At 42.1% G+C, this 111,204-nt stretch overlaps 4 protein-coding genes across 13 annotated transcripts; all 4 read left to right on the top strand.

The window, feature by feature from the left end:
* The first annotated feature begins 2,325 nt into the window (after positions 1-2,325).
* On the top strand, positions 2,326-13,510 carry nid1a (nidogen 1a). Of its 2 annotated transcripts, XM_030747917.1 has the most exons (20): positions 2,326-2,595; positions 4,224-4,526; positions 4,604-4,830; positions 4,906-5,195; positions 5,401-5,541; positions 5,674-5,925; positions 6,199-6,399; positions 6,479-6,712; positions 6,904-7,041; positions 7,641-7,769; positions 8,090-8,221; positions 8,818-8,937; positions 9,384-9,611; positions 9,690-9,862; positions 10,404-10,530; positions 10,633-10,804; positions 10,974-11,131; positions 11,212-11,335; positions 12,083-12,195; positions 12,721-13,510. In XM_030747917.1, exons 1-20 carry the CDS (start codon positions 2,410-2,412, stop codon positions 12,843-12,845), a joined length of 3,573 nt encoding a protein of 1,190 aa, XP_030603777.1. In that variant the 5' UTR covers positions 2,326-2,409; the 3' UTR covers positions 12,846-13,510. The 2 variants fall into 2 exon arrangements, with proteins under 2 accessions (XP_030603777.1, XP_030603778.1); XM_030747918.1 differs by lacking the exons at positions 9,690-9,862; positions 10,404-10,530 and having other exon boundaries at positions 9,384-9,478; positions 10,746-10,804.
* Positions 13,511-25,247: 11,737 nt separating this feature from the next.
* lyst (lysosomal trafficking regulator) lies at positions 25,248-76,263 on the top strand. Of its 9 annotated transcripts, XM_030747895.1 has the most exons (53): positions 25,248-25,337; positions 26,034-26,125; positions 32,914-33,112; positions 36,257-36,347; positions 39,164-41,264; positions 45,045-45,993; positions 46,103-46,264; positions 48,558-48,714; positions 50,720-50,931; positions 51,047-51,113; positions 51,714-51,823; positions 52,566-52,935; positions 53,026-53,179; positions 53,917-54,090; positions 54,187-54,347; positions 54,965-55,155; positions 55,790-56,035; positions 56,443-56,616; positions 57,452-57,601; positions 58,526-58,663; positions 58,775-58,973; positions 59,055-59,183; positions 60,024-60,639; positions 61,866-62,046; positions 62,911-63,080; positions 63,229-63,459; positions 63,646-63,812; positions 64,640-64,792; positions 65,371-65,562; positions 65,652-65,863; positions 65,966-66,175; positions 66,499-66,675; positions 66,898-66,974; positions 67,088-67,276; positions 67,477-67,622; positions 67,710-67,806; positions 67,953-68,014; positions 68,193-68,248; positions 68,360-68,512; positions 69,683-69,927; positions 70,290-70,356; positions 70,450-70,606; positions 71,114-71,254; positions 71,356-71,573; positions 71,661-71,891; positions 72,017-72,206; positions 72,290-72,426; positions 72,566-72,664; positions 73,111-73,250; positions 73,345-73,442; positions 73,560-73,716; positions 73,826-73,897; positions 74,005-74,143. In XM_030747895.1, exons 3-53 carry the CDS (start codon positions 32,921-32,923, stop codon positions 74,141-74,143), a joined length of 11,307 nt encoding a protein of 3,768 aa, XP_030603755.1. In that variant the 5' UTR covers positions 25,248-25,337; positions 26,034-26,125; positions 32,914-32,920. The 9 variants fall into 9 exon arrangements, with proteins under 9 accessions (XP_030603755.1, XP_030603754.1, XP_030603753.1 ...); XM_030747894.1 differs by having other exon boundaries at positions 52,566-53,179; XM_030747893.1 differs by having other exon boundaries at positions 46,103-46,288; positions 52,566-53,179.
* Positions 76,264-76,726: 463 nt separating this feature from the next.
* On the top strand, positions 76,727-91,859 carry gng4 (G protein subunit gamma 4). Its single transcript, XM_030748357.1, has 3 exons — positions 76,727-77,043; positions 78,294-78,399; positions 91,534-91,859. The coding sequence occupies exons 2-3, from the start codon at positions 78,301-78,303 to the stop codon at positions 91,660-91,662; spliced, it is 228 nt and encodes a 75-aa protein (XP_030604217.1). The 5' UTR covers positions 76,727-77,043; positions 78,294-78,300; the 3' UTR covers positions 91,663-91,859.
* Positions 91,860-96,531: 4,672 nt separating this feature from the next.
* Positions 96,532-105,588, top strand: b3galnt2 (beta-1,3-N-acetylgalactosaminyltransferase 2). The gene is made up of 12 exons (XM_030748065.1): positions 96,532-96,818; positions 97,485-97,611; positions 97,978-98,078; positions 99,817-100,010; positions 100,259-100,354; positions 101,695-101,805; positions 101,941-102,019; positions 102,560-102,743; positions 103,083-103,208; positions 103,381-103,540; positions 103,621-103,677; positions 104,566-105,588. The coding sequence occupies exons 1-12, from the start codon at positions 96,710-96,712 to the stop codon at positions 104,701-104,703; spliced, it is 1,482 nt and encodes a 493-aa protein (XP_030603925.1). The 5' UTR covers positions 96,532-96,709; the 3' UTR covers positions 104,704-105,588.
* Positions 105,589-111,204: the final 5,616 nt, after the last annotated feature.

Raw genomic sequence — 111,204 nt, 5'->3', positions numbered from 1 at the left:
CTTTCTGGGATTTCCTTACCGTGATTATTGAGCATACACCAAGCAAGCAGTAATGTTTAAAAAAACAAAACAAATTTTAACTGATTTTGTGTATATAAACAATCAAAACAGGACTGGTGATGTCAGCTTGACTGCAGGATACTATCTGAGGTGGTGACTAGCTGAACTACATTATGTACAGTGCTTCCTAACTTCTCTTTGTGTGTGTGTGTGTGTGTGTGTGTGTGTGTGTGTGTGTGTGTGTGTGTGTGTGTGTGTGTGTGTGTGTGTGTGTGTGTGTGTGTGTGTGTGTGTGTGTGTGTGTGTGTATTTGTAAGTTGTCCAAGCTCCAATCATACCTGGCCCTATGTGAAAAAGTAATACTCATCCAGGAGGTCACAAAAGAACCCAGGACAACATCAAAAGACCCGTAGCACTCACTTTCCCTCAGTTAAGGTCAGAGTTCATGATTCAACAATGAGAACGAGACCAGGCAAAAATGGCATCCATGGGAGAGTTCCAAGGAGAAAACCACTGCTGACCAACAAGCACGCAAAAGTTCATCTCACATTTGCCGATAAACATCTTGATGATCCCCGAGACTTTTGGGAAACAAAACAAAAGTTAAACTTTTTTGGAAGGTTTGAGTCCTGTTACATCTGCATAAAACTAACAGAATTTCATAAAAACATCATCGAACCAACAGTCAAACATGGTGGTGGTAGTGTGATGGTCTGGAGCTGCTTTGCTGCTTCAGGAGAACTTGATGTAATTGATGGAACCATGATTTCTGCTTTCTATCAGAAAATCCTGAAGGAGAATGTCAGACCATCAGTTCATGCGCTGAAGCTCACTCGAGTTATGCAGGAGGACAATGATCTGATACACACCAACAGGCCCGCCTCTGAATGGCTCAAAAAAAAACAAAATGAAGGTTTTGTGGCCAAGTCAAAGTCCAGACTTTGGCATGACCTTAAACAGCCCATTCATGCTGAAACATTTCTGCAGAAAGAGTGGACCAGTTATGTGAAAGATCATTGCCAGCTATTGCAAATGCATGACTGCAGTTCTTGCTGCCAAAGGTGGCACAGCCAGCTATTTTTTCATAGGATGAGTGAGATCAAATCTGATGTCTTATGTGTGCGTATTCCTTGTACATTCTTGAGTGTTCACAGTATTTCAGCTCCAAAGCAGCTCAGAGCAGTTAAAGACATATTTCATTTTGCTGTAATAAAGTCATTCACACAATACATATTAAGAAGAAACAATAAAAAACATTAATGTCGGGTGTTTTATCACAGCATAAAGCAGCCTGACACGGGGCGAGAGGTAGGGTACACCCTGTACAGGTCGCCAGCCCGTGGCAGGGCCAACAAAGAGGGACAGACAACTCTCATTCACACCTATGGGCAATTTAGAATGACCAGTTAACCTAACCCCAGTAACTGTATGTCTTTGGACTGTGGGAGGAAACTTGCAAACTCCACACAGCGAGAGGTCCAAGGCGAAGGTGGAATCGAACCCAGACCTTCTAGATGTCATTCTAGCTGTGAGGCAGCAATGCTGACCACCACTCCACTGTGCTGCCCGCCTCCTAAATCACTCAGTCCTAAATCTAGCAGCATACTGTATCACACTGTGGAAATCTTGGCATGTCTCGGATGTAATTTGTTATGTAAAAATGCTTTAAGGTTTACAGTGTTCAGCATGTCTGACATTACAATGCCTTGTTACATTATAAATATGTAACAAGGCATTTTGGTGGACCATGAATACCAACAGTCATAACAGTGTGGACCAAAGGGTTGGACGGTTCACTAACCATCTCAGAAACAGCTCCAAGTGGAAGCATACTACTGTACCAACATGCCTCTCATTATCCCAGCTGGAGAGGAGTCTGATAGCCTCAGCACATGCCTCAGATGATTAGTGTATGGTACAGTGCTTTGTGATATTGTGCTTTACATAATGTTTCAGTCATGGGGCTCTGTTGCCGGTTACTGGTCCATGCTCTGATGACCCGCTGGCCTGTGTCCAACTCTGCCAATAGTGTTGTCCCTCTGGAGACAGTGGCCCTTTTATTATAATCACGTATAATCTACACACAGCTGTCTGTTTTCTACTGTATTGGCAACACTGCAATCATCCGTTTGAAGAATATTAAATAAAGGGACGTGAAAATGACCTCAGCTCTTCTCAGATTTTCATTTTACTCACTCTTGTCGGCATAGTGACCCTGAGCTTGCCATCCTAAAACGGACCCCGACCATTTGTTGCAGGAACTCGGTTAAAAGAAAAGTATGGGCTACCTCTCACTCCAGTGTCAGTGAGTTTTAGTGACCGCCCACAACTCTTTCCACAACCACTGGCTTCGATGTATCACTCGCTCCTTTAACGCAGGACTGCTCGGCTGCCTCGGAAAGACGGACCATGGAGCTCGTTTGTCTGATTTTTCTCGGTTTTGTGTGCTCGGCGCAGAGCGTAAATCGAGACGAACTTTTTCCTTTTGGTCCGAGCGCAGGAGACCAGCTACTGGAACCAGGGAATGACCAGACGTACAAGCTTGAGCTGAGCAAACCGGTGCTCTTTTATGATGGCACTTTCCACCACATCTTTGTAAGTTAACTCGTAACTTTTTTTTTACTATTACACTCTAATAATACGCTCGAGCGGGATTTACCGACTGCCCGTCGTTCTTGCGTAATTGCGCATTAGCCAGAAACGGGGTAAAGTTTAAACAATTCCTGGAAGTTGCAAAATATGACTACGGCAGGGTATCACTTTTTTCTCTGGATGTAGGGTATTTGTAAATATTGAATTTCTTATCACAGAGGCTCTATCGCATCGAAAGCATGTGTCCAGGCATTTTCTGTGTGTTTCCCTTGACTTTATCATTTTACTGCTGACACAAAATACCAAACCTTCTTTTGCAATCCACCCCAAAAGCACCCAGTGATGAGCCCGTGTAAGTTAACAGCGTGGTCACTGGGAGGCATATTTCTGAGATAAATGCATACATTTTAAAACTGTATCATTTGCTAGACTATTTACTGTTGTTCTGCAGTGCTTTTAAAATGAAGCTGCACCATTGTGGGTAACAAACAGGCCTTTATTCCCTGTACTTCTGCTTTCAAAGAAAAGCGCTACATCTCTGAGAGTAGAAACTGTGCCATCACAGTGTAATCACTCTAACAGATACATTTCCCAAAGCTTTCCTCATGTTTAATATATAAAGATTTTATACTGGCTAAAATAATCACTATTAATATTTCTTTACAAGGCCTTCAAGCTCTGTAAAACAACATTTTATTTAGTAAACCATTTAGGGTACCATTTATTCCATAGTAGCATGTCCAGTCTCAACCCAGTGGAGACTGTTTCTGCACATTCTCCTTAAATGGAGATTGTTCAGAGATAAAAAAAAAAAAAAGTCGTGATTAGCACAGGAGCCTGACGCTTCAGTGAAACGCGTTCAGCAATCAGTCTGCTGACTGCCTCCAGGTTAACCTTCCATTACCCACCACAAACATATTTCTGTGCTGCAGTCAGGATGCCCTAAAGAGTTTTGTTTTCATCTACGAGACGGTCTGCCCTGAACTGTCTGTGCCCTGTGGGGGGGAACAGTAATGCTTTTCACCTCATGTCTGTGATCCATATTTTATTGAACTCTTGCATGTCAGCCACTAGCTTTAGAGTTCTCTTTCTGCAGTGCCTCTGTGAGCGAAGGATCACTGATCATTTTCCCAGATCTATCCTCCATTTTGGCAGGAAGTTTCTGTCATGACGCTTTGTGTGCAATCTTTAGGCTCTCTGGGCCTACTCATCAGGGGCAAGGACAGGAAGCCAGGCCAGGCATAGTGTTTTTCCTATTCCTTTGGCCAGGAAGTGAAGGAGCCCCCATGTCCAGAGTGTGTTTGTGTATGTGTGTGTGTGTGTGTGATTTCTTGACATGAGCCCAGGTTTTCTTTCTCTTTCTTTTTACAAGCCTTGCATGTGTTCACAGGAAACCGTTGCAAGTGTGTAAAGACTGGGTTAAATGGCATCTTGTTTGTTCATTAGCACAGCAGCAGGACATAGCTGCTGACTGAAGTAATTAGTGTAATGAAGATCAAAGTGGGTCAGATTGAACTGGGATTGTCTCTGTTGGGAAACGTTTCAAGTTGTGCCAAGAAGAAAGTCACACAGCGTTGCAGTCATTTCATTATTTTGTCATCCAGATTAGTAACTTTAGCTTTTCATTTCAGATTAATACCAATGGGTTTGTTGCCACAACAGAGCCAGCAAGCGAGCTGACATATCTTGGCAAAATGCCCCCAAATTTTGGCATGATTGCAGCTCTGCAAGGAGACCTGCACACAAGCGACGGCGTGGGGAAGGTTTTCTTCCGTGAGGACTCCAATCCTGGTATTCTACGTCGGGCAGCTGAGCACATCAACAGGGCCTTCCCCGAGGACGATGAAGTAGATCCCGCCCGTGCTGTGGTGATCACCTGGGTTGATGTAACCACCCATGGACCTCAGAGCAGAGGGGATAGCCTCATCAAGAAGGTGAGCATCACGTGGTTATTCAAGTGATCAGGGGTGGATCTGGTCATTGACATCCTCTCAAATGTTCTGTTCCTCAGAGAAACACCTTTCAGCTGGTTATTGCATCTCTGGAGACCGCCTCATATGCTATTGTCCTCTATCCGAGGGACGGGGTGAAGTTTTCCTCCACGCCTGTAGGAGACAGGGATGTGATCATGCATGCTGGTTTCAGTAAAGGTTTGGTCCGGGGTTTTTTGACTTCCAACGAGGGGCCGTACTACCGAACCACCACTGATGACGAGGAATCCGTGAGGGCTTTAGCAGAGTAAGTCAGCCAGTAACAGTGACTGTTCTTGAAGATCTGTTTTCAGCCCAGAAACCTAAAGTTTCCCCTTCACAGGGAAACAAACTCTGGCCTGCGCGGTGTATGGGTGTACGAGATTGGGACCTCTCCCTATTTTTCCAACGTGGCTCCAGGTGAGGTCACAGAGCTGCCCACTGAGGCTCCACCACAAGAAGATGCTGATGCTTATGAAGAGTCCAGTGCTGCGAGGAGGCCGATATATACTGACGGACAAGTGGTGGCCTACCCTCATTATCAGCTGGGACAGACTGAAGTCCATCCAGTTCAGTACCAACCACAGAACCCAGAAGTGGTGGAGGTGGATGATACGATTCTAAACGTAGATGGTGAGTTCACAACAGAAAGGTTGACTGCTCTCGGTAACGACCGCATTCACTGATTGCAGCGCGCTCTGCTGTCTGCTGTCAGTCAGACTGTATTTTAGAGACAGGATGTCATATATAAATGTGGATTGCACTTCTTTTAGCAGCACTGCTGGGTTAGCTGTTCCAGTCGTGCTGTTCTTACTGTTCATATTTCCTATGTTTTCAGTGTTCTCGTACAACTTTGGGAGATGTGAAAACAATCGAAACAAATGCTCCCAGTTTGCTGACTGCAGGGACTATCCCAATGGATACTGCTGCCACTGCAGGCCTGGCTTCTATGGCAACGGGATACAGTGTGTGGCCGAAGGTACGCTTCTTATTCAAACTTGTGCAGTTTCGCATCTAGTTCTTGGATGAAATTCATTTGAATTCACCTCAAATTGAAGTTTGTTTGCTCATCTCTGTGACTAACTTCGATGGTGTGGATGTGTTTTTGCAGGAAAGCCACAGAGGGTGAATGGCAAAGTAAACGGAAGAGTGTTTATAGGCAGCTCTCCTTCTCCGGTGGAGTTCACCAGCATTGACCTCCACTCTTATGTTGTTGTTAATGAGGGTCGAGCCTACGTCGCCATCAGTGACCTCCCTCCCGCTGTAGGGCCCTCACTGGAGCCCCTAGTGTCAGTTACTGGTGTGATTGGGTGGGCGTTTGCTCTAGAGCACCCTGGCTTCAAGAATGGCTTCAGTATCATTGGTGAGGGGAAAAGAACTTTGCAATATCTCATAAAGTGGCACTCAGTAGCTTCTTGTGTAGTTTTTACAGGTTTAATAAAAATAGTGGGAAGCATAAATTCCTGTAAACAACTGTCAGTGCTGCTGCAAACACAGCTTGCATACAGCTGCAGTCTTACTCACTGTCCCCCATGAATTCCACTGACATTGCCTCAGCTGTAGCAGAAGGCCATGAGACAAAGTTCATCCCAGGCCAGAGTCTTCAAGTTAACATGCTCCTCTCTGGCCCATGCAGGGGGGGAGTTCACTCGGCAAGCCGAGGTGACCTTTGTGCCAGGGAACGAGAAGGTGATCATCAGGCAAGAGTTTAAAGGCATCGATGAGCACGACCACCTGATTGTGACCACCTCCCTGGACGGCCGGGTCCCCGAGTTGCCTCGCGGCTCCAGTGTGCAGATCGACCCTTACTCTGAGATCTACCAGTACAGCCACAACTGTAAGATATAGCTTGAACAGACAGTGAATTTCACTGCCTTTTCTGATTTTGAACTAAACCCGTCCATCTCACCTTTCAGTGATCACCTCATCTTCCATGCGGGACTACATAGTGAGCTTTCCGGACGGATCCACGGAAACCAGGACGTTCCAGTGGCGCCAGACCATCTCCTTCAATGGCTGCCAGCATGGCGAGACTTTGAGAGACATGAAAGCTACACAGATGCTAAGCGTGGACCAGATCTTTGTCACATACAATCCTGACCAACAACTCATCCGGTTTGCACTGACCAGCAAAATCGGGGACATCAATGGTGAGAAGATTTTTCGTTTTCCTGTTTGGTTTGAGCTCACATCCTTCCTCAGGAACAACATATCCTGACCAAGAGATCATTTTTACCAGAAGGCCTTTTGTTGCTATTGTTAAATGGTAAAAATTTGTAAGTTTTGCTTAGAAAAAAAACAAAATAACAGCATAGAAATAAAATTCACCTTCCCTTCTCAGGAGGGCAGCCGCAGGAGAACCCATGCTTCACCGGAAGACACGGATGTGACACGAATGCTGTTTGCAGACCCGGAGGAGGAACCCAGTTCACTTGCCAGTGCGCTTCTGGTTTCAATGGTGATGGGCGCACATGTTATGGTAAGAAGTGCCTATGCAATAATACAAGAGAGGACCGTTTTCCATTCTTTAAGGCAGCAAAGAGCATTTAGAGTTTACTTTTTGTGTTTTCAAATAAATCAAACTGTTTCCATATCTTGTCAAACTCATTTAAATTAACCCAGGTTTCTAAAGCCTTCCTTCCTGACAAGGGAACTGCACAATCATACAATTAGCCGGGGGTCTCACAGGACATAAACAAAGTGTCAACCCAGTCTTTTGCATTAGAGACCAAACAGGAAGAGGAAGGAAGGATTTCAGACAGATGCTATCGTAAAACAATTAAGAAATCTAATCAGGATCCTTTCTTTGATCCCACAGTGTTTGGTAATGAAGAACTTAACTGGCAAATCCAGACTTCAGTGCTCAAAAAAATACTTTTCAAATCAAGTCAGTTTGTTTACATAGCCCAATATCACATGTAAAGAGAACTGGATTTCACACCCATAGAAAATGGATGGATTAAAATTTTCATTTTCATGTTTTTGAAGTTTAAAACATCAACGTATGAAAACAGACAAATAAACAAATGAGCTGTTGTCATTTTAGCACTGATCACTGTTTTTTTTTTTAAAAATCAGATATTGATGAATGCAGAGAGGATCCTCAGCTCTGCGGTCCCCACGCTGTCTGCAACAACCAGCCCGGGACCTTCCGCTGTGAGTGCGAAGAAGGGTATCAGTTCGGTAGCGATGGGCAAACCTGCACTGGTAAGTGGTGTTTGTGTGCTGTCAGGTGTTACTACATATTTGACAAACCTCACCTTGTTCGAGCGAGGTACAGGTTCAAACATAACCTTTAATAAAATCCATCAAAATTAGCTAGTTTCACACCATATTCCCCACCGATATAAGCGACTTTATTCCAAACCCAGTAAGGGTTGTGCCACAGTCTGGGAGCGACATGCTCGGCGTTGAGACTGGAAACGGGGAAAACAGCTTGAAAGCAGCTCTGCACAGATCACCCAGTCAACACGTTATTTTTTCACAAGTTGATAGTATTTCCCAGAACTCATTCGGCTTCTCCTCAGAGGTTACTCCACCTGCGGACCTGTGTCGTACCTGTGATGATCCTCAGCGTGCTTCGTGCAGCCACACCGGAGGCTTGTCCTACGTCTGCACCTGCCTGAAAGGGTTCACAGGAGACGGTAGAATCTGCCGAGGTACTGCAGAGAGACACAATACTTTTTTGTGGGAATTTGCCATTTTTTTTCTGTTGCCTGACATTACAGTGAATTAAATACTTGGAGATTCTAAAAGGTTAAAAAAATAAATAAATAAAAGTGAGAGAGAGAGAAGAAATATATGCTGAAAGTAGCAACTGTATGCAGCGTGTAGGTCAGTCAGTGTGTCTTAAGGATTTGAATTGTTACAAGTGAATTTTGAACTGTTACACCATCTGCTGAGGACTGTGGGCAGTGATGCTGGTTGCATAATACATCAACAGAAACTGAAGAGTAAAATATTAAAAACAGATGGGACTCTTAAGCGTAGAAGTCCCGAATCTGGGGGTAGGATCTTATTTTTTTTGGCCTGCCTCATTCCATACTGTCCACATGTTTTTTTGCTTGATTTCCTGCTATCCAAGAAAAGTTTCAGGCACAGGCTTATCGAGGTTATACTGTAGATCTCCACCAGTAAAATGACACAACAAATCATATTTTAGATTATCCAGTCTGTTTTATTATTTTCTGCTCTCTCATCCTCCATCCATGCATTCTTCCATCTCATCATCATCATCTCATCCTCCCGCCTGAAGACATAGACGAGTGCCAGCAAGGCAAGTGTCATCCAGACGCTGTGTGTCACAACACCCAGGGATCCTTTACCTGCCAGTGCAGGCCGGGTTACAGCGGCGATGGCTTCCAGTGCGTTCCTGGTAGGTGGGATCTTTGAATCACATTGCATGAAACAGTAAATTTGTTGTTAGTTGGCTTAATCACAAATTCACTGTGGGAACTGAATATGAAGCCTGTGTAGTTACATGTTTATTCTGGAGGTCTTCTGTGGGAATTCAGAGGGTTGAATAATCGTTTTCTTTGATGTAGTTTTACAAAATGGGTCATTTTAATTCACAGCCTTGTAGCCCTTTAGGCCGGAGGGGTGTTTGGAAATGAATTCCATGCCAGAGTATATTGGTGCCAGCTTGAATCTGTTTCTCATTCCCTCCTGGGAAGCGCGAGGAATTTGTCAAGGGTTGTGGATTTTATGTGTAGCTCAATTTAAAATAGAAGACCCCAAAAACATAAGGAAACAAGTTCACGAGAAGTTTATTGTAGGCTGTATTTGTTCATATTGGAGTCTTTTTTTCGTTCTTCTCTTCAGGGAGGCCAAAAACACGTTGTGAGATCCACAGAGACAGCGTCCTGGGTGAGACAGGGTTTGGCCCACGGGGACCGCGGCCTCCCGTTGGCCAGTACGTCCCCATGTGTGATGAGAACGGTGAATATCGATCCATGCAGTGCCACGGCAGCACGGGACAGTGCTGGTGCGTGGACCGAAACGGACAGGAGATCTCCGGGACTCGTGCCGGACCTGGCAGCACACCAATGTGTGAGTAAATCGCATGTTTAGCGCTCAGATGCAGCGTGTTGAAGGTTTGCTGAACTGATTTGTGTCTGTCTCAATTAGGTATCGACCACAGCAGCGGGCAAACACCTATCGGACCCCGGCCACGGCCCGACGTCGACGCCCTGACCCCGGGAACACACCTGTTGTATGCCCAGAGCGGCAGGATAGAGCACGTTCCACTGGAAGGCTATGACATGAAAAAGAACGATGCCAGGCCTGTGCTCCATCTCCCTGTAAGTTTTTGTTACAGAGGGGAGCTATTCGATTAATTTTGAATGGCTTTTGCTGCATTATTTTACTGTTTGATCATTGTGAATTGTTCACAACAGACGCATGCTTATAAATGCACAGTTTCCTGTCGGGATTGTTTATTTAATTAAAATCATATAAGAGAAAACAGAAAACAGCTGCATTAAAAAAAAAACCCCTCTCAGTCCGGTCCATCGCGTTGCTTGTGCTGAAACGTCCGTCAGCTCTGCAAGTTTTTTCCCATCTGCTTCATGCATTCAAAGCTTGCACTTTACTGGGGGCACATGGTGACATTTGCTCTAATTGCTAACATCAGTCAGACGGCTTCAGTCTGCATTTCTTGTTATGCTGATTTCCAAACCAGCTGGCCTGAGGTCTCCTCGAGCTCCTGAATGTGTGGCTCAGTTTGTTTAGATTTAAAGTCTAGACGCTAACGTCCAAAAACACATCTGCTCCACATTCTGGACCACTGCCGTGTGAAGAAAGTTGAGTTTTGAAGGTTTGTTGTTTGCTAACCCCCCACAGGAGAAGGTAATTATCGGTGTGGCCTATGACTGCGTGGAGAAAATGGTGTACTGGACAGAAATCACATCTCCCTCCATCAGCAAGGCCAACATCCAGGGGGGAGACCCCACTGCTGTCATTAGTTCAGGTCGTGTTTTCTTCTTCTGCTCGTGCACCTACATTTACAGATGTTCACGAAAGAGGAGGTTAAAAACAAACAAACAAACTATAAAATGCATCCTCTTAACAGGTTTGGAAAGCCCAGAGGGGATTGCCATCGACCACTTGGGGCGAACAATGTTCTGGACGGATTCTGCGAAGGATCGCATCGAGGTGGCGTCTCTGGACGGGTCTAAGCGACGTGTCCTCATAAACACTGATCTCGTCAACCCCCGAGCGATCATCGCTGACCCTTCCAACGGGTGCGTTTATGATTTAACAGCTTGTTTGCTGAACATACGCCGAGTCAGACAGCAGTCTCTATGAAAACCTGATGATGCTCGTTTACTGTAAAGAGCAGGTAACATTTACAAACAGACTGATGCAGAATGAGTACTACAGGAAACTCACTCTCTACCTGTCCTACAACAGTAATCTGTACTGGGCTGACTGGAACCGTGAAGCTCCCAAGATTGAGACCTCTTACATGGATGGATCCAATAGACGGGTGCTGGTTAAAGACAATCTTGGCCTGCCAAACGGCCTGACTTATGACCGTCACAGTTCTCAGCTTTGTTGGGCAGACGCAGGTAGATGTCAAATGGTTGACTCATCTGTGAAATGGCGTCTGCTGTGTGATCAACACTAATTAAAAACTTCTCGCCTGTAGGCACGCATAAAATGGAGTGCATGGATCCTGGACGGGGGGGTCGCAGTAAGGTTTTGGAGGGGATCCAGTACCCTTTTGGAATTACAGCTTTCGGGAAAAACATCTACTACACCGACTGGCGGAGGTTTGATTTGTATTTTAAGGATTGTTTCTAAAGTCTAATTTTTCCAGGGAATTATATCCTGGTCTGAATAATTCCTACATCTGAAATTTGTTTATAAATGAGACCCACTGGTGTTGTAGCATCCAGGACATTATGCAGACTTTACCCACGATCCACTGTGCAATGTAAGAATGTTGATCTGTCAAGGCAGAGGAAGGCGAGGATAGGCTAAAGGTCAAATTGCTGCCCACACTCCAACCGGCCCCTTCATGTTTTCCAGGGCAGGGTCCGGACACTCCCACAGTCAAAACTGTGGAGCTGCCTCCACGTTATTTATTCCTTAGAGACTGCAACAAGGTGGGGGCTGTTGTTTGTGTGTGTGTGTGTGTGTGTGTGTGTGTGTGTGTGTGTGTGTGTGTGTGTGTGTGTGTGTACATGAGGTGAGGAGGAGTCCTAAAAAGTGACAGCTGCTTGCAATTTCTCAGCCCCAGACGTCTGTGAGTGACCTGCACAGGGCCTCCCTGTGATCTCACCGGGGCCGTAACTCCACAGAGGAAAGGTTCACAGGAGGTGGTGTGGTGTGGGAGGCATGCATTTAAACAGCTTACAACAAACAATGTCATGTTATGGCTAAGAAAACTATCCCCCCCACCCCTTACCCTTACTCATTCTTGACAAACTTTGTAGAAAACATAAGGAGGCGGATGATTGCTCAAGCTGAGATAGTCCCAGATGGCTAAACTCTTGTGCTGACTGTGTTTACAACAGGGATGCCGTGGTTGCGGTGGACCGCTATGCTAGCCGGGAGTCAGACGAGTTCCAGCCTCAGAAGCGGACCAGGTTGTATGGGATCGCCACAGCCTATGCCCAGTGTCCTTCAGGTATGAGATTGTGATGACACATTCCTCTTAAATTCCCTTTCTTCACATGACTGGACCTGTCTTTCCACTGCATCTGACAGCAATGTGCAGCTCCACTGTGGAGCCGTACGCAGAAGCAGGTTGACCCTCATATATCTGGGGGCTACCTTTGAGCTGAGCTTGTTATCAGCTCTTTTTACTCTTCAGGGCCCAGCTGCCCAGTTTTTATGACCTCTCTGAAGAACTCTTTGTGTGCTTTGCAAGCAAGAAAAATAAGTTCACTCCTTAATCTTAAAGCAGCTGGAGGAATTCTGCAGCTAGTATTTATTATCAAGCAAGAGGGATGACTAATGGGGCCAGGCAGCATCCTCTCTTCTAGATAAAGCTAAAGCCAGGGAATGCAGAGTCAAGGGAGAGGGCCCCCAACATCTGGAGTGTGCTATGTGCTTCCTTTCGATTTGTTTAGTACATTTGTAACAAACAGTGAAGAGACTATTTCCCGCTGATTCCCCCACACTATAAAATATTTATTTTCCCATCCATCAGGGCAAAACTACTGTGCTGCAAACAACGGCGGCTGCAGTCACCTCTGTTTAGCAACACCGAACGGCCGTTCCTGCAAGTGTCCCGACAACGCAGCCGAGGTGGGCTGCGTGGAGAGAGAGTACTGAAAGGAGGCGGCCAGAGTCAACAAGTTTGAATGCAACATTAGGAGCCACTCAGCATGACTAAATTCTAACTGCTGAAAACCCAGAAGCACCTCTGAAAATAAGAGGTGAACTTTACTGTGCCTTTTATTGCTCAGCGTTATTCTTATCTACTTTTTTCTTTTTTTTTTTTTTTTTTTTTTTTGGTACATTTCCCATTTATAAATTCACAATGAATTGTAAGTATAAACACAGCCATGTCAACCTTTTTTCCTAAGTGCACATAAACTGAGAATGAAGCTCAAGGGATGCATAATTTAATGTGAAGTATATCAGAGCGGTCGAGGACATCATCTCATGCCAGCTGTGCTACACTTAACCTACACTCCTGGAGGTGTTATTGTGGAACAGGGAGGGGCTGGGTGGGCTGGGGCCAACACACACCCACACACACACACAGTGGGATGAGTTTACATGCTGGGCAGAAATGAGAAAGAATAAACATTTTTCTAACAATGTGGGCTGATGAGTTTGTTGCTTTACAGCGACATCCTGTGTTAGGTAAGTTAATCACAAACACATTTTTATTTTATTTTATTTTTTTGCGGTAGGCGTCGCCGTTGTGAAACCCTAACGGGACAGTTCCTACTCCGGTTGAATAAATAACTTGTCTTGCAGATTTATATGTATGAAAATGTAATAAATGTTTATTCTTAAAAAAAATTCCACACGACTTTTATCGTGCCATATACACATCATTTCTTCCGGCAGCCCTATTTCAACAAGCAGTGTGTGTAAAGACTGTGTATGTGTGTTTTTTTTTTTTATTTTTGCGCGTGTTTGTATGATGCTTGTACTTTCTCAAAAAGAATCTGGAAAAGCTGCCACTGCCACCCACGCAGTCTGCGTGCTGAGCAGGTGGATGCGTACGTCAGTGGTGCATTAAGAGACTCATAATAAACCCGGAATATTCTTTTAATCATAAGAGTTTGAAAACGCGGCATTCCCCCTGTCCAGTGACCTGTCGCGGTATGTTTTGAACGCCTTTAAGGGCATTTACACAGAACACAGCAGGAGAAAATTATAAAGCCATGACCTTTTGTATCCAAAATCTCAACTTAGAAGTGAAACTGTAGTGGTTTAAGCTTTCGAGCCCACAGGTACGGAGCAGCACGGGGGATTGTGACCATAACCAACAGATGTGCTCGTCTTGCTTCACGGATTACCGTTTGGTCATTAAAATGTAAGATCAAGAAAAAAAGGCAATGTCCCGAAGCCCCAAATAATGTAACCATAAATAAAAGCAGCAAATGTTTACCCCCCCCCCCCCCCCCCCCCAAAGATTCATCATTACGCGATAATTTCTTCTGCCAATCGACTGATTTGTTCAGCAATTGCACCAGCCCTAATTTATAAGTAATCTATCTAGAGTTTCATCCTCGTGATAACCCTTATCAGCAACAAAACTAAGATTAGCGCGTGCGCTGCGATTTTTAGATCATTCATCATGAGTGTGGCGGCTTCTTACTACAAGTACACAAAAAGAGCTAATTACACTTAACAAAGAAAAAGAATAAGCTCGTATATGAGCCAGCCTGTTTTTAGCGTCCTCAAACGCGCCACCATCCCCCACAGCTAAAAGCTTTGATTGATCGAGCAAAGAGCTGCGTGTCATCCAATGGGGAGCAGGACAGGAGTCTGTGGGCGTGCCACGAACGGTGACCTCGAGTGATCATTCGCATCCTCACACTTGTCTGTGAGGAAAAATCCCACCAGCGCATTTAAAACGTGAATTTAAGATAAATGTTGGCTTTCTGGGTAAACGGAAAGGTTTTACGTGATCTCTAAATTACATTTGAGGTTTTGTGTGTTTTGCTGTTATGTGTGTCTGTGATGTGACTAAAAATTATTTTAAAAATATGTCCATAACATACGCACAAAGATGTGAAGTCTTCGATCATATTTATATCTTCTGATCAATTAAATCGCGAAATTAGTGTAACTGCTTCGGTGTTATTCCAAGATTCTAGGAGCTTCTTTGCAGGCAACCGAAGGGGCTGTACGATGTAGGGAGCTGTCTTGCAGTCAGCGCTGAGGGCTGAAATGACTCAGTATACTCGGAGCTGGATGAAGGCTAGCTTTAGCTGGCTTTAATTTGGAGGAAACGAAGGTATGTAGCACAATAAATGTTTCCTAATTAGAGGCAGATGTTATAACTGTAAGACAGATGTAGCGATACTCGTGTCGCCTGCTTGTTTTGGATGTTTTTGCAGATGTATTGGCGGCTCTCTGACACAGTTTGACAGCTGCCGCACACAGGACGATGCAGAGCCGCTAACGTTACGGCTGCGGGCTTAAGAGCCAGAAACTCAGAAACAGCTTCTTTATTCGTTAAAACCGGTCGTAGAAGTCAGGCGGTATCGCGCATCTGAAGCTAATATGGTATTTATTCAGACATTTTTGTTAAAGTTATTGTGGTTGCTGGCTTGTTTCATTTTCGGTCAAGGTATCTGCAACGATAAACACGGTCATGGAGCGGGACTTTCAAAATAAAACTAATCAGTCCACAGCTGGCCGTAAAGAGAGAGAAATCATTAAGAAGCGAGAGTTGTGGAGTGCCCATGCATTTTAAATCTGGAGTAGGGTGGCCACATATTGAGTTACCATTAGAAATTTATATATTTCTTTTGTTTCTTTATAGAAACTAAATGACAACATTATAATTTTCCATAACACATTTGAAACGAAATTAAACACACACATAAAACCCATGAAAATAGCATCTCATGTAAACATATTTTTGAATAATTTAAGCTTTTACCGTCGGAATACAGTAATCATCGAACTCAAAATGCTGTATTTGAAGTTTTAGCAAGCAGTGTTCATTTACTGCAGTATAAAGGTAGTCTTTTATTTTGAAAACAACATCCCTTAACGGAAATGGGTTGCGTGTTGCCGCCTTCCGACTTGACGCACGGTCTGGCAGATACCTAGCTAGCTAACTGTGTGTCCGTTTTGTTTTGGTAATACCATAGTGTGTCAGCTGAAGTTTATGGCTCAGGTGCGTGTTTTTTTTTTTGGTTTTTGTTTTTTTTTTTCCCTCAGCGTTAGTGTATCTGCGTGCGTTGACACAAGCTCATTCTGCCTCGCTAAACCAAGACACTTTTGTGTTTTCCTGCAGAAGCCCAGGTTAAAAGTGGGAGATCAGCGCAGTTAAGGATGAATGTGCTATGAAAAACTCAGGAGAAGATTTGGGGCTTCGTTCGCGTTATTCGGGGCACTTCCAGCCACCTGGAGGATTGAGAAGGAACCCCCGAAGGAGACTTTTCTGATTCCTGACTTCCTCAACGCCCAGACTTGGTGTTGTGCCCGGAGGTGTGGATGACATGGCCAGTCCACAGCAGACGGATCTGTGCTACGCGTGGGAAAAGTACATGGACTGTAGACTGCAGGGAGCAGATCTGCAGGTATGGCTCTGAAGGCAGGAGTCTCACAACAGAGGGCTTTCTCTGGGTGGTGGTGATGTTTACTTTTGCAGGAGCAGACCCCCCCCCCCCCAAAAAAAAGAGTGGAGAGTCTTGAATACTGTTAGACATATGTGGTGTTTATTCTGATGGAGACAGATTATTTGTTTTTAGCATGGTACAGTTGCCAAACCGGTTCTCCAGGATATCATTCATCCGCATGAGTTGATAGTGTGTTATTTATGCTTGAATAGTATTTTATTCTGTGGCAGGTGCCGGTATGAGAGCTTTTAAAGCTTGATTAAAAACTGCTGAATAAGGTGAACTTATCCAGTAGTATTATATTTCTCCTTTTGGCCTTCACTGTGCTGATGCCAATGCTCCAGTATGCCTTTTGTGCAGAATTATACATAATATATAATTGACTTGGGGGGGTGACCACAGGTGAAGACTCACTATCAAAGAAAATGACTCCCCATGAATTTTTGCACATGCCTTGAATCTCTGTGTTACTCTCGAGGTCACCGGGCGCCATTTATGTGGTCAGAAATGAAACAGATACACAACACAAAAACCTGTGCTGGCCCAGTTGAGTCACTGCACTGAGGTGGAGGCAGGTGTAAACCACAGATTGTTCTGTATTAGCACTGCATAAGTTAACTTTCTTTTCTATGTCACTGTGTGTGTGTGTGTGTGTGTGTGTGTGTGGTAGTGATTCTTGAAATCTGTCAGACCTCTGCAGCGCTTTCATCCCCCTCTTTCTGTCAGAGAGTGAACAGCATCCAGATCACGAGACTTGGATTAGGTTCAAACTGCAGGCCTAAGAGTGCGCGTGCACACATTCTCACACTCATATGGGTTGCTGATTTAGCCATTATGCACATCATTACTTTTGATTAATCATGTGTGATTTGTCCTTTTAAAGACAGACCTACTACCATTTTTAAACCTAATTAGTGTTGAGCAGGCCTTGAGGGTTTATTCTCTCTTGGAAATAATGACTTCCTTCCTCCACAGTCATCATCTCTTTGCTGGTGTAGAATGCTTCATTGCTTTGTTAATCATATTGGTCTGCATTATGATATCAGCTGGAGAAATGGTGCTGGCGTTTTCTCAGTGGTTGCAACACTTTGAATGTGCCAAGCAGGCTCTGCCTCTCTATTAATGGTAACTTTTGTCAGTTTTCTTGTGACAAATCTCTTGGGGCAGCTGTGTTCGCTCCTCCACCTGTCAGCTTCACAGTGATCAAAGTGCCGTGTGAGTCTGTGTGTAGAGAGATGATTAGGTGAGCACAGCTGTACTCTCCAGTGTTCTGATCCAGTAGCTTTGGCTCCTGGCTGGGCCTGCAGCACACACATGTACAGCTCATTCTGCCAACCCCTTCGGTGCACAAGGGTTACGTTCTGTAACATTTGTCTCACCCAAAGTGCCATTTTCTGTTCATGGTAGTCAGTCTACAGGTAAACACGGCAAGGTGGTCCAACTGTTGACAGAAGCAAGGCACTGCTGTGCTGCTCTGCATCCATTTGTGTGGTCACACCTTCGAGAGAAGCGGTGAGGCCAAACACAGCTTCTCTTGCTGCAATCAATAAGAGAGTGCAAAAAAAAAAAAAAAAAGTGTGAAAATATACCGGTGTTGCACCATCTTCTTACTTTTCAGCCTTTATCATCTTTTATTCATGGCTGCTTTTCTTCTTAAGGTGTTTCAGGATTTATTTCACACCCTGTATTTCCATCACTTATTCACAGCGCAATCACTGTGACCATTATCATCAGTACTGGGTGGGCTAACCCTGACTGTAATGTTCTTCTTTTTGTTTTCTCTTGTGGCTTCATTGTTACTTTTTTCTAAGAAAGCAGACAGTACAGGTTTATTTATGTAGCACGTAATCACAGATTTTTATGAAGATATAGAGAACACACAGTTTCTCATCTGTTTTTTTTAAATGCCATAAGGATGACTTTGTTAGAGCTTTTATGTGGCCACTGAAATTTACATGCTCCTCGACGATTACTCAAGCAGTTTCACGGTGGGTGTTAGTTTTTAGTGTCTCAAAGCTGTGCGCAGAGCATGTGTTACTTCTTTGTAGCCAGAGAGAATTATCTCACGCTTATCGTTAGTTGAAGCAAGTTTTGTTGCTGTTTTTTGTTAGCCCTACGGTGAACTGGTGACCCCTCTGGGGTGTACCCCGCCTCAAACCCTGTGACAGTTTGGATAGGCAGTTAATAAAACGTATTTGTAAGTCAAAAAAGGTTGGAGCAAACAGTTCAGATTGATATTCCAACCTCTGTTTGCCGTATGTCACTTCGATACTCCTGCTTGGTGTGCATTCACTCCACATTATGTCCCTTTAGACAACAACAATATGGAATAGCCACAGCTACTTCTTGTGCTGCATTGGTAGTATTTACTAAGGGAGTGTACATGTATCATAGCTTCAGGATAACAGGATTACTGGCATTAAGCCTTTCTTTGCATTCTTTCTTACGCAGCCAAAGCTGCTGTATTAATGTGATCTGCTACAAAGAGGATATTTCAAAGTATCTGTGAGGACACTTTTCATTCAGTCCAGTCTCTCTGAATCTTGATGAGCAGAGTCCATTTAGCAGAATTGCTGCCTGGTGAGGAGCCAGTCAAGAGGCCAAGTTGCTTGTCGTCAGTTGAGTTTCATTATGAATTAACAGGATGTTTCAAAACACCACAGTAAGGTCTTTGAAGCACTTCTCTTTTTCTGGCTTTTGGTACAAAGGAGGTCCAGCTAAGTGATCGTTTGCTTGCTCTGTATGACTCCTGAACCACTCAAAATGCCATTAGTGGAACCAGTTAATGTTGGATTCATGTTAACTCTGCTTGGGTTTAGCTTTTTGCATAAATATAGATAACAAGTCCTTTCCTGCAGGGTGGGTGGACACATCTTGTGAGTAATGGCTTTGGCAGTTTATAATCATTATGGGCTGTAATGTTAATTACACTGTCTCTGCAGTGTCAATTAATGTGTGGCAGCAGATACATGTGTGTAAAACTGATAAAATGGTGTGCTTGATGTTTTTCTGTTTATATTAATTAATTCTTTTTTTTTTAAATGAGGGCAGCGCTGGTCACATATTCCACCCACATCACTTGTCATTACCTTTCTGAACTCTGTTGTGTGCTTCTTATTTGTTCTGTGGCAAAGCTCTGAATCCTTGTCTAAAGAAGATTAAACTTGTTGAGCAAAGCATGAGGCAAAATGTAGTGAATACTAAAAGGGGAGCAAAGATGGCAGTGCTGCTTCACGTTCATCCCCAGTGTTTATTTGGCTTGTCAGGACTGTGGAAGAACAAAGTGTGCCATCCTTTTATTTTTAGCATATTTTGGTTAAAGGCTGTGCTGTGAATGTTATTTCTGTGATTGTATTAACTGAGACCTTACGCCACGCTGTTTGTCTTGCAATGTCAGGCTGTAATGTGCAGACAGCTGAAGCACTTAGAAAGTGCACAGATCCTATCTTAGCAACTGGAACTGTAGCAGTAAAAAGGACAAATGTTCATTATATTATTTTCTTTTCATTTGAGGGTAAATGACACTAAATGGCCTGTAACTTTATCTTATTAAAAAGCATGTATCTGCAAGGCAGTATTCAGTTCAACCCTAGTTTATTAATTAAAGCATCTTTTCTTTTCGTAATATTTGAACTGAAGGAATTATGTTGCATAATTAGATAATCAGTGTGTCTCACTTGTCTTTGTAGCAGTCGGAAAGCGTTCTGTTCTTTCTCGAGGTATTGTAGATTAGTCATTTTGGAATTTAAGTGAGTAACTGAAAAATGTGTCCACCACATAGGCTGGAAAGTTCTCAGTCTTTGTTTTCAGTGTTAGTAATGCCTAACCTCGAGTGATGAGGGGGGATTCACAAAAGCTGTTCTTTATCTTACCTAACATGTCAAAATGACTGATGAACATAGATTTTTATTTTAATTTTTTTGCAAGCATCATCAAAGCAAAGAGAGAGAATAGTAGTAATATAATTATAAAAACATTCAAAAACTTGTTTTTGATTTTTCATCCTGTGTAGCCCAGGGAGACACTTGGAGTTTACTTTTCTGTCATCCACGCTTTCAGTATCTCAGTAACTGTACAGAATATTGACTTTAAACTTGGAGGGTAGCTACGTATTGAAGAGTACAGCTGCAGAGCACACAAACTATAATCCTACCTCCGCTTATACTGCAGTTATTGCCCTTTGTTTACTTTTTGAACTTTCTGTCACGCTTTCAGTCTGTCACACTTTCCGTATCTCAGTAATCGTGCAACATATTGAAGCCTCTGAGCAGGTGTTGCATGTTCTTTTTAACACTCTTGTTATGCTTTGCTAGTACTGGGTTGGACTGCCTTTTGCCTTGAGAATTACCTTTATTTTTTATGGCATAGATTTGAGAAGATGCTGAGATTTTGGTCCGTGTTGACATGATAGCATCACACAGCTGCTGCCGATTTGTCAGCTGCACATCCATGATGCCAATCATTCCACTACATCCCAAAGGTGCTCTACTGGATAAAGATCTGGTGACTGATCTGGTGACTTTGTGACATGGTGGATTATCCTCCAGCCATCAGAGGATGGATACATAAAGGCACGGACGTGGTCAGCAACAATACTCAGGTAGGCTGTGGTGTTTAGGTGATGCTCAGGTGGTACTGAACAGCTGTTACAAGGCAGGATGGATCCATGCATTCATGGTTGCACCAAATGCTGATCTACCATCTAAAAGTCGCAGCAGAACTCAAGACTCATCAGACCAGACAACATTTTTCAAATTTTGGTGCGCCTGTGCAAGCTGCAGCCTCAGTTTCCTGTTTTTTAGCTGGCAGGAGTGGCAGCCGGTGTGGCCTTCTGCTGCTGATCCCTTCTGCTTCAAGATTCGATGTGCTGTGCATTCAGAGATGCTCTTCTGCATACCTTGATTATAACAAGTGCTTATTTGAGTTACTGATGCCGTCTTATCAGCTCAAAGCAGGTTTTTTTTTCTTTCAAAGAGAACAGATGCTCACCGGATATTTTCTTTTTTGTGGTTGTGTGGGAAAATCCCCGTAGATCAGCAGTTTCTGAAAAACTCAGACAACCCATTTTGGCACAAACAGTCATGCTGTGTTCAAAGTCACTAAAATCACCTTTCTTCTTCCCCAATTCTGATGTTTAAACTTCAGCAGGTTGTCTTGACCATGTCTGCACTGAGTTGCTGACATGTGATCAGAGGATAAGCTATTTGCTTTAATGGGGAGTTGAACAGGTGTACCTAACATAGTGGCCATGAGTGGAAAAAAAAAATTTATTTTAAGAATATGAGAAAATGTTGTTCTTCTGATGCATTGCATGTATGTTTCACTCCTGAACAAACAATAGTTTTAGGCTCACTCATTTCTAACGTCTGTCAACACAGTACATAAGTCATTTAATTGCTCAGTGAGTTGCTGATACTTCACTGATAAGTGATTCACCACTGAATTTGAATTCAAGTGATAAGATCATACAGGATCTGATCTTGCAGTCTTGTGATCATAACTCTTTAATAGGCTGTTGTTGGTATTGTGTATCAACACATTTAGTGAAGTTGCTTTGTTAGGCTTGCTGGCTGACCATACACTTGTTTCACATCTGCTTTCATTGTTCTGCCCTTAGCTTCAGCCTAACTCCTACTCGCTCTGGTCTCCAGGGCTGTTCCAAACGATTGACTGAGTGGATGAATTATTCATTGCTCTGGTTTGGGGTTGAGTCAGATCCCAGCCATCGCTCTGCCTCGGCTTTTTCCACCCAGTGGCTTGTTATTAAGTCAGATTCCTTCTCAAAACCAAAAAAAAAAAACAAACCCACAGTCTCTCAGGCCACCAGGGAAGAGAAAGGCCAGAGCAGGTTGTTTTGGTTGTAATTTTGACTAACACCAGCTTACGTGCTATCTCCCTATAATGAAAACAATGAATTTAGGGTAGCACATTTTCATTTCCTGCACAGTGGCCATGCTCAAATAAAGGTCACTGCTTGTGACAGCGAGGACCCGAGAGTAGCAAAAAAAACACCAACACCCTTTTTTTTTTTTTTTTTTTTTTCTTTTGGATCGTGGCTTCCTGATATTTTGTGTGTGTCTCAGTGGGAGGGAAAAAAAAAAAGCACTTCATTATGTTGTTTATGATCTTGAGTGAAAGGATTCTGATCTCTGACTCATAGCGGAAATGTGAAACGTTAGGGGCCCCTCATGATGCTCATCACCCAAATGTCAAATTAGATCAGTGGGGATCGCAAACTGGGAAGAAAAGGAAAAAAAATTGCATAACTAACACTACACGTCCTCGCTCATGAGGACAGGATCACATCGCTTTCAATGCCTCTGCCAAGTTGTTGCCTACCTAATTATCTAAGGAGAGATTGAGAGGAAAGTCTGTACCAGCGTGGGTGACTCACCCATCACACTCCCATGACTAGGTCTCCCATGATCACCAATTGGATAAAGACACAGGTCACAGCAACTGTATCCAAGCAATTATGGAAAGTCAGAGTTTCAGCTGAAAACATAAATTGCTACCATGTAATGTAGAGTAGGGAAGTCTGATTTGAATCTCTGTGGTTTCTGTCTGGTTATGCTGTGTCAGTTTTACCAAATTAATCTTAAACACATGCAGTGATGGTCCATGAAAGGAAAGGGTGGTGTTACCAAAGTTGCCTGTGATTAAATTATGTTAAGGCATTCTGCTGTCATGAGATATAAAACAGAAAGTAACGCCTCAAATAAGGCGATAGTAATAGAAGTCTGCAGTGGCAAGTGTCAACCCACCCAGACAGCCTGCGTACGTCTACATGACAAATGAGCGGATAAAGAAGTCAGTGCAGAGGAAAGGTCAAAACTTTCCTTTTGTTTACAGAGATGTGTTCACTGAGCTTGTGAACCGCTGATTTCCCTCCTAAGCTGCATTAATCGCTATTGGCAGTCTCTCCATTATCAAATCACGCTGGCTGCTTGGTGCTGAGTGCATTGTAATATTGGATTAGAGCCTCAGAGGAAAAAAAACAAACCTTTGCTGGGAAATTGCATGTTATCTCGAACCATTTAGTTTCCCTTTCCCATATGAGGAATACGACCACAACACAGGTATGCAGATAACACGAGGACAAACCGAGCCATTTCAGATCCTCATTTTGGGAGATTAATTTAATAGACTGCGTGCACAGCTCCAGCATTGCTTCAGGGCTTATTTATCAAACTAATAAAAGTTTTGGCAAGCTTGAAGCTTTGCTCTCCTGCCAGTCACCCCCCTCGCTTTATCTTTGCTCTCATCTGTTGCTGCATTTATTTCCTTCACCTTTATGGTCTTGTCCACATTCATGTTTTTTTTTTTTTTCCCCCCCCCTGTCCTCTCCTGTCTCTCTCATGATCCATGGATTTCTTTTCCTTCCCTTTCCCGTCTGCTCTGTATGATGTTGTCCAGCCCCCTGATGTGCAGTGACACCCCACCCACCCATCCCATCAGTGCTTAGGTGGGTTGTTGCCTCAGCTGTTGAAGTGTCACCCTTCTTGCCCCTGGTGAGTGTGGTCAACTTTGCACTGTCATCATCTGATACCTTAGAGTGTAAGACACCTGCCTTAAAATGCCATACATGCTTTTGACCATATGACTGTAAAATCAGTTTCATACCGTATATAAGCTAACAGAGTAAATAACCTCCCTTGACAGTTATGACACAGGAAGGAAGTTGATTTCCCGCCTAACTGTAGGCTAACAGAGCCGTGTTGCCAGAAAAAAAGCCTCAGTCCTTGTGCTAACTGTGACGCTTAGCAGCAAAAGCTGAGGTGTAACAAAATCTCAGGCACCTGAATAACCAGTATGTAACTTTCCACTCTTGTGTTTCTGTCACAGCGTGTGAGAAAATCACACTTCAACTGTAAATGACACCAAGTTCACTTGTTACAGGGTTTTGTTTTTTTACATCACTTGGCTTTATGGTTTTCTCAAGTCATGCTCTAATTTATGTAATGCTAACAGGCTGTCTTACAATGAATCAGGTTGATGTGACTGACATAATCTGTTATAAAAAGATTCCTGCTATATTAAACTTTAGTGGTATGTTTTTTTTTTTTTTCTTTTTTGGAGAGAAATTGAAGGGCTAATTCTGGGGTACAAAAATAAAAACATCTTTGTAGACGACTTACACTAAGAGTCAAACGCTCTTCTTCAAAGCAAGAAAAAGAGGTCTCAAAGCAAAACAAGCTCTGTTCATTTTCTGCGTTGCTTAAAAAAATTAATAGTTTATGTCCTTTAGGTCTCTGTTGATTCTGTCACTCCACATAAAATCGCTGTAAAGCCAAAGCATTGAAAATTTTAACTCCTGCATTGATGACATCCTTGTTTTCTTGCTAGCAGCATTTCAGTGAAGTAACAAGAAGCTTTAGCCAGGAGTGTGTGTCATATTACGTGCATGCTTCATCACATGTGCCATTTTGCATACATCATACAGACAGATTGGGATCCACTTGTTGAAAACATTGCTACAGGCCAGAGTAACGGTCCAAACCTCCACAGGGAACATTAACGTACACTTTGAGAACTGAGCTCACTTTTTTTTTTTTTTTTTTTTTTTTTTTTTTTTTTTTAGTGATATTTGAGCATGCTTTTGTTTTTATACATCTAATAGTGAGTTGGTTATTTTGGTAGAATCTCAAGCGATCATGGATGTGTTCCATGTATGTAAATGAAATGTATATAAAGGATTTAAATGTGGCTTTATATTATTTTTAACAGAACAACTATAGAAATTGTCATTTAACAATCATACCTTCCAAAAACCACTGTAGGCAACACCCTAAGCTTGTAGTCCTTGTTGCGTAATGTAATTGGTACTATGTGTTGTCTGTTCATTCACTTTGTGACCCAGACACTCGGGGCAGCCACATCACTCAGGGATCAGCGTTGCCTGAATGACTCCAGTCAGCGGTGTCAGATTAGCGGAGGCGTAAAGCTAGCTCCTGTGTGGCATAGGGGACGGCAGTACGCTGGCTTAGTGGCTTGCCTGTCTGCCGGGAAGGTATTAACACACTACCCAGAAAAGCAATGTGGTTAGAAGTGGTCAGATGGCTTGTCTCGCTAGTAAGAAAGTCCCTGTTGCCTTCCAGCTCTGATGAGAGATTTGTGCTTTGTGGTCAGGCTCTGACTGCTGCACTGTCACAAAACTTGTTTTCCCCACATTGATGCATTCTTCAGTACTATTAATATTACTATTTTTATTTCTAATTGTGAAGTTGTATAGTATTTTACACGAGGGTGAGCAGAGTTCAAAATAATTCTTTACTTTGCTGATAAGTTTAGGGAGCTAGGGCAAAGATTGAATTAGAAAATTAGACGGCAAATGTTCTATCTTCAGCAGTGTGAGTTTTAAAGTATAAATGGGTCCTTTTTTTGTTCCAGTGCTTTTATAGTAGAAGGTTAGAGAGCAGAGATAAAATATACTGGCTCCCAGCACTTCATCTGACCTGAAAAATCTATATTGGAGCAATACGCTCACATAATGACATTAGGGGCTTTTACATCACTATTGAATTGACTCTGCTACCATTTCTGATTGTAAAAACCTAAAAATGTCATCAGTAATCTCATAATGCACTGCCACTTTAGAAGAAAATTCTTTCAGGTCCTCGTTGTTTTCGCACATCTGCATAATAACCAGAGTTTGACTGATGTTGCTGCTCTTGTGTCTCATTTGTGTTTCTCTGTGTGTTATCAGGTCAGCCTTCAGAGTCTGGAGAATTTCCTTTGTCTCTTCCATTATGTGCAGCACCACTCCAAGCACAGCAGCAAAGATGCACTGAAGTTCTGGTAAGGTCTCATCACTGTGTCAGCCTCTTAACACCTCATTACAGGGCATTTGTACTTCTGCTGGGTAAAACCCTTGCATGAAATGAACTCTTGAAAGCAGTGGAATCTTAAAGAGCTTTATCAGCACTATTGTAGGCTAATAACACAGTAATTGTAGTTACGGTCTCAAACTAGTCTAGTCAAAAATCAAACAATTAAACAGTTGAAGAGATTAAATAAGAACCGCATACAACTTAATGTACACTATATTGCCGAAGGTATTCACTCACCCTTCCAAGACATTGAATTCATGTGTTCCAATCACTTCCAAGGCCACAGGTGTATAAAATGAAGCACCGAGTGCACAAAGCAGGTCCATAAAGACATGGATGAGCAAGTTTGGTGTGGAAGAACTTGACTGGCCTGCAGGGTTCTGACCTCAACCTTTGGGATGAATTAGAGCGGAGACTGTGAGCCAGGTCTTCTTGACCTCAAAAATGCGCTCCTGGAAGAATGCAAGCCCAAACCTTGTGGAAAGCCTTCCCAGAGGAGTTGTAGCTGCAAAAGGGTGGGCTGACATTATATTAAACTCTATTGATTAAGAATGTGATGTCACTCAAGTTCTGTGAAGACAGAGGAGCGAATACTTTTGGCAGTACAGTGTATGTATGGGACTGATGTGTCATAGACTGGACGCAGTGCCTGCAAACACGGACGCACTGCAGCTATTTTAGTCCTTTTCTTCTGTTTTGGCAGAACTGCAGAAATGACGCATTTGTTTATATCCTTTTATGTCCTGCCACTGTAGTAGAGGTTTGAGAAATTATGTAATCATGGTGCATTAGCGTTTGGAGTACCTTACTGCATAGATTTACATATTGATGAGGAAAATTGTGGGACTTTAGGAACCTCGAGTACCTCTTGTTTGTATTCTGTTGAGTGTGAAAAAGTCTGTATCACACACCCACACAAAGTCTACCTAGAATTAAGTGGATGCATTAGCATTTGCATGTTCCTTCAGCTGAAAAGTCATTGTTAAAATACCTAAAATAATGTCCTTGTGTAACGATGAACTTGAGGCATTTTGATGTTTTGCTCTGTGAGATCAATTACTGAATGTTAATTTGCTTAATTTCCAGAGCTTTTATATGTGGAAATCAAGCACTTGATTAGCAGATGTTGTAGAAACTGAACAGTCACAAAAACATCATGCTGTGCTGCATGTTACATTTGACTAGACTGGAGATTCGCAACTTTGTGATGCTGTTGTGGTTTGTTTTAAATTATCAGAAGATGATTAAGCTTTTAGAATTGATTAGTAAAAGGAACATGATCACAGATCAGAGTAATGCTATACTTACATGCTTAAATGTGAATAGAGTTAAAAGCATGTGTGTGGTGATTATATGACAGGAAAACATGCAGTATACAACACAACTGAGTACAGCCTAGAAGCTGCATTACTTAAAAGTTGACAAATAAAACAGTTAAGTAAAAATTCAAGTTTAAAAAAGCAAATACTTTGGCGATATTTAAAAAGAAATGCCTTTTATTTGAAATTGTTTCATCAAAAGTGGGTAGACTAGAACTGAGAGAGGAAATTGAAAAATTTGACTGAAAGCCTTCACAAAGTTGTAAAATGATACAGGAAGATCAGGGACTCTGATTTTTTTTTTTTTTTTTTTTTTAATCACACAGTTCCAGTAATAAGTATGAAGTATGAACCATAGTACCTCTGATCCTCCTCAAATGACTCCACAGATGGTGTGCACAGTGTAGATCTGAAAGAGATGCCACAGGAGTATCAATGAAAGTCTGGATTTCTGTGACTCACACAGCAGTAGGGATATAATATATACTAGGGATATAATGATATACACTAGGGATATAATATATATAATGATATTATATAAGGGATATAATATCATTCTGTATTGATAATGCTCAAGAAAAATTGCATATATATATATATATATATATATATATATATATATATATATATATATATATATATATATATATATAATATTTTTTTTGTTTTGCCTCCAGGTTCTTTTTTGTTGTGTAAAATTTCCAGTTTTGTGCCAAAGAGAATCAGGCTGAAGGACTCCAGCATGTGTAGCCTTAAACTGACAGCATACTCTTGATAGTGAAGCACACAGGTGGGTGTGTGGTTGCGTCATAAGGTGATTTTGGAATTTTAGAGATGACATGAATACCTGTGCTACTGGATGACAAGGTGACTTCTAGTCTCCCGAGCTCTTGGCAGAAGTGAACACAGCAGCAATAATAACACTGCTAAAAATTGCAGAAGACTTTCTAAACAAGAATAAAATATAAAACCTCGTCAGGATCTCACCTGATCCAATGGAATACATGTTGTGAATTTTAAAGAGAGCAAATCAAACATAAAAAAAGAGTGTCTTAAAGATGGCAGAGCATCTCTTCAGAAATGTGTGCACTATTGAGATCTTCCTCACTGAAGAGGATTGAATATATCATTTAAAAATCAGGAATATTGGAAAATAAAGTAATGAAGTACACTATATTGCCAAAAGTATTCACTCACTCGTCCAAATCATTGAATTCAGGTGTTCCAGTCACTTTCATGGCCACAGGTGTATCAAACCAAGCACCTAGGCATGCAGACTGCTTCTACATTTATGAAAAGAATAGGTCGATGGAGCTCAGAGAGTTCCAGCGTGGTACCGTGATAGGATCCCACCTGTGCAGCAAGTCCAGCTGTGAAACTTCCTCACTACTAAATATTCCACAGTCAGCTGCTAGTGGTACCATAACAAAGTGGAAGCGATTGGGAACGACAGCAACTCAGCCACGAAGTGGTAGGCCGCGTAAAATCACAGCAGGGTCAGTGGATGCTGAGGTGCATAGTGCGCAGAGGTCACCAACTTTCTGCAGAGTCGATCGCTGCAGACCTCCAAACTTCATGTGGCCTTAAGATCAGCTCAAGGACAGCGTGTAGAGAGCTTCATCGAATTGTTTTCTGTCCAGTCATGATTGCTGTCATTTGCAAGCAGCCATCAAAACTCATGTAAGTCTTGATTGACAGATTTAAATTCATCAGACAAAAAAGGGAGTTTGCATTAAACATCTACGCTGAATAAAATAGCTAATCATCAATGTAATTTCATTGTTTTTAGCTGAACCACGATGATTGATGCAAGGGATAAACAGTGCAGACAGTCTGTTAACAAAGCGTTGTACACTGGAATCCTTCAAAGACACTGTGGTTTTACTCTTAGATGAGTAAGTATTTAATTATTATCTAATGCATGACTCAAGCAACAGCTGAACAAAGCCTCTACTGTATTAATAACTCAATATTATTATTATTATTATTATTTATTTATTTTTTTTTAAACTTTTTTTGGCCACAGTTTCTTTTATTGGCAGTAGAGGGAGACAGGAAATGGGGGAAAGATACAGGGGAGGACACGTGGGCAAACTGGCGACAGGCCGGGACTCGAGCCCACGCTGCCCGCACCGCAGTACGGCATACATGTATGTATGTGGTCGCCCACACAGCCACCCGCGCGCCCCGTTAATAACTCCGTTTGAGTGAAGAACGTCACAGTAACTGGCCTGGGGTAAACACAAAATTTGACATCTGCAATGAGAATGGAAATCATTTCTAAATACAGAATTTCTAATTACAGTGTTGTGGTAACGGGACAAAGCAGGTGATTAGACAATGACAAGCAAGGACTGTAAAAAAGGAAAAAAAAAAAAGAAAAAAGTTTTTATACCCAAATTTGACTACTGGACACACTGGACTTCTCTGAGAAGTCAAAAAGGAATCAAGCATAACATTAAAATAAACTGTTTTTTCCTGTTTAAGAACGCAAGTATTAAAAATATAATTTTGATTAAGAGCTTGCACGTACAGCTGGATTAACCATTATAAAAACATTTCAAATTATTTTGGTAATTGTCAGTACTGTCAATTTAGGGCCTAAATCTTACACTGGGTGGAGGACTAATAAATTTCTTAAACACTGCACATGAATTTGCCCCAGACCCTTTTATTCCCTGAGAAGATAACTTACAGGCTGTGTCTTCAAAAACCTTTTCATAAATTATCAAATGCTTTAAATTTTAAGCAAATATTTGAGGGAATGGAAAATGCTGCACACACAGCACTGATTACAGTAAGACACGTGTTTAAAAATGTGATATCTGGAATCCAAAGGTTGGTTGTTAAATTTGGTGGCTTTTGAATGAATTAGGTTGATGTGGAAAACATCAACCTTTTTTTGTCTTTTTTTTTTTTGTCTCTCTTCAGCACAAATTAGTAGATGTGTTGATTTATTTATTCATGTACAGAAGTTTTCACTGTGACATTTATAAAAATGTAGGCCTTTGCCAACTATAATCAGTCATTTCCAAATTTTCTGCATCAACTGATTTGGGACCCTAAATTATGCAAGCCCAATCAGATGCAAAGCCGTGCACCCATTTATCAGATATAAATGCTTCCCAGTTGTGGTACCACCTATAAGTGGGGCACAGTTAAGGCCATTGGAAAAAAAAGTCCTAAACATGTCTTGAATTTCAGCTTGAAATCTCAACAAGTTGTTAGAAGTGTTTGAAAAATTATAGTGAAACAAAAAAAAAAAATCAAGCAGCTCAATGTGGGCATAATCAAATGTTCAAACTCCACATGGGAAAGGTAAATGTCCTCAGAGAGAGAGTTGCAGATCTCTGCAAAGGGACTGTGCACACCTACCTCATAAAACCAGTTGGTATAACTGGGTTTTCTGGAGCATGCCCTTCTCTTTTCTCTAGCATATTTACTCCATCTTCTTTCTTCTTGTGGCCTTCTCCTTTTCAGAATCTAGCTAGGAGCACATATCCTCAGCTCGCTGCTCTTTCCAACAGTGCCTTTTTCTTTTTTTTTTTTTTTTTTTAGAAACCTTATGGCCTTAATTAGCACCAGTATTGGAACTGCAATAAATTAGAAAATAAACATGATTTTTTTTTTACATTTCACATCTTTATAGAAATGGTGTTTACTGATTGGAAATGTGTAATTAGAACTAGTAGGGGGGAAAAAAAATCTAATTAAAATTTGCATTGGAAATTCATGACCATGCAAGGTTAATTTGTAAAGATGAAAGCAGCCAAAAGTTTGAGGTCGTAAATGCTTAAAAAGAAGTTTTGTTTTTGACACTTTTACTGTGTGTCCTCGGCACGGCTCTGTGTGCATTAAAGAACACCTCTCAGTTGTTGCAGTGGAGGATACAAAGGCAATTACTGTGAATGATGGTCGAGGTCTAGTACAGGGCACTGGGGGCTGATCAGTAATCTCGGGGCCACTCCCATCGCCATGTGACATCACATGCTTTCATGTGATACGCTGATCTGCTGCGACTCTGAAAAGCTTCCATTTGAAATTCCAATTTAATGGAATTTGTGCTGCAGAACAGAAAATTCAGTCAGCAGTCATGTGAGATGGTATGCAGATCCAGCCAGCAGAGCTGCAGTCAAGCTTGGAGCACACAAAAGATGACTGGAAGGAAACTATTTGGCCCAGTGACATTTGGTAAGATAAGAAGGACTATGTGTATGTGTGTGTGTGTGTGTGTGTGTGTGTGTGTGTGTGTGTGTGTGTGTGTGTGTGTGTGTTGCAGAGGCTTGTGTCAGAAATGGGATTTTCAATTAAATACATGTTGCAGATTTTATTAACCAAGCCCTCCTGTGTGTAGATCATCATATTGTAAGTAGGTTTGGATTAGAGGAGAAGTGTAAACATCTTAAGTGTGAACGCTGAGTTATTGGCTGTGTCTGGAGTTAATCATGTCTCAGTCCTGAGGCTGTGTGTTGAATTCACGTTGAGCTGTGTGTAATAGGAATTGTTCCGTAACGGTGATGGAAGGAGGTGTGAGGCGTGTGTCTTACGCTTCGTGGTGCATGTGGTTGTGGCAGGCGTGCGCATACAAGTTGGAGCCCTTTAAATAGCTTTCTCAGTAGAATAAGCGCAGTATCTTATTTGATTTGGTACCAATATGAATCAACAGTTTTATGTTTGATCATAGTGAGTGTAATTGGATCATTGATTTTTTTTTTTTTTTTTGCTTTTACAATGGCTCATCTAGTCTTGCGGGGGTCGAGTTTGGCGGGTTTTCATTCGTCTCATGCGTTTGTGTCGTAGCCCTGACATCACCAGTGACATTACCGCTGCATCGTACAGGAAATGCAGTTTACAAAACACAGGTTGAATTAATGCGATTTAAACTTATGTTTTGTCACATTAAATTAAAGAGTGTGTTCATAGTTAGTAGATCTCACAGCAATAATTCATATTAGAAAGTTACGCAGCCATCTCAGCATACTATGGCAAAAGTTGTTGCTTTTACAACTAAGTGAGCATTAATAGACAAAATGGATGCTGAGTGTGTCTGTATTTGCTACAGTACACATTCAAGTGCTTCCTCATGGGTCATTGCACTGTAATTATCGTGTTTTTATTTGAGAGTCAGAGCTGAACTCTAAATGTATTAATTTCTCTTTAGGTTGCTTCCACAGCTGAGGTTTTTCCACTTACATAAATATTTGGGTTTGCTTTGACTGCCAGTGAATTTACCTGCTCTCTACTGAGTGAGTTAAGTCACGAACACGCTAGTAGCTTGGTGTATTTTTAGTGGTTTGTCTATGAATGCTTGCGAAGAGGAAGCCACAATTTTTCAGTTTCATAATATGGCAATCCAAGATATTTATGAGTGTGTGTAGATGTGTGAGAATTCAGATTTTGTCTGCAGCATTATGATGTGTTTCGCCTTCTGTTGTAGCTCAGACATGAGTGGGGCCAGTAACACACTGGCGAGGGAGTTCCTGACTGATGTGCATCAACTCTGCAGCGCTGTGGCCCAAAGAGCGGAGGCGCGGGAGGAAGATGAGGAAGAAAGCCACATGGTGGCTCTGGGCGAGTACCTGGTCAGGGGTCGGGGCTTCCTGCTGCTCAGTACCCTGGACTCAATCATTGACCAGGTAAGGAGAGGTCAAGTGCACCCATCCTGACTTTTGGTTTGACTTTGATTATAGATAAAAAAAAAAAAAAATCGCTCCTGCATGACAATTGCACAAAGAGGTAACAGAGAACCTACAGACATTTAAAGGTATAAATGCTCACGTTTTAATGAATATTTTTAGCTTCTTTATGCAGCTCAACATCAGAATATCAGATTCAAATTTCTAGATGCGTATATTGCATCAACTAATCACTTCATCAAAAAGAAACTGCAGACAGACTTTGCAGTAGAGATACAATGTAGTAAAAACACATGATACAAAAGACAGCTTAAAGAAATATTTAATTATCACAGTGGATTAGAGAAATGCACATTATGAACTAATAAGACTCCATAAAGTCATATGAACAAACAAGATGGCATTCAGTCGAGCGTGCTGCATGTTTTAAATTCTAATGGGGTTTGATGGTTATCAGAAACCCTTTTCTGTGCTCTCATAGAAACTTTGTTCACATTAGGGAATTTCCAGGCACTATATCCAATTATTTTACTACCACAAAGACAGTATTCTTTATTTGCTTAGAGGCAATTTAGGCTCCTGCAGCACATCTGTTTCTGGTGTTTACACAACTTACGAGGTGATTTTTATCATAAGAGGAAATTTGTGATGCCCACACACTGTTTGATGACATGAATGACTGCAGAAAGACAGGCTTTCTGTTGCTGCTCTATGCAAATTGATGCAAATCTTTTTTAACAGATGAGTAGCACTTTTTTATATATATATATATATATATATATATATATATATATATATATATTGTGTGTGTGTGTGTGTGTATTTTTTGATTCAGTGAAAAAAATTTGTAAAAAATCCCCTATGATGTTAGATCATAGAAATAAGTGAAGTTTTCTACTCTGTTTTATTAACGCTGTCTATGGCAGTGAGTTGAGGCCTTTATTGAGGTGCTCCTGTTAAATAGGAAATGCCTTCCAGAGACAGGTTTTGTTTTCTCTGTTAACTGGCACCAGGCTCTGACGTTTCTTCTGCCTACACACTAGTGTACTGGTCTGCAGATTTCACCTCGGAGCCCACACTAGAGTGCACCGTGGTTTTTTTATATATCGATTTGATCGGTGAGTTTTTCTGGGTCAAGGAAGAGTTTAGGGGATTCTTTTATCCGCAGTGACTTTAGCAGCTTTCACATGACTGCTGGAGCGCTTCCCATCAATAGTTGGTGTGAAAAAAGGATTCAAGGTCCAGAGGATTTGGGGAAGAATTGACCGCTGAAAGTTATGGTGCAGTGTTTTTCTGCAGTGATTCCCTTTGTAGGATATGTTGCAATTGCTGAGTGAACCTTTAAAATGTTTATATAATAGAAAGTTCAAGTGAGACAATAGTGATTAAACAGGCTAAACATCAGCATAATTCAGACTGCTACAGTGTCTCTTGACCATTGAAGTAGACTTACATAAGAACAGTTTTGGTGTGAAGAGATGGGATACTGCATCATTTTATTGCCAAGCAGCATCTGAAAAAAAGTCCTGTTTGTCAGCGTCCCCACTGCCTCATTTCATTCATATCTTTTAGCTTATTTAAAGTCCACTCAGTTTATTTTCTATTTTTATCCAAGCCTTCAGTCTGATGCATTCATGTGTAGCTGTGTGCATCAGCAGTGTCCTAGGTTGAATGAAGCCTTCACATTATAAAGAACCTTTGCTTAACAAATAAATCAGGTTTTAAATCATAGATGTAGTTTGTGAGAAAATGTATTTTGAGTAGCGTTTGTTCCACTCTGATTTTATCTCCTCCCACGTTGTGTCACCTTCACTCTGTTAGTTTAGAGGATTCAGATCTACTCAGTGAAATTCTCTTTATTTAATGGTAGCAGCACAATTAGGCATTACATAGTCGAACTCATAAACAGGATTCCTGTAGTCATATTTAAAACATAAAATCTCAATTGTTTTGGTTTTTTTAATTAAATTATTTTTTTTGTGTGTCCTCTAAATGTGTTAAGTTAGTGTGTTGATGTGTGAAACATCAGCCGGCTGTCATCGCTTTCATTTCAGCTTAATAGTTCAGCTTTCTAATGCTCAACTGAGACTAATGCTGAGACTATACAGAAGTCATCAATTAATGGAAGTAAAAGTATTTGTGAAAACCCCCAGAGTAATATTATTAGTATATGTAATGAAAATACTACTGGATTAGTGATTTGCATGCAGTTAATGACCCTCAGTGTTAGTCGTTTCTGTCCACAAACAGTAAAAACTGACACACCCATTGCAGGTAGAGAACATTCAGAGCACCGATGTCTTGAACAAAAACAAACGGGCACGTTGGCCACAGCTCCTGCCCTGTGTTCGCATTTCATTTACAAGTACACTAGAGCCACGGCTGTTCAGTCGTGCTAACATTCACTTACCTCCGGACCAGAAAAACACAAGAGAAGCACCAATTAGAAAAACACAGAGGGAGTGAGACTTCATCCTCTGCCAAGGATGCTATTAATACACTCCTTTGGGCATTTCCAAGTTTGTTTGCTCTTATGTTCACATTCTTCTATATTGAACCTTTGTGGAAAAAACATTTTTCTATTCTCTCCCTTCAATTTATCCAAGACTTTGAAATGCTCAGAATTATCCTGGAATGAAATAAACTGCATTTATAGATTGCACTCTTTTTTTAAATGCATTATATGTCAGCGTGCATTATAAATGGACCGTACTGTGTGTTTTTGCTAAATCAGAAAGCTGTTTAATTCACACATGGAAGAGTAGGTTTATCATTTTTAATTAACACCTGGAGGAGGAATCCCCTGGATAGACATGAGATCCCCAAGGTCTCACAACTAAGTCTGTCAAGTAGCTGCTACATTGCTCCTCGCCACACTTGCATTGAAGATTAAATAACGAATTCAATAAAGGTGCATATAAAAAATAGTTTATTTCTAGCGGAAAGACGTTTTTAAAATTGTTACATTTCAATACAAAGCAAATATTGTGCGTGACATTATTTTTAATTGTTATAATTGCTGAAAGTAGTGCAAACCAAGTGTGATGGTGGGTGTGTCTTGGTGTGTCATTGGAGTGTGAGAAAAAAGGAGAAGCAAAGGGAGGCTTTCTAGGTAAACTCAGTGTGGTTTTTTTGCCCTATCAGGAGCTGACCTGTCGGGAGGAGCTGCTGACTTTGCTGCTGTCTTTGCTCCCACTGGTCTGGAAGATTCCCGTACAGGAGGAAAAAGCCCCAGGTCAGTACCCACACATAACATGTACCTAAAAATTTCACTTTAGATACTTCATTGTAGAATTATAAAATTAGCTAACCATTATAGTTACTCTGTGAGGTGCGACCAGTAGCAGTGTTTGTACAAAAGAACTAAACTGCAGACTGCATTTGAAAATGTGTTACATGTGTATTTAGCTATAAATTTTGTTTTGTTTTCCAGCTTTTACATTATTCTTTTGAAGTTATTGCTATCAAGTAATGTTTCAGCATCAGGTTTGGTGGGTTTATAGTACTTTGCTAGGAGAATGGAGAAATGGGTTCAGCGACTTACAGAAACGTTCAGACACACATGGAAATGCAGTATATAAGTCAATGCTGAAAGTCAGTATTTGATATGACAGTTTTTATTCTTCAACACAGCCTAAACTCTCTGAGGCAGCTTTCTTGTCATTTCTTTAAGTAGTCTTCAGGAATAGTTCTCCAGGCTTCTCAAAGGACATCCAAAGCTCTTCTTTGGATGTTTTCTGCTATTTGTTCCGTTCTCTGTCAGGATGATTCCACACTGCTTCACTAATGTTGAAGTCCGGGCTCTGGGGAGGCCAGTCCATGACTGATAGTGTTGCATTGTGTGGTTTTCTATCCAGGTATGCTTTTACTGCATTGGCAGTCTGTTTGGGATCATTGTCATGCTGAAAAATGAAGCTGTTTCCAATCAGATGCTTTCCCAGTGGTATTGCATGGTGGATCAAAAATCTGATGGTACCTTTTATGTGTTCATAATTCCATCGATCTTTGCAAAATCCCCAGCACAACTGGCTGAACTGCAGCCCCAAACCGTGACAGAGCCTCCACCGTCTTTTACTGATGGCTTTAGACACTCACTGTTGGACCTCTCTCCTGAGCTCCTCCGTACTTAGTGATGACAGTTTGACTCAAAAATCAGGGATCTAGCAAGAAAAAATTCACAGCCCAGTGGGATCAGATGATCGAATGACTGGTGGCTCCTCCCTGGGTATCAGACAACCACTTGCTACTGCTAATAGCCCCGCCCACTTCCTAATTGTGGTAATAGCGAACATTCTGATAGTGAACCGGTGAAATCCTCACCAGGCGATCAACTGCTGGCTAGAACCCTGAGAAATGTCAGAATTTCTTCTCAAACAGGTCACTCCATAAGACCTGATACCGATTATCATTTCTTTGGAAGCAAATTATAAGGAAATGAGCTGTAGCTCAAGACTTTTGCACAGTACTGTACGTGAAGAAACTGAAATATGTGTGCCTTGGTTTTGACTTTGACTTTATATTGTGTCTCTAATGTCCTTATTAAATTATTAATTTTTATTTCAGGTCTTTACTTGCACAACACAAACTCCGTACTGTACTTAGTTTGAAATGGATGAATCAATTTTAACCATTTATGACATTATGAATGATGTTGGTGTTAGGAGCACAAGTAGCCACAGAACAGGAGAAGAGCAGTGATTACAGAATCCTGTGACCTCCGGATGACACTGGCATTTAGTGCAGGGCTGCTGATCCTTTCTAACATGCACCCTAGACATTTTTGCTTTAATTAATTCTTGCTCCCAGAGTGTTTGAGCACACAGGGTATGGCTGCTGAGATGCAGCTGAGCATTATGCTACGAAGTAGTAATTTTGATATTTAAAAAAAAATAGTGTTTGTCTCAGTGTACCCTCCCAACTTTCATTTCAGGATCTGCAGGTAGTTCTTGGAACTGTTGGTGACACAGTGCGTGCATCTACAATCAGAAAAAGACAGAAGAAGTTTAACTTGCATGTGTGGAGGGCCAGTAAAAAGGCTTTGTTGTCCAAAAACAACATTGAAGCTGTACTACAGTTTGCCAGGGAACATATGGGCAAAGAACATGAATTTTGGAATAAAGTTTGGTCACAATAATGGTAGACTTGTTGGGCACAGATTAAAGACAGCTTTTCAGGAGCAGAGCATCGAACTAACTGTGAAGTATGGTGAAGAAAATCTCATGGTTTGAGGTTGCTTTGCTGCTGCAGGGATTTGGCATCTTGCTGTCAGTGGTTTAACGTTGAATCAAAGACTACTTGATGATACTGTGAAGCTGTTTGTCTGAATATCTAAACAGAGGTGGACCTTTTAATAGGATAATGATCCTAAGGACACTGAGAAATCCACCAAGGAATGGCACAAAAATAAGAAATGGGGTGGTGTTGAATGGCTTAGTCACAAAAGAAAAGTCCAGATTTTAATCCCACTGAAATGTTGTGAGGGGATTTAAAACAGGCACACACACACACACACACACACACACACACCCATACCCTTTTAAACACATTTTAACTGAAGGAATTTTGTATGGCAAAAATTTAGGCAAGTTCATGTCAGAGAGCAATAAATAATAACGCAAAACATCCATAAGATGTTGTTCTTAGACTAGAAACTGTATCCCTACTACCTGTCTTATGTTGTGTGATTTGTTGATATTTATTTATTTACATTTTATGCTTAGTAGTGTTTTATATTTAATCTATGCTTCAGTTTTTATGCTTAGTTGTGTGTCATTTTTGTTCTTAATACTGCACATTTTGGGGGTTTGGAGAAACGGAATTTCAGTCTTCTGTGTAAATGTATTATTACATGGTTTGATTGACAATTAAGTTCACTTTGACTTTGACTTTGACTTATAAAGGGTGCCATTGTAGATTGAAAGGTTACTATATTTTACCCACACAAGGTTATCACATCTGTATCTCACATTTATCTGCAGCCATGATGAAGTACTTGTTTGTTTGTTTTGTCTACACTGAGCAAATATGATAGGTGTTTCTATTTATTGACAGATTTCACCCTGCCGTCCCTGCTGGAGGTATTTCTGAGCCAGGAGGTGAAGGCCGTCCCTCTCAGAGCAGGACAGAAGGCTGCAACAGATGAACAGACCTCTGGGAAGAGGTCCCGTGTTGGCAGTGGTACCTGGAAGTCACGGAGGTCCCGGCGAACAGCTCAGAGATACTCTGTAAAAGATGCTCGCAAGTCTCAGGTTTCTACCTCAGATTCAGAAGCCAACTCTGAAGACAAAATTGGCCTAGGTGGTACAAGGAGCCGAAGATCACATGGCTCCACCATCCAGGTAAGCTGTCAGCATCATCGTTCAGAGGCCTCACAGTTCACATCAACCGGCACCACCACCACAGAAACCATGAGCGCCCCATATCCACATCCCAGAGCCCCTGGATCCCAGATGGCTGACAGTGAAACCCTAACAGACCCAGCTGCAATATCAATATTCAACCGCATGGAAAACTCACCTTTTGATCTCTGTCATGTGTTGCTTTCCTTGCTGGAGAAAGTATGTAAATTTGACATGAGCATCAATCACAACCCTGCCCTTGCTGTTAGTGTAGTACCTACTCTCACAGAGATCCTTACTGAGTTTGGAGATTGCTGTGGTCCAGGGGGAGAAGGTGGAGGTGGGGCAGGGTCAGAGGAGCTTGCTGGAGGCTGGACAGAGGAGCCGATTGCACTAGTTCAGAGGATGCTACTACGAACCATCTTGCACCTAATGTCTGTGGATGTGAGTCAGAATGACAGCCTTCCAGACAGCCTGAGACGTAGTCTAACAGACCTGCTGCGAGCCACCCTCAAAATCCGGAGCTGCTTGGACAGACAGAGTAACCCTTTCGCTCCCCGGCCCAAGAAGACTCTACAGGAGATTCAGGATGACTTCTCATTCTCTCGTTATCGCCACAGAGCGCTATTACTTCCGGAGCTTTTAGAGGGAGTTCTCCAAGTGCTGCTGGGTTGCTTGCAGGCTTCCACACCCAACCCTTTTTTCTTTAATCAAGCTCTAGAGCTCATCCATGAATTTGTCCAGCACCGTGGCTTGGAGCTCTTTGAGACCACAGTGCTTCGACTGGAGGGACTTGGCAGGGCCAGAGATTCTAAAGTTGGAGGTGAAGCCTCAGAGAGGCTACGAGGTCTCATTGCAGGGGTCTTCAAGATTGTCAGTGCTGTAAAGAAGGCAAAATCAGAGCAGCTGCATCAGTCTGTATGTGCCCGACGGCGCCATCGTCGCTGTGAATATTCCCACTTCCTGCATCATCACAGAGACTTGTCAGGTTTGCCGGTCTCTGCTTTCAAGCAGGCTGCTAGACGGAACCCCTTTGAAGAGGACGCAGAGGGCAGCGGAGAGATTGAGGGTGAAGCAGTCCGTTATCCTGAGCGCTGCTGCTGCTTGGCTGCCTGTGCCCACCAATGCCTGCGGCTCCTGCAGCGCCTGTCCCCCAGTGGGCCAGCTGTGTTGCAGGTGTTAGCTGGGGTGCAGGCTGTTGGAATCTGCTGTTGTATGGACCCCCGCTCAGTTGTAGGACCCTTACTTCATGCCTTCAGAGCTCCAGGGCTGCGTAGTTACCAGTCTCATGTACTCAGTGTCCTGGGGAGACTGATCTTAGACCAGCTTGGTGGAGGACAGCCTTCAGAAAAAGCCAAGCTGGCCTCATGCAACATCTGCACTCTGGACAGCAGCCAGCTACCAGGCCTCGAGGAGACATTGCAGCATGGGGAACCTTCAGCTATTTCTACAAGCCTGTGTTACCGCTCCCAGGGTATTCTGCCAAGTGGAGGGGGTGCCGAGGACATGCTGTGGAAGTGGAATGCTCTGGAGGCCTACCAAGAGCTAGTGTTTGGCGAGGACTGGCAGCTAAGTCAGCAGATAGCTGGCCATGTGTGCCACCTAACTCAGAGGGGCAATGCTATAGTGCAGTGGCAGCTCTACACACACATCTTTAACCCTGTACTGCAGAGAGGGGTAGAGCTGGCCCACCACGCCCAGCAGCTGGGAGTTTCTGCTGTCTGTACTCAGGTCTGCAGCTATCACACGCAGTGCCTGCCTGTGGAGGTACTGCTTGTTTACCTACAAACGTTGCCTTCGCTTCTCAAATCAAGGTGAGCCGTTTGACAAGTAAAGTTTAAAATATGAGTCTTACTTTTCCCTGTTTACCTTTTTTCTTTTTTGGGTGGTATATTTTTTTCCTGTAGTATTTCAGGGTTGTGCCAGTTTCTGTACATAAAACATTCATCCAAATCTGTGTTTTAGATTTAGATATAGAAAAGGCCTGTCAAAAGTAACAAAGTTCTTTGGTTATGAGCATATTCAGGAGCATCAATAATGTGTTTTATAAATTTCTTGTTACAGTCAAGTGATACAGATGTTTGTTTTGAAAGAGTTTGCAAATCTCTCAGTCATGAAATGGATTCTGCTGCTTTTAATAAGATGAGCTAAAGTAAATATAATCCGCCAGTTCAAAGTAGGATACCTAATCTACTTGGAATTTTCTTTGTCATTAGATCTATCCCTCCAGGTCATTGCTAATTAATGTTAATCAATAATTTACTACTGCTTTGTGAATTGAGTGAGCAATAGAGGATTATTGACAGTTTATGTAACAGTGTTGTGAGTTCAGTGGAGTAGCAGAGGCAGGTGCTGTTTGCCCAAATGCATTTATCAAAATGCCGGCAAATGTGAAGTTGTGTAAAACTGTATTTTTGCTTTTGGCATGGATATTCTCAGCTGCCCGTAGACCTCTGAGGCTTTGAGCCAATCCAAAGAAAAACAGGTAAACACTGAAATGCCCATAGAATGGGATGTACAGAGGTTTTTGTTTGCGTGTTAACCCAGGTGACCTGTCTAGATTATGTCTCAGCTTCTGCTCTGCACATGCTGCGATTGGTTGCGTCCTCTTGCGACCCTCAACGAGCTCAGCTGGTTTAGAAAATAGATGGCTGGATGCTTTGGGATGATTTGTCAGCAGTAGCCTGATAGATTTTCTTTTTTAAAATTCAGAGTGTTTTCTGCTCTCTGCAGGTTTTACTGACATTTGTGATGTTTTCTATCTAATCCTCCTAAAAAATACTTTAAGAAAATTAAATTTTTGAATGTGTAAAACATAGCATTAAATGCTATTCAAATCAGTGTCCCAAAATTTTTAATTTAAATGATTCGTATATAATAATACATCAGAGGATATTTGCAGTGTAATTATATGTAAAATTCCTGCAGCTAGTTATACAATGTATGATCATTTTGTGTAAGTTTTTGTCTGATTAATTGATAAAGAGACTGCAAAATAATGATGTTTGAGACCAAACAAAAACAAAAAAAAGTGCCACATTCAGTGGTCCAGTATAGGATGGATGTAATCCAGTGGTACTGGTGTGGTTTATTAAAAAGCCTTAGCTCACAGAATGCAGGGTAACTGGTGCATTGTTAGCTCACTATGATGCTAAGTCTGTCCTGAAATAGAAGGACCGTATTTTTCAGTAAAGTCTGCAACATGCCAGGATCAAAATGATAAAGTCTCCATTGATTCTCAATTTGCAGTTGCATGCAGTCAAACCACTCGTCTTTTTTCATGTGGTCAGTTTCACTAGGTTAGATTATACAGCTCCATCTACTGGGCCATATTTTTTTCTCCAAATAAAGCAACAAACCTTGTGTTGTTTAGGTTGATAGACACAGATGTAAATGAGGAGAAAATAGGATCCGTAGATCTTTTGATGCTGGGCACATTCATGAAAGAGTTAGACAGGCTGAAGCTTCGTCGGGAGCTTCAGTAGAGTGGGAAAAGTTTTGAGCGATATGCGTCAGATTTTTCTGCCTTTGGTGGTCTCAGAAACCTCAGTGCCTGAATTGATGGGGGCTGAATTTTAATATTTGTGTGATCATCCTTCACCTGTAACCAATTCTCCTAAAGTGGTTTTTACATCACCTTCTTATGCATTCTGCACACGCAAGAAAAGTTGTCGAAAGATAACCCGAAAGACGACCAATTTTTTTTTCAAAGTTGCACATCGTCTGACCTGTTGCGCGCCACTACATCATCTTCTGCTCTCGTCGGTTTCTGCGTAACAGAAATCATATTTTTCAGAAGTGAGCATTAAATATGCAGACTAATGAATAGTCATCCCGATGGACTTTCAGACCACTCGTGAAAGGAGGAAATGTTGCGAAAAGGCAGATTTAATCAACTCTACATTGATTTAAAGGAGGGCGAGAGAAAGGGTTTAAATCAGATAAAAGAAATCAACAAGTTAATAATCTGTTAAATTTGTTTCCGTCTCAAAGCTGGAACCGAACATCTGTTTCACTGCATACTGCAGAGAAAAACTCCATGCTGAGATTAAAGTGTTTTTGTGGGATTTTAGTCAGTTTGTAATGTTAGCACTTCTCTCGAGTTGTTTTTCCACACCAAATGTTGATTTCACTCAGAGGTGACACTTTATCCTTTCACCATAATTTACCTTCTGCTTTGATGGCGTCATTTATTATTCATCATAGCCTCAGTAGTGCGTGTATATCAACGGTAAACAAATTTAAAAGGGTAAAATGTCAGCTCTGTTTTCCTGAGTAAATATACGATTCGCCTTAAGATAACAAGGCTTGAATTTGTCTTTCATGTTGCTCAGTAGAATAAAGATGAAGCAGAAAACACACTGGAGAGCAAAGAAAATGCAGTAAATAAAGTTGGAGCTAAAGTGTAGCAGGTTTGTCCATGTGCATTAGCACAGATGATGACTTATTTATGTAGGGGTGTTGTGCCAGAGAGAATTATTTCTGCAACATGATGAGAAGAAATGGAGTTGGGGTGTGAAGGCTCCTGCGTGATGAGAGTAGGTTTTTTTTTTTTTCCCCCTGCTGCTGGCTGGTTGCTGCACTTGTCTGATTGAACTGAGCAGTGCTGTTTATTTTAATAAGGGAGCTCTGCTGTCGGAGAGTTTTGTGTGTGCTCTCCACATCTACTCAGTTTGTCAACATCTTTATTTTTCCTGGCTAATAAAATGTACAAGCCCAATTCCAAAAAAAAAAAAAAATAGTTGGGATGCTGTGTAAAATGTAAATAAAAATAGAATGCAGTGATTTATAAATGTCATAAACACACATTTTATTCACAATAGAACATAGAAACATATGACCGCTTTAAATTGAGTAAATGCACCATTTTTAAGAAAAATATTTGCTAATTTTGAATTTGATGGCAGCAGCGCATCTCAATAAAGTTGGGACAGAACTATGTTTACCACTGCGTAGCATCCCCTCTTCTTTTTTTAACAACTGGGGGCCCAGTTGGCACTGCCTTGTCTTTCGCGCACAGAGATTTCTCCAGATTCTCTGAATCTTTTCATGATATTATGTAAACGATGCATTATACTAAGATATTCAAAGTTTTTACAATTTTATATTGAGGAACATTAGTCTGAAACTGTTCCACAATTTGTAGACATTTTTTTTTTTTGGCCCATCTTCTGAGAAAATTCCTCCCTGAGATGCTCCTTTTATACCCAGTCATGCTGCTGACCTGTTAGCAATTAATCTAATTAGTTGTAAAATGTTCCGCCAGCTGTTTCTGAATTAATATTTTACCTAAAATGATACATTTTCTCAGTTTAAGCATTTGATATGTATTCTATGTTCTATTGTGAATAAAATATCGGTTTGTAAAGTATGAGATTTGCATTTCATTGCATTCTGTTTGTGTTTACATTTTTTAAAGCTTCCCAACTTTTTCACATTTGTATTTATTTATACCCATTCTTTATGAAGGGGTAAAAAATGGCACAGTGCATTTAAATATAAAAAATGATTAAGTTATTAAAATGTAAAATGTATGTGTGTATGCCTGTGCCCTTTCTTTAATTTTACTTAGTTTCTCATCTTTTGTGTTATAGGGTGATCAGAGACCTTTTCAGTAGTTGTAATGGACTCAACCAGGTGACAGAGCTAGTCTACTTGGACCAGACACGCTCTTTCGCTTTGAAGGTGTTTGAGACTCTGATAATAGGCAGTGGAAACCAGCAGGCTGATGGGTTGCTTCAGGAGCTGGACAGTGCTGATGCTGAAGAAAGGGAGGCTGTCTTAGGCCTGGCTGAGGAACTGGGGCCCAGAGGGATTGGAGAGGGCACACAGAGTCTCAGCAAGTTCTATGAAGGTCTGAAGGAGGCATATCCACGACATAAGAGCCGTAGCGGGCAGGCCCGTGGACCAGGACGCAGCCGAACAGAGATCCACCTCCACGTTATCAACCTCTTTCTATGTGTGGCCTTCCTGTGCGTCAGCAAGGAGGCCGATTCTGACCGGGACTCTGCCAACGACTCTGAAGACACTTCAGGTTATGACAGTACAGCGAGTGAACCTCTGGGTGGACGGCTGCCATACCTGTCCCCAGACAGCGTAGCCTTGCCCTCTAAAGAGCAGCTACGACGTGCTGCTGATGTATGGTCAGTGTGCCGGTGGATTTATCTGGCCAGCCCTTTGTTCCAGAGACAGTTCTTCAGGCTGGGAGGACTGGATGTCTGCTTGCGCCTCATGGCCATGGTTATTCAGAAGCTCTCCTGTAAAACAAAGGATGGAAAAGCAAAGAAGAAGAGAGATGGTAAAGGTAAAGGCAGTCCTGATTCCACCGCTACAGCCACTTCACTGGGACTGGAGGAGAGTCCTCATGATACATCTGAAACCAGCAGCACCAGTCCAGCTGAAGGAAAGACCAAAGATCCAGCAAAGAAACTCGAGGAAGAGTGGCAACTACAAAGTATTCGTCTCCTTGAGGCTTTGCTGGCAATTTGTCTACACAGTGCTAACTCAGCCCTGCAGAGGATAGAGCCTGAGCTTTCTTATCAGGTATGTTGAGCAATGTGTTTAATTAATTTATCCCTAAATATGTCAGCCACAAAAAGAAATTAATTTAACTTGGATAAAAAGAAACTGTCTTTTTTCCCCTTGGTTATAGCTCCAGTCAGTGGAGGATACCCTGTTAGAGGTGCGAGACCAGCTCTCTCGCTCTGGGGTGGTGAACTCTGACCTTGCTATACCCCTGTTTGACTCTCTCCTGAGAGTGGCCTTGGCCGAGGTGTCGTCCTGTCCCGATCCCCCTGAGGAGAAGCCAGACAGGGTGAGTCCTGGCTTGGGAGAACCTGTGAGTGAAGTTACTATAATAAATATTTTCCAGTTTCATGAAACACTTATGTAGCAAAAAAAAAAAAATTTAATAAAATGTCCCTCTGCAGTGAGGTGCCATCATTGTTGATCACATTGAGTCACAGTATAAAGCTTTTGGCAAAATGTTTCTCTATTAATCTTTATTTGTTCGGCTGCGTTCCGTTTACTCATTAAAATTAATCTTTTTTTAAATCTCTTTTTAAAACTATTTGTTTTTGTTTGCATAATATGTGCCCTTTTTCACAATACTGCAAAAATCCCCTTTTTAGACCAACAGTTACTTCCTGCCACGACCTGCTGCTTATGTCACCGAGTGCTTGAACTGACTATATCAGGTTACTAACTGAAAGTTGCTATAAGTTAATTTATTCCCTTTTTTTTTTTTTTTTTTAAAGGTAGTATCTTGGTGGCCTGGGGGGGGCTTACAGTGCTCACCAAATACACCTTTCTTGCCCCTGTGTGTCCAGTTGGCTCAATAATAGTTATTACTTTAAAAAAAAAAATTCTTAATTATACTTTCTTGCCTGCTGCTTCTTCTGTCTCTTGTATGCTGTTTCTAACAAATTCCAGTGGCCAGTCCTCCTGATTTCAGCAACTTGGCAGAAGGGCAAAAAAACAGGGCATAATTAAAGGTTTCAGGCAGGGGTGAGAGCCTGTGTGATCAGAAACAAACTGCATTTTCTTGTTTGTGACCCAGTCTTAGTAACTCATCATCTTCCACCAGCAGACACTATTAACCAGTCAGATGGATAATAAATCCTTGCTTGAGGGGAAAAAATAAATCAAAGGCTCATTCATAAAGAGTGAAAATTGCACGTTTCATTTTGTTGCCTTTTTTCAGCAGAGTGAAGCATCTTTTGTATGTACAGCGTGTGTTTGAGCGCCGTGGTAAAATATAAAGAGCAGTGGTGTTTATTTAAGAGGCGAGCGTACAATGAGAGGAAAACCATTTTCCAGCCAAGTGTTATCAAGCATCAGTGCTGCTGTGTAAGGCCACTCACACTATGTTGCTAAGCAGCTGTTATCAGCCTGATGTACAACAACAGAAACGGTGAACGTAAATAATTGTAGCCCTTGTGTGGAGCCGGCAGTGGATGCAGCCTCATTTTGAAACCCAGCCTGCTGCTGATGCTTCTTTGTTTTAGTGAATTTTACACTCCGCTGTCAGCCCTTCAAACAGACTTCATTTAATTAACATACTGAAAACTTTTTTTTTTTTTTAATTGGTTATCTTCACACGTGTTGACAGTTTCTCATTTTTCTTAGTACAGATGAGCCTCTATAGCTCTCATCTCCTTAACAGTGCCACTATCACTGCAGGCTTTGTTAAACATAATTTAGGATTCACTAGCCCGCAAGACAAGATATGAATGTGTTTTATTTGTTCCTGCAAATAAGGTAAACACAAACGAGATAGCCATCCACATTTAAATGACTGGAAGTCGGCGTCTCCTGTCTCACAGCCCTAAATGTGTTTTCTTCAAGTCTTAAAATGCCTGTCTGACTAAGCCTGTTCCAACACAGGAGGATTTAGCTTTTTATATAATAGATTTACCTATTTCCTAAGAGCTTAGTTCTTTCTCAGTGAGCATTGGCAGAGTGTGATGTTCACTTAACCATTACAAGTATGTGCTTGAAGCACCCAGATTAGTTTTCCACCGCAAAGTTTGTCCACTGAATGAGGCTGTTCTTTTAAAAATGTTCGCCCATAATTAAATATAAAAGCTGCCTCATATTAGTTTCAAAGGAATAGAAGTATGTGTTACTATAAGCCTCTTTGAACCAGGAAATTGGTGTGTGTGTGTGTGTGTGTGTGTGTGTGTGTGTGTGTGTTTGCCTTCATGCACATATGATGACTGTTCATGTCGACAAACTGGGGATGTGTGAGCGCCTTGCAAGTCAGCTGATATTCGTCTTATGACCAAAAATCTTGTACTTTCTTTTTCCCCATTTTGAGGGCAGTTTATTCACTGCATCAGGCATGACACTTGTCACGCCTTTTACATTTTATCCTAAAATACTCTTGATCAAGGACCTTTTTTAAAAAAAAAAAAAAAAGTATTGGGTAAGCTCTTGCGAAAGCAATCTTATCTTACAAACTCCTTGAAAGTTAACCAGCTGTTGAACTTGGTTGGGTTCTATTTGAAGTGTATGGGGAATTCATGAGTTTTTTTTTTTTTTTCTTTTCTACCCTCCTCTTTCTCTGCCTCGCTCCTGCTCTTGCTCTTTCACTCTCTTCTTGCCAGAAGCTCCAGGTGTTGGCGGAGGGGGCGGTCCCAGCGGGCGATCTGTCTGAGGAGGTGGACGAAGTGCAGAGCTGCGGCGGCAAGCCCCCAGGGGAGGAGGAGGGCTACGACGCCGACAGCGAAAGCAACCCGGAGGACATGGCCAAGCAGGAAGAGGGTAGGCCCACACTTACTACCACACAACCACACACACACACACACTCTTATTCTCACTTACTTCTCTTGAAGCATCCATAGCTGCTGCACATACCTCACAGTTTCAGATATTATTGCAGAGGCTGGTTACTTGAACAGTTTACACTAACAAGTCTCATTACTATTGACTGCATATTCTTTTTTCAACCCTCAGCTTATTTTAAGAATGCTGCAAGTCATTTTTACGTTGCGTATTTGTCTTCTCTGCATTTAGTTTTTATTGGCGATAACAACAACAGACTAAACTTGATGGATCGAGGGGCCATGTGATGGTTATAACCTCTAAACCTGCTGATTTTTAGGCTTGGGAAATCTCGTTTCTCACACTGTCAACTTTTAATTAAATCTTTTTTGCTGAATGATTGGTCACTACTGCAGTTCTGTGCATTTACTGAAATATTTTTATGTTTAATAATGTCTTGGTTTTTAGACTTTTTTTCAGCGCAAATACACATGTAGACAGTTACTTTGATGTGAAGAAAAAAAAACGCATCCTCCTTTTTTGTGCTGTGGAGGATGTGTAGCAATAAACAGTGGCTAGTTTTTAATGCATGCGTATGACACAGCAGAAAATGAGTTTGAACCTCTTGTGTCAGCTCTGTTTCGCTGCTCTGGCCTTAGAGGTTCAGAACAGAGCCCAGTTACACTGTTTTTACTTTATCCCCTCAGAATAAAGTCATTGTTTTCCATTTTACAGATGCAGGCAGCTAAATTCTTTGGCCTCATGAGCTGGATCTTGTGACTTAAACTCTCCATCAGATGGAAATTTTAGCTTCCTGGAAAACTCTTATGTCATGACAAACAGAGAATCTTTAACCTGAAGTCATATTGAGCAAACCAGCTCCAGCTGATGTAGTATCAGTTATTTGGCAATTATCCTTATCTTGTCTTTCTCTGAAATCAATCTCAACACTAAAAATCCTTTTTCAATGGTAGGTACATCATCTTAAGTAACTGAGCACAATCACCAATGACTGCTCCTTGTGTCACACTGACTTAAAACCTATTTTTGTGGGCGCCTGGGTGGCTTAGTGGTGAAGCCAGCGACCACATATATATGCCGCGTTGCGGTGCGGGTGGCGCGGGTTCGCGTCCGGGCCTGTCGCCAATTTACACGCGTGTCTTCCCCTGTATCTTTCCCCCATTTCCTGTCTCTCTCCACTGCTAGCAAAAGCCGCTGTGGCCAAAAAACGCAAAAAAAAAAAACAACCTATTTTTGTAACACAGTAATATAGTGGATGAATTTAGTAGTTCTGCTTTCAAAATTATGAAATATTTAATCATAAAGTTGTTAATTCCACAATTTCACTCCTCAAGCTTTTCTCTTTTTGGTCCAAATTGGCTCCAGTAGCTGCTGTCTCCTCACATTTCCTGGTCTCTTAACTGCATTCACACAGCTCCAGCTCCTTGTGTTTATTGTCTGAGGTTAATTGAAAGGATAAAAAACATAAACATAGTGAAACGTGACATGAAATGCACACTGTGGGCTTGCTGCAATTAAATTTACCCACAGACCAAACGCAAGCCTCCGCATAATGTGCTATTGAGGCAGACAGGGATGACAGTCTTTATGTGCCTTTTAGTTTATATTTACTGAAAGCAGTATGTGCGCGGATGTGTGAGTGGTAGATTGTAACAAACTGTGTAGCAGTGCATAAGACGACGACCAAGCTTCATTAATGAAAAGGAGTCCCTAGCAGCCATGCGAGAGCCTGCTGGACTGCTCTCCTGGAAAACATGAGGGAACTCCCAAGCTGCTCGGAGGCTGAGCACAGAACCGAAGCGAGTTCATTTTTATGCACTGCCTCCAAGAAACCAAAGGAGGGAATGCTTTTGGATCATCACGCTGCTCAAGGAGCACAAGGCAGCAGATTGTGCCTGTGTGTGACATTTTTTTTAACACCCCCCTCCCACCTGTGTGCCAGTCTCTTGTTGCGTCTCTGATCTTCCTCTGTTGGCTTTCTTAGGATTGAAGGTGGAGTCGAGCGTTTTGCGTGAGTTTGCGGCGGTGCCAGACGGGCCCGGGCGAGGCGTGCTCCTGTTCCCAGAGATCTGCACAATGGAGTTGCAGCTTCTCGCCTCGGGCTCCCCAGACCTGGAGGTTCTGAGTCATGTGTTTCACAGCCTGCTCGGTGCAGTACACGCCAACCGCCACAATGCTGCCTTGCTTTATGACCAGGTCCCTCTAACCACTGTTTTCTCTTTGTGCTACTCTTAACCACTTCCAATATTTGTCTTACTTTACAGCTGTGGTCTGAAGAAAATGTCTGACTCCTTTGTTCTTGTTTTCCCAGGGAGGAGTCAAAACTATCCTGTCTGGCTTTCACAACATTCTCAGTCAGACAAACCCCTCTTTTGCAGGTTTGTTATTCATTCTGCCTTATTTTTATCTGATCTGATCTGAACCGATATTTTTCACGTGTGGCATCTCAGGGGGAGATTACAAAAAAAAAACAAGCTTTCTCAGTTTGCTGTTTTCCTGAGATTTTTTCTGCTTCTGACATTTCAGCTGGGTCCCCTGGGTTCAAGTGTCATGTTTTATCATTGGTGCTTTTAGTAGTTCTTAGGCAGTCTGTACCCAGTGGGCTTCTGTAGAATTTAAGTTGATCTTATTTGACATTATAATATCATGATGTCCAAAATCTAAAGAACAAACAAGTTGAGTGTTCTCTCTTTGTGGTGTTGGTGAGCTTTTTGCAGGGGATATTTTGTCAGACAAGTTGTAATGGCTAAAGAATTAAATACAACATAGATTATATTCAGAATTAATGAAAAATCTTCCTTTTAAATTCTGTATATTTGAGACATAGGTGTACTATGTCTCTTCTTCTGTTTTTCATTTATTTTCTGTTACACAAAAGATTTAGTTTTTTGCATTTTTGCCCGTGTTATTCCGGTGCCTGCCCGCCCAAGTGGATGATAACTGTTTACGTAAGCCGCTCTTCATTGGTCTACCTTCAGATTGCCAGACTGTGCTTGTGGAGCTGCTGGTTACCATGGTGAGCCAGCGGATCACAGCTGAGGAGCTGGCTCTATTGATTCGCCTCTTTCTGGAGAAGATCCCACCTACTGTAAATAGCAAACTCCTATCAGTCACTCAACAATGTGCTGTTTGCTTACGCTCATGGTGTCTGACACTGATGTCTTGTGCTCACTGCCTGCATGCTCTTTTTTTTTTTTTTAAAAAAGCAGGAACACGAATCTATTTTAGCACACAGGCCTTTCACCCCCCTCTTCTCACTTCTTGCCTCTTTAAAACTTATCAACACATAATGCTCCCTTAGGCAACTTCATTCTGTGTACGGTACAGTTAACACCAAAGTGTGCAGAACGAATGCAGTGTGACAACTTATTACCACACGTCTGCCTTTAATTGGAATTCAGACATCTCTCAGAACAGACCACCTGAACACGGCGTGTTAGCTTTATCGCGACACACGTCATTGGCTGCAATTGCCGCACACAACTGAATTCCTTTTTGTTTTTCACCTACATTTTTCATGGCTGTGTTGCTTCTTTCAGTATTCTGCAGATTTATTGATCAGTATGTGAGGTTTTTTGTTTTTTTTTTTAATTAGGAGACACATATTCCTTTGGGGTTGTGTCAGGAAGGGCATTCGGTGTAAAAATCTGCCAAATCAAATACCCACTGTGGCGACCTGTTGTCAATAAGAGAGCAGCTGAAAATAGCTTTAACTTTAGACCTAATTGAAAAAAATTGTAAAGAGGCAGATTTTAGTGTTTCCTTTATTAAATTTAAAATGATGATCTAAATGAGTCTCCTAACTTCCCATTTACTTTGTTACCTCCTAGGAAATTTTACTGAAGGGCATCTTACAAATCGTCGAGGCCAACACGAACATTGAACCTCTGCATTTTTTGAGTTTTCCGATAATCCTTGGGGCTTCGACTCCGGGAGGGTTTTCCCCCAGCTCCAGACAGAACTGTGCTGCCGGAGGGAAGAGTGTTGGTCTGCTGTGGAAGGGCAAACTGTCTCCAGGTCGCAGGGAGGGGGAAACTGAATACCAACCAAGCCACCTGCGTACCTCTCCCTGGCACATCGCCCCTCTCCACTTGCCCTTAGTTGGGCAGAACTGCTGGCCCCATATGGCCAGCGGCTTCAGTGCGTCTATGTGGCTGAGGGTGACCGAGCAGGAAGAGAAGGACGGGGACAAATACAGGGGTGGGGCAGAACTCCTTCACCAAGAATCTTTTCTGCATGATGCCTGTAAACATGAACTGTTTTTGAAATTCTCTTATTATTATTTTCCAGAAGGTAACCCTCCTGCAGCTGAGCTGCACCATGCCTCGTCTCAGGCTGGGACAAGATTATTAGAGGAAGGCCTCATTCATATTCTATCCATGGGCTCCAAGGCGCTGATGCTTCAAGTGTGGGCAGACTTCTCCACAGGCTCTCTCACTTTTAGGTGAGCTGCTAGGACTGCACTCTCAAAGAAGTGACAAAAAGAATGGGGTACTTTTTCTTAAATGTTCAGATTTTCTTGGACTTTAAGTATTGTAATTGTAACACCTTAGTCATTACAGTAACTGGACCAGATACTGGGTTAGGCTATAAGAGAGCAGTGATAATTATACTACGCTTAAGGACCACAGACCAGGAAATAAGTTTAAACTGGCTGGCAAGGATTTATTTACACATAACAAAAATAGACAACATTTAACAGACAGAAACAAAGTGTCATACACCAACTTGGTGCATAAATCTCTCGTAGTTCTTTTAACCAAAAGATATTATTTTTAACTCAACGTTAAGTTGTTTGTTTGTTCAGTTCAAGTTTGTTCTTTTGATCCATTGAGTTAACTCAGTGTTTCATAAATCTAATTTAGTTCTTTAGTTTCAAGATTTATTTTGATTCTTCAGTTTTAATATTTACTTCTATTGAGTTTTCATGTTAGGACTCAGTAGTCTCAATGTTATGTTTAACCAGCAAAATAATTCACATTTGCAATAAAAACGTTCACATGGTCCTTCTTTTTTAATCACCAAATAATCCATAAATTATATTTCCATTTTTTAATATTTTTTTAAACCTGTTTTCAACTCAGATGAAAGAACAATTAAAAATAATAAATGTTTATTAGTAGCCTTTCATCTAACGTACACTGTACACTATGGTTTGCATAATGCACTTCTTTTTCACAGGATTTGTATAGACCCAAACGATGAGATAAAAGCAGGGCTGTTGGCACAGGCAGACTCAGGTGAGGGAGTGCTCAGTGGGAGCCAGTGGCAACACCTTGCCCTCACTTACAGCCAGCAGCCGGAGGGAAAGAAAAACATCCATGGCCGTGTGGTTGTCTGGGTTTCTGGCATCTGGTGAGGAAATCTGACTGAAATGTAAGCTTTTTTTTTTTTTTGCTCAGTTAGTCTGATAAGTAATTAAAATTCAGTCCAAACTGCCAATTTCTTTAGGAAATGTGAGGTTTCTTTGGACTACACACTACCCAGAAAGTCCAGTTTATCATCTGACAGCAACAAAACCTTCTGCATGCTGGGCCACTGTATGCCATTGTTGGAGGAGATGATGAAACAGGGAAGACGCTGGAACATGGGCGCTGTGCTTCTCTTCAACGGTAGGAACCCTGTTAACTGAAAATATATCATACATATACATATGTATTGCAGTCCGTTTGAATTGTTTAACTGTCCTCAGTGCTGCTCTCTGGTGGCACATTGATTACCACCTTCATTCTTACAAACAGCATAAACTCTTTAAATGCTTTTTGATGCATTTGGGCTTTAAAAGCGAATCCAACTGTAGAAGGCTGTCTCTGGGGTGATGTGTTGCATTCTCTCAGGAGGTGTACTGAATACTTCTCTTGTTGCCTCTAATTGGCTGTGAATGCCTTGCATCTAGGTGCTCTCAACCTGTGAGCCTGACTGATGTGTTTAGACAAGCTTAGGCTCTCAGCTGTAGTTGGAATTCATTGTGTGTAGCAGGTTCTTATTCAAAAAGAAGGACTGAAGGTATCGGGGGGGGGGGGGATGTTCAGGACACCTCAGGAGTCTTGCATTGCAACTCATGTGTTTATTAAATTGCATCATATTACTGTAGTCATATAAATGATTAACTCTTCGAGTTCATTCAGACTCTAGTTTGGATTTCTCACAAATCTATTTTGCAGTGATAAAGTCAGATTAGCATTTTATTAGACTCCCAGTGTTTAAGATGTTTCCCTGCCTCTTTCAGGGTCTAGAATAGGATCTGAGGAGGCCTTCTACCTGTACACCAGTGGACCAGACCTCACCTCGATCATGCCCTGCAAATATGGCAAACCGAGTGTAACATTCTCCAAGTTTGTCACCCAGGAGGGTCTGAAGTGTGAGCATGTGAGAGAGATTTTAATGAAGAGCAAGGATGTAGACACAACAACTTTGGTCGTAAGTCTTTTTTTTTTTTTTTTTATAAATAACTCATCATCCATGTCACAAAAAGTGTAATTATGAAATGAAGCCAGAAAATAAATGTTGCTGTTTGTTCGTCTCTTACTCCATTCCTGCATGCCAGCTGCCGAACCCTGTACTTATGCAGGGTGATTCAAGTGCTCTGTAAGCGTAGCAAATCCCCCCTATGTCTCATTTATTGTTTCATTTCACGGTGTATGAGTAATGTGCTGTTCCAATTAGCTGTCATTAATGATATTGCATGGTGGGAAGTAGTTTGTCCCAAATGAAAAAACAAACTATTATAGTTAAGCTGCAGCTATTTCAGTGAGACTGAAAATAGTCTTTCTCCTATTAAGTGGAAATTTCTGTGTTGATAATAGCCGTGCTGATTAAAAATTGAAAATAAAGGCGTAAGATGAGAAGAATAAATGTTTCTCTATTTTCTTTGTAACTTAATGTAAAATCTGACCAAGCCTTGCCTTGGTCTAAATCTGAAGCCTATCACAGGATAGTTTTCCTCTTTACTTTAACAAAAAAATATATCTATTATCATAAATTATTATAAATAACTATCAAGATGACAGATCTTACCTGAAAAGATGATTGTGTGCACTGTGTTTCTGCACAGGAGAGCTTGGCAGTAGTGTACGCCCCCAGCAGTCCGAGAGTCTACACAATTTATGAGCCTGTAATCAGACTGAAAGGTCAAGCAAAGACGGTGGTTACCCAGCGGCCCTTCAGTTCCAAAGAGGTGCAGAGTGTTTCCCTGGAGTCCGCTGCTCTCAAGGCTCTGCTCCCCACTGAAACCCAAGGCCTGCAGAGTGTCCTGCACAAGATTGGAGGAACTGGAACTTTTGTCTTCCTCTTTGCACAGGTGGGATGACTTAAACGTCCTCATAAATACTGAAGCCGTAGGCTCGAAGACTACAGGGTCAACTTGTTATAAAGCATTTCTGAAATTTTAGATGTATTCCAGGCAGGTCACACGTGAGGACAAAACTTGTATAATGTATCAGGTGGCAATTTGTAGAAGAAAAAAGGCCTTTGGATGAATTACCTCTTTTTGTATTTGATTATTATGTTGCAGGCCAGCTGATGAGGTTACCAGGAGTTCACGTTCATTTATAAAGAAAATGTTTGATATTATATTGTGCATCTGTGACATCTCAGTAACAACAGTGGCGATAGGGGGGGCTGTGTGAAATGATGCAGCACATAACTCGCCCTCAAGCTCACTTTCTTTTCTTCTCTGTCTCTCACCTCTGGCACTGTTGTGTCCAGACAGTGGAGCTCAGTGACTGCGAGAAGACCCAGGCTCTGGCCCTGCAAGTGCTGCTATCGCTGTCCAAATTTAACCAACACCGCATCCACGAAATGGACTGTTACCATGGTTACTCCATGATCCATCAAGTCCTGATCAAGCCCAAATGCATCGTTGGATATCATATGTTGAAAGTGAGTCACACCTTGAACTCTGTCTTCTGTCCCTGCAGCCTCGGCTGATGGAGCGCAGTAAAACATCCTCCCGTCACTTGTTTTTGCCATGAATCTGATCCAGCCCGACACAGCGGTGCCTCTCTGAGCCGGTGTTGGTGACCCCGCTGTTACTTGACCCTCTGGCTGTGTCTGTAATTGAGCTGTGTGATGGCTCTGGCTGAAATGGATTCTGTCTGACTTGATGAAACACTGAGCTCCTGCAGAGTAACACAGCAACTCTGATTGCATTTGTCACTTTAGGCTTCCTCGTCCTGCATTGTATAGCATAGAGCTGCACTGATTAGTGACATTAAACACCCATAATCATCCCTATATAAAAGGGACACGCTGTGCCACACTTGTTAATAGTTCCCAATTATGCTTTCCTCTTCAAATTCTGGTATCTCTCTTAAAACTCAGGTAGTTACATTGTTAACCTGTATCAGAAGGTTAAACTGAGTGTAGGACTGCAACCTTCTATTTTATAGTACTACAATCTACCAGAGACATAAAAGACTGCAAGATTTATATCCACTGCAGTGAATCTGGTCACAAATGATATTCTTTGATCAATACAGGCAGGCCTGCTCGTGGAGTAAATGGAATTAGTTTTGACTGAGCTGACTGAATGATAAGCACTCCAAAAATTTCATGGAGAATATATTGATTTTCCTCCTGCATGAGATTCTGCAGTAGTGATTATCAATATGTTGAGGTTTGTTTCTGATGAGAGTGAACAGTGCTCTGAGAGTTATTATTACAGAAACTCTATAGAAGCAGCTGCGTTTCTGACTGCCATATTCTCTCGTCCTAGACTTTACTTGATGGGTGTTGCAGTGGACCCATCCTCATCCTCGGGGAAGATGGTCAGTTCCGTTTGGACACGGAGTCGGTTGCCGTGGTGCAGGATTTAAGGCTTCTCTCTGACATTCTGTTGGACTGGAAGATCTGGGCCAAGGCTGAGGTAAAAACTACAATTAAATGTATCTCCAGCACACGGTCTCACTGTATTTATTAAATTCCATCGTTTCGGTCCGACCGGCATTCATCAGGTACAAAGGCAACATCCACGTATTCACAAACGTACATACACACACATATGCACATCTTTTTTTTTTAACAAAACCAGTCACATAATTACTTTTCATTTAAAGAGCATTTAAATCAAAAAGAAACTGTAACATTACACCGAGTGAAAGTTCATCCTTGGATGAGGATGTCTGTAACAGAAATATCCACAAAGCCTCTGATCTCTGCCCCCCCTGTGCTTAACAAAGGCATAAAAACATTCAGTGAGCTACATTTCTAATGCTGTTTGTCTGAGATCTGATCATTCATTTTCTTATCAGACTTGAATGTACGGTGGTAAAGAAAGTAGGAAAGTAGTTTTTTGTTTGTTTTTTGAACTTCTGAATGACTTTTCTGAATCTCAGCATTTCTGGTTTTTCCCGTGGTCTGCTAATTTATTAATATCTACTCCTGATGGGGGGCAGAAAGCTTAAAACACGATCATCTAATGATGAGCACGTTTGAAATTCATACACTCCAGGAGTGACCATCGGTGGGCATAGTCATTGATTTTTAGTTCTCACCAAGTTCTCCCTGAAAGTGCCCGGAGCTTCTACAGAATTTTAAGGGTTTATGTCCTGGTGAAGCCAGACATTTTGGGAGGAAGCACGAGTTGGTGGTTACTCCTGAAGTCTTTCTGTTTAAGCTGAAGTGTTTGTGCTGCAGGTGATATTTTTGAAACCAAGGTGTCAAAGTCCACTACGATTCCTGTCCAGGGCTGTTTTACTTTTAAGGGGCGTGTCGGTGCTCTGAACCCAGCCATTATATTATAATCATTTAATATTTATACCTTTTTGTTGTTATTTGCTGTTTTTGTTAGTGCGGAGTTTGGGAAACGCTGCTCGCTGCCTTAGAGATCCTCATCAGGGTTCACCACCCTCATCAGGTCTTCAACATCCGTCAGTTTCTCAAGGCTGAAGTAGTGCATCGCTTCCTGCTCGCCTGTCAGGTGTTACAGGTAGGTCCCTGCCATAGAGCTGCTGTCACATTCTCTTCCTCTTCTCTTGAGTCTTTTTTCTTTAAAAAAAAAAAAAACAAAACAAAACACAAACAGCGTGTTTGTTTTAAGGAACATCGGGATGAGCATCTCACAGCGATCCCGCAGGAAGTGTGTTTGTCATTCATCAAAATCATCCAGGAAGTACTCGGGTCTCCTCCGGACATGGATCTGCTAAAACTGATCTATAACTTCCTGCTCGCTGTTCACCCTCCTACCAACACCTACGTCTGCCACACTCCATCCACCTTCTACTTCTCACTGCACATAGGTGAGGAAGCAGTGCAGCCGAACGCAGCACCTCCGTATCAAAGAGCCATTAATTCACTGTGTTCCTTTGTCTGTCTGTCAGATGGGAAGCTGTACCAGGAGAAGGTGCAGTCCATTATGTACCTGAGACACTCCAACAGTGGAGGAAAGTCTGCCAGCAGCTCTGTGGTGTCGCTCTCCCCAACTGTTTTTGCTGATGCTCCCCACGATGGTACGGCTGCTTCAACTAAACAACACTGACCTTAATGCACTGCCAGTGCCCTAACACAGTACATAATTAAATACAGACCTCAGGTTGTTGCTTAGAATGATATTATAAATTGAAAGCTCAGCAGTGCTTTTATGAGAGTTTGTGCCTCTAACAAGGGAAATTTGTTTAACATGTTTAGTGCTGTATCAGCCTGATTTTTTTTTTTCTTCCTTTCTCTCTGTGATGAATTGGTCTCGAGTCTTATTTTAAGAACTTAATGTAAACATCATTACTTGTGGGAAAAAAAAGCTGATGCATGAGGATTAGGTCATTATAAGACTCCCTCCCATCCTCCTCTACTTTTAAAAAGACCTAATGTAACTGCAGCTCAACGTAGTTCTAACAGAGCCGCTCTTTATCATATTTTTAGTATAAATATTACCATATCATTTTACCTCTGTTGACGGAGCTTTTATTGTTCTTAGTTTTACATTTATGAGCCCCATTTTGTCATCACAGTGTTGCTTTTTGGTTTGTATTATTTTCATTTTTACTTTGATACCTTAAGCAAAGGTTTACATTAATGAGTGATTTCTACAACATTTTGTGATAAATTCAACAGTACAGGAACAGTTTTCATTTCCTAGAACAGCCGTGTGTAAACATGAATTGTGTGCTGTCTCACCACATTTAGATGCATTGTTCACTTTCATGATTCTGCTCTGTAACATTATGGTGTTCATTGCAGCCCACGGGTCTATCAGTATTTGTATTTGCACTTTAAAGTGTTGTACATTGTGCGTGCATACAAATAAGGTCCTCTCTGGCCTTGAGTTGAAGCATTTCTCTTATGTTTTCCAGGCCATCTCCATGCTTCTTCCCTTGAACACGGAGGTGATGACCAGTCATTACGTGCCCCTAGCCTGGGGCCGTCTCCATACTCCTCGCCTCTGCTGACGCCTCGACTCGGACACGGCAGCTCAACTGAGGCAGGCGAAGGTGATGTGGTCTCCCTCGCCACTCAGCAGGCTCTCGGAAGCACAGAGACACTCAAGAAGGGTGGAGGTGACGAGCAGCTCCTCAGCAGCTGTGAATCTGCCAAGACAATCTGTGAGGACAAGGACGCAGGTGAGGGAGCAGCCCCGCGCACCCCATCCATCAGTGTGGAAGAGGAAGCGGCGGAGGTTGACAGCCTGGCAGAGGGGAGTGTTGGGGTGGCAGAGTCCGAGGACAGGTTTGAGTGGGCCAGTGACGAGGCACCGCGGCGCCCTGACAGCCTGAAAGGCATCCAGTCCTTCCAGAGGAGCCACAGCAATCTGGCCAGTCTGGGTCTGGCCTTCCCAGCTCCAAATGGCTCGCTAACAATCAGCCGGTGGCCCACTGCAGCTGACCGGAGCACCATGCCTGAAGACTGGGAAAGTTACACCTACTCTCCTGGCTATGAGAGAGCCCATAGCAAGACTGAGTCCAATGACAAGTATGTAGTTCTCCTTAGCATGGCAGCTTTGTTGTCCAGTATACTGTGATTCAAGAAAATCCTCTCAGGATGTTTTGAGTGCGCATTATCATAACTAACTACAATATTCTTTTATGCAGCACATACCAAACTTAGTGAGCAACAGTTTATCTAAATCCATGTCCATGCGGGTTTAGCTCTGAATTTATCACCGGAAAAGTCGCACGTCTGATAAAGACCAGAGTCGGGATTTGCATAATCTTCATAAAGCATTTGCTTAGAGTAATAATCCTCAGCCAGCTGTGACAATGATTTGTACTTCAGTGATAGTTTCAGCTTATTCCTCCTTGTCACCTGCTAACTTAAGCTTATATATATATTTTTTTTAATAAAAGGTTCTTTCTAATTTTTCTGTCACTGAGTATGTTATCATCAGGCACAATGTGGGTTGTCTGACATTTAGATATTGGCTTTTGTTGATGAATTTCAAGCAGTGCTGAAAACTTTCAAGAAAAAAATATGTGGTAGGCATTTGCTTTATAATCTGACTGATACGATTTAGCTGCTCAGACCATGTTTATGTTTTGTGGCGCAGTGGGCAGGTGCTCACCTTGCAACTGGAGGGTTGCTGGTTCGAGTCCCCGTCTGAGCGCATGCTGTCATTGTGTCCCTGGGCAAGACACTTAACCCACATTGCCTAAGTGTGAATGTGGTTGTGAGTGTGAGGTGGTGGTCGGAGGGGCCGTAGGCGCAAATTGGCAGCCACGCCTCTGTCAGACTGCCCCAGGCTACATTACTAATTACTAATGTGGCTACATTAGTAGCTTACCACCCCCACGTGTGATTGAGGTGTGAATGAATAGTGCATGAAATTGTAAAGCGTCTTTGAGTGTCTAGAAAAGCGCTATATAAGACTAATGCATTATTATTATTATTATTATTATGGAAATCTGTGTTTTTAACAAGCCCTATTTATGGACTGAGGTTCTGTTTGTTCACTGGTCAAAATGTTTTCTTCTGGACAATGCAGGCTTTAATGGCAGAGTACAACATATCCACTCCCTGTCATCAATCAGATTTCTATACTACTATGATGCTAATTTCATTTTGTAGATGCATTATAGATTAAATTCAACACTCTGTCTGTACTCTCTTTTCTTAATATTATTTTGAGAGCACCGTATGAGGGAATTGGTGTTGTTGTTGCACATTCACAGTAGCATTAATGCTTGTTTTGTGTTTCTTAGGTCCAGCACAGAGGATTGCCTGGTACTGATCTGCTGTGGGCTCTATGATCTTCTGAGGGGCGTCTTGCTACTGTTGCCTGACCTCATGCTTGAGGAGGTGATGGACAAACTCATCCAGCCGGAGGCCCTCATCGTCCTGGTCAATCACTCATCACCGCTCATCCAGCAAGGAGTCATGAAGGTTGGTTTCTCCTTTGACATGCCTGACGCACTGTAAAGCAGGGAGTCTGATTCTGCACAGGAGTTCATTTTTACCTCAGTAAAAGTAATCTGCACAATACTGTTGGCTATTGCAGGATAGTTTGGCTCAAATTTCCATTCCAACAAGTCATATTTACACATCAGTTTTGTGTTTTGTGCTGTTCAGCGAGCACTTTTTTTTTCTGGGATATCACTGAGATAACACTGAGCTTTTATAGAAAGCTGGGAACAGCTTGGACAGGCTGAACACTGCTTTTTTTCTTTAATGCTAGCAAATCCCATCAAAACAGTAAAATCAGTAATGCTTTTGTCACTGAATAGCCTTTTGTTCTGTTTTTTTTTTTTTTTTTTTTATAAATAATTATATAAACAAGGTGGTTACTGCAGTTAAAAACTACAAATTTCCGTTCGTAAAATCACCATTAACTTGTAAATGGTGCCTCTTTGAAAAGCCTTACATTCAGCCCACTAATTTTCTAACAGTTAGTCCAAAATGATCTATGCATATCCTTCCTAAATGCTGACACACACGTGGTTCCTGTGGAGCATGGAGGCAGTGCTGCAAAACGGTGCAACAGCTGTTGATAAAACAAATAGGAGAAGTGCTAATGGAGCTTTGACTGGCTGGCATAGACACAGCGTGTACTTAGTATTTAAGTATCTATAGTCTGCAGATATCTGCGTAACAAATGAACGTACACGCTTAATGTCTAAAATTAAATAAACACCTTTATAACTGGCAGGGACCATAGTTTGGTTAAATGGCATACACATCTTATAAGGCGTTTTTTGACTGTACTCCTCTGTACTGATAGGCATTATTTATTTTGCTCCTCTCTCCCAGCTGTTGGATGCCTATTTCAGCAGAGCTCTTAAGGAGCAAAAGGAGAAGTTTCTCAAGAATCACGGCTTCTCACTGCTGGCTAACCAGTTATACATCCACCAAGGCAGCCAGGGGCTCCTTGAATGCTTCTTGGAGATGTTGTTTGGACGGCCTGTGGGGCTGGAGGAAGAGTGAGTCCAGGGACAATATGCAATATCCACTGCACCACAGGCTCATGATTGCATATTAATATGTATAGAACTGTGTGCAGTATGAATGGTGTTTGAATCAAACATATTTCTGCATGTTGTGCCGCATTGTTCTTGTATTTCTTTCTAGTTTGGACCTGGAGGAAATGGAAAATATCTCACCCTTCAGAAAGCGCTGCATCATCCCAGTGTTGGGTCTTATTGAGAACTCCCTCTATGAGAACTCTTTGGTGCACAACATCCTCTGTATGCTGCTGCAGCTCATCAATGCCTGCCCCAAGCTGGCAGACATCCTGCTAGACCACGGACTGCTCTACGTGCTTTTTAACACCCTCTCTACCCTCAATGGCATGGAGAACGGGTACGGCTGCCAGAACAGGGGATGATTCATTCGCACACCTCCATGGGTTCATAGCTTTTGTGTGGAACCTTTGAGCCAAGAATTAAATCATTAATCCTCTTATTGTTGGTTGATCTGGCACATGTGAGTGGTAGACTGACTTCCTGTGCTTCATATTTTCTTGTTTTTCTTGTCCTGCCTCTCTAGTATTCCCTTGAATGACTACAAACTCCTGGTGTGTGACATCCAGCAGATGCTTGTAGCTGTGACTATTCACTCCTGCAGCTCCTCTGGGTCCCAGTACTTCCGCATCATCGAAGACCTCATTACCTTGCTGGGTTTCATGCAGACCAGCAAGATGCGTCGCACACAGGGTGAGGACCGGATTTTAATACGCATGCAAAAACACATCGGTCTTGTCATCTCCCATGCTCTGCAGTTGTGGATGATATCAAGCTGTCAAGCATGGCTACAGAAACAAATAGGGCTGTCACTTCATTATCTCCATCTGCAGAGTGGAAACTCATTTGAGAAATATCTCCCATTTTCATCTCCCCACCAAATGGTTTTCTCTCATTTTTCCCTTTATTTGCTCTCTGAAAAATATCTCTCCCTCCTCTTCCCCATTAGCACTTATTTCCTCACTATATTTATGATCTGATATCATCCTTCTGTGATCACAGAAGCATTAGAATGGCTTTATGAGTCTGTACCTTTTTATTTTTTGTTATTTTTCACGTCAGATATTATACTCAAATGTATTATTGCCATCGTGGGGTCCCATGCAAAAAAAACATTTTTGTATTCTTCTCCTCAGTTTCTCGTAATTGCACAACATTTTGCAATTTGCTCACTTCAACTTAATGATTGTGTCCTTGTTAATGAGGTGTGTGTGTTCGTCATTAGTGTAATCACTTCATGAGGCTACCTGTGCTGCTCTGTTTGTTGACAAGTCTGTCCTGTAGCTGGTAATTTTAGTGATGTCAGTCTCAAAGAGCTGTAATCAGTTGTAAAATTGACCGGCCTGTCAGTGATCGGATTTTGATTTTTGAAGTTGTTGATCAGTGTATGTGACATGTTTTTCAGATAACTCCATCCCACTAAACACCAGTGCGAAGAGCGCAACCTTGAAGCTCTCCAGTCACTCATCAGAAGCATCGGGTTAAACTCTAACATGACTGCAATCTTTGTCTTTTCCCAGAGATGGCCGTGGCTTTGCAGTTCCGTGTCCTTCAGTCGGCAATTGAGTTCATAAAGACGACGGCCAACCAGGAACCTCAGAAGCTGAGCAGTTCTGTTAACGCTCCGAGCTCTCCGCATCACGCCATCTATCAGAAACGCAAGAGCATCGCTGGTGAGTGTTTCAAGCGGACACTGTAGAGACCTGGTCTGCTTCTGTGCTGCTGGGGTAGAGATGTGTCTGTTTATTGATCCTCTCCTCATCCCAATCTGAAGGTTCCATTGCCATCAAAGACTCCATTATCCCACGCATCCCCAGACAGCATTACTGCTCCTATGGCCAGATTCCCTTGTCCCCTCCATTCAGCTTCCTGTCCCAGGACTCCCCCCTTCCTTCCCCCACCGGAGCGCCATCCTACATGCTCCACTGTGATGCAGGTAGCTGGGACTGCGGTCCACAGCGGAGAACATACTCCCTGTCGTGGGGCATGTTTCCCTCTTATGCAGTGAACATCCCCAGGCCCCCCACCTTGGGGGTTAATTTGCCCGGTACCCCTGTGTGTTACCGGTGCCTCCTCTGTGTGTGTTCAAATGCTTAACTTAAATCAGTGTTAAGCATTCCAGCACAGATGACACTTAATAATTTTCTCTTTACCAAAACATGTGTGCTTATCCTTTCTGAAAAAGGGCTAATTATCCCAAGCTACCGATTTTATAACCACAGTCAAGCAGCTAACAAAATTGTCCTTGTAGGTCGGCGCCGGTTCTCTCTGGCCCAGACCGACTCTCTGCTGATGCGAATGCGATCTGTAGCCAGCGACGAGCTCAACCAGATGATGCAGAGGAGGATGAGCCAGGAAAACCCCATTCGTGCCAGTGAGACCGAGTTTGTCCAACGGCTGCAGAGGCTTGTGGTTCTTGCCGTTAACAGACTCATTTACCACGGTACACATCCCGGTCTTTCTTTGAATGAGCTCCTCAAACCCTTCCTGTACTTTCTAATGCTGTTCTGTTCTCTCTCTCTCTCATTTCAGATGTGAGTCAAGATTTATTTGACCTGCTGAATATCCCAGAGTGTACCGACCAACAGCTTTTCACACCAGATCCAGCTGATCAACCACATGATGATGGCGGCTCCGCTTCTGTCCCACACTCTCCAACTCCCTTTGTTCTGCCACCAGCCAGCAAGAAGAGTTTTCAGAAGGACATCCTCCAACTCATGATGGATGGGATCAAAGTCAGCCTGGTATGACAGTCCAGAAGAAGCTTTTTCCATGCTTTAGAAACTGTTATTTGTAAAGCTCTGTTTTGAGCTCTGCAATGTTTGATTGGCGGTGTGACTCCACAGGGCAGCACAGGTCGTGGTGGAGCCCCGCATCAGCAGTGGCGACGGATTCTGTGGTCCTGCCGAGACACTTTTCGGGTCCAAATAGGCCGTCTGCTGGTGCACACACTTAGCCCTGCACTTCCGCTGTCTGACAGGAAGGAGGCACTTCAGTTTGTGTTTGATCCAAAACACTTGGATATCCTCAAGGAGAGCCTCAGCCCTGGACTAGAGGTGAATGTGAATACTATTTCTCCCCTTGTGTGTGAGCTTGGCCTTTAACTGCCAATTAGACCCTAAAATGAGGTATTTGTGTTCATTTTAATCTGTGTAATGGAGAAATCATGGATTCGTTTCAGAAAAAATTTTTTTTTATTATTCCTACAGAAAAGTTTTCCTAACTTGGACTTTGAAAGACACCAATTTTTGTACTTCTTATGTCCCCCCCCCCCCCCCCCCCCCCCCGTCAGGCTTTACAGAAAGCTAGATAAGGCTTGGCTCCTTCAGACACACGTAAACCTTTAATCTGCACTTTCTTTTCTCTCGCCTTCTCTCAGCACGGACCAAAGTTGTCACTGTACCTGTACGAGATGCTGCACGATCACAAGGATAACCTCACCAAAGAAGAGCAGAGCACCGTGGGTGTATTCATGACATCTCTCAAGCTTTGTGGTCATCGCTGCATCCCACCCAACGCTCCACACAAACAAGACTTGCTTAAGGCCATAAAAGAGGTACATACACGGTTGTTGTCAAATGGTCATTGTTAAAGGAAAGGGCAGCAGCTTCCAGGCTGTTTTAAGTCAGACCTAATTCACCCGTTCCCTTCAGCTGTATGAAATATATCAACTTTTGTGAAAGCAGAAAGTCTCGGTCTTTGATAAATGCTAAGCGCAGCCTGTCAGGTTTTCTTATTATCCAGATAAATTTGTTTACCTGCAACTTAAATCCCACAGGAAAAATTCAAGTATGAAGCAGAAGAGAAAACAAGTAAAGTGGCATGGGAAAAGAAAATGGCAAATTCTCAGAGGAAGTGAGTAGGATTTTTTTTTTTTTATTCTTTCTGATGTATGATTGATGTTAAATAGAAGAATCATATCTTAGTTTATTTTGTTTTATTCACTCACTCTTTTTATTCCTCAACAGTCTTATCCAGAGGCTGGATGGAAAGTCAAAGGATATATCCAAGATCGCAGCTGATATCACTCAGACTGTGTCCCTCCGGCAAGGCATGGAGAGAAAGAAAGTCATCCAGCACATCAGGGGCCTCTACAAGACCGACCTCAGTGCCAGCCGCCACTGGCAGGAGCTGGTGCAACAGCTCACACACGACCGGTGGGTGTCGTACACGGTCTTCATCAGTGCTCCTGTCATTCTCGTTGTGGTTACTTTTTAACTGGATTTGGTTAAAGTTTACAGTTGAGCTTCAGTTGTCTGTGAATACCTGCATTTGAATAAAACAAATGCTTCCCTATCAGACCTGCAAAGCTTTCTTTTCCACAAAGTGTTTGAGTGTGCTGTTTCTTTTTTTCTAGTGCGGTTTGGTACGATCAGACATCCTACCCAATTTCCTGGCAGCTGGACCCCACCGAAGGGCCGAACCGGGAGCGACGGCGGCTACAGAGATGCTACCTCACCATCCCCAACAAATACCTGCTCAAAGACAGACGCAAGTCTGAAGGTGGAAAAAGGTTCTTTGGCAAGATTTAGTGTAGCACTGGTGTTTCTGTGTCCCTAATTTGATGGCCTTTTATTTATTTTTTTATAGAAACTGTGAAGCCACCACTGTCCTTCCTGTTTGAAGATAAGACTCACTCCTCCTTCTCCTCCACTGTCAAAGACAAAGCCACCAGCGAATCCATCAGGTATAACATTGTGCTTCTTTCTGTGCATAAGTCTTAAGTAAACAAATCAGTCTCACAAAACCAGGATGATTTGACAAGATGACTTGTCTCTGTGATTTATTCAAATGGCTCATCTCTTGTAAGAGAAATGTATTTTTTGTCCTTAGGTTCACCAGACGCTGCATCAGTGTTGCCCCTTCCAGAGAAACAGCAGGGGAGCTACTTCTGGGTAAGACACCGTTCTCTGCCCACAGCTGCTCCATGCTCCATAATCTGCTCTCTCTGACGCACTACGGAGTATTGCTCTGCCATCACACACAAGTGTTTGCTATTTATTCACTCAAGGAAGTGTTTGTTTTTCTTGCGCTTAGTGCACCAATTCTCACTCACCCTACGCTGTCTCATAGGAAAGAGTGGGATGTACTTTGTGGAGGACAATGCTGCTGACGCTCATGACAACCAGGTAAAACCAGAGGACCGTTAAGGCGTGTTCCCTGCCAGAGGAATGACGATAATTTATGCAGTAATGTGTGCCTGGCTGCTCAACACCGGATGTGTTTGTGTGTCTGAACAGAGCCTTCACGGGGAGACCGAGGCACCTTCTTTCTCCTGGACGTACGAGGAGATCAAGGAAGTGCACAAGAGATGGTGGCAGCTAAGAGACAACGCTGTGGAGATATTCCTCACCAACGGCAGGACGCTGCTTTTGGCTTTCGACAACACCAAGGTGAGGCGAGTCGGAGGGAATTTAAATAAAAGACACCGAGCTGTCAGCGGAAGGTTTGATATTTGCACAACAAAAGCTCACGCTGCTCATGAATTATAAACACTAAACGTTCTAAGTTGTTTACTTTAGCTGTTTAACATCAATTTACAGAGAGCGCTGACTGGACTAGACTACCCAGCAGATTACAAGAGGAAAAACCCAGTCGGTGTTTCTGAATATAAAAATGTAACCATGCAGGATGGACTGTGATTAAAAATGATAAAAAACATAGCAGCTCAGTGATGGTCAAAGAGAAAGATTGGGCAGAATCGTGCAGCTTCAGGAGAAAAACTAAATGCTGTGAGAGTTAATTGTTGAATTGCCTTTTTGGTATTCTGCTCCTGATAGCTCAGGCTCTGCAGCGCTCTGCGCGAGAAATCCATCTTGACAATAAGTCATGATAATAAGATTCAGTACCATCACACTCTGCTGTGAAAATATATCATTATTTTGCAGTACTTTAAAGTGATATACTGAAAGAAAGTTACAATATGGTTGGACAGATGGCTTGTGGCTCATACTTATAATTCAGAAAAATCAAAGGACGTGCAGAACTACTGAGCACATGAAAGCCAGACAGATAATGTGTAGTGTTCAGATTCTTTGCCGACTCCTAAAAACCTTTTTCTGAACAAGGCAACAAGAGAAGTTTTCCAGTTTTCCCGTGCATTTATTCCAAGTTTAGAAAGATATGTCTTTTTTTTTTTTTTTTAAACTGCAAATGTTTGCACGCTAAACTAGGGAGGAGATCATCATAATGCAATATCATTATGATAATGTAAGCCTCACAGAGCCACTAATGGTTTGAGGCATTCATGTTCAACTAACCCTGGCTTGTAATTATTGATAGCAGTATGTTTAAACAATAAATATATTTTGTTTACATTTGAAAAAAGCTCCTTAATAATTGAATGTGTATTAGTGATGGCAGAATCTGAGGCTTGGCTTGCTGGAAGACGCTTTTTAATGAATGAAGAGTGATTGAATTGTTTTATGTGGATTAGCCTGTTATTTTTTAATTCAAGTTAATCTTTCAGATTACATTTGCAAGTTAGTACTTTTTCCATGTTTCACTTAAGTCCCTAAACTACTTCTGGAAATGACCGCGTGGTCTCTCTGCTCTGGCTTCAGTTCCGAGATGACGTCTACCACAACATATTGACCTCTGATCTTCCCAACCTGCTGGAGCACGGAAACATCACGGCGCTCACGCAGCTTTGGGGCTCAGGTCAAATCTCCAACTTCGAGTACCTCACGCATCTCAACAAGCACGCCGGCCGCTCCTTCAACGACCTCATGCAGTACCCGGTGTTCCCCTTTATCCTGCGGGATTACACCAGCGAGACGCTCGACCTGCAGGAATCAAACATCTACAGGTCCGTGCTGGGTGGCAAATCCTTTCCTGAGTCAGGAAATGCATTTAAAGTGATAAATCACAATTTTTATAACAAGGGGATTTAAATGCAAATTTGCTTTTCTTCTTCCATTGATATGATAGCTAATTTAGGCTTTATGAGTGCATAGCTCTCAGATAATCTTAATGTGTTTTTCCTGCTTATGCTAAAGCTTTTCTATGAAAGTATTATGATGAATCCAGACAGACGTTAAACTGAGATTGTATTTTTTGATAACACTGAAAGGCAACTGGTTTCTCATTTCCAATAAAAAAATAATTGCTGCATTTGTCACTGTTGACCCCCGTGGCTCAGTAGTCGTTTGCTTACATATTTTAATGCAGGAACTTAAGCAAACCCATCGCCGTCCAGTCAAAAGAGAAAGAAGATCGTTACGTGGATAATTACAGGGTAAGTCCTTGTGTATATTTTAGCATCTGTTACTTGAGTGTTTTGCATATTCCAGAAATAAAACCTGCTGACATGCACACGTTTCTCATGCAGTACCTGGAGGAGGAGTACAAGAAGGGCATCCGTGAGGATGACCCCATGCCTCCCGTCCAGCCTTACCACTACGGCTCACATTACTCCAACAGCGGCACTGTGCTGCACTTCCTGGTTCGAATGCCCCCTTTTACAAAGATGTTCCTCGCCTACCAGGGTGAGTCACAACATTAAACCTTCCTCAGAACACAGAAAGAAAGTCTTAAGCTCAGATAAATGACATAAACTGGGATTTTTTTTTTTTTTTTAGGGTATAGGAATGGTAAATTGTTTTGGGCCTTTTAAATTAATACATTAATTAATCTTTAATGATGATATACTTAAATTGACCAAAAAGTTGATTATGTATTTTATTAAGGTTGAATCTGACACAGTGCTCTCAGATCTAACGTAACATTGCAGTGTCTGTGTCATTGCTTCATGTACGAGCCATGAAAGCTTGCTTCATCTTTACACTTCACTCTGATCAGCTCCTCACCCTTCCCCTTCTCATTTCTTTCTCTTTCTTTGGTGTTAATTTATTTTGCATTCATCTGATCCTCCGAGGCATCTTTTTATGTGATTTGTAAATGTATTCAGTGAGAGCGGTGTTTAAGGTCATGAAAGGAGATGTTTTCAATCAGTGAGTTGAATCTGTAATTAGACTGTCTCCGGCCTTAATCAGACCAGAGCTTTGATATCCCGGACCGGACATTTCACTCCATGAACACCACGTGGCGTCTGTCCTCCTACGAGTCCATGACTGATGTCAAAGAGCTCATCCCAGAGTTTTTTTACCTCCCCGAATTCCTGGTTAACAGAGAAGGTAATTATCTTTCCTTTCCCTTTTGTAGCCTTTATACCTGCGTGCATCTTTCATCATCTCATAATGTCTTTTGTTTTTTTTGTTTTTTTTTGCCTGGATAGGTTTTGATTTTGGGGTTCGTCAGAATGGCGAGAGGGTGAATCATGTGAATTTACCGCCATGGGCTCGCAACGACCCACGTCTGTTCATCCTGATCCATCGACAAGCACTAGAGTCCGACCAGGTCTCCCAGACACTGTGTCAGTGGATTGATCTGGTGTTCGGGCTCAAGCAGAAAGGCAAAGCAGCAGTCCAGGCCATCAATGTCTTCCACCCAGCTGTAAGTAGCTGCTGATTCTTACATTTGCTTCACGTTCATGAAAAAAAATCTTTGTTGCTCACACCAGTTTCATATCACTTTTTACAGACCTATTTTGGCATGGATGTCTCAGCTGTAGAGGACCCTGTCCAGCGACGGGCCCTGGAGACGATGATCAAGACATACGGACAGACGCCCAGGCAGCTCTTTAACACCTCTCATATCAGCAGGACAAGCACCAAGCTCATGATGGAGGGGGAGCTGCCAGCAGCCATGGGCCTCCTGGTTCAGCTGGCCTTCAGAGAAAGCAGAGAACCAGCCAAGGAAATAGTCTGCCCGGTAATCAACTCTGTGGTGTTTGTGACTCTGGCAGCCTGCTGTGTGCTGAGCAAGACATGACTTAAATCACCGCCCATGAAATGATCTGCTCCTCACCTTGGAATTTTCTCTTCCTCCCTCCACAGAGTCCACTGCCGTGGATAAAAGGTCTAAAGTGGGGAGAGTATGTGGGCTCACCTTCAGCTCCGGACCCAGTGGTGTGTTTCAGTCAGCCGCACGGGGAGAGGTTCGGTTCCCTGCTGGCTCTGCCGACGCGAGCCATCTGCGGCCTCTCCAGCAAGTTCTGCCTCATGATGATTTACAGCAAGGAGCAGGGTAGGAAACCGAAGATTCATTCCAGGAAGTATTGCACAAGTCTCCTGCTGACTCCCATTAAGTTTATGCCCTCTGCTCCGTAGGTGTGCGGAGCATGCACAGCACAGACATCCAGTGGTCAGCCATCTTGAGCTGGGGCTACGCAGACAACATACTGAGGCTGAAGAGCAAGCAGAGCGAGCCACCTATCAACTTCATTCAGTGTTCACAACTTCACCAGGTGCGCATGAGTTTATGCTTCGACAAATCCTGACCACCTGTTATGTAAGAATTATTTGGCCTTTGGTCTGCGTTGCACAACTCTGCAGCGAGGCCCAACTTCTCTCCTCCATCCATCCGTCTGTCTCCCTCTCCTCCAGGTGACCAGCTGCGCCTGGGTGCCCGATGGCTGCCAGCTATTTACGGGTAGCAAGTGTGGAGTCATCACCGCCTACAGCAACCGCTTCACCAGCACCACGGTGGGTTTCCATGGCGACGTCCCCCTCTAACCTTCCGCCTCCACACGAACACCCAAACCGCCCACCCACCAACCATTACACCCCCACCCCCTCCTCCTCTTTAGGCAGCCTCACCGTGCTCAAACGCTCAGCTTCATTAGTCACATCACAGCTGCCCTTGAAACACATTTCCACTGAGCCCATAAGTGGGATTAGGGGTCCCGGAGTTCAGTCATCAGAGAAGCTTTCAGACTTTCTCGATCCCCACCAGTAGGCATGTAGATTTGCTGTTTATCTGTCTCTGAAGGGCATTCCAGTGGCTGCTGATGGGCAATTTGAAATTAATTAATGGCATTTTTTTAGGGGAAATGTTAAGAGCAAGCCACCATATGAATGAGTCACAGATACATTTAGACCTGATTTCTTCTGTATACGGTCTCTAACACATCTGGATTTTCTTTCCATAGCCGTCAGAGATGGAGGTGGAATCTCAGGTTCACCTGTACGGGCACACGGGGGAAGTCACCAGCCTGTTTGTCTGCAAACCCTACAGCATCCTCATCAGTGTGAGCAACGATGGCACCTGCATCCTCTGGGACCTCAACAGGTCAGTGTGTTAGAAAGGTTAAAAAAAAAAAACAAAACAGGAAAATGCATTATGCAGAGTTTGTGTGGTTGCTGAGCTCTCCTGTGTTCTGCAGACTCTGTTATGTACAAAGTCTCACAGGCCACAAAAGCCCGGTGATGGCCGTGTCTGCCAGCGAGACCACGGGGGACATCGCAACAGTGTGTGACTCAGGTGGGGGCATCTTCTTTTATAACCTCGGTGTTTATTGTGTCTCATCTTCAGCTTATTGAAGTGTCTTTTGGTCCTTGGTGTGAGTTATGGCTCTCCTTTTTTTTTTTGTGTTTCCAGAGGGTGGAGGCAGCGACCTTCGCCTGTGGACGGTGAACGGAGACCTGATTGGCCATGTCCACTGCAGAGAGATCATCTGTTCTCTGGCTTTCTCCAACCAGCCGGAGGGTGTGTCTGTCAATGTCATCGCTGGTGGTCTGGAGAACGGCGTTGTCAGGTAGGCAAAACTTTTCTTTTGCTTTTACGTTTATGCTCTTTTCTTCTTGCTCTAAGGGCACTGAAGTGACCTTACTGATCACGGTTTTTAACCTCTGAAATGTTTTCAGGTTATGGAGCACCTGGGATTTGAAACCAGTGAGAGAGATCACCTTTCCCAAATCTAGCAAGCCCATCATCAGGTTTATTAACCGCACACTGTTCTTTGTACTACTTTGTGATGCCTCTTGCTGCCATGTATGCGCTTCATCAGTATAAGTCTAATAATCTCCTCTCCTGTCTACCTCAGTCTGACATACTCGTGTGATGGCCACCACCTTTACACAGCCAACAGCGAGGGCACGGTGATGGCGTGGTGTCGACGGGACCAGCAGCGTATGAAGCTGCCCATGTTCTACTCCTTCCTGAGCAGCTATGCTGCAGGCTGATTGTTTGTGTCATGTTTGTTCCTGTCCTGTTCTCAGCAAGAGGACCTCCCCTCCTCCTCCTCCTGCTCCTCCTCCTCTTTTTCCTCCTGTCTGCACTGACAGGGAGGACGACATGTCAGCATGGCTTCAAACTCTCTGAACCCTCCCTGACTTTTAAATAAAGCCACCCCCAGCTGAGCAAACTGCACCGCCGCCACTCCCAGCATCAAGAAATTATTATGAAAATAGTATTATATGTACATAAGTATATATTTATAAACATATTGAGGAATGGGTGAATATTTGGCTGAGGCTGCAACAGACACTTTATACAAGATGAGTGTGTTTCATTTAAGTCTTTAATTCCCGCTGTTGTGTTTTTGTTGTGCAAAGATATTTGCCTGATGTTGATTTCCTGGTAAGCTGCTACCGTCTGGATAAAGCCAGACCTAAAGTGCGAAGACCCTCGTCTCTCACCTCGACGGCGCTCACGTCTCCTACAGCGTGCTGTCTGACAGATTGCTGCCCCAGCTCAGTGAGCGCGTCCTGCTGACGCTGCAATAGCTTCAAGGGAGGGAGCCCCCTCCTCGGCGTCTGTCGCCAGGAGACGTCCCGCTCTGCGGGAGTGAGACGCCCCTCCACTGTGCTGTCTGCTTCACTCAAGTCTGAACACTAGAGTCACGGACCTGCTTCATTTTGTGTCTGAGCTCAGTGGAGGGACTGAGGGGACACGGCGGGATGAATTGTACCTTGTGTTGCCTGTTGTCCTGTAATATTTTTGCATGCTAGGATGATGCTGACCTTGACTGTGTGAATGTGGATGTGACATTAGCTGTCATGATGCTCCTTCTTTTAAGGCCTGCCTTGGTTAAACCAGACCATTTACTCTTAAAAACACCACAGAGGCTCATCTTTGTCTTGCCTGCGGCTTAAATGCACAAGAACCACTTTCACTACTTTACAGAGCTCGCTCATTTTTGAGAAAGCAATTAACAAACAGAGTTGGATGCTTACGGCTGGAGGAGGAGGAGAAGATAGCGATTTCCTGAATGCTCTGTGAGCCTCCCTGATCTGAGACACTTACTTAGCACCTGTGCAGCATTAATAAAAGGGTGCAGTCGGTGTGGGAGGGTTTAGTAAAGAGCATCACGTCAGCTGGAGTCAGCTGATAGCCTCTACACTACACTCATCGGTCTGGGAAACAGTCCACCAACCGTTCCTTTACTTAACCCACTCCAGGATCCATGTAGCTTTTCTTTACATTCCCACTTACTGCACTTACAGTTTCTTAAATGACGCATAGCAGTCAGAAGCACTTTTTTTTTTTTTTTTTTTTTCCTCAGCTATTATTCAATTTAAGTAGAGCCAGTGATCTGTGGCCTTAACATGAACTGGGCTTGATTTAATTCCACTAATAAATCAAATCCAGGAAGCAATATCAGACACAAACATGCAATAGGTCATTGTTTATTTTTTTTTGGTACCTTGTTTCATATGGGAAGAAACCAGGTTGTTTTTTTCCAACACAACTGTGAAACAAGTAGTTTTTTTTTTTCTCTTCTTTTTTTGGTGATGACTGCAGCACCCTGTGAGGAATAACGTCTTACAGTTCACACTTGAGAAAGGGATTATTTCTTATTAACTCATTCTGATACCCCCCCCCCCCCCTTCCTCGTTCTACCTGGACATGATGTTACTGTTTGTTTACTGATTACTTGTGTATGATTTCCTCTTTGAAATGTGTGAAAAACTGTTTATGTGAGCCACAACCTTCCTCAACCCAAGTGTGTGTTTGTATGGATACTTATTTTTATGTGAGGAAATGTAAAAAAAAAAAAAAAAAAAAGAAAAGCAGGTAGAAAATGTGACAGTAGATTTTCTGACCGAAGGAAATATTTTTCTGTTAATGACTTAAAGCTATGCATAATTTAAGATCACTGTTTTAGGTTGCTTAAGTTGTATTTTGGCCTCTCCTGCTAGTTTTTTGCAGTTTGGCATTTTTGGGGGTTCCCAATGTTTATTTTTGTTTGTATATATGTGTGTGTGTGCGCGTGCGTGCGTGCGTGCGTGTGTGTGTGTTTGAATGAACCAAGTGATAAGCATATTATAAATATATAAAAATATATAAATATTTGAAGAAATATTACTACGTGATGTTGTTGGACTCCGTTTTTTTGTGTGTGTGGGTTTGGGGGGGAGGTGCGTTCAGGGACATAAAGTAAGCAGAAACTCATGTCGTACTACACAAACCAGATCAGAAGCATGAACAGGAAAGCAAAAATAAATAAAACCTGTGTATTTAAAAAGTTGTCGGGATGTAAGGCACGCCACGGAGCGTGTGCAGTAGTTAAGGATGAGGCCATCAGGGGGACACGGTGATGTCAAAGCTGATGTAAAAAACGAAACGGGGAAGCCTGCAGATCTACGCTGCCTTCTGCAGCAATAAGGCTAATTAGAAACAGCCGCTCCTAATTTGACTAATAGGCAACGTCGGTGCGTTTACGGCCACTTTGGACAGCTGAAGCACATCCTTGCTCGTTGCTGCTGCTTCAACTCCTGGTCCACTGATCGAGTGCTCCCCGCCCCACAGCCTGCATCTGATCGTCATACAGAGGTTTCCCCCCCTGCTGCTGCTGCGTAACATCTCTCCAAGTCCAGCCGTGGTGCTCACCAAGACCTCACCGCTTGGATCTCATCTTCCTACGCGGAATACGCACGAATCACACTGAGCGAGCCGCCGAGGCGAAATTAAAAACGCCAACATTTACCTCCTCGGGTTCAGTCCAGACCGAAACGAGGCTGGGATTTCCTCTTATCATTTCATATCTGACAGATCTTTTTGTGTGTGCGCGCGCGTGTGTGTGTGTTGGGTGGAGTCAACCCGGAATTCTCCAAATTGGAAAACCACTGGCAGATTTCAGGTAGGTCGGCGGCTGCAGCCTACATTAATGTGCTCATAGCCGAGCAATGCAGCGATTCTTTTTGTTTATTTTCAATGCAAAATCACTGTTTTTGTTTTGCCTTTTCTTTTTCTTTACATGATGCACGGTTTGCTGTTTTCTGCTCTAACCAGGGCCGCAGCTCGCTCCGTGTCCACAGATTGAGCTCCTCTTACAAATAAGGGGAGATCTGCATCAACAATTAGCGTCGTTACATTTGGGTAGCACGGCACAGAGGCCAGCACAGCCCTAAATACAGCCGAGTAACCCTCAGGATGGACACATCCAAAGGAAACCTAAACGGAGAAGGCCCGATAGCTTCCTACGAGGGTGTGATTAAGCTATAAATTGGCCACAGAGCTGTGGAGGCTGGATGAATGGCAGATGAATTTGCCGTCTGCGAACATCTGCTTTATAATATCAACACATTTTCATGGTTTATAAGCAAATCGATGCACAACAATATAATAAAATATCACATTGAGGGAATGGCTTCAGCAGCCCCTCACCTCAATGAAACGCTTCATTTCGCCATACACATTATTAGAAAACACATCTGTGGACGCCTTTCTGCTGTGGCTGCCAAACTGGGACATTTCAGCAGTGAGGGGGTGGCTCAGGGAGCCTGAAATGGGAGGAAGACTTAGCGACTGCATTGATTGATCTGCAGACAGGCTGTTATCAGCAGAGCTGCCCCTGATGTACTCTGAGGTGAAAGTTGAGAAGATGAAAGCCAGGATTGAAAGATCTGCAGGTCCTGGGGGGGCTTGTAGGTGTCCCAGGAACTGTTAAGAACCAGCATAAATTCCCAAATGTCTGCTGAAGTGCACTTGAGCAAAACACTTGAGTTATGCATGTGTATTTTTTATTTTTTTTATTTTTTAATCCCTGCAAGCCCTCCACCCCCTTCTATCTTGTCTCCCAGCCAGTGGCTCTAAAGAATAAAGTGACAAAAGAGGGAAAACAATCATGCATGAGCACTGACTGAAAAATGACAAACTGCTGTCCAGCTGATGCCCACAGATGCAGCTTCTTCAGATAAAATGGAGCTTTGCTTCTGCGAAATACATTCCCTCAGACAAAATGAGTCTTTTTAAATTGTATTTTGTAAAAGGGGAGGGACAGAGGGATCACTGGGGGGGTTGCTGCTGCTGCTGCTTGCTGGATTTTAATATGATGATCACTGACTCTGCCCCCCCACCCTCCTTTTGTGCATCTGTTTGGCATCACAGGAACACCATGAAGGACAGCATCGCCAACAACAGCACGGCCAGTATCTCCCAAGCCAGGAAAGCTGTGGAGCAGCTGAAGATGGAGGCCTGTATGGATAGGATAAAGGTACAAATTATCATCTGTGTGTGAACAAATATTTTCACATTGCTTCTCTTACCAAGTCTGCAATTACTCAAAAACTTCCACTCCACTTGTGGTGGAACTAAATGCTTTGTGTGCATCTCAATTCAATAGCGGACTCTCGACGAGTGACAGTCCTCAGCAAGCATTCAATTCTTGCTATACTATAAAGCACAAAATCAACTTTGCCAGTTTGGAATTGGCAACATAATCATTCTTGGCTCTTGTGGCTTCATATTTGCACACGATCGCATTCTTAAAAATTGCTCGATGGCCGGGCTGATTGTGCTGTTGTCCAAAAACTATGAAAAATACAGCGATTAGCCACACTGCATGGGCTCATGTTTAAAATACTCACATGTCACTAAACTTGTCCTTTTATGAATTATTACTTATGAATGCACCAATTACTCCTGTTTGGATCACCTTTGGTAAATACTACAGAGCCTGGCTTTTTATTTTTTCAATAAAGCCTTATTTTCAAAGTGGAGTTGGATTGGTTTGGTATCTCACATTGAGGTAGATCAAAATGTATTTGGAGACAGATGCACACATTGCACATGGACATAGGCATAGAAATAGTGCATCGCCTGTTATTTTTAAACCTTCATCTGGGCAACACAGTCCATTTTTCCTTTAACTCTACCTTCTTCTGTTTTCTTGATTTTTAGAAGCAGTGTACCAACCCTGCACTCAACACATTCAAGATAACATCAATGTGTTGAATCTTATGTCTGCTATTATTGTGCACCGTTTGTCGTCTCAGGCCATTATAAAAGCTTTAATCCATTTATTAGATGGTTCAGTTGGAGTAAATCACTGCTGTTATCTCACTGTGGCTTTGCTGGATAGTTTTTTTTTTTTTCCCCTTTAAAGGAGCATGCTGGAATTTTGAGTACTGCACTGCCATTGCATTGCCAGACTCTTGATGGATGCTTAGCACACTTTATCCACACCATGCAACTTGACTGAGTGACAGTTCAGTGTTATGCTGCGTCTTAATGCATACTTCCATACTTGCTATTTTGAGTTCCTGGATTGTGTAAAGTTGAGTAGCTCTGACGGGGAAATGGGTGGGTGTGTCTCAGTCAGTTGCATGTGTGAAAAATCTTAAAATGACCCTAAACCTTTTTCTGTAGAACACATGGAGTTTCTGGTATAGGTTGGGCAGTCACATTTGGATGCATTGCACCTTAAACAACTACAATCATGGCTACATAGTGGAAGGAAAGGGATCACCAACCAGTTTTAGCCAGTAGGAAGAGGATACATTAGTTAGTGCTAGCTGGTAATGGACTCACACTGATGTCTTTATGCATGTCAAAATGAGGTTTGAGGTTTTGATTCATGGCTCACTCACATGAGTAAAAAATAGAACTGCTACCTGGTGATTGCATTGAATTAAATTTATTTTTATTATTTGTTTGGCTGTTGGACATCAATTGAAAGTAGTTGCAGCAATGAACTCTGCCGCAAGATCACCTGGTGGGATGCAACCTGTCTCCAAACAGTTGCAGTCTGACTGCAATCACTGAGATTGGTGAAGATCTGTAAATACACTGCTCAAAAAAAATGAAGGGAACACTCAAATAACACATCCTAGATCTGAATGAAAGAAATATTCTCATTGAATACTTTGTTCTGTACAAAGTTGAATGTGCTGAGAACAAAATCACACAAAAATAATCAATGAAAATCAAATTTATTAACCAATGGAGGCCTGGATTTGGAGTCACACACAAAATTAAAGTGGAAAAACACACTACAGGCTGATCCAACTTTGATGTAATGTCCTTAAAACAAGTCAAAATGAGGCTCAGTATTGTGTGTGGCCTCCACGTGCCTGTATGACCTCCCTACAATGCCTGGGCATGCTCCTGATGAGGTGGCGGATGGTCTCCTGAGGGATCTCCTCCCAGACCTGGACTAAAGCATCCGCCAACTCCTGGACAGTCTGTGGTGCAACGTGACTTTGCTGGATGGAGTGAGACATGATGTCCCAGATGTGCTCAATCGGATTCAGGTCTGGGGAACGGGCGGGCCAGTCCGTAGCTTCAATGCCTTCATCTTGCAGTAACTGCTGAGACACTCCAGCCACATGAGGTCTAGCATTGTCCTGCATTAGGAGGAACCCAGGGCCAACCACACCAGCAGTCATGCTACCTCTGGCGAGCACATGGAGGGCTGTGTGGCCCTCCAAAGAAATGCCACCCCACACCATTACTGACCCACTGCCAAACCGGTCATGCTGAAGGATGTTGCAGACAGCAGATCGCTCTCCACGGCGTCTCCAGACTCTGTCACGTCTGTCACATGTGCTCAGTGTGAACCTGCTTTCATCTGTGAAGAGCACAGGGCACCAGTGGCGAATTTGCCAATCCTGGTGTTCTCTGACAAATGCCAAGCATCCTGCACGTGTTGGGTTGTGAGCACAACCCCCATCTGTGGATGTCGGGCCCTCATACCATCCTCATGGAGTTGGTTTCTAACTGTTTGTGCAGACACATGCACATTTGTGGCCTGCTGGAGGTCATTTTGCAGAGCTCTGGCAGTGCTCCTCCTGTTCCTTCTTGCACAAAGGCAGAGGTAGTGGTCCTGCTGCTGGGTTGTTGCCCTCCTATGGCCTCCTCCACATCTCCTGGTGTACTGGCCTGTCTCCTGGTAGTGCCTCCAGCCTCTGGACACTACGCTGACAGACACAGCAAACCTTCTTGCCACAGCTCACATTGATGTGCCATCCTGGATGAGCTGCACTACCTGAGCCACTTGTGTGGGTTGTAGAGTCCGTCTCATGCTACCACGAGTGAGAAAGCACCACCAACATTCAAGTGACCAAAACATCAGCCAGAAAGCATAGGTACTGAGAAGTGTTCTGTGGTCCCCACCTGCAGAACCACTCCTTTATTGAGTTCAATTCAATTCAATTTTATTTATATAGCGCCAAATCACAACAAACTGTCGCCTCAAGGCGCTTTGTATTGTGGGTAAAGACCCTACAATAATACAGAGAAAACCCAACAGTCAAAACGACCCCCTATGAGCAAGCACTTGGCGACAGTGGAAAGGAAAAACTCCCTTTTAACAGGAAGAAACCTCCAGCAGAACCAGGCTCAGGGAGGGGCAGTCATCTGCCGCGACCGGTTGGGCTGAGGGGAGAGAAAGACATGCTGTGGAAGAGAGCCAGAGATTAATATCAATTAATGATTAAATGCAGAGTGGAGTATAAACAAAGTAAATAAGGTGAATGAGAAACAGTGCATTATGTGAACCCCCCAGCAGACTAGGCCTATAGCAGCATAACTAAGGGATGGTTCAGGGTCACCTGATCCAGCCCTAACTATAAGCTTTATCATAAAGGAAAGTTTTAAGCCTAATCTTAAAAATAGAGAGGGTGTCTGTCTCCCGAATCCAAGCAGGAAGCTGGTTCCACAGAAGAGGCGCCTGAAAGCTGAAGGCTCTGCCTCCCATTCTACTCTTAAGTATCCTAGAAACCACAAGTAAGCCAGCAGTCTGAGAGCGAAGTGCTCTGTTGGGGTGATATGGGACTATGAGGTCTTTGAGATAAGATGGTGCCTGATTATTCAAGACCTTGTATGTGAGGAGAAGAATTTTAAATTCTATTCTAGATTTAACAGGGAGCCAATGAAGAGAAGCCAATATGGGAGAAATATGCTCTCTCTTTCTAGTCCCTGTCAGTACTCTAGCTGCAGCATTTTGGATCAGCTGAAGGCTTTTCAGAAAGCTTTTAGGACAGCCTGATAATAATGAATTACAATAATCCAGCCTAGAAGTAAGAAATGCATGAATGAGCTTTTCAGCATCACTCTGAGAAAGGATGTTTCTAATTTTAGAAATATTGCGCAAATGCAAAAAAGCGGTCCTGCATATTTGTTTAATATGTGCATTGAAGGACATATCCTGGTGTGTCTTGCTAATTGCCAATAATTTCCACCTGTTGTCTATTCCATTTGCGCAACAGCATGTGAAATTGATTGTAAATCAGTGTTGCTTCCTAAGTGGACAGTTTGATTTCAACGAAGTTTGATTTACTTGGTTATATTGTGTTGTTTAAGTGTTCCCTCCGTGTTTTTTTTTTTTTTTTTTTTTTTTTTTTTTTGAGCAGTGTAACTACAGTTTCATTTGTAAGCACTGACAGTTTGCCAGCACTTTGTAGTCTGTCAGTCTGCACTGATGAGCACAACTCATCTGTGATGCAGTAGGAGACTCAACTCAACTGCTTGCCAACTTGTTTTATACTGATTATATTCCTATATAAAAAGCAAAGTTGCTAAGTGGCTATGTCACTTTTTTGTATAGTTAAATTGCCATCCTGCAGCAACTACATCACCATTTGTGGAGGAATTTCTCTTTCAGATCTGAGGTTGTGGCTGGACTCAACTTAAGTAGTTTAGTGTGAATTTCTATTTACCACAGTTAATTACGGTCTTGTCACTCAATTGCAAACTGATAGCAGACTGACTGTCTTATTGCCATTTTATGGTCAATTTGATGCACCGAAGTTGCTTTGAAGTCTGCAACTGAGTGGTCGCAGACCAGGTCTGTCTTCAAAGGAACCAATTCAAAGGCAGTGAGATTGCAAGTACATTGCACATGGTGGCAATAATTTTGGTTGTGCTGCAGTCTCCAACCACTGCTTTCTGGTCTGCTAAGATCACACCCCCCCCCCCCCCCCCCCCCCCCCCCTTATTTCACATTTGTGGCCCTCAGCCTTAAAATGTTAACAAAAGCAGATTATCAGATTTAGCCTCGTCACCTCTCACGCTACTTTTGGTAAAAACCCTCAAACTATGACAGTTGCATTTCCCATTATTGACTTTAACAGCAGGGCGTGACATGGCAACAAAATTCATGTTTTTTGGGGGGGTTTTTAGTGTGATGACTTCTGACAGGCATTGCATGAAGCTTCAGTTCACCTTGTCACCACCTTCTGCTGTGCACAGCTGGAATCCCAAGTAGACCGATGTGGTAACTGTGAGGGATGAACCCACAGGCAAGGTGGGCTATGGTGACTGCTGACCAGCTCTGACAGTAACTTTCTGAAGCTGTATTGTCTTCAATAAACATCTGGTTAAATATCGACTTCTGCTCCCTGTGCACTCTTTGTGGTCAGTCTTCATAAGACTGTTGCTACAATTAGACATCAAATTGGTACTTCAATTCATCATTTGTGATTTTCTGTATTTAAAAAGTAAGTTTGTTTATGTTTCTGGTATGTGGGGAAACTCTTTCGAACATTTTTCATGAACGACTTCGTGTGCAACTTAATGTCATCTCATTCAGTAGGCTCCTCATGTGCTCAGGGAGTGATTGCGCCACAGATCCGAGGCTGTTCGCTCAGCATTATAGCCGGGCATAGATGCCAGCCAAGCACCTTCATCCCCACTCAGCACAACACAAAGACTGCTTACAAGCAAACCTCATCTTCTTTAAAAGGAAAGTGATCAGCCCAAAGTTGTAATCAGTATTAAGAGGATTAGGTATCAATTTGGGCTTGTTTCAGTTAGCTCGTCAAAATAAGACCTCGTGCGCCTTAAAGATATGTGTTCGGAACAACAAAACAATGACTTTGTTTTAATACCACATGTAGCACATGCAGCATTTTTAAAGACAATCCAAACTATAAAATACCAAATTTCATTTGAAAATTGCTGCAAATGTTGAATTTGTATTTTTCAAATACAAACCAGCAGAGTGAATTCAAAGCAATATTGCTATTAAAGAGCAATTCTAAATCTGGTTTTGAAGTCTGTTAATATAACAGCTATAGCTTCATTATATTAGTGAATTTAACGCACTTAACGCAAAATTCACCAGCTGGCTGCCATATTGAGATCTTATTCTGGACGTGTTGAGCAGGAATAGCTGCTTGGAGGATTTAATTTTTTCTGGTAATTTGATGGTTTAAAAATAATGGAAACGATGTGATTGATTTTATTCCATGCTATTAGTGATTGAGTGGAAAAACCTCTGTCAGATCAATCAAGGATCTTGCATATAAATGAAATCTAATATCAGCACTAATACGCTGTATTCGGTCAGCTGTGTTTTTAAATATAAATTAATATTTGACTTGAGTCAACTAGCTGAAGAGACACCTTTTTTGCTAACAGCTACTTCCATAGAAATGAAGAGGGTAAGCAGCAGCCAGGTGCAGCTAATCAAATGCTATTGATTAACTGATCACCAGCAAGTGTGAGCGCACCTATAAAAGAAGAGGTTTTGGCAGGTTGTTCAGGTGTGTTAACACAATCTGTTGCAGTCTTCCCAGGTGCAGACGTCCCAGAAATTTCACCCCAAGATCAGACCATGCAATGCTCAGAAACAGCCAAGAGCAAAATCTGTTTCTACAGGCATCAGTTAGCATGTTAAAGTTCATGACAGCACAATGAGGAAAAACACTGAATGGCTCGTATGGAAGGATTACTAGAAGGGCTCTTCTATCTAAAAAGAACAAAGCTTAGGTCTGCAAAAAAAAGTGCACCACCCTCTTCTGTTCTTGCTGCCATCCCTCTGTTAGTGGGTCAGAACAATTCTGATTTACTAACAGGCTTGTGCAATCTGCATACCTCCACCTACCCATTTCTCTCTATAAGGAAACATGCTTATCTGCAAGTGAAGTGGAGAAAGTGGTGATGTTGCAAGAGAGAAGGCTGCAAAGCAAAGGCAGGAAAGGAGAAAGTCCGACTGAAGAAACTGAAACAATTGTGTCCAAAGAGCAAGCCAGAAAAGGCACAGCTTTCTGAGATGGTTCCATGGAGGGGTTGATGGGTTTAAAAGTTTGGATATCAAAGTTGATGAGAAACTCACTGCAGTGGGGAAGGGGAGGGGGGGGGGGAACCAGCTTCTCCAGCAGCTGTGGGATAGTGCCAAGAAATTCTATTTTTAATTAAAGATAATTTAAGATGAGGAATCCTGGAATGTTTAAAAGGTTAAAGCCTGTGCCTTCCCATTTTTTTTTTTTTTTTTTTTTTTACATGCAGTGTATTATTTATTTTTTTTTTTGACTTCCTCCCACACCATGACTGTTAATAACCATCCTGATGTAAACCATCATTGTTCCCAAATCAAAACAGGAGGTATCCTCCCCCTCATAAAGCTGCCGTAGAGAGAAATATTCGGGACTTTGGATGCCAGTCTCATCAGACTGTCCGTTTGTGGTGCTGAGTCGTCTTTTCTGCGTAGACAGTTCCTTGTTTTGCTTGTTGTTTTTGCACATTATGTTCAGGCCTACAGCCAGTTTTGGAGTGGATTCACACAATGGTGCCAGAATGACAGCAAGGCAGCTGAAAAATATTGTTTATGAATCATAAATTATTCTCTTCTGATTCATGTCACTACGTGGTTTATGGCAGCATCAAGCACAGGCTGAATCGGACTTTAAGTTGGAGGCAGTTCATTGCTAGAATGTACAATTTTATTTTTATTTTAAATGAGGTGAGAATTGTAAGGTTTTTTTGTTTGTTTGTTTTGTTTTTTACGCTGTCAACTTATTTCTATAAAATTCTATGCTTTAATAATAACTTTGATTTGGGTGAAACTTTATTCCTCAGCCAAATCCTTCTAACACTACTTTAAACTGTAAATGAGCTAACTCTGGTTGTCATACAGATGTTGATACATTTGTGTTAAGTATTGAGGTTCATGTGCTGCTATTAATAATAATAATAATAATAATATTACTATTATTATTATTATTATTATTATTATTATTATTAGCTGCAACTGTGTTCAGAGAAGTCCTTAATGAATGCATTGAGGGAAGTTTTCCACTGATTAAAATAACAGGCAATAATAAGGCCTTAGGCAGTTATTATGTTTTAGGAATTATTTATTTATTGGCAAATTAAAAGTGGGGGAAATTGTTGTGCTGTGAAACAGTAGCAGCTTCAGTTACAACATGACTTCACATCTGTAGTAGTTTCTTGCCAGTTGCTCGATGACAGCCAGACAGCTGTTTGTTTAACAAGCATCAGATGTGGCAATCCAAATAATACTTTATAAATACTCCCAAATAACGAAACGCCACCAAAGGAGGCTAATCTGGCTGGAAATGAAAGCAGAGGGAAAAGAAAGTTGGCCACGTCTGGCGATCCCTTAAATTTAATTAAGGGATCTGATGAGGGAGAGTGAGACAAGAGCGGTCTCTGTGCTGCTGATTGAGGGATCACCACACTCTCATTAATTGCTCAATCAGCCAAAGGAATGTGATCTGTGCTAATTAGAAGGACTCTCCTTCCATCATGGCGCTGCAGTGTAATTACAATCAGTCTGGGTCTAATGACACACACTGTGCAGTACCACTCTGTCCTGTGAGCCTCCTGTTCTGAGCAGCAGCATTTGGCTGCAGTTACATAATATAATTACTGCATTTACTTTATGAACATAAACTGTGTGCTATATGAAAGAGAAGGCTTTGTTAGTGTCCACACTTCATGCAGGCTTGGGTTCTGTAATTAGTGCCTGAATATTTTTTTTTTTTTTTTTTTAAATTAGCCATTTGGCGTACATTTTTAGTGCAACTAATTAAAGTTCTTTCAACACATTAGTCACATTATTCCAAATATTCAGATCAGTGGTGGGCCTGTGAGCATATAGTCACTGATAATTGATTCTCTTCCCTGCAGTGTCTCATGAATACAGTGTTACAATGCTGCAAACCAAAAGTGTGGTGTTCAGTCTCTCTATAGTTTTAGCGCTGACACCTCTCTTCTGAAATATCACCAGGTGGTATATTGAGTATTGGGTGACTTTAACGGCTTTTATCATCAACAGAGGAATTGCAAAAAAGGATCCATGATGTAGGTGCAGACATAAATAATAGAAACGGTTTAGCTGGAAGAAGGTGGTGACGGTACAGTAGTCGGAGCAGAAAGCTGACAGAGTGATGCAGGGAGGTAGCCGTGCGCGATAACGTTGCTGTGTCAGTGTGCCTTTTTATTTTTCTTTTAAGTTTGGGAAGTTCATGTGTTGCACAGCTGGACACTCTCATAACTCAACTTCTGGGTTGGATTTTATTTTGGTGGTTGCGAAAAGAGGTGCAGGATGAAAATCAATGCGCCGGAGAAATAGGACACCGCTGTGTAATTCTAGTTTGAACAGGATATTGTGTTTTGATGGGGTCATTCAATAGTAGGTTAAAAGCAGTGGATCTCAGAGTGAGACTGAAATACTGTCCATCTTCTTTAGTTACACTTTGCTAGCACAAGGCTGAAGCAATGGGTGGACATCACAGGCGTGGCGCTCCAGTGGTTTAGGTCCTACCTCTCTGATGAAGCTTCTGTGTCAGCATTGCTGTTTGTCTCTGCTCCCTTCCCTTTTTTGGGGGGCGGGGGAGCACAGGGCTCCATTCTTGGACCTCTTCTTTTCTCTTTGTACCTGCTGCCATGTGGCTCTTTTTCCATAAACATGATATTTCCTTTTATTGTTATGCGGACCACTGTCAAATTTATTTTCCACTGAAGCACAATGGTGCGTGCTCTGTCCAGCTTCTCCTTGACTGCCTTAGCAAGCGAGAGCACATCACTCCAATTTTACCTTCTCCTCACTGGCTTCCAGTTCATTTACAAATCCATTTTAAAATCCTTTTATTTATTTATTTTTTTAAGTCTCTTAATGGTCGTGCTCCATTTCATCTGAACTGCTGCACCCATATGTCCCATCTTGTTCTCTAAGGTCAGCAGACCAGATGCTTTTACTCATTCCAAAGATGCAATGCAGACTCAGAGGATTGAGCTTTCGCAGTTTTGGCTCCAATATTGTGGAATGATTTGCCATTGCACATCAGACAGGCTGCTTCACTTGCTGTGTTTTTTTTTGTTGTTGTTTTTGTTTTTTTTAAGTGCTTTATAAATATTATAAATTTAATAAGTGGCCCAAAGGATGCCAAAAAAATCCCCCATATCATTACACCACCAACAGCCTGGAACTTTGATACAATGCAGGATGGATCCATATTTTCATCATGTCTACCATCTGAATGTTGCAGCAGAAATCAATCAGACCAGACAATAGTTTGGGGGGTTTTTTTTGTTTGTTTGGGATTGTTTATTTGAGTCACTGGTGCCTTCCTGTCAGCAGTCTGGCCATTCTCCTCTGGCTTCTGGCATCAAGTCATTTCCATCCAGAGAGCTGGTGCTCACTAGATATTTTCTCTTTTTAACCGTTCTCTGTAAACCCTGGAGACGGTTTTGTGGAGAAATCCCAGAAGATCAGCAGTTTCTGAAATACTCAGACCAGCCCATCTGGCACCAAGAACCATGCAACTTTCAGTCTCTTAAATCGCCTTTTTCTCATTCTGATGCTTGATTTTGAACTTCAGCATGTCATCTTGAGCAAGCAGACCTATCTAAATGGACTGAGTTGCTGCCATGTGATTGGCTGATTAGATATTTGCATTAACGAGCACCCACTAAAGTAAATAAAGTGGCTGTGATTGTATCAACTGTCCTTGCTATGAAAACTTGGGCAAAAAATAACTTTCATCTCAGAATGAATTGTACTGATACTGACTTTTGTTCAATGAGACTGACATTTATGGTTTTAAACGGACTATTGGATTTATTGTTGGACTACTGAAAGAAATGCCAAAGGCTTTAGTGCTCCTTTCAGGATAGATTGCAATGTCCTTTATGATCTCTGACCTTTCATCATATCACATTTTTAATGTGGCCAATATTTAATTTCATGACACATCACCTGAACTGTTTTTGTGGTGTTTGGCAAACAGTGGCGTGCCAATATGCTAATGATGGTTTATATTGTAAACATTATTACAGCTCCTTCTGCATGCTGACATTAGCATTCAAGCTCATAACTGAATTGCTGAGATGGCTATAGACTTTTATTCTTGTTTCAGATTTACTGGCACAGCACGATGTACCTCAGTGTTTGCCAAACTATGTGACCTGTGAGTGTATTGTCTAATTGTTTTGGTTGCCTGATGTAAAAACAAAGCAGGCAGCAGAGGCTGTTGGTGAAAAGAACTTCTTTTTTTTTTTTTTTTTTTTTTTTTTTAAAAAAACAGATTTACATCTTTTAGTCCCGAATGTGCTTGTAGCTAAGGCCTGTTGGTAGAGATGTTAGAATTAAGAAACTGAATAACACATCCTGGTTTCCTGGCATTTTTTTGGGGGGGTGGGCTTATTATGGTATTTCATGACTTGAAGAATTAACAGAAATCCTTTACACGCTTCCATTTCATGCTGTGAGATGGTCGAAACAGTAATGTAACAATCCATGTTAAGAACAAAAGCTGTGCTATTCTCTTGTGAGAGCAGCAGTGGGTGAGGTGAAGTGGCAGGCAGGAGATCAGATGGCTCTGTCCTTCACGTAGATCCCTGAGCCCTCACCGGCCCTCTGATGCAGCTGCTCCTCTGCTCTCCATTTGCCGCCTCCCCCTCCTGTAACCTCCCACTCAATTCCCAGTTGGAATCCTGCATTCACATACAGTCTGACTGTACTATGAAATTTATGGACACTGCTTGACGTTTAAATAAATGAATAAAAAAAGTTCCTTTTGGAAAAAGTCTGTTAGACCCTTCATGCTTTGTGCTGTGCTGGTTGAAGTCCCACCTTAACACCTGCCGGTTACCTCTCCCTCTTGCCTGAGGCTGGGGTAACAGACATCACTGCAGTTGCCACAGGGACTGACAAATCGGCAATATGCAAGTTCAGAGAATAAAGACGCTTACAGCATTCACCCAGGTCTCATCTGGTGTGAGTTTAACTTCAAAAACATCTGCTCTGAAAATGAACAGTGAGCTGCAGAGAAGCGTGAGCTTATTCACCTTGTTCTCAGGCTGGACTGTTAGTCACTTCATAGTAGGTTTGCATTTTTTATTAGCACTTTTATTTTTTTAGTTTTAAGTACAACATAATGGGTGATATTTGTCCTGGGCAAGATTTAACAGGCTTAACAGTTCAGTCCAATGTACATACTATCTGCATACTGCCACACCTCCATTTCTTTATATAAGGAAACATGTTTAGCTGCAGGTAATGTTGAAGCCTGCACCACTAAGGCAAGAAGATGGGAGACAGTCTGACAGAAGAAACTGAAACAATCGTTTCCAAGGAGGAAACCAGAAAAGGTGCACTTTTCCAAAGTATTTAAAAAAATAAAAATACAAAATCCAGATTCTCTAGCATCCCTGGGACAGTGCCAAGAATTTAGACTCCAAGTGATGACATCAGCAATGATGTAATTTTTATTTATTTATTTTTAAGAAAGCTAAGTTCAATTTTAATAAGATAAAATGAGATGAGGAATATTCAAAAAGGTTTATAGTCTACAGCTGTTAATTTAGTAATTAATTTGGCTTTTGAGCACTTTCCTGTGCATGGTTTGTGCACAGATTTGTTTTTGAATGAGGCCCATTGTCTGCATGGTACTCAAAAACCTGCGCATCAACTTCAGTGCTGATGGAGACTTCGCAGATGTGCAGAGAGCTTTCATCTCCATACTGTCACCGATCCTGGCTTTTGACCTGTGCACTAGTAGCAAAGGGAATTCTGTTGTCTTTAGCTTAGAGATCCATGATTTCCAAGAAAGATTTGAAAACTGGCTCAAACCCAGAGAAGGGTTGTCTTTCAGTTTGAACACTGTGCTCCTTACACTGAAATTCATGTGACTGCATGAATTTCATGAACTACAGTGACTGTTTGAACCTTTTGGGGCTTTTAAGCAAGTTAGAAATCGGCTTCTCAGAACCTCTGTGTGTCTTATCTTTAACTAAGATACAAAGACAGCATTTCATTAATTCCAGAAAAGCAAATAATCCAGTTTGATTTGTGTAATACTACTTTAAATTGACCTTTTTACATAAAAAAAAGGCATAAAGGGCCCCCCATAAAACAGAAGCGATCAGAGATGCAGCAATGGCCCCAGGATGAATTTGAACTTTGAAGTCATGACTGAAATAAGTAAGATTGCTGGAAACAATTTTAATGACCCACAAACTGATGGCAATATTTTAAATACAGTACAGGTGCATTGGAGAATTCTGGTAACTTCCCAAAACAACCTTAAAACATCATCTACAGAGTTCAAAGGATACATCTGATCACAAATTTGCATTTTCCTCTGTCTCAACATTTCAGGTATCTAAAGCCGCCGCAGACCTGATGGCATACTGCGAGGCACACATACGTGAGGACCCCCTCATTGTGCCCGTCCCCGCCTCTGAGAACCCCTTCCGAGAGAAGAAGTTCTTCTGCACCATCCTCTGATGACCTGCTGGTAGAGCTGTACAGGTGCAGGCATGGCGTTGCCTGGCTTCTCTGTCTTCACCACACCTGAAGCTACTGGCCATAGGCATTGAGTTGAGTTTTGCCAGGTGAACACTCTGTTGTTGGTCAGCTCTGCCCTGGTGGCTGAAGGGTTTGGGGGAGTCGGCTACCAAACTGGCAACCCAGTGAGCGTATAATGTCTTGTTAAATAGGTTTGTTATTGCTTTGTTATTAGAGCAGCCTTGCTTAGTGCTCAGAGATGAGAGATGTTTTTTTTTTTTTTTTTTTTTTTGTGCTAGATTTGAACTTGCCTCAGGAAACAAATTTGCCCAGTGTTTTTTTTTTTTTTTTTTTTTTCTTTTTTTCTTTTTTTCCCCCCCTTTTTCTCTGAATAAAAATGCATAGGTCTTTGTATTAACTCGATCATGGCTTCTTTTTTTTTTTTTTTTCCTTCTTTTTTTTTAATTGCTCTGTGTGCAGGTGTGACTATTAGTAGCAACACTTACTCAAAGCACCACTAAAATTCGACATTTCCCTCAGTAGTGGTTTCAGTTTCAGCACCAACAATTAACCCACTCGCTTTAGTATCGCAGTACAAGATTCAGATTAAAGCACAGAAACGGAAAGCGTATCTCACGGTGAATAATTCCAGTCGCGCTCTGCACCCTCAGTAAGAGTGAGGTGACTGCACGTCGCTTCTGCTGCAAAGAAATCACTGGACTGCTTATTGAAAGGTGCAGAGCTAATGTTTCAACAGCCAGATGAGTTCTTCAGAGTTATCAGTGTGCAAACAACCCCTTAAGTCAAGAATTATTTATGAACCTGCCACCTTCTGCCCACTCGATGTGCATTCTGACTTTGCTTCTCAGTTTGATTTGCTCTTCATCTACTTTGAATCTGAGAAAGCATCAGTTAATCTTGCAGCCCTCCACTGTAATTCTTTTAATTTTTCCCACATATCGCAGGACGTCTTGTTTCCTTAATGGTCTCGTTTGATTTCTGGGCATGTTTCCTGAGCCTGATTCTTTTTGCCTGTCCTAGAATGAATGGCGAGGCCTTTGACATTAATACCAAACCGGAGGCCTGCATGTTTCTCTGCTCCTTTTTGACAACCTCCTCTGTTTCTGAGGGGCTGTCAGTATTTTAGAGTGTACAGTATGTTACAGTGCCAACTTCTGTGGGAGCGGCGTGATCTCCACGCTGTGCTTCCTGCAGCCTTTTTTCCATTTTTTTTTTTTTTTTTTTTTTCCTTTTTGGTGGAAGAAAAAGCACACTGTTCAAATGTTTCCTTTACATGGTAGTTGAATAGCATTTGCTAATTTTTTGATGAATTGTTATGATTGTTATTAATATTGTTATCAGTAGTATTAATGAATATTTGTTGCACAGCACTGACAGCTACATGACGTGTAGTGCTACTAAGCTTGTATGATACGTAGAAAAAAAACATTTATAAATCATGCAATTATTGATACTATATAAGTATTTTTTAAAAATCGTGTTAAGGGTCGTTTACATAATTTTGTTTTTTTTGTTTTTTTTGTTTTGTGGAGGTTCAGGCGTTTTGCATCATGGTTTCTGTAACTGAGGAAAAAAAATAAACCTTCTTTTTGGTACTTGAATAGCCATTGCATTAGGAATCAATCTCTGATACTGGACGCATCCTCAAATTGTTTTCAGGATAATTATCATCTTTATATCCTATCTGAAAACCTGAGCCGACCTCAGGGTACTCTCACTGACCTCATCTAAAGGATGGTGCCAAATCTGAAACAAGAAATACAACGGCTAGAGATGAATATTGCATGGATTTATTTCTATTTATAACAGAGAGAACTATTATGATATGAAATATTACCTGTTCATTGACTTTCTGGGTGCTACTCTGCACATAATAATCTCACTGGGAGTCCGGATATGTCAACGATGTGCAGCTGTATTCATGAATAGTATTATCGTTTTGTTTTTTGTTTTTTGGGGGGAAAATAAATAGCATTTACATTAGCAGACTTTGTAAATCCTTCAATGGATCAAATGAATTAAAGGAAAACGGCAACCCAAGTGTGTCTTCAGTATTTCTGCGTTCTCTCTTTCTCTGGCATCTGTCTGATCACGCTGACAACATGCTACAAATCGTTCTGGGTCTCACAGAGGAACATGATGTTCCGGTGTGTAGTGGAGACCTCCTGTGGCTGAGCTGAACCACAGGCCATCTGGATGCACTCTTCATGTGTTGTAGCATTTAGAGAAAGGAGAAAAAAAAAAAAAATTCAGTTCAGCCTCGGCCAGTTTGCCTTCTACTCTGCAGATTATTTATTTATTTTTTTTTGGTGTGTGTGTGTGTGTGGGGGGGGGGTTAAAAGGCAATACATGTGCAGGAGACGGTGCAGTTTGCATGAAGAACAGCCCCAGTTTATAATTCGAGGTGTCAGCGGCTGACAGACATTCACATTGTCTGCTGTTGCTCTTTCATGTGTCCATCCATGCATCCATTTACGGTCTCACCGGGGAACAGGCTAAAATTACCACTTTCCACCTAATTTGGTTGATAGTGGTTATTTTATTTTTAAACCCTTTTCACTACACTTTATGGTTTGATGGTCGGGTCAGACTCAAATCCGCTTTTTAAAAATGTATTTATTTTTTTGGATGAGGAAATCAGCTGTGTGTTGCTATTATAAGGCACAGTAGCCGTGATGACTGCATAGCACTGACAGTTTTGATGAATGACACCGAGAAGGTGAATACCAGAATTTCTTATTGATTTTTTTTTTTTTTTTTTTTTTTTTTTTTTTTTTTTTTGCTCCCCAAGTCATTCCCAAAGGACTAGGATGTAATTAAGAAGAAGTCAATGTTATAGAGATTTTTTTTTAAGCCTTGGGACCAGCTGTGCTGTGGATTATTATCTACATTTATTTTGCACTTAAGGCCCAGTGAGAGGCAAAGTTTCTCAGTCAGCATCTTACAGTGAGTGATGGGCTCCTCCATCAATACGCACTTCTAAAGTTAACACTTTTTTTTTTTTTCCTTTTCTTTTTCACAGATCTTTTCTCTCGTTTTAAATTGGTAAGGCAAAGGTGATGTTCCAAACATGGATGCGCCACACAAGATTTGTTTGGTCCCTGTTAATCCACACCTCAGATCTCTTGGCAATTATACTGTTTACATTTAGTTTTTGGTCACTTGGCCATGGCTAATTTAAAGTTAAGAAAAATCATTTTATGTAGAGAGAACAGTATGTGCTACAGAGAAAACAAAGCTTTATGTACCAAAAACTAAAATTAGGTCCCTGTATCATTGCAGGCACATTGCTCCCATGAGGGACCTGACTGGATAAAAAGATATCTTTATAGATGTGGAGAAAAGTACAGTGATTCCTGAGTGGGAAAGATAAAAACACAAGTTGGAATAGTATAAATAGTGTAAGACTTCAACATATAAATAAAAAGTGAAATGTGAGACGTAAACAGCAGACTGATAGATGAGGGCTGGAGAGCCCCAGCATTGCGGGATGTTTGGATATGTTTCAAGAACCCCTGAACATCCTATGAATAGCCTTTTCCTTTCAAATGAATGATGTGTTGCAGGGGGAGAGAACTAAATCATCCTAATGAGTATACCTATGAATACGAGTCCAAAAAGAATTATATAATGCAAAGGAAAGTAATTATCCCTGGGGCAGTAGGTTATCTAAAACTGGGTATCTGTGCTGGAGCAATTTTCCAAATTGAGCAGAGAGGCCCCCAAATTGTACAAGAATGGTCATAATTCCTGATAAGATTATTCATCTACAAGCACAGGCATGGTGTTCTGCAGCAGCTCCTCGATGATTTCTACTCATAACACTGACATGCAGTACCACTGCAGTGTTTCCCATCACATTTTTTCACTCAAAGGGGTGGTAAGGTCTCTGAAATGACATTTGTGCAATGCTGGAATTCCATTAAAATCAAAACAAATACAAAATATGTTTACAAGCACGGCAGTGAGTGTTTTTCTTTTTTTTTTTTGTGGGGTGACCCATTCCTCCTCTCCAGGAAAACACTGGTGCTCTCAGAGTCAAAAGAAATCCTCCTCAAGCATCCATCTCCATGCACAAAAAAATTCCATTTAAATGATTCATGTGCAGCACAGGGCAGTAGCTTTGATAAAGTTACGCTCTTATCTTAAAGCTAAAACACATCACCTAGGTTTAAGAGGATAAAATGATTCATATGTTAATTTTCTTGTCTGCTTACAGTGTTTTTCCTCACTTCATTATGGGCAGGAAAGGAAAACAAACCTACACAACTGACGCATCTTTATGTGATAATCATGGGAAGCACCTTAATGTTTTAGTGTTTCATTTATTTTAAGGACATGGTATCAAATATTTAGTGATTAAATTAACATGCCATTGACTTTAATGTGGTTGAGTGGAAAATAAAACCGCATGGGTCAGCTTTATTTTTAATGGAGACACATTAAATGATACAAAGCATTGTCTGCACCTGCTGTTGAGAACACATTTATCTTTGTACACAATTAGATTCGGAAACGAGCTTCCATAGATTAGCATGATGTAAAAAAAAAAATGTGATAACCTTTTCCTCCATTATGCTATCCATAAATAAATAACAGACATCTATCTAGCTCATACATCAGCCTCTAAAGATACATGGACTTCATAATTTTATTTCACTAGCTACATTTAAAAAAGTAATTTTACTAAGCTGAGTAAAGACTACAACTTAAAATAATATTTTAAATATTTTAAACCTAGAGAAAAAAAAAATCGCATCTACTTCAAGGTTCATTCGATTGGCTACAGCGTTGAACTACACCTCCCAGAGTGCATCGCGGCAGGGCTCCTCGTCTCCCATTGGTCCCGCTCTTCGAGCAGCGGAGGCAGACATGAGGCGGTGGTGAGATCCCGGCTGAGAGCTGCGGAGCTGAAATGAAGCGCGCACACGGAGCAACTCACACCGCGCAGTACCGTGCGGCTCGAGGAAGAGGCTCCGTGCCGCTAAAGCTGAAGGCTGCTCCGGCTGAATGAAGGGCTCCGTCCATGCGGAGGCTAGCGCTCATTCTGCTCCCCTGTGCTGTCGCCGTCCTGGTGCACTTGTGGTTGGCACAACGACCTTCCTCCACCCCGCTGGACAACAACACATACTCGGGTACTTTTTTAGCCACAACCCTGGGCTTTTTATCTCCTCAGAGAGCCTCGCAACTTTTTTCTTTCGAGCGGCTGGCTAACTTTGCCTTTGCCGCCCCGTTGTGGTTGTTAGTTTGTGTGTTTGAGTGAACACGTAGTTAATGATCAGTAACCGGACTGTGTGTTTTCTAATGTGTGTTTTATGGAGGAAAAGAGGTGACTGTAACATTTCAGTAGTGTGGGGCGTTGCTAGTAAAGTCTCAACGTATGAAGCGAGCTGAGCATCTCCTGTTACAGTGCGACTACTGTGCTCCGTGGCGGCTTCAGACGGATTATCACTTATTATGTGCCCTCACACCGCTGTGTGAACTGGCGTTACCGTCAGATGAAGGTAGTTTAACTATCTTTTGATGCACGAAGACATCAATCTTAACGGGGTTGCATCGCAGTAAGTCACTGCAAACTAAACATCAGAGGAAACTGCTGCCAGGGAATGGTTGAGTTAACCTTGATTTGATGCCAAAGTGTGTGTGTGTGTGTGTGTGTGCGCGCGCGTGCGCTCGCGCGTTCTTTGATTTCTATCATGATGATTGTGGTTATTTTACATCTGTCCTCTGTCCTCTGCTGTGATTATGATGGCCTGTTGTGCGATATAAATGTCAGTGAAATGTTTCTGTTTCCGATGCAGATGAGCCATTACCTTTCTATGAAGTTTTGGTGGGAGTGCTGTCAGCAAGACATCATTATGAACTGCGACAGGCGATAAGAGAGACCTGGCTGGGCTACCTCAGACACCACCCCCACTTCCAGCACAGGTCTGCGGGATGGACTTCCAACTTCACTGATTTTTTTTTTCTCTGTCTTTCTAAAAATCATATATAGTGGAGAGGAGGGAGAAAAAAACAGCCTGCAGCTGGCAGCAAATAACTGACCACCCCATCAAGCCTTTTATCTTTACCTGACCAGCGGCCAATATTGTTCTCTTTCATTCTTCCTCTTTGTCCATTTCCTTCTCATTCAGCGATCTGAGCACTGATAAGGTGTGATGGCCTTTAAGCAACCCCCGGTAACCATGGCAACGGAGGGTGGATAGATGGACAAGCTTTAGAAATCTTGTAGTGGAATATTGCACAAAAAAGGTGTATGTGATAGTGTTTGTATTTTTTTGTTTTTTCTTCCAGAGTGGGGGTGAAATTTATCGTGGGGGAACATGGGTGTCCTATTCCAGAGGAGGACAGAGAGGATCCTTACTCCTGCTCCCTCCTGAACTTCACCGAACCAGGTAAAAGGAGAAAGAAGGAAAAGGCATCCGACTGCAGCTTTATTTCTCTCCGCGATCTGCTGCTCGCATGTGCAGTCGTCAAAGGGGGAGCGGAGGCAGAATTAACAGCAGAGGAGTTGAGAGAATGAGAAGAATGTGTGTTCAGAAGAAAAGTGAAACACCTTTTATTCGTGTGCTCCCACAGCTCAAGGACAACTTTCTCTTCCTTTGTATATTTAAGGCCAAAGCAGAAACGCTTGCCGCTGCGGGGGTAACTAGAACTGCTTTAACACTTGAAAAGTAGAGCTACACAAAGAGCAGACAGTATGTGAAATAATTTAACTCCCTCGCAGTCAGTTTGAACGTCCGCAGTAATTGTTAACGTCTGTCGCCTTCACAGAGCCGGTCCACTTCTCCACTGGCATCAAGCTGCCTTCATGGAAACATAATTACAGCTTATCAGAATGGGCTTTTCACATAGCGGCCTTTAGGGTCATGGCAATGCGTTGTTTTTTATTTTTCCCCCCAGCCCATTCTCTGCCCTCCACCGCGTTAATGGTTGTTGGTGTTGACGTGATTTGCTTTAGAATCGCAGGCAGGCAGGCTTTTGGTGCGCATGATGCTCCGCGTGATTGGAAGAGAGAGAGAGAGACGGCGGCAGCTCTTAAGCACAGTCAGGTACCTGACGCAGGATTCGGGTCAAAGCGCGCGTTAAGCGGACAATTAATTGTCGAGCTGAAATGTGTTTGTTTGCGCTGCATTCATCACAGGGTTTTTTTTTTCTTTTGGACCACAATAAGGTGAATGCTAATTAGATTCTCAGAGCAGTAATCCTGCTGCCAACAGAAGGTGTGTGTGTGCGCACGCTTTTGAATTGAGGAGAAATTCTTAATGATCTTTAAAGGTTTCAGAGCAGATATGAACACACTGCAGCACGAATAAAATGACTGACATGGTAATTAGAGATTTAATATTTTTTTTCTCACTAAATGTGATACCTTTGAGTTTTGAACTATTAAGGGAAAACAAGCACTTTAAAAACATCATGCTGAGCTCTGTTTTTATTTTTTATTTTTAGCCAGTAATGAAAATATTGGATTGATTTGTGCTCTACTTAATGAACCACACACAATGCAGCATATAGTTGGTGCTTAATATTGAAATAATTACCTATGAACATGCAATGCAACAGGAAATGAAATATTTAAAATGTACAGTTGATTATCATCCTGTTTTTATATTTGCAGGGAATAAACCATCAATCTAAAGCATAGGTGATCATTAAATATCTGCTAATGGTAATATAACCCTGCGGTTCAGGTCCATTCAGCCAAAGTGAGAAGCATATGATAAACTGTTTGCTCTTCGGCATCTCTAATTGTCCTTATTTTGGAAGGAGCTGTAGAAGTTGTGTAGAACGCACATAAAGCAGACAAAAAGAGGAAAAACCCAGCTTCGCTTTAACGGCCTTGATCTTTTCATTGATCTCTCGGGTAATAAACGTCTCTTTTGTAATTAAGAAGGCACGCTCACAAGCAGGGGCTCGCTTTGAAGACAGCCGTCCTAAAGAAGCAGCTCCTCAAAGTGCTGATGCTGGAGCTCTCCCAGAGTCTGCCGCCTCCTTTTTTTTTTTTTGAAAGCTCTGCGTCTTCTCGTCATCACTTAAAAACAAGCCAAAAGATGGTCAGCATATTGGGATTGTAATAAATTTCATCTGTTCTTGTGAAGTGACTCGCTGCCCTCTCTGTCCCTGTGACAGGCAAGGATGCAGAGATAGAGGTTGTGACAGTGTCTGACCCCGCGGTGCTCGCCCCCTCCGACGTGTCTGCCATCGCCCTGGATTTCAAGGTCCTCCACCCAGTGGTGATAACCCAGCTGGGGGTGTTTCCCAGCGGGACCCGAGCTGAGCTTCACAGCAACGTGACGGTGAAGCTTCTTCAGCTGGACCAGGAGGTAACGCAGCTTTGACCTGCGAGCATAATGTATCGCGTACGCTGCTTTTCTGTGAAGCTCGGCAGATACACAGCCTGAGGGCAGCTGGAGGACTCTGCGCTGCTGTTTGTTCAACAAACTTCAACTCATTTTAGAGTCCTGCTGTTGCGATAGCAGTGTGTGGTTGTTCAGTATGGATGACGGTGTCTCTGTGAATTCTTTCTGGATTAAAAACATGTAATTTTTCTTTTTCTTTTTTTCCTCCCCAGGAGGCTGTGGTTACTGCTCGCTTCAGCTCCATCAGCACAGGGACCATGGTAAACTGGATGTGGTACAAACCAGTGGAGCAGTTCATCTTGCCGAAGGTCAGTTTGTCGCTGATTGTCTGGGCTGTAGCCACGACTATAGTAAAAGGGAGTAGAAGTCCTCCAGTCTTGCATATATGAATTGAATTGAGCTCTTTTTTTAGAGTACTAGAAAGCTACTTTCAGCTGCTCCCTTATTCACAAGGGGTCACTGCAGCAGGTAGCTCTGCATATTTGATTTGGCAGATCTTTTTTTAAACTGGATGCCTTTCTTGACGCAACCCCGAGGGATTTGTGTCTCCTCCTGGAATCGAACCAGGGATCTTTTGCTTGTTTTTATTCACTTCGAACATAATAAGAATTTTATTTGTGCAGCACTATTTAAAATGCAGTTACAGTATGATTCACAATGTAGGTAAAATCCACACAAATAAGTGTACATAACCCACATGTAGTACACACCTGCATACAAATATAGATATAAAACAAACAATAGTTAAAAAAATGTCAGCCTGTACAAATGTGAACACTTTAAATAAAGAGCTTGAAGCAACTTTAAATCCTTTTTCACATGCAAGAAATCAAGGACTTTTCTTTTGGACATATTGTTTTATTTTTCTTCAAAAATGCAACAGTTCCTCTTTAGAACTGGGTCTTTTTTCACCCACAAAATATGGCTGTGAACTATGAGACCAGCCGACTGCTGGATCTTTGCAAACATCATCATCTCCGTCTCACTCGCACACACAGTAATGTGATCTCCATCAGCAGCGCCGTCTCCTTTTCTCCGGCATGCAGGTTGATAACTGGAGGAGGTGAAGGGGGGGATCACACGAGTTATAAAAGTTCAGGGGTTCATGCATTAATTAAAAAAAAAAAGTTTTATCATTAATGTGAGTAGGTACCACAATAATGCAAGAAAAATGTCTGATAGCAAAGCAGAATACTGAAGAGCCTCGCTGCATTTTTACCCCATTATATTTATATAACTGTAACCTAGCGCTGCGTTTGGTGTTTACCTTTACATAAGTAAGCGTTTCCATCATGAACTGGTGCAGAAAAGCAGCACGTCTGCGCATAAAAATTCTCCAGAATTCAGGAATTGAAGTGTTTGATGCTCAGAATGTCCTGGCTTAACGTTCAGCCCGTGCCGGTGTCTGCACGTACACCCAGCAGTGATGTCACGGGGTGCAAGAGTACAACGATACATCGCTGCAGCAAAGAGGAGGTCCGGGGGATGTTAAATTAATCTTTCATTAACATTGTAGCAAAGCATAATGTAATCCACTCTAAAGTTTCCAAGTCTGCAGTGTCCTTGATGGTAGCTAATAATATCTTTCAGATGAAATGGCGTTGGACAGCACACCGTGTGCCGCCTCTGACATCTGTCTTTATTCCAGGGCTTTGAGGGGACGCTCGTCTGGGAGAGTCTTGACTCTGCCGCATTGACCACAGTCAACTCCTCCTCCGTGCAGCTCAATGATGGAGGAGGCATCCTCAAGATCTCTTCTGTACGTGTTCACACATAGCTTCAAGAAGGAAATATATGAATAAAGTACTTTAAATCCTCTTTCAAGTTTTCAAGTCCAATAAGTTAAAACTTTTTTTTTTTTCTTTTTTTTTTTGCTCTTTTCTTGGAATTGCAGATTGCGGAGGGGATATTGCCTCATAGAAGTGCTCTTGGATTTCCCGGTTTGGCTGGAGGCTTCACATTTACTATCTATGGTTGGTCCAGCAACAGAATAACCTTTGGACTTTGTTTTTTTTAATGATAATAGTGTGATCAAAGCCATCTTATGAGTCACATTTTTAAAAGCAGTACATATGTAAGAAGTCCAGAAACACTGCACACTGTGGCAGGGTGTAAGATTAGCTCCTTCTCACCGCAGGCTTTTTGCATATGTTCCACACAGAAAATAAAATTTTCATGCCTTGGACACCCTGCTGTTCCAGTATCGATTTTACCTACATGTGTTTGCATTAGAGTCTGACTGAGCGTAGATTTGGAGTAATTCTGTGGAAAACAAAATAAAATCCATTGTTCAGCATCTCTGAAAAACTGAACTAAAGGTCCATGGTGCCAATCGTTATAATTTCTTCACATTGTTTTGTCCGTCAGTGATTAAAGTTGTTACATGTCAAGAGCGTCCTGGGTCATTAAAACTTTTGGCAGGATAAATATTACTTTGCACAATAACTATTATAACTTTTGCTGTTTGCTGCCTTTTTCTGAGTACCCCGATCATTTTCATCACTGTGCATCAGATGGAGATGGTCTGTCGGAACTCCTGAGGGGCCGCCCAGCCAGGATGGAGCGCCATGCCTCCAGGCTGAGGCAGGAGGATGCTACTTTGCAGGAGGAGAGCCTCAGGCATGGCGACATGGTGTTCGTAGATGTGGTAGACACCTACAGGAACGTGCCTTCCAAACTGCTTCAGTTCTATAAATGGTACGCCAAGTGCTAATGACTCAATTCTCTGTCTCCAAATTGCCTGGGCCCTCTGAGGAAATCAGCAACCTGAAATGAAAGTGTGTCGACGCCTCAAAATGTTTCACTGTTAGAATCACGACTGCAGTCGCTCAGTCAAGAAGTACAGTATGAGTCATCAGATAAAGAAAAATATAGAGTGGTCTTAAGCTGTGATGTGATAAGTGTACGTTTCTGCAGACCTCTTGCCCTTCATGCTCACTGGTATTTGAAAGCAAATCCTCTCTGGGATATTGTTTTAAAAAAAAAGAAAATCAGAGGGTGGGCTTTAATTAAGGCTGCAAATTCCCTCTCTGGCAGGTCTGTGGGAAATGCTGACTTCAATCTACTGCTGAAGACGGATGATGATTGTTACATCGATGTGGACTCAGTATTAATGAAGATTGACCACAGGGGTCTCAAACGCAGCAATTTCTGGTGGGGGAAGTAAGTACAGTTTGGTGTCCAGTCCAGTTGACAGTGTATACTTTGTGTCCAATTGTGTTTACAGTTTAACTTCAGCTGAATTTTAGAGCAAAGAAACAGGAATGCTGTGCACAGTTAAAACCTGAAAGGGAGGCTGTATGTGGATGATAATGTATCTGCCATCCTGACCCAGTTTCAGGCAGAGCTGGGCAGTGGATCGCATTGGGAAGTGGCAGGAGCTGGAGTACGCGAGTCCAGCCTACCCGGCATTTGCCTGTGGCTCTGGCTACGTGGTGTCTCGTGACCTGGTCCAGTGGCTCGCCAACAATGCAGGGAAACTGAAGGCCTACCAGGTAGAGTACAAACGCTAAATAACAGCGATCGATATTCATGATCATAACGTGATCAGCTTGTCCTGGATGTGTCGTTGCAGGGAGAAGATGTGAGCATGGGGATATGGATGGCAGCTGTTGGACCTCAGAAATATCAGGTGATTAAACTGCTTGAATGACATGAACTGCCGGCTTTAATGACACACAGCTGATTTGATTTGGTGTATTATCAGGATAATACTGGCATAAAATACAACTCAGCATACGTTCTGTGGTTGTGCCCAGTGTTTTCACGGTACACCAGCCTTTATCAGCGTCAGACTGATAAAGGTCAGTGTCTGGCATTAAGAAATGGTAGAAGCGTACAAATAAGAATCTCTATAATGTATAATTTTTCTTAGAAAGTAAACAGCAGCTGCATAACATACAATTCAAGTTCTAAATATAAATAATATTTAAAATTACAGTGTAGATGAGGTAAGGAGTATTATTAGATCACCTTTTAAATGATGTAGTGCAATGAAACAGAAAGAAAACTGCACTCTGGCACTCATTTGTACTCACTATTGGTCCTCTGAGCTTCATTAGCCAAACTTTAGCATGTCACTAATTGGCTCTGCAAGGAAAAAGATGGAATATAAAAAAAAAAAAAAAAAATGTGAACTGAAATGATAAAACTCCCTCTCACCCTTCAGGTTTTTACTCAGCTAAACACATACAATATGATTTCTGTGAAAAAAGAGGCGTGAACATTTGTTGTGATTAATTTTCTCTCACTAGTAATTCGATACGTGGTTTGCTTTACAGCTTAACTCATTATGAGCATGTGGCAAAAACCCCCCCCACAAAAAACCTTTGCTAGTGGAGTCACAGTTTGACCGCATAATTTAGTTAACGGGTTTTAATCTTTGTAACTTGGAGCATATCAAAATAAAATGCTGCCAATTTAACCCGAGAGAAACGTGACCCAGTGTCCACCTAATAATCAAATCAGCATGTGCGTGCGTGTCAAGACGGCCGCTCTCCTGTCCCCTTCTTGTTGCCAGGACCCCGGCTGGCTGTGCGAGAAGGAGTGCTACCTGGACATGCTGTCATCACCGCAGCACACGGCCAAGGAGCTGCACATTCTCTGGGACAGAAAAAGGGCGTGTGGAGACCCCTGTGGATGTCCCTGGGAGCACTGAACGTGGTTTGCGCTACACTCACTACGTGACACTGTGGGTAAAATGCACTTGACACTAGCTGTCAGTTCATTTTGTGAATTTTTTCTTTTTTTTTTCTTTTCTTAAAACGCCAAACTGAGCCATTATCAGTTGTTATTGTTGTTATATTATTGTTATTATTATAAAAACACTTAGATTTTGAAACGTGGGACATTCTGAAGGGAAAATGATGTTAAAATCTTCGCAGGCTCGTAATATTAATAAAATAACGCACCAACATTATAAACCATTTGCAGCTTAAAAAAAAAAAAAAGCAGCTCACCTTTTAGCTGTAGCGTCCTGCCGGTATTTGTATCATGAGCTCGGTTATTACATTTGAAAATGTCAAAATGCGGGAAGGCTGTGGATGAAAAGATGCTTTATTAATGTAACCGTCAGGGATGGACAAGAACCACGTGCAATACCAGCGTGTGAAGGTCATCGTGTTCAGGATGATCACTGTAAGACTCTGAGTACTTTCTAATACTCCAGGTACAGATCCAAACCTTTGGGTTTAATGCAGATATTTGATGGCGTTTTAATGATGATTCCTCTGCATTGCTGTGTTTTGTAAATTTCTGTCTTAAGCTTTTCATCCTCTTTACTGTTTGTAGGTTTATGATGAGCTTTGTCTCACACACACACACACACACACACAGACACACAGTTTGTACTGTAACTGTTATCGTGCAAATAGTGATGTGGCCTTACTGTATTTGTTAGGCGTCATGCTGTGCGTATGTTAACACTTGTGATATTGACAGATTTTTTTGGAATTTGACAAAGCAGTCGGAGCGACTGTGGAGGAGACTCACTCGTTTAACACGGTTTTATGAAAGCCTCCTCAAAGGTAATAAAGAACACTTAAGAGAGATTAATGGCTCACTTGTTGTTTATTTTGGGAATGATGAACGCAGTAAACTTAGTGGTGCTGCTGATGCTGCGCTCAGTCGGCACCGGATTCACACTGTCAGCAAACAGACTGAACTCCGGCTGTTACAGAAGTCCTTTTTTTCCAACTTGAAAAGGAATAGGAATCCTATTTTTCTCCCAAGAGAGTAACGGCGCTGGAGTTTGGATGTCTTAGTACCACATTGATCACTGTTTTCATGTTAATCAATAAGGCTGAATGCATCCAGCTTTTCCCCCCCCATGAGCTTTCTTCAAACACATGCTTTTTGGGAGTTGTTTGTTTACTGAAGTGTAGCCATATGATTGATGCTGAGTCAGCAGAATTAGATTTCCTCGCTGTGTATATATGTTTTTAGTAAATAATGAAAGATGATGCTGAATGTTTTACTAATGGAAGACGGTACAAGTCGTTTGTTTTATTTAGCCCTGTCCCACCTGCCAAGAAATCAGTTTGTGCAATTAACCTGACACGGGAGCAGACATTCCTCTCCTCCTAACCCCCCCATCGTATCCTTCCGCCTCCTCTTTCACTGAGCTGCATGATAACAAAGTCATATCCGCATCTGTTCCACTCTCCAGCATAGATAAGCACGGCGTTTTCCGCTCCATCAGCCTTTCTCACTGATTCAGATCGAAGTCCTTCATTGTGAACTGAGAGAAGTGTGGAAATGACACACAGATGGGGGGGGAAAAGTCACTCCTGCTTTCCGTGCTGATGCTTTTTTAGAAGATGAAGTTATTGAATTTGTCTAAACTTTGAGTGCTGCAGGGCATACTGATGGAAGATGTTTAAATTATTAGTTCTAGAGATATTCAAGTCCTCTGAATCCTTTATTCTGGTGCTGTTCTCTCACCAAAATGTGAAACAAATTGCACAATGTTTACTTTCAAATAGCTGTTATTTATTATACATCGAATCTTCTCAGGCTTGCCTGTTTATAATTAACAGCTCAGCCGTATTTCCTGAGCGTTTTCTTGCCTTATGTTTGCCACTGTTCATTTATAGAATAACACATAATTCAGTGCAATTTGGAGGGAAGATGGGCTCCTGTTTGGGATGAGCAAGAGTTAGAAGGTATGAAATGATGCTGTCAGGGGGGAGGACTACTTAAGAATTCCTTGTTTTCTGAGCGATCAATACTGGTGAAGAGTCACTCCCAGAGCTTAGACGCTTAAAGACTAAAGAAGCAGAACTGTAAAAGTGCTGCAGGAGTAAAACGAGCATAACGAAAACATCTCTGCTCCTCTAACTGACCCAGAATCTCTGATTCATTCATATGTTTGATATTAATAGACCCCACGCGCTCTGAATTGTCTATGCCCTCAAGCGTGTACGTAATCTTTTCTAAGTGACGACAAGAGTACAATTCCCTGAACTACTGACTTATTTCACTCTATTAATATTTTGCCATGAAAGTGCAATCATCCGTTTAGACTGTGACAAGTACTGCTCAGAGAAAATAGAAGGAAGTTGGGCGCTGGAGTTAATTGTATTTATAAAATCCTTTTCATCGTGAGTCTCACCTCTTCCAAAAACTCATCATCTTGTGGCGCAGACTGAATACAAGAATGTGTTGTCATTACAAATCTGAGGCTCATTTTCTTGATGGGTTTGGCAGACAATTAATTTTTGCTGTTTTTTTTTTTTTCCCTCCCTCTGAGGTAACCCACACAGGCCGGTCTGAATTCATTCCTACAATTTCACACAGTTGGGGGGGTGTATTGTTACAGTACAGCTGCAGTGTTGCTGTTGCTTTGGGTGTGTTTGGACTCTTACTGTCACTCCTGTGGTGGTAGTCACAGAGCTGAGTCTTCAGTAGGTTTGAATTTTAATGTATGTTCATTACTTTTGGCTATTTCAACTCTTTCAACTGTTTAACGTGACTTTCAGCTATTTCACAAGTTCACTGATTACTTTTAGCCAAACTAAGAAATCGTTTATTTTTATGTATGCTACTATTTTAATTTCTTTCAGCTTGCTTTTGCAGCTATTTATGTTTCTCCTATCTACAGTCTCCAGCCTCTTTATTAGGTACACCTTACTAGTATCAGGTTGGACCCTGTTTTACCTTCAGAACTGCTTTAATTCTTCGTGGCATCGAGTTGACAAGGTGCTGCAAACATTCCTCAGATTTTGGACCTTATTGACATGATAGCGTTACACACCTGCTGCACATTCCTGATGTGAATCTCCTGTTTCACCACATCCCAGAGGGGCTCTATTGGATTGAGATCTGGTGACCGTGGAGGCCATTTGAGTGCCGTGAACTCATTGTCATGTTTAAGAAACCAGCCTGAGATGATTTGAGCTTTGGGACATGGTGGATCAGTTTGCAGAGCGCCACCTGCAAAAACAGAAATACTGAGGTGTTTATATTTAGCAACACCAGGGGTGCGGTGGGTTGATGATCTCCCTATCAGCAAATGTGTGTTTTAGTTTGGAAAAGATTCAACATTATTCCAAACAGTGAAGCTGAATTTTTCTGTCTCATTGAGTCACTGCTCACAACAAAATGCAAAAATAATCTGATATTAAAAATAATTAGGTTTCTGTTATAAAATTAACGAGGAAAGTTTGTTAACTTTAAGTTATCCTTTTTTCTTTCTTTTTTTTTAGTTTTTACACAAAAATAGACAAACAATTTTGTAATGTAAAAATAAAACCACAATAGAAATTGAAAGTTCATCAGGCAGGAAATTTCTATCAATGAAGAAATGAACAATTTTAGTCCATTTGAAATAAGAGACATTTAATCAGATTTCCACTTTCTCCATCATAAACTGTGAATCAGAGCATCTGTAATAGCAGTGTGGCTAATTTTACAGCACTGTGGAAACACACAGCACATTAGGGACAAATTTAAAAACCCTACCTGTTGTGTTAGACTGAACTCGCCTCGATTCAGATGAGGCACAGCTGTCCCACATCTCAGGAGCTTACAGTGCGCTGAGAGCCATCGCATCTGCATGCTTATTCAAACATCTCCAGATTCTTAGACTTTCCTTGCAAAGCGTTACACATTGCTGTCAATCAGCCTCCTCTTCTCCAACGGGCCTCCCTCCCTCTTTCCCCCTCTCTGTGCACTAAAACGAGGAGGAAATCATTTATTCATGACACCCGGCATTCCAAAACCAGCATTTCTGCCTGACTCTGATTCACAGGAATAAGGAGATATTATTAGATGCGCAACTATGTCCTAATGGGGCAAACATTTTCATTCCCAATTTGAAACCGCACTCACGTCTCTCGCTCTCATTTCCATAGCTGCTACAGCGTCTCAGCCTGGCGAGGGTTACGGCTGTCACTTTCTGCAAACATTTGCAGAACACAGCTGTGAAATGTGTGACACACTGGGTGGAGGGCGTCGTCCAACTAATCCATTACATTGATAAAGCCATGGAAATGCTGAGTGAATCAAGAGTTTCATAAGCCCACTTGACCCCTGCTGCAGTAACATGGCAGATTTACTGTGATCGTGTTTGTGAGAGATAATTAGCTGAGCCATTACCGAACCATTACTGACAGTCATTCTGTCTTAAGAGGATCATGAATTAGCTCATCGGTCTGATCATGATGAGATTCTTGGAAACCACTCAGTCATTTAATGTAACCTGATGTGACACCGTGCATGCAAGAAATGCCATGATGTCAGCTCAGTGAATACAGTTTCCCCCCTCAGTTCAGCCTTAAAGGGGTTCTCCTATTTAGGACTGCACTTGATGGATTTCTAAAAGAAAACTGCACAAGCAGAGGATGACACATCCTGACTTTTACTCCCTGCGTGTCATGTAATGCAACTCAAAAGCATGTTTTTAGACTTCTTCTACCTGATGAAACCTACATATATTTTTAAACCCCTTGCCCCAGTTTGTAAGACAGGATTGCTGTCATTACGTGTAATCTTCAAATCGAACCCAAAGTGACCCCGACGTCTTTGTCGAGCTCCCTTCAGACGCCGCTGTAGCCGCACGCAGCCACGTCGAGCTCCGAAGGCAGATTTATATAAGCTACAGTGATTGCATCTGGAAACAAGTGAGCACTTTGTTACTCCTCTTTATCCCCGATAAGACATCAAGACGCAGTGAGGTTTGTTGTTTTTTTTTACAAGCAACTGAGTGCTGGCAGAATTATGCATGAGAACATGTGTTGTTCTGGGAACGGTGACATGAATATTATAAAATGAAGGAAACTTTCTTATGAAGTTCATGAATCGAGTGATTTTTTTTTTTTTTTTTTTTTTTAAAGGAGAAAAAAAAAAATCCCAACTCCACAACAAACTGATCCTACTAACGAGAGTTGCCTGTAAATCCAAAACCCAACTTGGGTTATTTTTCCACTGTTGTTCAAAAGGTATCAGTTTCACTGGGTGAGGTTTTTCCTCTCTTATTACTAAGAATCCAGATGTTCTGGCTTCTTTTCTGTCGGCCTGGCATGAAGTTATTGACAGTGGACCAAATCTGCAGTCGAAAATGGTCCCGGGAGTTTTAATAGTTTCTCTGGCTTTTCAAAGAAAGAAAAACAGGTCTTTCTTTCTAAGTGTCACCAGACAACTTTTCCCTCCCTGCGCTCTCGTTGCAAAGATTGGATCATTTTCTTTTCATCTCAGACTGATAAGTTGGCAGGTTTGCCCACTCACTGATTAAACTAAATATCTCATTTGGATCCTCTCAAATCTCAGAGCTCTCTCCATCATGTGAATGCCCGTCTTAGGTTCACTGCCGTTTTAATTTCTTTGCAATATTTTAAACCTCCCCTGGCAGCGTGGCTCTTTCTGTCTTCTTTTTCCATCATAGAGCTTCCAGTTACCACCAGTTCAGGTACCTGGGGAAAGAAAAGCTCTGTCCTCTTCCTGTTGTAGTCAGGAATCAATCCTTTATTTTCCAGAGAAGTTTTATACAAAGCGGCAGACAGCTGCATAATGAAAGAGAGGCTTATAGAGAACCAATCTACCGTAAATGCTGATGGCTGACTATTCTGTAGACATTGTGCAGTGAACATTTATTACACAGTGAGAAGTTAAAGCCAAAAAAAAAAACGTAATAGCTGAACACAGAAGAAGTCGTTTTTGGAGACTAGCGTTGTGGGTTTTTGGTCATTTCAGGGGATTTTATGTCAATTTTCAACAGGTAGACTGATTTAAGTCACACTGAAAACACCGAGCAGTCATGTGGGTGGTTTTCTTCAGAGGCTGCTGTGGAAAATTTTAATATCCTGCCAGGTGCTTCAGTCAAAAACTGCAGTAGTTCTGCCAGCTCAGAGGTGTAAATGTGTGCAAGGTGAAACTTCCAGCAATCGCATGAAACCGTACACATGTAGGTAAGTAAGTGAAAACACAAAATATATAAGCTAATAGTAAGATTCAGTTTAGCAGAATCACCAAAAAGGCAGCGGATGAGTGTACGCTCAGTGCTCAGTATTTACATTTTCAGTAACAAGGTTTTCATTTTTTCTCCTTTTTTTTGTTGTTGTCACAAGAATATTTATGAAATATCCACCAGAGTGCTACCAAGCAACGCAGATGTGTAAAGCACGGCTCAGTGATAAATAATCCAAAGCTTGCAGAGGATGAG

The sequence above is a fragment of the Archocentrus centrarchus genome, chromosome 15, assembly GCF_007364275.1.
Source record: "Archocentrus centrarchus isolate MPI-CPG fArcCen1 chromosome 15, fArcCen1, whole genome shotgun sequence".
Lineage (NCBI taxonomy): Eukaryota > Metazoa > Chordata > Actinopteri > Cichliformes > Cichlidae > Archocentrus > Archocentrus centrarchus.
The sequence above is the reverse complement of the archived record's forward strand: the minus strand, read 5'-3'. Positions and strand labels throughout refer to the sequence as shown.

What these genes read in the sequence shown, in the direction of transcription:
- nid1a (XM_030747917.1), top strand. Translation starts at nt 2,410, where the DNA reads ATGGAGCTCGTTTGTCTGATTTTTCTCGGTTTTGTGTGCTCGGCGCAG. An exon ending in GCACTTTCCACCACATCTTT is followed by an intron (nt 2,596 to 4,223) that starts GTAAGTTAACTC and finishes TTTTCATTTCAG; the next exon opens with ATTAATACCAATGGGTTTGT. An exon ending in TACTACACCGACTGGCGGAG is followed by an intron (nt 11,336 to 12,082) that starts GTTTGATTTGTA and finishes TGTTTACAACAG; the next exon opens with GGATGCCGTGGTTGCGGTGG.
- lyst (XM_030747888.1), top strand. Translation starts at nt 31,582, where the DNA reads ATGCAGATCCAGCCAGCAGAGCTGCAGTCAAGCTTGGAGCACACAAAA. An exon ending in GTCCTGGCTTGGGAGAACCT is followed by an intron (nt 46,289 to 48,557) that starts GTGAGTGAAGTT and finishes TCTTCTTGCCAG; the next exon opens with AAGCTCCAGGTGTTGGCGGA. An exon ending in CTGACGCTCATGACAACCAG is followed by an intron (nt 68,249 to 68,359) that starts GTAAAACCAGAG and finishes GTGTCTGAACAG; the next exon opens with AGCCTTCACGGGGAGACCGA.
- b3galnt2 (XM_030748065.1), top strand. Translation starts at nt 96,710, where the DNA reads ATGCGGAGGCTAGCGCTCATTCTGCTCCCCTGTGCTGTCGCCGTCCTG. An exon ending in CTTCACATTTACTATCTATG is followed by an intron (nt 102,020 to 102,559) that starts GTTGGTCCAGCA and finishes ACTGTGCATCAG; the next exon opens with ATGGAGATGGTCTGTCGGAA. An exon ending in AGCAATTTCTGGTGGGGGAA is followed by an intron (nt 103,209 to 103,380) that starts GTAAGTACAGTT and finishes ATCCTGACCCAG; the next exon opens with TTTCAGGCAGAGCTGGGCAG.
- gng4 (XM_030748357.1), top strand. Translation starts at nt 78,301, where the DNA reads ATGAAGGACAGCATCGCCAACAACAGCACGGCCAGTATCTCCCAAGCC. An exon ending in CCTGTATGGATAGGATAAAG is followed by an intron (nt 78,400 to 91,533) that starts GTACAAATTATC and finishes TCAACATTTCAG; the next exon opens with GTATCTAAAGCCGCCGCAGA.